Source organism: Malus domestica, chromosome 14 (assembly GCF_042453785.1).
Source record: "Malus domestica chromosome 14, GDT2T_hap1".
NCBI lineage: Eukaryota > Viridiplantae > Streptophyta > Magnoliopsida > Rosales > Rosaceae > Malus > Malus domestica.
This window is the reverse complement of record NC_091674.1, coordinates 29,879,715-30,000,925: the sequence shown is the minus strand read 5'-3', so window position 1 is coordinate 30,000,925 and position 121,211 is coordinate 29,879,715. Positions and strand designations below refer to the sequence as shown.

Below are 121,211 nucleotides of genomic sequence, written 5' to 3'. Positions count from 1 at the left end.
GTGAGGTATTGCTCTCTCCATGCAATGCTGTCAGCAAAAATAATAGAGAATTATTAATTTGTACGTACGCAATGCATGTATCGTATTTATTTAAGTATTAAATCAATTAAACACATATTTTATCTTTGAATTAAGAAAAATGCTAAGAAAAATCTTCAAACCGCTGTACTATGGTCTACAAAATATGATTTGATAGAGACTCATAAATTAAGCCGTCCACGTTTTCATGCACTGACATGTGAGGGATACCGCCAAGTCTTGATGATGATTTAGCTACTGTTGCAACATGTAGTTTTCTGCCAGAACATTTAGATAAAGATAAGATGAAATTATTACCCAAAAAAAAAAGATGAAATTGATTTACCTTAATTTCGTTCCTTTCATTCTCAAGCCGAATTGAGATTTGATGGGTCTATGACCGTGTGTCATGGGTTTCGCATGCGTTCACTATAAGCAAGCCATGAATCGAAATTATTTTAATTTGGAGCTCGTTTAGAAGTACTTTTAAAATGATCAAAATATTTTTTATTAAACTATATTTAGAACAAATCTTTAATAAAAACTTAAGTGAATCATGAAAAAACACTTTAAGTGCATTCTGGAAGAAGAGAAAACACTTCAACTGCTTTTGGAATGCAAAAATATTTTCTCTAAAAAACGTTTTCATTTATTTTAAAAGTACTCAAAACGAGCCCTTAATGATTTCTGACTAGAGCAGACTTTGGGGATAGCAAAAGATGCAATCGCACGTGACTCCAATTTGAAGGGGCCCTAAAAACTTTTGTCATCTAATATCTATATGTAATAATTAAAAAAAAAATTATTAGTAATTTAAAATCTCATTATGCTATTGATCTTGTCTAGTCAATAGCATGCAACATCAAACACACAAAAGTTGGAAATATTTTTAGATAAGGCATATACGAATGTGTGACATCGAAACAAGGATGCGTTACTTTGACAAATTAGTAACAAGCGAGACACCTCATTCGGCAACTCTCTTCGCCTGAAGACTTGGGGGATTCCCACCATATGCTACTGCACCTTGATACTCGGCAGTCTCACAACCACTCAGTGACTTGGATTTTTCAAGTCTCCAACCGAGAAGTTTTCCTCACTCGGGAAATTAAGGGAACACTACCTCAAACTATACGCTTCACTCACAAAGCTTCAACAATACAGGTTTCAACAAAAGAAAAAATTCAAAGAACTTTCTGAAGAAGGCTTTGGTGTATTTAACACAATATGTTGAAATGAAGCAAAGCTTATTTATTAATATTTTCGATAAGTTACAAATATGTACATATACATGAATAAAAATAAACAAACAAGAGGGAGCCTTCACAAAGGTTGCTTAGGGGAAGTCTCAGCAGTCAGCAAATTAGTAACAAGGATGCGTTACTTTGACAAATTAGTAACAAGCGAGACACCTCATTCGGCAACTCTCTTCGCCTGAAGACTTGGGGGACTCCCACCATATGCTACTGCACCTTGATACTCGGCAGTCTCACAACCACTCAGTGACTTGGATTTTTCAAGTCTCCAACCGAGAAGTTTTCCTCACTCGGGAAATTAAGGGAACACTACCTCAAACTACACGCTTCACTCACAAAGCTTCAACAATACAGGTTTCAACAAAAGAAAAAATTCAAAGAACTTTCGGAAGAAGGTTTTGGTGTATTTAACACAATATGTTGAAATGAAGCAAAGCTTATTTATTAATATTTTCGATAAGTTACAAATATGTACATATACATGAATAAAAATAAACAAACAAGAGGGAGCCTTCACAAAGGTTGCTTAGGGGAAGTCTCAGCAGTCGGTAGAACCCCAGAAAGAGAAAGCACCGGAGGGTGGTTATCCGGAGCCTCAGTACTGAAAAGAACCCCAGAAGAATGAGGCATTGGAGGTTGATCATTTGGAGCTTCATTATGCGGTACAGCCCCAGAAGACGAAGGCAATAAATGCCTTTGGAACAAACCCACAAACCGCTGATGATCAAGTAAAACCTGACCATCAGATTCCTTCATCTGGTCAAGCTTCCTCTTCATGTTTGTAGCATAGTCATGTGCGAGCCGGTGCAACTGTTTATTCTCATGCTTGAGCCCTCTAATCTCCTGTTTGAGACTCATCACTTCAGCAGCCAATGATTCAACTTGGCGGGTTCTAGCAAATAGGCGTTGGGCCATGTTAGACACAGAACCTGCACACTGAACACTAAGAGCCAGAGAGTCCTTAACAGCCAACTCATCAGACCGTTTGGAAAGTAGTCTGTTATCTTTGGGAGTGAGAAGGTTCCTGGCCACCACTGCAGCGGTCATATCATTCTTCATCACAGAATCCCCAACGGTAAGAGGACCAGTAGGGGATATGAAGGATGGGCGCCATATGTTGTCTGGAGAAGATGTGGCTGTCTCTTCTCCAAGGTTCAAGTCAAAACGACGGTCGGAGGGTCCAGACATTTTCAAATGTGTTGAAGAGGGAAGAGGTCAGACAAATCAAGATCTTAGAAGTGCAAGAAGGGAGCTTCTACTGGTAGAGATTCAAGTGTGCTGTGGAACTTAATGCCAGCCTCTATAAAAATCTGCACTCGACGGAGCTTCAGAAATCGAAGAGGCGTTTGCTTTCTCAAAAGCTGGGCTGCTCAGAGACCACGAGGGCCGATCTCAGAAATCGAAGAAGCACCTGCTTTTTCAGCCTCGTCAGCACCTGTCACATGCACACTCAGCTTTGCGGAAATTACGGGCAATCTGTCGAAGATTTCTGGTGAAGTAGAAAGCACGTGAATCTTACTGTTCAATCACCGCTCTCCACATGCACCATCAACTCATCGGGTACCACATATAACTTTGTCAAAGATCTCTGACAAAGTTTAGGCACGAGAATTTCGAAGTTCCAGCTACCCTACTATTACCCACAAGGGTAAAGGAACAGCATCATTGCTTGACAACTGGAAAGTCCCTATGTGTGTCGACCTCCGTGTTTTGCGGCAAGACAGGTTGGCAAGAACGTCCAACCTTTACTCACATTCGAGAAAAGACTCCCAACATAATTACTTTCTCAAAAACCGAAGTAGCACCGCTTTCCGAATCTCGAGAGTCAGATCCTCGACGGGATTGCTTGTTCAAAAACCGAAGAGGCACAACTCTCAGAACTTCGAGAGCCAGATTTCCTTAGATAAAGCTTGTCTGTAATCTTCACACGTAACATCAGCTTTCCAGATACCACATATCACTTTTTCAAAGTGCTCTGACAAAGTTAAAACACGTGAAGCTGGCAGCTCCCACTACATTGATGTGACCAAGAAGGGTAAAGGAATAGCATTACTACTTGTTATTGGGAAATCCCTATATACATCGACCTCTCTCCTCAACGGACAGGCAAACCTGCAAAAATGCTCAACCCTTTCTCGCATTCGAGAAGGCACCCTCAACATAACCTCTCGAAATACTCAGCTTTATTTCCCCCCGATAATACCTCAGCAAATAAGCCACACCAAGAACAAGAGTATCTCATATCATCAGGGTCGAAAGCAAGAGTATCCCATATCATGCTTTCTCCCTGTCTTTGTCTTTGTCCTTGTCCACACCTGCAGGACAAGGAGAAAGAGAGCAGTCAGTCGGAACCTGAAATCAAACCTCCAATATGGAACTGACTGCCTGGAACCTTTGCCTGGTTGCTTACTTAGCATTGCTCTCGAGTACTCATCCTCAACTGCTGTCAAGGTCACGAATTCCACCGGCAAATACCTCATGACAGTTGATCAGATATTGGCTCTTTACACTGAAGCTGCCAAGCGTGGATGAGTCACTATGAAGGAATGTTCTGAAGGACCATTTAAATGCAAAGGTTGCACACCACTTCTGCCATGCAAAAGATTGAAGCAGAAGGTTCAACGGTGAGCTGAAACAGATCACTACAGCACGACACCTTTCCATACCACATTCATTATTCCGTCAACAGCAAAAGTATCCCATATCATCAAGGTCGAACGTTCTCTAGATTTGATGGACTTGTTTTGACCCTCAAATTCTTGAGTCGGCCTTATACTCTGAAGGGAACCAGAAAATCCTCCAGCACAGTTCAAGAATAAGCCTGTGGAAAGTTACTTCTTCAAAAGCAAAAGTATCTCATATCATCTCTTCTCCATTTGCTTCTCCTTATCCTGGCAGCTGAATGAGAGACAAGGAAAATGAGAACAATCAACTGGAAGCCGAAGTCGAACCTCCGATCCTGGGTTGCTTGCTTGGAAGTTTGACTGCTTACCTTGTCTGTCACCTCTTTCGGCAGATCTCCTAGCTCAGCGACTTGGGGGACTCCTACTATAGGGTTTGTATCGCACTTGACCAAGCCCGAAACTACAAGTAAGCTTCAAGTGAAATTGATACATTACCTTGTGCATCTTCATCGGTTAAAGATACCACCCATGGATGGAGGAAAAGTACTTCCAGAGAAGATGCCACATCTACATATGAGACAGATAAGGCACGTGAAAATGATACCACACTTTAGTACTTAGAAGTTTCGTGATTATTCAATGGCTTGGATCTTGCAAGTCCCCAACCGAGGAGCTTCCCTCACTCGGGAACTTAGGGGAGCACTGTTTGTACCATACTTGACCAATCCCGAAACTACTGAGGACCGGTCAACGTTATACCGTCAATGACCTAGAAGAGCTTCCCTTCAACCAGGAGGCCAATCACAATGCGACACGTGTCGACATCAGAAGCCAATCACAGCTCGACACATGTCAATATCAGAAGTCAATCACAACACGACACGTGTCGATGTTAGAACAAAACTAGAAACTCTCCTCTATAAATAGGGATCATTCTCCCACAATAATCTCTAATGTCATTTTGTACTAAACTATTCACTAGAACTCACTAAACCAGAGCTTGAACCTATGTATTTGTGTAAACCCTTCACAATTAATGAGAACTCTTCTACTCCGTGGACGTAGCCAATCTGGGTGAACCACGTACATCCTGTGTTTGCTTCTCTGTCTCTATTCATTTACGTACTTATCCTCACTAGTGACCGAAGCAACTAAGCGAATGTCACAAAACCTGACACTTTCTATTGTACCAAAGTCCTAGCTGATTTTGTGCATCAACAGTTTCTAAATATAAAAATTTGGAGTGCAAAAAACAACACTTTAAAAAACGATTTTTTTTCTTTCAATTCTATTATATAATAATGCTATATATTTAAGGGAAACTTTAAAACTATAGTTTTTGAAGCTAATTTTTCTTGTTTGGTTGTTTAAGATTGAACTATTTATTATTATTTAATGAAGGTTATATTTGTAGCTCTTTTTACTTATTATTTAATGACATTTTCAAACTAACAATCAGTGAGTTCTATGTTTTGATTTAAATTATTGATTTTTAAGATCATTACCTTATCCTTTTTTTTTTTAAACTATATTAAGGAGGGACATTTTTATAAATTTTATTCAAGGTTTCTAAAATCTCAGACAACCCTGTGTGACCAATACAATGGGTCTTATCAAGACTATACTATACCTCAGGTGTAAGGCTTTAGTGCAAGTATCATCTATCTTCAAAGAACAAGGATTGTCTGCCCTTCCGTGCCCTTTTGTTTGTGTGGTCACGGTTAAGTCACGTCAACATTTTATATTACTATTTATTTTTGTCTTATTATCTCTATAAAAAAACAATATAAAATGTTAACGTGGCTTAACCGTGACCACACAAAACAGGAGGGTACGGGAGGGCAAACAATCCTGTCCATCTTCAAACTTTAGATACTTCTTTGATGCAGAGTTTTTTTTTTCACATTTTTCTTTGCTTGTATCAAGCTAACTTTAGGAAAAGGATCCTTCTTGGGGATCCTTGCCAGATCATTTTCTTAGAGATTGGGAGATCTCGTAATCGTGTTCATTCATCGTACATTGTACAGTAAAAAATTATTTAAAATTTAAAATTAAATATAAATAGTACGTAACGAAAACTGACCACACGATGTATGATGAATAAATACGATTACAATATTCCCTGGATCCCCAGGAAAAGGATCTGACCCCAACTTTACACCAACAATACTTAATGCCCGAACACATGGCTAAAATAGGTTAGGCTACAACACTAACATGTACTTGGTACCTGAAAATATCATGATCATGGCCAATTGAATAGTGGAACACCACTTTTAGGGTACTACTTAGAACTATTTGATAGGTTATTTGTAAGTCTTCGTTCTTGTTTGTAGCTTATCATTTTACTTCTCTCGTATCGTTGAGGTTTATTAGGAAAGAAAAAAATACTAATTTTGTTCTTGTTTGTACCTCATCATCTTACTCCTCTCGTATCGTTGAGGTTTATTAGGAAAAAAAAAATACGAATTTTGTTCGTTTACTCCAACGGAAGATATCATTCAGCTAAAGATTAGACCCTAAAAAAGGCCAAAAGCAAATAAACGACTTGTCAATTTCTTGAAAACGAAATTTGGGTAATGGGATGTATTCCATTCAAAGTTTCGTAGTTTCCTCTTTTTTCCTAGATGATCCGCAATGCTCACAGTACAAATGAAACGTGCTTGACTGACCAAATTATATTAAAAGATATCATCCAGCACTTACAAAAAGTTAAATTCTTATTGATGGTTCCTTATTGAGGGGCGGCATTTTGATGAGCTACAGCGCCATTTCTTGTGTGGTTGCTGCTCCTCCAGCAACCCCAATCAAGATTTGAACACAGCAAAAATGTGCTGAAAAGTCTGCAGAATTTTTTAGTTGCAGCTAATTTTGACCTTAAAAAGATACTGTTTTTTGAGGAAGACGAGGATGACTGTCATACCGTCACGTAATTTTACAAAGTTGTATGTTATAGTATAAGTTATCAACGACATGGTATGATGCTAGTCAGTATACGCATGGACTTTGAGCTTGTAACAGTGATCAATTAGTTACCAAATCTTAAACATCTCTGGATTGTGATATGATCTAATTAGCTAGTGATTGCGATGTTTAGCGATCTGTAGAGCTTCAATAAAATTTTTTGGCTTTTTAGCCAAAATGATCATGAGATTTGCATAACTTATCACTTTGGCCCCTGAGATTTGAAATCAATAAAAGTGGTACATGAGTTTGTCCACCATCAATTATTTTGGTCATTTCAAGAAAAATTATATTAAATAAGGATGAAAATGACAAAAATACCCTCAATTTAATGAACAATTGGCAAATGATTTGACAAAAATTGAAGGTATTTTTGTCATTTTAGCTTTATTTAATGTATATTTTTTGTGGAATGACCAAAATGATTTATGGTAGACAAACTCAGGGACTAGTTCTATTGAGTTCAAATCTCAAAGACCAAAGTGAGAAGTTATGTAAATCTCAGAGATCATTTTGACTAAAAATCCAAATTTTTTTAGCTATAAGTAGGATAGGACGCTAAACCCTAAGCCCTAAATTTAAAACGGACTTTTGTTTGAACACCATGAGGCCCAAACCCTCGGCCCAAACGAGAACAGAACTGCCCGAGGAGAATATCATTTTGGAGATGGCCCAGAGAAGAAGCAAGGTAACTAGTCCACCAAGCGACAAAATAAAAAGCCCAATCCAATTACTTGTAGATGGGCTATCTTAGCAAGGAGAAACTTCGGCATATTATGCATAAGAGTGTACCTGCTTAAGGAGAAATTTTTCTGTGTGTCATGAATAGGGTTCAGTACGTTAAATGTAATAATACAACTGGATGAAATTTGAAGAAGAAAAAAATTCCAACGTATGACACTTACGATACCGGATCGTGTTCCCGACACACTAAAAAATCACTGCTGCTTAAAGTTACTTGATGACTAAATAAGAAAAATAGAAAGTAATTGAATCCTCAAATCCATAAAATCTCCAAAATCCACTAAAAGAATAACGAAAAGATAAATAATTTTTAATATCTAACTAATTCACACTTTGTTCAAAGTTCAACCACTTCATATATTAATAAACATGACCATACACTTCAAAGTTAAACATGATTGTATTATCTCCTGAAATAGGGCCCACAGGGGACACACAGATGTGCCACATGGACACCTTCCTCACTCATCCATGATAAGGTCAATTATTTGAGATTCCATGCACAAGAACTCCTTTACTATAAATGGTAGCTCCTCACCCACATTGTCCAAAACCCAATTGAAGCCTTCAAGCAGCGGAATCTGCAAATCCGAAAAAAATAAAAGAAAAAGCAATGTCTGAATTCACAGAAGATTTTCAAAGCATTAAACCTTCATTTCCTTTCTTAGATATTGACCCAAACATGGAACTAGTAAACCAGTTTGCAGACCAATTCAATGTTCCAAGTGTCATGGAATATCCAAGCTTGAATTTCCACACCTACATGCCCTTCACAACCGACAGTTACTTGTTCAGCAATCAAGAACCCGAGTTCCCCGCCGGAAACATGGTCGAAAACTTTCCAAAATTAGAAGTTCATCAGACAGTTGCGGATGGAAGTGAAACCAAGAAGAGAATAGCAGTGGGTGATGCATCACAGAGCAGCTCTGGAATCTCTACTCCCCCAGTTTCTGAAACCGGGATTACGCGAAAAAATGTAACTATTTAAATCATGTTTCTCAGTCGCTTGACTTTGTTTTGCCTTGTCTATAGCTAGTTCTCTGTTTGATTTTGTTCGTGGATTCGCAGAGCGCAGGAAGAGGAAAGAGGGTCAAGAGCAATGAGAAGGAAGATGAGAAACCAAAGGAAGTTGTTCATGTTAGAGCCAGGAGAGGCCAAGCCACTGATAGCCACAGTCTAGCGGAAAGGGTAACTAAATTTGCATGTAATTCTTTTATTTTTTGTTTTTTATTATTTTATATGAGCGATATTCTAGTCCAATTTTCGAGATAAATTTGTTAAATACATTGTTTCTTGGTTTTAATACATAAGAATGTTGTCAATCAGGTTAGAAGAGGAAAAATCAATGAAAGACTGAAATGTTTGCAAGATATTGTCCCAGGGTGCTCTAACAAGGTAATTAAGAAATTTTGTAACATAATTAATCTCAGTAAAATTTTATTACTAACTTAATAAATTTAAGAATTGTAAGTTTAATTACGAACTCGTTAATGTAAATTACAGACGATGGGAATGGCGGTAATGTTGGACGAGATAATTAACTATGTTCAGTCCTTGCAGAACCAGATTGAGGTTAGTTTGACAATGATCGAATGTTTCTTGTTAATTTGTTCTCCTCTGGAAAATTAATGTTTCTTTTCGCGTCGAATATTTCAGTTCCTATCTATGAGGCTGGCTGCAGCAAGCTCTTTCTATGACTTCAACTCAAATACTGATGCTACGGAGACAATGCAGGTACAAAACATGAAAACGCATAACGTTTCAGTCAAAAAAATTTGATGGCGAGGGATGAAATCCTAATTTTGCGCGTTCGAAAACTAAACTAATAACGTTTCTATTTTTATGTTGCAGATAGCAGCAGAGTTGGAGAGATTGAAGAGAGAAGCTGCAGGATATGGAGGGTTTGGTGCTAGTTTCCAATCAACATCTTCAACTTGGTCCCCCTGAAACTTGAACTTTGGATGATATTACTGGATGCCAAACACATGAAGATGCTCTCTCTCCCATGTCCTACTCCTACAGTTCAGATGTTATGATTTTTGTCCCTACTTCATGTTATATATGTCTGGCACAAGTGGAAAACCAAAATTTGTAAAACCCTAATTTGTATGTTGGGAAATTTATTGAGATTAATACAAGGCACACAGTCAAAACTTTCTCCCTAATTGTTGTGGTTTTATTAACTATATAATCAGTAATTATCATGGCTGTTCCAATATTATAATTACCTACTTTAATTTAATAGAGATTTAAACTCGAATATAACAGATCAGACATACTGCCTTAATCAACTGACATAATTCATATATACAAAACCGACTTTATGTAACATAATAAAGTCATGACTCATAACCATAGATCCATAAGAGGTGGATAAACACTAACCTGTCAACTAAAGGACACTGCTAAGGCAACGGCTGGATGATTAGTAAGTACATGTTCTCTTGTCTAATGTGCGAACAACATTTAACTCCCACCAACTTATACATTTAAGATCATGGGAAATTTGAAAATTTTGGACATATATCTTTTATGTCGACTTAGATGCAACATGGACGTATTAGCATCACCAAGTATTATAAGCTTTTAGTGCGATGTCGTTTGTTTTACTGTCCACATTACATTGCTTGATTGGTTCGAGATACTTCCATCTTAGTGTTTCAGTGATAAATAAATTCTTCTCATTTTATGTCGACCGAATATTGGAACGATTGGTTTGAGATACTTCCATCTTAGCGTTTTAGTAATAAATAAATTCTTCTCATTTTATGTCGACCGAATATTGGAACGATTGGTTTGAGATACTTCCATCTTAGCATTTCAATAATAAATAAATTCTTCTCATTTTATGGCGACCCAACATTGAAACTTGGAAGTAACTAATTGGCATTAATGTATTGATTATGACCCATGAACCGAAGTGTCCCAAGCTTGAAATGACAACTGAAAGTAACCCATAGAGTTCATGAAATCTCATGGAGGTTGCCAATTCATGAGGTGAATGATTGGGGGGAGAGAGAGAAATGTGAAGTTTTTGTCTTCAAGTTTTGTTGTTGAAAGAGGGAAAGATAGGTGCAATGCATCCATGAAAACTTGGAGGGACAGCAAGAATGGGCCAGAACATGCCCTAGAGCGCATGAGGCAATATGGGATCTCAAACTTCTGTAAAATGATAAGTGCTTATGAACCTCTCTCTCTCTCTCTCTCTCTCTCTCTCTCTCTCTCTCTCTCTCTCTCTCTCTCTCTCTCTCTCTCTCTCTCTCTCTCTCTCTCTCTCAGAAGCCACTTTCCAATTTGTTTTCTCCTCATATCCCACTCAAACTTTCTTCTTTTCTTTGACCCCTCTTTTGACCAAGTCTCTTGAAGCAATATGCAATATGCATGAACAAAGAGGAGGAAGAGGACTCAAGGGTCCCCTTCTAAAAGCAATGGAGAATGGATATGCCAAATATTCACAAATTGGATTGAGGAGATCACATATTAGGTGGAGTTGGGAAAGTACTAATAACTTAATATGGGCAAGTTCAAGGACCCTAGATTAGAAGCTTTTGAAGTGGAAGATGTTAGCTTGTAAAAAATCTCAAATCATTGTACCCACTAGATTATGGCAAAACTCAAAATAGCACAAAAAGGAAACCTAAGTGTGTGCAATGTGCATGCATCTCATTATATTAATATGCATAAACCTCAATGTAATCTGATTCATCACAAACTATCTAAGTAATTATACAGTGTCTCGAGGTGATCTATGTCGTGGTACAAAAGTGCCAATCATACTCAAATGGTGGAGCTTGCATCAATCTTAATTAAAATCAAGATACGCGTCCTGACACAAATAATTAAAATATCATTTTAAAGTCCACAAAAGTAATTTTTATTGATGTTTTGGCCCCGAATTGTGAACATCACAATCAACTTTTGAACGGAAACTAAACGAAATTACAATTTGCCCTAGAAAAAGTACCTTTTTTTTGGAAACCCCTAGAAAAAGTACTTTGAGCTATACATAAGTCATGATAAATAGTTCCTCCAGTGCACACATGGGCTTTAATTAAAACAGCCCATAATCAACCAAGGTGGGCTTTTGTTGTTCAGACAAGTGTGGGACTGGTTTACTTTTTCGGAACTTTGTCACCGAAACTGTCGTATGAAGCTCCAGTGCTACTGCTAATTGCAAGTTTGCAACCACTGAAATGGCCCAAAGGTTATCATGATCTTGTCCTGGAGTGTGATGGGGGTGTGGTTTTTTTATGGACAATGTTTTGCTGAGGGAATTCAGATGTTTGTTGAAAGCAGAGGTAGCGAATTTACAAGTAAAACCTTCCTATATCTTGCTGGTAACCAGCTCACGTCAAAGTAATTCGTAATGGCCTTCAGTGTTGCTTGCCTCGCCTTGTTTTTGTTCTCTAGTTCTTTTGATCATGGCTGCGCATCTGAGAAATGGGAAACTACTTCAATACCGGTTTATTTGATATGCTGGTGAAAGGGGGTGTGGATAATGACGTTTTCGATAGTTGTTTGGTTCAAGCCTCTTGTGCCGGGAATACGGAGATTGTGTTGGTAGCTGCTAAGAGCGGCTGTAAGCTTCTTGTTGAGTGGTTTGTAAAATAGGGTTGCACGAATGATGATTTCTGCCTTGCTGTGATGGCTGCAACTTCCAACATCCAAGTTGCTGTTGCAGCCTATCTACTTCCTCAACTTCCTCATGATTTCCATGCAAACAAAAGCATTGGAATTCTCAAGGTTGCTGGTAAACATGGTGGTTTTAATTCTCTTATCGGGGTTGCAGTTCTTCTCCGTTCTGATTTCTTAGGTGACCCTTCCTGCACCTACTTATGCTGTTGCAGAATATATTGCTCGGTTGGATAACAACAACGATGCATGTCTGAACTGAGGGCTTTTTTTTTTCAGGAACATTGGTTAGCGAAAGATTTCTCCGACGGAATAAGACAAGGACAAGAACACTACATGAACATTGTGAGGATTTTAAAGTGGGGTGAATCTCCCGTCTCTTTGGATCTTCTAGCCCCTGAGCTGAGGGCAGCCATTGCTTGCCACTGTACAGAGAGAGTGTCAAGGCACCAGGCAGCCGTCTGGTGTCGCAAAGGTTGCGAGGGCGGCTTGTTGAAGCTGTGAGAAGGCTTGGTAGTGGAGTCTTAGATGGGGTGAGCCAGTGCAGAGAGCTCCTAGCTGTTTTGGAGCATCGTCTTCCTTAAAGATCACAGTACAAGTAAATTAAGGTGGTCGTTGGTCATGGCAGAAATCAATCCCACAACTTCTTGCCACTTCTCCCTCTCTCAATCTGCATTTTGTTAAGCCCTTAATTACTGTTTTAATTAAGTTCTAAATCTGATATATCCTTGGTATTTGAGGAATTGTGTTCTGATCATATTAGCCTACTTATTTTTTTTATCGGATCAATCAAAATACCAAGTGACAGAAATAATAACATCAAGAAATAAATAAAGTTTTTTTTTTGGTCAAACTAAATTTCTTCCGTTAATTACAAAAAGGCAAGTACAAGAAAAAAGGGAGTCTACTACCTAAATACAAGCCCAACAACAAATAAGAAAATACAGTAGATAGCACCAAAGTGGCCAGCTGAACAATAACAAAAAATGACATACCCCGACCCGGAATGTCCACTAGGACTCCGAATCGAGCTGTGCTGGCCGACACCTGGATGGTGACGAAGCCATAAAGTGTGATGATGATGAAATATTGTGAATAAATTTAAACCTAAGAGTGCCTAAATACCAAAATGCACTGGTGAGCGGGAATGAACCCACTTCACACGTGACATTAGAGTATAAGTAAGTACAGACGAGTGAATTAAGAATCGTACCCTCAAAATAATCTCCAATACTAAGAATCGCCACGATTCCTCGACGATAAGAAAACTCAGCTAAGAAGATCTGGACGGTGAAGAGAAGACAAAGGTGAGTGGCCTAGTAAATAAAATTTTAATAGAAACCATATAAATTTCTATAACCCCTCGCTACAACACCTGTATAATTTCTAGAATTAGAATATAAAATATATATATATATATATATATTAGTTCAAGTCATGCTTCATATGTTTATAATCATATGCTAACTTATCGCATATTCATCACGTCTGCTAGCTCATCACGTATTTACCACATATGCTAGCTCATCACGTATATTCATTATATATGCTAGCATTTCATCACATATAGGCTAGCATCTAAGTTGGAGTCACCTCTAGTGACTTATACGACATATTCATATCTCATCACATATCTCATCAATCATGGCTAGCATGTAAGTCGAAGTCACCTCTAGTGACCTATACGACATATTCATATCTCATCACATATTTCATCAATCATGGCTAGCATGTAAGCCGGAGTCACTTCTAGTGACCCATACGACATATTCATATCTCATCAATCATGACTTGCATATAAATCGGAGTCACCTCTAGTGACCTATACGACATATTCATATCTCACCAATTCAACTAATACCGTATACTTACTTGAACTTATCTAAACTTACTTGAACTTACCTGTGTGTCCTGCGTTCACCTTTGCACTTCAAAGCGTTCACAATAATTATGTGCAAGGAATATACGTATGGATATGTGATGATGAAATCTAAAATAAAAACATTTCATAGTATTTCTAATTATATAATACGGTGTACTAACTATTAATCACCAAAACATAAAGTTAAAACGCACATTTTTCACCAATATCCCTCACATTGCTCAATTACTTAAACAAGGCTATTGTCGCGATTATATAATCTCATTTCTTATATGGCTGCATCTAACGTTTCGTTAGACTGCCTACGTACCCTAACAAGGATCAAGCCATTCGTAGTTCGCATTAATTAATTGTAGATAACATGCATATGGATATACTATGATATAATCTAAACTCAACCATCTATTAGCACTTTAGAACACACACACACACATATATATATGACATGGCATAAAATGCATAAATCAATTTAGAAGCATTTGTGGAACTATCAACTATATGCCTATGATAAAAGGAAAAAACCCACTCACTTAGAGTCCACGCTATCATTCTCTAGCATGCACATCGAGACGTCCCGAAAGATTGGCGCTTATAACAATTATCGGATCACATCTCATAACTCTTATTAATAGAATACGAAATTCACATAAGGCACATCCTCAAGGACATTCTAAAATAGTTTAAGACTCATTGACCACGAGTCAACCGTCGATCAAAGATTGACGATAGGGTATACAAACCCGTATAACTCGATCCGGAAGATCCGCATATCAGATTTTCAATCCACAACTCCAATGATCCACATTATGCTTTTAGAATAACATACTAAAATTTCATTACAATCCAACGGTCGGATCTTCGCCAATTGCCAAAACTAAGTGACGGTTAACCTTTTATTTTATGAACTTGCAAATCCAATTCGGGAAGATCTGTATATCGGATTCCCGATCCGTAATTCTTATAATCCTTAAATATTACGTATTATCATGTAACCAAGTTTGGTGACGATCCAACGGTTGGATTGTCGATTCATATTTTGACCAAATCACGTATCATAACAAGTTTTGATTCAAACGATCAACCTATGTCATTCAAATATCAAAAATAAATTCCCAACATTTAACATAGCCTAAAAATAGCATTGGTGGCCCACTGACCACGTGCTGCCGCCATGGGTGACGGTCGGCCGTCCCGACTCGTCGGAAAATTCAACTATTTTTAAAAATTCCTAAATTTTACAAGCATGTAAAGCCAATCAAGGGGAACCATTTTTATACTTGTGGCCAAGTCAAATTTGGTGGGGAAGTGCTCCAATTCGTCACGAATCCGTCGAAAACCCTAAAAATTGGGTGCGGTTCAATTCGACAAATTTGCAGCTCCGCTGTCCTTAAACTTATTTGGACCTTGTTCCTGACCTCTAGAGAAGGTGAACGAGGGTGATGGTCGACAGTGTTGGTTGCAGAATTGGTGGATCACCGCCACTGTGGCTTCGGGACACCCACGATGAAATTCGTCATGAAACGGGCCTTATCTACTCGAATAGTTGGTGATCAATAAAGGAGAAGGGGCGTGAGGGTGTTTTCAGGTGATGGGAAATCCTGATTCACGGGAAAAACGAGTGCAATGTCGTCGGAAAACTACTCGAGATGTCCGGGTATAAGTCGGGTCGAAAGTTGGGTCGAAAGGATCTGGCCCTGGTTGGCTGCTCTCCCTACTTCTCTCATTTCCTTCCTTGTTTCTCCTCCCATTGCTCCATCTCTCTCTCTTCATCCTCTACTGGTCCGTCCCCCTCTCTTCACTGATTGGGCAGCCAACACACTTTCTTCTTTTTCCTTTCTTCACTGATTCTTTTTCTCCTTCTTTCCCTTCTTACCAAATGAGATCTTAAAATAATATAATAGTACTTATGAAAATATATAAAATAATAATAAATGGTACTACCGTTACTCCAAATCCACTTCCGCTTGCGCCTATGCGGCCGTATTGTCGAGTACTTCATAAATACACTAAAAGAATATTTAGCACGTCTCACTACACATTGGTCAATGAAAGTCAACACTTTCACCTCTAGGGCATTTTCGTAATTTCACACTTTTAAAATTATAACAACCATAATTTTTAGGGATAGGCTATCACAAAAAAAAACCTAAGACTGGAAAGGAAACTAGCAGCCACCAAATATGCCTCCATCGCAAGGCCACCACCACCACCAAGAGAACGAACCAACGAAACAATTGGATCAACAAAAAATGGGGGTGAATGAGCCACCAGTGCAGTGAACGCTTCCCTAATCCTACCAAATAGTGCTAAAAGCACTTTGACAGCCACCCAACACCCTAGGAGAAACGCACGGGCCGAGTAGCAGAGGCTGATGGTTGAGGACTCGAGACGTAAAGTAGCATCGGAGCAGGAGAGGGCCATGAAGGTCCAGTTCTGAAACCAGCCCATAGGAATTGAGGCAAAGTTTAAAGAACAAAGCTCAATGGAAGCCTAAACAAAGACCAAAATAGAAAATGTTCAGAAATTAAAAAACTAATTGAATGGAAGGATGATGGAAGGATGAAGGAAATAAGGGGGAAACGAGAAGATGCAGATAGTAGAGATGGATGGGAAAGAAGAAATGAGGGCTAAAAAAAGGTGGGAAGGATGGGGAAAAATGGAGAAAGATGGGGAAATATGAAGAAGCAGAGGGTGGAGAAGGAAGAGAAAGAGGGAATGATGGCTAGAAAGAGGAAGGAGTCGGGTTGCTGCCAACTCTAAGTCAGAGCAAGAAGCGGCGTGTATGAGGGTTTCGTTTTTCCTGAAGGCAGAGAGAGGAAAAGTTTTAGAGAATTACTCAATTCAATCTTACGGCCCTCTTTAACTTACATTCCTACTGGCCCACTTCATAAACACTTAAAAACTTGAATGGTTCGAATTTTTTCTTTTTCTTGAATAGTATAGATTTCTCGATCTGTAGTCTTTAGATATTTGGAATATATCTCATTGCAAAAATAAAACCCGGTGATGATGTAAATGGTTAAACTATCTGAGAAAAGAACCTCTCCCATCAAATTCACGAAGGCACACAATCTGGATCTTAAATATTTAATCAAACGGTCTACTTTTAAAGATTATAATAACTTTAGCCGATGTGACACATGACAGCCCACAGCACCTTAGCCCAGCGAATCAAACCCTGCGTGTACCGCTTTCTCAACGAACAAAAGACGACGATACCTCTCTTGTCACAGTTGCCGCGAATTCTGTACTTATCTAACAATCTCAGTTTCCCTTCGAATATAATACAGTAAACCCCCAAAACACGACACATTTGATCCTCCACACCTTCATACGTAGCTCGGACCGATTCTTCTTTTACTTCAATTAACTTCGCAAATTGGTGAACTGGGTTCGTAGGTTTTGGTTCGGAGCGTGTAATCTGGGGTAGGTTTTGCGAAATGTTGCGGAAATCTGGAGAATTTCGTTTGCAAAAGCTGAGATTGCTGAGAAAGTGGCGGTCTTGAATGTGCATTTTGTGGTAAGTTGTGTTGTTTTTGGTTGGTAATAGTTGTTGGGTTTAGTTTGTTAGTGGAATTTGAGAATTGGGTTTGATTAATTTTTGTATTTTGTGAGTAATCTGGAATTAGTTTGTGGAAAGTTAAAGAAATTTGTGATGTTGTTGGTGGAATTTGGTTTGTTGGATTTTCGGATTGCAAGTGATTTTTTGATCTGTTGGTTTTTGTGAACTTGCTGGTTTGGTGATTGTTCAAGTTTCTGAATTTTGCTATGAACTTATGAAAGCTGAAATCTTAAACATTGAAAGAGTGAACTTTCTTGACTCATGTTATTGCTGAAATTTGCTTGTTGGGATTTCGAATAGCGTGTGATTTGGTGTTGTGGTGGTTTATGTGAACCTGCTGGTGTGGTAATTGTTGTAGTTTCTGAATTTCATTGTGAACTTATGATAAGTGAAATCATAATATAGTAATATACTGAAAGAGTAAACTTTACTATTATAAAATGTCAATTTGATTGAATGTACTATAAAGTGATGGGGTATTGAGTTTTTGATGAACATAAATTCCAGTGAGCAGCCTATATAGCGTGGCTTTGATCGATTTATGCTCTTTTAGGTTGAGAAGTGCAATATTGTGAAATTGGGGTCCTCAGTTAAATTTAAGAACCGTGACATATACGGTAATTTGCTTCTTTACAGTTAAGATACAAAGTGAGGGCAAAAACTTGGTATGGCCGTGGCAAGCAAAACCAGAAATATGCTCGAGAATTTTGTAAGAGAAGGATCCTTCAAATGGTTGCTTGGAAATCGAAGCCCTTATGATGAAGAATTGGAGGAGATGGAAAGATCTCCTTCGGCCCGGACAAATTGGGTACCAGAGCTATCTCCAATTGCAAACATAGTAGTCCGAAGATGTTCAAAGTAAGTTTTCAGCTATTCATCTAATACTCTGTCAACTGTTACATTATCACAGTAAAACTGGATGAAACATGTGCAACTTATGTTTTTGGCTTCATTGGAAATTATTCCTTCTTGTTGGGAACTTCATATGAATCACATACAAGTTTCGGGCAATGATTTTCTAATGATAACAAAAAATGATGCAGAATCCTTGGTGTTCCTACAACTGAGCTTTGTGAAGGCTTCAATTCTGAGGCTTCTGAATCTATAAAGCATCCATCGTGTTATGCAAGGAACTTTTTGGAATACTGCTGTTTTCGAGCACTTGCTCTATCCACTCAAGTAACAGGTCATCTGGCTGATAAAAAGTTTCGACGCCTGACATATGACATGATGATAGCTTGGGAGGCTCCAGCTGCTGCTAGCCAACCCTTACTAAATGTAAGTTTCTATTTTCCTTAGAAGCTTATTTCTTATATTGTTGATATTCTTAGATACTCCTATCAGTACTGCATATACGCTATACAATCTCTTACATTCTTTTTTAACATACACGTTTTGACTATGTGTAAATAATAGTTTAGGGTTCAAGTGATTCTTAGCACTGTTGTGCTTGTTTAAATGTCAACATGTCAATAAGGGTCCTCGTCTTTTCTGCAGTTAGATGAGGATTTATCTGTTGGGGTAGAGGCTTTCTCTAGAATAGCTCCAGCAGTTCCTATTATTGCAAATGTGATTACCAGTGAAAATATTTTTAAGGTGCTTGCATCATCAAGCGATGGGAGACTTCAGTTCTTCACATACGACAAGTACCTAAGTGGACTAGAAAGGTACGCTCTCTCCCATCGGTTTACAATTTCTTCCAACTTTATGGATTTTCTGGAAGCGTATTTCTTGTACCAGGTATCAGACACTCATTCTAGTCCTAGGAATTTGAAATTTTTCTCATACAGAGCAATAAGAAAAATGAGGAGCCAATCAGAGTCGTCACTTCTTTCTGCCATGCGATCATCAAAAAGAGAGAAGATTCTGGAAGTGGATGGAACGGTCACTACCCAGCCAGTTCTTGAGCACGTAGGAATTTCTACATGGCCTGGTACGTTGATGGATAATGTATATTGTTAAACAATTCAAATATCTTTGTTGGCTAATATCACATCCTTGTCGGTTCTTATTATGGATTTACTACATGTGAAGATAATTAATGCCAAATTAACTGTGTTATAAGCAGGAAGGTTAATTCTGACAGACCATGCACTTTACTTCGAGGCCCTGCGTGTTGTATCTTATGACAAGGCGAAACGATATGATCTATCAGATGACTTAAAACAGATTGTGAAACCCGAGTTGACTGGCCCTTGGGGTACTAGACTGTTTGACAAGGCAGTCTTTTATAAATCAGTTTCGTTGTAAGTTAAGCATTTCCTTTTATGTTTGGTGTTCTTTTTCTTACTTATTAGTGTTTTAGACTTTATACTTGTCCTGCCATGTAGCTACCATCTAGCTATTAAATATTGTCTTCTTCTTAGAACCTGATTATAAACTTTCAGTAGTGTTGTTTCTGTAGATCAGAACCAGCTATAATAGAGTTCCCAGAGCTGAAGGGGCATACACGTCGTGATTATTGGCTAGCAATCATACGGGAGATTTTATATGTTCATCGATTTATATATAAATACCAGATCAAGGGGATTAAAAAGGATGAAGCACTTTCAAAGGCAGTGCTTGGAATTCTGCGACTACAAGCAATTAAAGAAATTAGCTCTCAAACTGATTTACGCTACGAGAGTCTTTTAATGTTCAATCTTTGTGATCAATTACCAGGTGGAGACTTGATACTTGAAACCATGGCAGATATGTCAACTTTTAAGGAATTAAATAGGTCTAGCAATTCTAAGCCCGGAGGTGGAATGTATTCGATCTCAGCTTTGGACATGATTTCTAACTTGGGATTTTCATTTGGAACAAGTTCTAGTAGTTCTGTTGAGGCTGGGCTTGCCGTGGGTGAGATAACTGTGGGAGAAGTTACTTTGCTTGAAAAAGCAGTTAAGGAATCTAAAAACAACTATGAAAAAGTGGCGCTAGCGCAAGCAACAGTAGATGGAGTCAAAGTGGAAGGGATCGATACAAATTTTGCAGTAATGAAGGTATTTGGTGATATTGTTTAAGTTTTAATTTGGCCTATATTCTCTAACCTAGCATATGGGTTACCTCGATTTTCTAGAAAAATTGTCTAAATTTGTTGAGCACTTTCAGGAGTTACTCTTTCCAATGATGGAACTATGGACGTGCCTTCTTTCTTTGGCATTGTGGGAGGATCCGTTGAAGTCTTTGCTTTTCTGTTGTGTTTTCACTTACATCATTTGCAGGTAAACTGCCAGTTGAAATTTCATTTCTTTCTTTACTCGTTAATCTTTATTTTGGACTTACACTTGAGGGGGAGTGTGGGAAAAAGGGATGAATAATTAAGAAGTATGATTATCCCACATGAAAAGTAAACATAGTCAAACTTTGATGTTCACTTAATGTAACATGGTTTTTGGTGACAGTAACAATCCCTCGAAATGAAAATGTGGAGGTTTTAAATTTCTTGAAAACTCTTTGAATGAGAAAGTGGGTGTAGCTACAGAAGAAATCGAGTTCTGGGAATTATTATGGTCTTGGATCTTGGTACTCTATAGTTTCTTTCCACACCACACCAGTTGGACTTTTGTCTAGACTCAAACAGGGAGTACTTTTCACTTTCAGGGGATGGCTGAGCTATGCCTTTGCGCTGACTCTCGTCTTTATTGCGGTCTTCATGGTCCTCACTCGATATTTTAGCCAAGGAAAGTCCACTCACGAGGTTAAGGTGTTAGCCCCTCCAGCGATGAATACGATGGAGCAGCTTTTGGCTGTTCAGAATGCAATATCTCAAGCTGAAGGGATCATCCAGGATGGGAACATTGTTCTTCTCAAGCTACGTGCCTTGTTGCTGTCCCTTTTTCCTCAGGTTCCGCTCTCTTATTCCTTGCTCGTTCCTCCACCTTTCGTCTTCAGTTAATTTATATACTTTAAGCACATTGACCCTGGATAACGATTCTGTGTAATGATGATCAGGCGAGTGAAAGATTCGCTATAGCTCTTCTAGTTATGGCTTTGGCTCTGGCGTTTCTGCCCGTTAAATACATTGTTCTATATATCTTTTTGGAGACGTTTACATGTTATTCGCCGGTGAGGAGATCTAGCACAGAGAGATGGACGAGAAGATTGCGAGAGTGGTGGTTCAGCATACCCGCGGCGCCCGTTATTCTTGAAAGAGAAAAAGAAGAGAAGAAGAAGAAATGATGTTGTAACTATTTGTGAAATGTGTTAGTTTGTTCAGGTAAAGTTAGTGTGAGTGTGTAAATCTTAACAAGGAAGTCGAATGAACTCCTAAGTACTGGTTTAGTACTGAGGTGCTTTTATAAAAAAGTGGGTATAAAAAAAAGCTGAGCTCAAAAAGGTGTTTAGTAAACACTCAAAAACAGCTTATTTTCACAGTTTTGGGTGAAAAAAAAAGCTGAAAACGTGAACCAGCAAAAATGAGTTTATTCTCATAGCACATCAGAAGCAGTTTTTTTATACCAAACCTAAATCAGTATGAAATTTAAGAAAAAAAGAGGAAGAATATAAATACAAAGGTTTGTTTGTCCAATCTATTCCTAATTTTATGACCTACTGCTTTCTCCGGCGCAGTCTGCCGGGATAAATCATAGAGCTGCTTTTGCAATCTGCAACCGTTCAAATGACCTAACAGAGACGGTCTGCGTCCTGCTGCCATTTTTGAATTTATTACTGTACATCTGATTTCTTTTTGTTTTTTCCGAAAGAGGGTGCATAAAGGGAAGCACATCGTTAACCTAATTTAAATTACGAGGAACAAAATTTGAATTAAGATTCATAAAGTAGCACATCTGTTGTAGTCAATGCGCTGTGTTTGGGTTTGCATTATCCTTTTTTCCTCTTTCATTCATCCATTTCGATTTGATAAACAACAATTAAGTATGATGTGATCCGAACAAACGGAAATTCAAATTTCAATCGTGTTTTCGAAACATTGAATGACAAAAAGAATTTGAAAATAAAAAATGTTCTACCCCAGAAAATTAGAACTTTTATTGGCAGCTTGCAGGCATCCACATTAAACCCAACAAAAAATCAATCAAAAGCAAAAACCAACAAATAATCAAATATTAATTCTAACAAAAAAGAGTGAATCGTCCCCTTCAATTTAGTCACGTAGGCAGGGACATTCCATCACAAACTAGTGTTCGTCCTTTTCCTCCGCCGCATGATCATGAATCATGATCATCATATTGTTGTGAAGAGGTGGTTGATGGAATTGGAGCACAAGAAATCGGTGGCCTTTGGCGTAATAACCGGAATGTTTCCGATGTAAGGATTGGGCGGCATGAAGCAGGAACTCACCTGACCATCCCCTCCTCCTCCTCCTCCTCCTCCCCCTCCTCCCCCCTCTCCTCCTACACCTACGACACTCCCTACTCCTACATTATTATTGTTATTGTTGTTGTTAATATCATTACTATTAATGTTTGTGCTGCTACAATTCTCCTCCGTCGTAATAACCGACGACGAATCATTGTCCTCGTTCCTCATCATAACCTTTCCGGCGATCCTATTATTATTCATGATCTCCTCCTCCAGCAAACCATCCACATTTACCTCACGTTTCTTTGAAGGAGGCGGCGGCTGTGGACGAGGCTGTCGCGCATCGTCCTCAAAGCGCGAGCGCCCCGTGAGCTTCTGCACCAACGCCATGAAGTCCCTTGGGTGCGTGTGGATGATCTTGGGTGAATGCGTGTATATAATCACCGGGTGGCGCTGTTGTTGGGCCGGTTTTGCCCCAGCCACAGCGTTCACGAGGGAAGGCGTGGATGATGACGCAGACGATGACGGCGAGCCCGACGACGAGGAGGGCGAGGACTTTTTGATGGGGTGGGAGTCCTTGTTGATCTTCAAGGGCGGAGGGTAAAACAACGTCCGATGATTGTCGTTGTTGGAGATCACGTCCCTTTTGTTTGCGTTTGCATGTGGGCTCATCGTAAATATTGGCACTTGTGGGGACACGTTTGTTGGAGAGCAGGGAAGCGCGCAAGGACCTCTCAAAAGTACAAGAAGTTAGATGAAGGGGAAATATATATAGAGGTGGAAATATGTACGTGTGATAAATTTTGCTCCTATTTGTATGGGATTGGTTGAAACAAATTTAGAGGGTATTAAATGTACATTTCTTCTTCAGTACCTACATACACTGATAACCGTTGAATTTGATCTAACGACTTTAAAAGCATCAACGCTCTCGGTGCAAGTAGATAACAAAGGAAAATCGATCACTGATTTCGAATTCGAAGGTACATACACAATGAAAGTACGGTGAAAAATTGGGATGTGCTAGGATGATTGATCGAGTGCAGGCGTTCCTATGATTGTATGAGTGGGATTTTCGAGTCATTCGTGCCTGTGGTTTGATTGGAGTATGGATGTATGAGGAGGTGGCTCCGATATTGTCGAACTGGGCCAGTAGGGATGTGCCAGGTGGATTGACGGTTGAGATTTGTCTGTGGATGGCGTGAGGTGGTGGAATTTGAGGGCTTATCGGAGAAGCAAAGTATTATTTTTGTACTTCGGTAATGCTAGGGACTCCGAATGGCTAAACTAAATTTTTGTAAATTAAACGAGATTAAAATCGATGATTAGATTATTACTTAAATGTTAATTAATGTGTTTATCTAAACTACATATTAACATAATTATCTGTCAGCAAAAATAGAGTGAAAAGACAATTTAGTCTACCATCACAACAAAAAAGGTTAGGGGTAGTAAAGTAAATTCACAAAATAAAATTTTACTTTTTTTGTTTAAGTCTCACATATAAGTAATTTTAAGATCTCTAATTAAAAAAATAAAAAATAAACTCCTCTCCCTCTCTCCCCACTCCCACGTTCCCTTTTTCTCTCTTCCTCTCTCCTTCATTTTTAAAAATTAAAATTAAAATTAAAATTCCAGGACATATACTAGTTTCTTATTGGTAACACGTCATTTTGTTTGCAAAATTTTTAATATGAAAATTTAATATACCTAGCATTACTCTTTTGTACTCATCTCCCACTTTACTTATGATACACGGAATGCAAAGGTTTTTTTAACTAAAATTGTCCCTCAGATTGTCGTAACTTTTTACTTTGGTTAGTAAGATTTAAACTAATAAAAGTAGTCTTTGAAATCAAATCATTTTGGTCTTTCTGCAAAAATTCTCAAGAGGATAGAAGTAGTCTTTGAGATCAAATCATTTTGGTCATTCTGCGAAAAATCCTATTTTAATTGAAGAAATCACCAGTTCAAGAGGAGAGATTAATTTGACCACATTACGCTCTTTCAACAAAGATTTATTACTAAGGGACCAAAATAATTGATTGTGGACAATCTCATGAACGACTTATATTTCAGAAACCAAAATGAGGAATTATGCCAATCTTAGAAACAAGTTGGGAGTTATGTCAATCTTAGAAACTAAAGTAAAATATTATAGCAATCTCAATGACCATCTTTTAGATAAAAAGGTTGGAATGCATTATAAAGTTCTTAATGTCGTTGTTCAGCGGGAAACTCACGTTGCTATATTCATTATATTTTAGTTTATGTTTTTTATACATAAATATTCTATAACATATTACTCGTGTCGTCTATTTATATTATAATATATTTTACCTTTATATATATTATAATACATATATAAGATAACACGTAAAAGTATGATTGTCGTGCAATAAAAGTCTAATACATGGTGTCGCAGCCCTCTTAATTAGTTAAAGAATCATTTTGGAATGGATAAAATACTTTATCCCATCAATTTCCTAGCAACTCCTACAGATTGAAAAGAAAATTGATTTCCAAAGCTCTATGGCTAAAATAAATGATTTTCCATACACTTAACCATTGACTTTGTTTTTATGTTCAATGTTTGACTTGGTTGCTGATTACTTCAATAAGATTCTAGTCTGCAAATATCGGCTGCTACTTCCTTGACTTCATGCTACATGATATTTGTTAAAATCAATCGCTTACATGTTGTACTTTTCGTTATAAATAAAAGAATGAGCTAAGTTAACGAGTGAGTGATGTGAGAAAAAGAAGAAAACATTAATAAATGGCTGTGATTTAGCATTAATTTGATGGTGTCGTTCTATTCATGTGATTTAGCAAGTTTAAGTGTAAAAGGAATATGCATAAGAATGCGAAAGCTCGAATGCCAAGTTGTGGTCCATAAAGCTCTCTATATTTTAGTTCATGTATGGTCCCCTATGAATATGGCACGATTAATACATCTGTGATCCACTCACCAACAAACTTAATTTGGTCTCCTCCTTTTTTTTTAAGATTTCATGATATGTTTCCCCTACATTTCGTTGATGTATAGTCCACGTGCTTCCTCATCGATTTAATATGTGTTGTTTATGCGTTATATTTAAACAATTTTATATGTGAGCTCTTAAAAGAATGCGTTGAGACTTGAGAGTGTGAATTTCATCAGAAAATTGAGAAATATTGCAAGAACCGGACTTCTAAGGAGTCGGGTTCCTTTGCCAAGTAATTTTAGGATAATTAAAACATCAATTGTCTTTGTTAGTGTGGACAATGCATGGAGGACTATAGTCCTTATTGCCAAATCCATGTACTTGATGTTTTTGTAATGCTTTTCCGAAATACTCTATTTCTTCGATTGAATTCATTGTGGGTCACTTAATATTACAGTCTAGTGATATTCATCTTCATTTGTAAGTGAAAAGTCTTATGTTCGATTCTCGCCAAAAGCGAATTTGAACCTTAATATTGTTAGCCCATTGTGAGGCTAAACCCACCTTCCTCGCCCTTAGTGTATATAATATTGTTTGTTAAAACAACCAATATACTTTTAGCAGTGATTATTTTAGTGTGTTTAAGGGCTGGTTTGGTATTGCTGTGCTTTGAAAAAAAGCTACTGTGAGAATAAACGGCTGTGCTGTGAAAATAAGCAGCTGTGAAATAAATCAGCAGAGTGTTTGGTAAACTTTTTTGTAAAAGTGCTTTTGGAAAAAAAAGCAGTCTAATAGTGGGTCTTTTCATTAAAGAAAAACTGTAACTCCATGTGCTTTGAAAAAAAACCATTTTTCCAAAGCTACAAATAACAGCTTCAGCTTTTTCCTTTGATTTCAACTTATTCTCACAGCAGCTTCCAAAATAAGCACTTTTTTTTTTTTAGTTTACCAAACACCTAAAACCCTCACATTTTTTTTTCATGTGTGCTTTTTTTTTAAGCACCTCACTCCCAAACCACCCCTAAATGCTTTGGGCCTGATTCATACACACCACATGATGATATAGAATAACATTGAAGATAACCGTTAAAGCAATTTAGGTATAGCTTCATCCTTCAATCATACAAAGAAAATATGGTGTGTAGGCGATAGCTTGTCTATTTCTCTTGCACCAACAACCACCGTCCATTTCATCATCAAATTCAATAAGATCGACCCCTTTTATGATTCCTGATATGTCGACATTGTCGAGGTCCATTTGACATCTATTGGACATTAAAAAAAAAAAAATTAAAAAAAAACCTTCGAACCATATTATTTCCTCCTTAATTTTGTTTTCTTTGGGTGGTGCTGTTAGTTTTCTATAATATGCACACTAAATGTATGTCTTGAGAAGTCATTGAATCGAAGCAAAAATGATGAATCACGAACGGCAGCAACATCTTCTGCTTTCTACACCCTTATGCATTTCTATATGGAGCGGGATTTTGTCCTAGAATATTGTGTATAAGAGTAAGAACCTAAACTTTATATTTATCGGTGAGAGTATTAGGTTTCTTACTATAAAGAAAACCTTAATACATATATTTAACACCTTCAGAATTCATGACTTAATATGATAGATATTCTCAATAATTGTCGTTTTACTTCACTATCAAGTACTTCAGGATAATCAAATATTACTTCATCTCTTATATTCTTAATCAATTAGGACTCCTAAATTGATGTAGGCCCAATAAAAATCTTACAACCTATTTGTACTTTCCACACATCCCTAGTTAATTTGTATCAATTGATTTTCATCAGTTCATTCGATCATATGATTCAAAATTGAAAGATGTATGTTATAGATAAAAAAGTACAAGTCTTCAATATTGAATTACTCGATAGTCCGACTTTATATTTATTAAAATGACACATCATGTAATCAAACGAGACCATGGTTTGTGTTGGTCAATGGGTTACACAAAAAACAGATTCCAATGCTCCTCGGTCCTATCCTATGAGTTCGAAATGAACCTCAGTAAAATAAAAGTTGAGAGACATGTTGTCTTAATGTAAAGACACACCAAATCTAGATCCAAGTATTTAGACTGTACGGACTAAACTAATTCCCATAAGTAGATTCGTAATACCCCACGTCGGCATGTCAATAAATTGTCTTGTTTATTGGTATGTAAAATAGTCCGCTAATTCTGTATAATAAACGGACAAAAATTGTATGCCCTCCTAATTTCAGTGCTTTTCTATTTTGTGTGGTTACGGTTAAGCCACGTCAACATTTTATATTATTTTTTTATAGAGATAATTGTAGACATCGAAATTTCGGTAAATAAATGTTGACCGATAAATCAAAGTGTCAACGCTCATGTATTACATAAATTTTACACGTAGCGTGTGACTCAACGAAAATTGAAATAAGTTGGAAAAGTCATCAAATAGGACACGTGTCAACACCTGGCAGAAACGACTTATTTCATCTGGAATATTATATTCAAAATTAGGCATTGGAAAATTCTATAAATACAAGCCCATTTCATTCATTTGAGAAACCAAGAATTCATATGACACCTTGAAGCTCTGAAGCTCTGAAACTCCGAAGCTCTCAAGCATCCAGGTTCCCGAAGAATCAAGAAAGCCTTCTTTGTTCTTCATTCATCGTTCTTCCAAGATCAAGCCCCAACGGCCCTTGAAGAACTTCCACCAATTCAAGATCAAGCCCCGACGGCCCTTGAAGAAAGCACCATCGTTCATCATCCGTTCATCCAAGATCAAAGCCCCAACGGCCCTTTGGATCAACAACGTCGACAAATCCACACACATCCAACTGTTTTTCAAGATTAAGCCCAAAAGCCCTTGAAGATCTGTTCATCACTGTTTCTTCAAGATCAAGCCCAAAAGCCCTTGAAGATCCGTTCATCACCGTTACTCAAGATCAAGCCCCAACGGTTCCTTGAAGATCCGCTCAAATCCACTTTCAAAGATCAAGCCCCAACGGCCCCTTTGGATCGACAACATCAACGAATCCGCTTATCCGCTGTTCATCAAGCCCAAGCCTCGACGGCCCTTGAAGAAAGCGTTCATCGTTCATCACTGTTCTTCGAGATCAAGCCCAAAAGCCCTCGAAGATCCGTTCAAGCCCAAAAGCTCTCGAAGATCCGTTCGTCACTGTTCTTCGAGTTCAAGCCCAAAAGCCCTCGGAAATCCGTTCATCACTGTTCTTCAAGATCAAGCCCAAAAGCCCTTGAAGATCCGTCAATCACCATTCTTCAAGATCAAGCCCAAAAGCCCCTTGAAGATCCGTTCATCCTCGTTCATCCAAGATCAAGCCTCGACGGCCCTTGGATCAATCGCACATCCCACAAATCAACACCTTACGGAGATCGAATCAGAGGATCAAAATAGAGAGAGATTGTAACCCAAAATCATCAAACACAAATATTTGTTTGTGCACGTTCGTTCTTGTCTCTTTCGTTTCAGGAATTTTCCGTGTTCACAATAATAAAACAAAAATGAATAGTAATATAAAATGTTGACATGGTTTAACCGTAACCAGACAAACAGAATGGCACGGAAGGACACCGAAAATGAGAGGGCAGACAATCCTTGTCCATAATAAACAAGGCAATGTAATGCAAATGTCATAAAAAAAAAAATTATCATAAGTTCGTGCTATATCAACTATGTGATTTAACCACAATAATATGCGACGGAATGATGATCACATTGATTTTTTTTGTTTTGGTCCTTTTCGTGTGGTATTCGACATAATGAGTGGAAACGTTCTCATGCCCTTTTGTGATGTTTTGATTGGTGCAAAATACATAATTTAACGTTTGTCTATCCTTTAACGTGGCATTGTGATAGTCCCGGAAAACAAATTTATCTAACTACTTACCATAAGAAAAATAATTTATACTGTGCGATAGTGGTGTAGAAAAGTTTAGCGAAAAATGGTGTAAGTCTTTAATATTCTGAATTACTCGGTAATCTGATTTTATATCCATTAAAATGACATATAGTGTTCAAAAGCCAGTAGGTAGTTAGGCCATCTCTAACCGAAGAAGAACCAAAAGGCTCCCTTTAGCTTTATAGCCCTGCAAGAAATTATATTTTAATGAACAATGTTATGCCATATTTTATACCATCTCCAACTGAAGGAGCCAAAGGGCCATAGGCCAAACATAACCATTTGACAAAAAACCATCTCTAATCGAGGGGGCCAAAGGGCTATAGGTTAAACATAATTTATTATTTTAATTGAATTAATATGATTAATTATATTAAACTACCATATTAAAATAAAGTTTTCGAACATATTTTGAGTGCCACTTGTTGCCAAATAAATAAGCCTCTGGATTTCTTATCTTTATATAATCTCAATAATTTTTTTGAATAGAATTTCAAGTGACACATGTCTTTAACGTAAGTAACTCTTCAGATTTCTTATCTTTATGTAATCTCAATAATTTTTCGGATATGATTTCGAGTGACACGTGTTGCTAAAGTAAGTAACTCTCCATATTTCTTATCTTTATGTAATCTTAATAATTTTTTCGGATAGGAAGATAAATGGGCGCAGATGAGACGAGACGATGAGGAATCCGATGAAGAAGATGAAACATGGTGCAACACAACATATATGGTAGCAATAACTGGGGTCATGGCATGTGAGGAAACAAAAAAACAACCTTAATGGGGTGGCTTTGTTGGTGGTCACTCTTACAGACCGCGAAATAGAGAGATCGCGCATGAGATTCTGATGAATAACTACTTCAACTCCAACTCGGTGTACACAGAAGAGGATTTCAGACGTCGTTTTCAGATGATGCGTCATGTCTTTGAGCGTTTACTTCATGGTGTCCACACATATCAATCTATACTTTCGACATATGATGGATATAGCAGGCTGCCCGGGTTTCTCACCTTATCAAAAGGTTACTATTACACTCCGAATGCTGGCCTATGCCTCCCCAGCTAATGCGAAAATATATGAGGGATCTTATTTGCCTTTGGATCTAAGAACTGGTAATATCTTTTTAAAGGAGTACATGAGGCGTCATAGGATGATACGTTTGCGTGCCACAAACAAGTACCTACAACAGTATTTTGTTGCACATCTTTGGACCAAAAGAACAATGGAGTAGGCGTTTAAGTTTTATGTTGTTAAATGTTTTGTTTAATGTTGTTTAAGTTTCAATAACTCCCCCAAGTAGTACTAGGGTGGAGATTGTGTTGTTTTCCATCTTGAAGAACAACTCTCGTGATTTCGGGGATTTGGTGGAGTGGTGCATTCGTAGAACTCATAATACTTTTTGGACGTACGAGTCCAAACACCTTCACTTGTTTGAGAACTACCCTTGACACTATCTTCCGAGACCCATCTATAAGCCCTGCAAAGAACTTCATCTTATTTTCGGGTCTAAGTCTTTCCTTTCATTACAGATGTGGCCGTTTGAAAATTATTGAAAAAAAATTAAAGAAGAGATTATTGGAAGAGGTAATAGAATAGAATGTGAAAAATTGAAATAAAATGAGGTAAGATAGTATGAAATGGTGAAAAGTATGTGAAAAATGGTGTATGAATGACTTAGGTATTTATAGGAAAAAAAAATTAGAATATTTTTTTTTAAATTCGTCAAAAAAAAAAATCAAATTCCAACTAGTTAACATCATGCTGACACCAGGTAGACGTTGGCATTCAAATGGGCTGAGCTAGAGGGCTAGCACAATGTCAAGTTTGACATTCTGGCGTTGGAGGGCTGGCAAAATGTGAAACTTGACATTCGAGCATTGGATGGCTAGAGCTAGCTGGAAATAGCCAATCTGCTGGCCTAATTTGGTGGTTTTGGCCCGGTAGGGCCCATAAGCCCTTTGATTTGATCCTCGATTGAAGACGGTTTTCATATCATTCCGAACTATTTTTAACCCTATGAACCTTTGATCGGGTCGATTGGAGATGATCTTAATGGGACTGGTCCGGCTTCAACGTTCACTGGCTAACAAATTCTGACATCACATACGCCCACAGCCGATCCTCAGCCGTCGGATGGATTCCACCGAAAAGCACACGATTCCTCCACCATCATCAGACGACAAATACTAAAAGAAGGGTCTTTGCAAAAAAAAAAAAAAAAAAAACTAAAAGAAGGGTTTCTGTAGGGCGCACATAGATAAGTGCTTAAACGGGGACCAGAAGCACTTTTCATAGTAGTTAACGAATTATGGAAAGAACAACAAAATGTGTCATTTTCATTTTCTCTTCCCCGTCTCTTTCGCTTGACTTCTCTCTCCTGTTTCCCTCTCTACAAAAGTGGAAAGCCAAAGCAGCCAACTGCTTCTGATTTCTCTCTCAGATTCTTTCACCGTCTAAGGCTTCTTCAACTGGCTCGTTCAAAAAAAAAAAGCAAAGCTTCTTCAACTGGGAAAGTATCTCATAAATATTTCTCAAATCTCCCTACAAAATAAATTCCAAAAACTCCAATCCTCACCTCACACCTAAAAACTAAGAATTTGTTTTTTGTTTCTGGGTTTTTTTGGTTCCTCAATAAAGCATGAACCTTTGGAGATTCTAGTCAATATAATTAACTATATATATATATATATATATATATGTGTTTGAATATATTTAGGGGAAAAGTGAAGTGTGAAAGTTGGTTTACTGAGATGCCTGCTCAGATGAATAGAAGGAAAGGGAGAAGGTTGAGCTTTGAGGATGCAGTGGAGTTCTTCAACCATGTGATGGCAGAGAAGCCTTTTCTTCCATTTTTGTTACCTCTGGTTTTGTTTGCCTGGGCTTTTGAGAGATGGGTTTTCTCCTTCTCCAATTGGGTTCCACTTGCTGTTGCTGTCTGGGCAACCCTACAGGTAAAAATTGCTTCGTTTTGTAATTGTGTTATGTATTTCTAGATTTTTCGATTCGAGAGCGATATTCTACACTAAATTCATCTAAACTACGGACAGCGGAATACTGCGGATTCTGGATGATGTATATTTGTAGGTTACATAACACTATGTTTGGATGAAGATTACTTCGGAATTTTAAAATGGCGGAAATTGAAATGATGGATTTTATTTTCTAGAATTTGTGAATTTTCTTGTTTGGTTAATCTAAAAGAACAATGGAATTAAATTCGGAATTTGTTATTTTTAAACTCTCAATTATAGAAATTGGGAAATGACATCTATTTACATGGAATTTAAACTTGGGAATTGGAGGTCCCAAATTCCAAGTTGTTTTTCCACATGGAAATTCTAAATTTCTATGTTTATGAATCCAAACAAGGAATTTGTGCATGTCAATTATAAATTCTGATTTTAATTCAAATTCTAAGTTTATTTTCATCATCCAAACGTAGTGTAAGTGTTAAGTGGAAGAAGAATTTACTGGTCAATTGTTCAGAACATGGTGTTTAATATAATCTTCGGTTTTCGTTTGTTCATTGGTTGTGTTTATCTACTGACTTAGCAACTGTTCCTGTTGTGTTGCATTTCACAATCTTTAAGGATCACAACGATCGAAATCATACTAGGTGTAACATAAGTTGTCACTAATTCTGTCTGCAGTACGGGAACGATCAGCGTCGGATACTTGTTGAAGACCTGAACAAGCAATGGAAGAGAGTCATATTGAACACCTCGGTACCATATTTGTTCTGGAATTTTCCTTGACTTGTATGACATTTGAGCTTTATCGATGCTGAATTTTCGCTTTGTGGTTGTTTATATAGTCTACGACTCCACTGGAGCACTGCGAATGGCTGAATAAGCTGGTGATGGAAGTATGGCCCAACTATATGAACCCGAAGCTCTCAATAAGGTTTTCGTCCATTGTTGAGGTGAGAATGTGTCCTTGTGTATCAGCCGGTTATGTTAATTTTTCTGTACGAGGTTAACAAGTTAAGTCTTCCACCTGCATTCTGTGACCATGTCATCCTTGGCCGTCCAGTGGCTTTCTTATATTGCAAGAAAAATCATCTTAAAATTTCAGATACTCGTTGATTGTCGATTTTCCTAAATTACTTTTGAATCCACTACCTGAATGCTTATAATGCTGAAAGAAGTTCTGGTGATTATCGTTGCCATTTTCTGATTTCGGTAGGATGTCTCAGTCGGTCCGTTAAACATTCACGAACACAAGTTTTGTGAATGGATCATGCTAAGTTGTGTAAGTTTTGTTTATGCAGAAACGGTTGAAGCACAGAAAATCAAGGCTTATAGTAAGTGATCTCTGCCTTTTGTTTGTTCATAACAATTTGAACCCTTGAATTCATCCTGACCGTATTGTGTATCTGATAAGTAATTAAAAAGTAACTGTTTTTTATGCAGGAAAAAGTTGAATTGCTGGAGTTTTCACTAGGTTCATCCCCGCCTAGCTTGGGTCTTCATGGGACTCGTTGGTCAACTTCAGGTGATCAGGTTTGGTTTCTATATATTTTACTGTTTTCAAACTTTATTACGATTCTTTTGTAGTGTTATCTTAAAGTATATTGTTTTACTTTTTCTCGGTGGCTCATATGTTTGGCTACTAAATTCCTGACATCTTCATATACATGGTCTCTGTTCATTTTGGCAGCGGATCATGCATTTGGGTTTTGACTGGGATACAAATGATATGAGTATTTTGTTGCAAGCAAAGCTTGCCAAGCCACTTATGGGGACGGCACGGATTGTTATAAATAGTCTCCACATCAAAGGCGATGTATGTAAAGTCGCTTCTTTTTCCATTTTTCTCATACAGTTCAGCTTTGAAAGGATTCTATCAAAAGAAATTAGAAGCTGTGCAATTATCATTTTTTGGTAGCTATATTCACTAAATTGCCTTTTTATTGCAGCTTCTCCTGATGCCGGTCTTGAACGGGAAAGCGATTTTGTACTCATTTCTGTCAGTTCCTGAAGTGAGGATAGGAATTGCCTTTGGAAGTGGCGGAAGCCAAGCACTGCCTGCTACAGAGCTTCCCGGTGTTTCTTCTTGGCTGGTTTGACTCCCAACCCTGAAAGTTATTTTGTACTGCATTATGTTTTGCTGACTTAATTCTTGACAGGGACCATTTTAATCGTACATTTCTCTTTAAAATACTGTAGTATGTTCATAAATTAGTGTTGCTGTAAACAACATACGGCCATAAATCTAGCTACATTCCAAGCAAAGCTTGATAATTTGATAAATAATAAATATTGATTTCTCTATAGGTTAAAATTTTGACTGACACGCTAGTTAAGACAATGGTTGAGCCTCGCCGCCGTTGTTACACTATGCCAACTGTAAACCTAGTGAAAAAGGCCGTTGGAGGCATTATATACGTGACAGTCATTTCTGCAAGCAAAGTTTCTAGGAATGGTTTGAAAGGAAGCCCGTCCAGAAAGCAGTTTGATAGAAGTTCAGATGAGCAGTTTGTCGATAAAGATCTACAGACATTTGTGGAGGTTGAACTTGAAGAGTTAACTAGAAAAACAGGTGTGAAGTTGGGTTCAAACCCTAGCTGGAATTCGAAGTTTAATATGGTGTTGCACGACGAAACAGGAAATCTTCGATTTAATCTTTATGAGTGTACGCCAGACAATGTGAAGTATGACTATCTGGCGAGTTGTGAAATTAAGGTACTATTTTTACGTTGCAAAATTTAATCTTTTGAAATGATAGTCATGATCACCATATGATACAGAGTTTTTATTTTCTTCTTTGTTTCTGACCAGAAACACATGGTAGTATATATTCTCTGCACATAAGTTATCATCAACTTGTTGAGTGTCAACTAAGTTGAATTTTTTTTCCCTTGAATAGGTGAAGTATGTTGAGGATGATTCAACGATATACTATGCAATAGGACCCGACTCTGGCGTGATAGCAAAACACGCTGAGTTTTGTGGAAAAGAAGTTGAATTCGTTGTTCCATTTGAGGGGGTCAATTCGGGGGAGGTAACAGATTTTAAGGTTTATGACTGATTTATATATCCCTTATTTTTATTTAATTTAACATATGTTTTTTCTCAATGCATCATGTAGTTGACGGTGAAGCTTGTCCTAAAAGAATGGCAATTCTCTGATGGTTCACACGTAGACAGCTCTCTTCTTACCTCACGAAGATCACTTTTTGGGTCATCAAATTTTCTACCAAAAACTGGAAGGAAAGTTAACGTAACTGTTATGGAAGGAAAAGATCTTGTTTCGAAAGACAGATCTGGAAAGTGCGATCCATATGTTAAATTGCAATATGGAAAGGTAGATTTTTTTTTCCTCCCTTAATAATTTCCTCTCATGTGTAAATTAAAGTCTATATTGCAGAAACTAACATTATAAACACCCTATGTTGCCGTAACCTTCTTTCCAGATTCTCCAGAGAACAAGGACTGCTCATGATTTAAATCCCGTCTGGAATCAGAAGTTTGAATTTGATGAGATTGGAGAAGGTGAATACCTGATGATAAAATGCTTCAACGAAGACACATTTGGCGATGACAACATTGGCAGCGCACGAGTTAATTTAGAGGGACTGGTCGAAGGGTCAGTCAGGGATGTGTGGATCCCTCTAGAAAAAGTGAATTCCGGAGAACTAAGGCTTCAAATAGAAGCAGTCAGAGTTGAAGGCTATGACGGGTCCAGGGTATGGAATCTTTTTTCAGTCTGCTTGGTCATATGCGCGGGAATCATTCTGCTCTTAGTGTGTGTTGTTTAATATGGTTTTGTAACTTTGTTCCTCCTTTCCCCTTGTTGGAACATTCAGGGTTCGGCTACGGGTTCAGGTAATGGTTGGGTTGAACTTGTTCTCATCGAAGCAAAAGACCTTATTGCTGCTGATATGAGAGGGACAAGTGATCCATATGTGAGGGTTGAATACGGGAACTTGAAGAAACAAACAAAGGTTTGAGCAGTCACATTTATGTTCAAATATTGTAGCAATTGTCATTTTTTTCGTCATTACTTTGCTTTTGATCTCTTATTACTTCGATGTCTTGGATTGCAGGTTATGTACAAAACTCTGAATCCCCAGTGGAATCAAACCTTGGAATTTCCTGATGACGGCAGCCCCCTACTCTTGCATGTGAAAGACTACAATGCCTTATTACGGGCATCAAGTATAGGTGATTGCGTTGTGGAATATCAGAGATTGCCTCCGAATCAGATGGCAGACAAGTGGATCCCTCTTCAGAATGTGAGAAGTGGGGAAATCCATGTTCAGGTCACACGAAGAGTCCCGGAGTTGGAGAAAAGAGCAAGTTTGGATTCTGAACCATCCATAAACAAAGCACACAAAATTTCCAGTGAGGTGAGCAGACTCGTTTTTCGTTACTAGTTTTTCGCCTTGAGCCACATTGTTAGCATTGTACCTACGAACAATGTTTCCAACGAGTTCAATTCCTTTCTGACACGCGATTTGCAATGAGTTTGGTCAGATGAAGCAAACGATGATGAAGTTTCAGTCTCTAATCAAGGACGGAAATATTGAAGGGCTCGCAACGGCTATGTGTGAGCTAGAAGCCCTAGAGGATACACAAGAAGAGTACATGGTTCAACTTGAGACCGAGCAAGCACTACTTCTTAACAAGATAAAGGAGCTTGGTCAGGAAATCCTGAACTCATCTCCTTCCATCAGCAGAAGATTTTCCGGAACCTGAGCCGTTTGTTTTCGGTTTCGAGTTCTGTTGACATGGTTATATTTTCCGGTGTGTAAGTAATTTCAGTTAATTAACAGGAGTACGTCTGCAGATAAGAGTATGTACATGAAGTTCTAACAGTTCACGTCCATCTTCATGCTGTGTAATTGTGTAAGCTCGTTGATACTTGACCAGTTTTTCTGCAGCAATTCAAGTCAAATGTTCAAGTATTTAGCTTTGACTTTCATGTATTACATTATACTTGTACGTGACAAGAGAAATAAACGCATCTTTTATATTTAAGTTTTAATTTTATAGTTTTGTGTTCTTTTCTGAATTCTCATTCCAATCAGATCCGTATTGAATATTTGACCATGCACATCGCACCTTGTTAAAAAAACAGAAGGGAATTTTAATGAAAAGTTTTCGGTACTGTTTATTTTAACAAAAAATCATATTTTCACATTAAAAAGTCAATTCTGATACTATTCATTTTACCTTTTATTTTGTTCTTATCATTAAAACACAAAGTAGTTTTCTATAAAAAAAGCCTTGTTTCACAACCACATTTAATTTAGAGTGCATATGACATTTGCGAAGTGCGAATAACAATCAGGATTCTCTCCTGAGCATTTCCTTAGGGATCCTAGGGATCCCGCAATCTTATCCGTTTATCATGTATCGTGCGGTCAGAAATCATTTAAAATTTAAATTTTAAAATTCAAATATGAATAGTACCTAACGAAAACTGACCGCACAATATAAAATGAACGGATAAGATTGCGGGATCCCTAGGATCCCTAGGGAATGCTCAGGAGAGAATCCTGGTTCGTGCGAATAATAACAGTTTTGTTTAGTTGCTGAAATCAATCAAGAATCTGAAATGGGAGCTTCTATTATGCATCACTACTTCATAAGTAGGGGAAAGGATCCTCTCCGGATCCTTTCAATCAAGTCCACCAAGGCACACAATTCGGGTTTTTAAAATTTGATCCAACAACTATAAACACCACTTTAAAAAGTTATAATAATTTTAACTGTTGAATCAAATTTCAAATATCCAGATCGTGTACCTTGATGGAAATGATCCGAAGAGAATCCTTTCCCATAAGTAGCTTATATCGATTCCCTTATCTAAATTTAACAGTTAAATTCAGTAATATATGTAATTCATTAATACGCTCGAAACGATTAAATTCAGCACCATATGTCATCTATGAAAGGGCTCGAGAATTTCCGTACCAGTGCAAGAATAAGAGCTCTCTGCCGACAAAATTACAGATGTGCCCTCGATAAGATTCCATATATATATATATACAAGAAACAGATGTATACGAAATTTTCCCAGAAAAAAATCTTATCGTCTCCCTCCAAAACTACACGCAGAGTCTTCGTCTCCAGCCTCCCGTCGCTCCACCGCTTTCCGAGTTCCGACCAGCCAGACAATGACAGCGCACCGCCGTCAGCAGCTGCAGTAAGCTCACTATTTAATTCAATATTCACCAGAAATGGCCTTCACAACCGCGAAAATTTCCGAAATGCCACTCAGGAGCTCACTCCCACTCACCTCTCACTCGCCCTCCTCCCTCAGACTCCTGTTCTCGGCCCCAAAACCGTCATTTCGCATCGTCAAAACATTCTCCTCCACCGTCAGAACCACCGAGCACGGTGGAAGTGCGAACGCCAAACCCCCGCAGCACAAATCCAGACCCGCCTCCTCCGCTCCCTGGCTCAACAAGTGGCCCAATCGTAGCTCTCCCACCGAATTGCCCCGCCAGAAAGTGAACGATAAGGTCAGCGAGTCGCATGGGCGAGAGCAAGATGGCAAGGCGGATACGACTCGGTACTTCGACAAGGATAAAGGCCAGAGCGCGATTGAGAGAATCGTGCTTCGGTTGCGGAACTTGGGGTTGGGGTCGGACGATGAGGAGCAAGATGATGGTATTGGATTGGACGGTCAGGATCCAGTGCCGGCGGCAAGCGGAGAGGAGAAGCTCGGGGATTTGTTGCAGCGGGAGTGGGTCCGGCCGGATTATGTATTAGAGGAGGAGAAGAGCGGTGATGAGGTGGCATTGCCGTGGGAGAAAGAGGAGGAGGTGAGTGACAAGGAGGAGGTGAAGGGATTGAGGAAGAGGAGAGGGAAAGCACCGTCGTTGGCGGAATTGACGATTGAGGACGAGGAACTGAAGCGGCTGAGGAGAATGGGGATGGTGCTTAGGGAAAGGATTAGTGTGCCGAAGGCCGGGATCACGCAGGCGGTGCTAGAGAAGATTCACGATATGTGGCGGAAGACGGAGCTGGTGAGGCTCAAGTTCCATGAGGTGCTGGCATTGGATATGAAGACAGCCCACGAGATTGTTGAGGTTTGTGAAGTTCTCGAATTTTCGGATTTTGGTGTTATATGATCAATATTTCATTTGTATATAAGTGTGTTGAGTATAAATTATAACACTCGCTGAATGCAACTTAGAATTGTATGTGTATAGTTTAGAAATGAACATGTAGAAGCATTTTACTTTCGTAATGTAACTGACTGCTTGTAGTGATTGGTCAGCGTCGAATGGGAGGGTTAGTTTTGTGGCGGTCAGGAAGTGTTATGGTTGTGTACCGAGGGAGTAACTACAAAGGACCTTCTCAATCCCAAACTGTTGATGGGGAAAGGAGTGGTCTTTTTATCCCAGAGATATCGTCACCTGAAACATCGGAGATGAGAAGTGGCAATGAAGCAACTTCAGGTCCAGATAAGACTGAGCAAGCATTGAAAATCCCAGAGCGTGTTCATAACATGACGGAGGAGGAAGCTGAGTTTCACAGCCTCTTGGATGATTTAGGTCCTCGTTTTGTCGAGTGGTGGGGTACTGGAGTACTTCCTGTTGATGCTGATTTGCTTCCCAAAACAATCCCTGGTTACAAAACTCCTTTCAGGCTTCTCCCTACTGGGATGCGGTCGAGGCTGACTAATGCAGAGATTACTACTTTACGGAAGCTTGCCAAATCGCTTCCTTGTCATTTTGCCCTTGGTAGAAATCTTCTTCTATGTACCTTTCTTCAGTTTTCCGTGTCAGTATTTGACATAACACTTCATTATTAATTTCTTGATGAAGGGAGAAATAGAAACCATCAAGGGTTGGCATTGGCTATTATTAAACTTTGGGAGAAAAGCTCTGTTGCAAAGATTGCTGTCAAACGAGGTATCCAGAATACAAACAACAAGTTGATGGCTGAGGAGATAAAGGTCTGTCCTACATTGTCTCTTATCCTACATTACCATCAAACCTTGTGTTTTTTGTGTGACTGTTTACCTTTCGTTCATGTCCATTAGGGCACTTCTAGTTCTTCCTGCTAAAAATTTCTCAACCTTAGTCTGCATTATTATTATTTTTTAAAGGCCAAAACGAGAAACACCATCCTTCTAATTAAGGAACCTGGCTAAATCTGTTAATACTTGTTAATGAGTTTGCCGTTATGCGCCTCTGCCTTGCATTTTCTACCAAATCTAAGGTTGAAGAGGCACTCAGCATATTTGGTTTTCTCTTTTTATCAATTAGTTTTAAGGTTTGTTTTTGTAATTTTTTTCTGATTGTTACCTATGGAATAATACCAAAAGTGTACTGATTTAAAGCTCCTTCAATTTTGCAGAATTTAACAGGTGGTGTTTTACTGCTCAGAAACAAATATTACATTGTCATTTACCGTGGGAAGGATTTTGTCCCAACAAGTGTGGCTGCTGCTCTGTCTGAAAGACAGGAGCTGACGAAACAAGTCCAAGATGTTGAAGAGAAAGTGCGGATTAAAGCAATAGATGCGGCTTCTTCAGGTGCAGTGGAAGGACAGGCACTTGCAGGGACTTTGGCTGAGTTTTATGAGGCTCAAGCTCGTTGGGGAAGAGAAATATCTGCTGAAGAACGGGAAAAGATGATTGAAGAAGATTCAAGAGCTAAGAATGCTAAGCTTGTCAGACGAATTGAGCATAAACTAGGTGTTGTAAGTTTTTTCTATATCTTTCTATTAGTGGATGAGCCTGTGAGGGTCTTGTTCTCACTCCTTGTGAATACAGTAGTTTTGGAATTGACTCGACTTAATGAAAAAAATCCAGGTACTAGAGTGGTACCTTTTTGCAACATGTTTTTATCCAAAATATATCATTAACTTTCATTAGACATAACTTAGTTGCGGAAGAAAGGATATATGTAGATTCATATATACCTTAGTTTGAGATTCTGAATTCATTGACAGGCCCAAGCCAAAAAGCTAAGAGCAGAGAAACTGCTATCCAAGATAGAATCGTTAATGCTTCCTGCGGGTCCTGATTATGATCAGGAAACAATCACTGATGAGGAACGGGTTATGTTTCGTAGGGTTGGTTTGAGAATGAAAGCATACTTGCCTCTGGGTAAGTAATCTTCTAATTTTTGAGGTGAAGATAAAATATTTAGCTGAAACACTGATGGCCTTTATTACATATTGTACCAGGTATACGTGGTGTCTTTGATGGTGTCGTTGAAAACATGCATTTGCATTGGAAGCACAGAGAACTAGTGAAATTAATAAGCAAGCAAAAGACTCTTGCTTTTGTTGAAGATACAGCTAGGTTATTGGAATATGAGAGTGGTGGTATACTTGTGGCAATAGAAAGAGTTCCAAAGGGATATGCTCTCATTTACTATCGTGGAAAGAATTATCGGCGACCCATTACCTTGAGGCCGAGGAACCTTCTAACTAAGGCTAAAGCATTAAAACGCTCAGTGGCCATGCAACGCCATGAGGTTACTATTTTTTTTTCCCAATTTTTTGTTGAAATACATTTCCGCTGATATTTCTCTCTCGTTGATGTCCTTCACCTCACACTAGATCTCATATGTCCCATGCAGGCTCTCAGTCAGCACATATCTGAACTGGAGAAGAACATAGAACAAATGAAATCTCAAGTTGTAAGTTATATTTTCTCGTTTCAACACATATCTGAAGCACTGTTGATAAAATCATTGACCACTATATGTTTGTTCATCTTCATTGTTCACTGTGCGATCCAAGCGTATGCCCCCCTCCCACGCGGCCAACTTGGTTGTTGCTATTACAGTTATCGTTTCTCCAATAATATGCATGATACATTTTTGTGTTTTTTGTATGGGTGTTTGCTCATGCCTATGACCATAGCTTTGTTGATTGTGAACAGGGTATTTCTGAAGATGATGTTGATGATAGTTCCTGGAGCTCGAGAGATCCCGAGCAGATTCATCGTGCCTCGGAATTAGTCCAAGTGAGATATACTGTTTCTCATTGCCATCTATTTACCATCAAGTGGTCCTGAATCCTGATCTCCAACCAGATTGTTTATATAGTTCTGTGGCCGGTTTAGAGGGCGAAACATGGGAGTTTAAATTCTCAGCATGCCTCTTCTAGACAGATTTTGGCTTTCCTTAACTATTTCCTTATCAAGCAATGAGAGTAAAATGTTTGGTTCTTATCTGCAGAGCGAGGACGAAGGTGAGGATGAAGATGAAGATTCATACGTGGATTCAGATGGCAATGGTGAAGATTCTGATTGGGAAAACGAAGAATAAAACCTTCGCGCATTTGAACATGATCAGTTTCGAGCATGAGCAAGAACTGTTGACGACGGCAAAACATGGGATGCTTGTAAGAATTAGTCTTGCAGTCCTACCTGGTGGCTTCTGTCTAAATATGTGAATGATTATCTGCGACTCGGAGCGTAAGATGGTTCCAATTACTTCAAAGACGACTGCGTTGGAAGCAAGGGAGTAAAACTCCTACATAGAAACAGAAAGGCTTTGAGCATATAGACAAAATTCTGATGTATTTCGTTGCTCGACGACGTTTTGTGTATACCACGAATGGATGTAGATTTAACATCTCAAGATTAGTTAAGCTGTAACGTTCTGAAACAAGAAAATCAAATTTTGAAAAGATACGACTACCACACGTCGTTTTTACAAGACTCTTGCATCAAGTAATAAAATTAAGTCGCATAAGTTTGGATCACTGAATGGTACAACGATATCTCGGAGCAAAAATTGAAGTTAAACGCGGTCCCTAATTCCGGCTGAAAATATTGAAAAATTCAGGAGTTTATTGGCGCAGTATCTGCTGTAGCTGTAGCACCTGATTCCTTTGTTCTGGAGGCAGGAGGTTAATTTGTTCCGGTGTGAGGCTCATGACCTGCTGAAGCAGTGCCTTCTCCATCTCAGGGGACAACTGCACAAATGCGCATAAGAGTCGAATGATGATTGATAGGAAAACTCAACCTATAAACAAAAGCTCCGGCTCAAGTCTAATATGAGAAGTAGCAGATATCTTACCGGTGCCGGGCGAGGAGGCTGGCCGCCAGGGCCCATTTGACCAGGACCTAACGGTGGCGGTCCTGAAAGTTGTGGCACTGTCGAACTCTCTGGTGGACCGGACATCCACGATCCTCTATCAACTTGCATGGAAGATCCAGCTTGATTGTTGAACTCTGAACCTAAATGCATGCCTCCACCCTGAAAGATAAAAGCATTAGGCAAGGTTAGATTTTTGCCCTCCACCGATCCTTCAAACATGGGATGACAAACTGACAATTAGTAAACCGTGTTCAACAAGATTAGAATACCCCTCAACGAGAACCCGACTAGAAGTGCACAAATGGAAAACCCTGACTCACAGCACAACCCAAACTGAAAATGGACTATCAATGAAAGCTCAAAACGGAAAAGTGGAGTAAACAGGGCATGCGTTTTTATTCTAGAAAACTACTGAAACATTACCTAGAATCAAAGCATACTTAACTAATAAACTAATGATTTACTACGCAGTTGCAAAAGAGAGAATAAAACAAAAAAAAAAACAAAAACGTATACCTGATACATAGATTGAGGTGGTGGTTGACTTGGAAGTGGTGGTTGTCCCTGTGGGAATGAAGGCCCAGCGCTAACAGGGGGTTTCGTACCTGACTGAGCAGATAAAAAATAAAAACAATTAGCCCAATCACATATATGCCATACATTTGATCATGACTGGTGAACTATAAACTTCAACTTACATGAAACATGGATTGTGAAAGATGTTGGGGAGGAGCATGTTGGTAACCCATGTTGGGCCCCATTTGCGGCGGATACTGGTGATGGAAGTTAGGCATTGAAGGTGGTCTTGGTTGTGGTGGCAATGGTGGTTGCAATGGCATATGAGAAGACACTCCAGATGTCTGTAATGACTGTTGCAACTGGCTGGAAACAGCAGGCATTTGGGTTTGATGAAGCGAAGGTGGCTGTGAAGAAGAATGAAGAGGATGTGCAGGCATATTTGGGAGTTGAGAGGACTGTGGAAGAGAAGTCTGGGTCATTTGAGGATTTAGATGTCCCTTAGGCTGCTGTGGGCTCAGCAGGGGACGTGAAGGCATAGGCTGAGACTGAACATTTATAGATGGAGCACCAGCTGATGAACCAGGCATTGCCGGTTGGTTTTGGTATTGCTTTCTCGGAGGAGCTTGGATCTGAGATGGCCCAGTTTGGTCCTGCAAACCAACTTGACCGGGCAATGAGGGAGCAGCCTGAGTGCTTGGCTGCTGAGTTTGTTGTGTCGACTGCTGAGAATTATGTGACGTCAGTGGCTGAATGCTGGGAATCTACAGACAACCTCAATTTAGCATATAACATAAGTGGACAAATATGAAAACACTTAAACGACAAGCTTTCTGGAAAAAGAAAAAACATACCACTTGCGGTGGCCGCACCATTCCAAGCATAATCTGTGCCTGTGAACAAATACAAAATGCAGAAACACAATCAGCAATCATATCAGTAGTTAAAGGTAAAATCGATAATTCCAGAGCAACAACCTACTTAACAGCGACCACGAATCAGTAATCGCGTAATACAAATGCCTAACAAATATATTCTCCAAACTCTTAAACAGCATGATACAAAAACATAAATCACAAATTAATTTAGCACTTAACAAAAGGAAAATCAAATTTTCTCATTTGGAACTAAATTTCTCATTTGGAACTAAATTAAGCAACTTCCTAACAAAGCCATTCGTACCATTTGAATTTTGAACCCTAATCACACAAAATTATCTCAAGAAATCAAGAAAAGAAGAAAAGCACCAAAATTGACACAAACCAAATCCTAACCACACAAAATCCTCTGAATCAAAACCAAATAAAAGCGGAAAATTCGAAATAAAGGAACCCTAAAACCCTAAAAAATTAGGAACCTGGAAAAGGGCTTTGGTGAGGGGCGGATTCTGAATGAGGATCTGCCTCGCCTGCTGCTGGTTCTGTTCTATCAAATTCTGCATTCAAAGAAACAAAGAAAACGAACGTCGACATTATTCGTAGGTCAATTTTGGGTGTTTGGAGGGACAGAAAATTTCGGAAGGAAAATTGGAGAAGAAATAGACAATTCGAAGGATGCAGGGGATACCTTCATTTGAGACATGATGTCGTAAAGCTGGTTCTTCGACATTCCGGCGATGTTCGCCGGTAGGCCGTCGCCTGAGAGTTGCTTTCCCGCCATTGTGCACTGAGACTGCGAGAGAGGACAGAGGAGAGAGACGGAGACTAGAAAGCGCGCTTCTCGGGTGTGCAGGTTATTTTCAACGGTTAAATGGGCCTGGGCCGCGTTTTTATTTTCATTTTTATAAAGTCGGCTCGATTTTTTCTATCAATAAAATCCTGGCCGTTGGAATTGTGATGATCTATGATTCTATCGGGGTAAGTCGTGGAATCATCGGATGAGTTAGGAGGAATAGGTGTAGAAGAAATTAAACAAAGAAAAACTAACGAATAATTAAAAAAAACTTTAGTTTTAATAAAAAATAACTAATAAATGTATAGTGAATAGTACCAGAGAAATGTAAAAATGTGATTTTTTATTAAGAGTGAACAGTACCAGATGTGCTTCGTTAACTCTCTATTAAAATAAGATGAACTATTCTCTCATAATTATTGAATTATTGAAAACAAAACTATTCTCTCATAATTGATTTTGTTACATTTTTTATTTGTTGGTTTCATATTTGTTATTAAACGTAGAGAAATCATGTATCATATTAATTTTAATGCTGAATACAACTCATTCCAAATAAGTTCATATATACAAATATTCCTTGAGAATGTTTTAGTCGATCTAAAGATAATTAAATTTTTTTAAATGTGGTTAGCTTGGTATCTCGTTCATACACAATTAACATAAATTCACTCCTCGTTAATTAAGACATTGTGTAGATCTGAATAGTTTATATTTCTCTTGAGATCTCTAAATAACTTTGCATTTATCTGCTAATTTGGTTCGAATTTTGTAATAATATTAAAAATCGTTCTTGTGAACGATGGCTGATGGACTTTCATTTTCTTAACCATCACCTTCATTGTGTAGATTACCGTAAGAAATTTGAGAGAGAAATGTGTTGAGATGTTTGACCATGAAAAAGATGTTTACATAATATAAGAGGGTACAAATTAAACATAGGGAGTTTTCCCTACCAGCATGCATTGATCATATCTGGACTAACATAAGTAACAGTACTAGAACTCTTCAACATAATTAACAGATCCATAAACTAGGGCAAGAACCCTATTATTTTTCGACATTAATCCAACATAGTTATAAATATATGGAGCATTATCGAACTTTACGTGTGTGCATGTGAGAAGTCTACTCTCCCTGTGGTACTGCATTTGTTTCATAACTAGCACTTCAGGATTAATACAGCTACGATGCTGAACTTTACAAGATGTCAGCTTATTCTTTGGATCAGGCCGTACACTTCACAGCTTCACCAAATGGAGTCCAAATTGAATGGTTGCTCCGAATGCTGCAGCGGCATCGATTCCATCATCTGATCATTAGTACTCGACGAAGAAGCTTGGAAATTTGAATTTATATGATCCATAGTAGTACTGGATCCAAAGTGATTATGAGACATTGACGGCATCATTCCTTGCTGCTGGATAGTATTATATGATGATGAGTAATCTAGAGTACTAGTGCCTGCTGTAGCTTGAACATGATTAGTAGCTCTTGGTTGATAATTACTACCATTATTATTAGTACTACTCCTAAGTTGTAATGCCCTAAGAAGCAACGAATTCACCGAAAGATTCGAGGGACTTAGCAAGCTTGACGGCAATGAAAGAGCGTTGGCGGCTGCCTCTCTTGCCGCTGTTGCTGCCCAAGTCATTTTCAAACTCATGTTGGTAACGTCGTCTATGTTGTTCTTGCTGTGATCAAGAATATTGCTGTAATAGCTTTGGGGTGAAGAAATGTTGTTGCTGAACCCGCTGGATGAATTTGCGTTAATATTGCTGTTTAGGTTTGGCAGCTCGATGTCTCCGAATTCGTTAACAATTGAGTTCGTATCGTCGCATGGAGACTCGTTGGTTGGCTGCTTCTGTGAGGATGTTGTTGCTTGTTGTGGCTTTTTCACTGCACTAATGTTTTTTTGGAAAACCCTACAAACCACCCATTCTTCCTGCATAAATTAAACGTAGCAAATTAAAGAATTATAAATAATAAAATCGAGTTATAAAGGCCAAGTGTTTAAGATTGTTTCTGAAATGGCTAAAAGCACTTTATGGCAGCCAAAAGTGCTAATGAATATGTTTTACAGAAAAAGTTTGGAGTGTTTATGTTTAATAGAAGACTTCTCTGAAAAACACCTTTTTTAGAAGAACCTCCAAGTGTTTTTCAGGCACTTCTAGCAAAAGTGTTATCAGTCGAAGAGGTTTTAAGATAACAGCCTCAAACGACCCAATAGTTGTGCTTCTGTAGAAATTTGTACCTTTGAGGATTTGAAGGGATGCTTGTTTTCTAGTCTGTATTCATGCATGACCCAGTTGCTTTTCTCACCCCTTGGAGCTCTCCCCTTGTAGAAAACTAGGGTTTTCTTCATCCCAACCAGCACACCTACACGACGTATTTCCTTGTCTTTCCCAGTTGTTTTCCAGTAGCCGGCTTCGGTGGCTCGGTTGGTTCGGAGTCCAGTTGGATATTTTCGGTCTCTCAGGTTGAAGAAGTACCATTCTTTCTCTCCCATCGAAGCCTTGCCTGCACCAACCGCATAATAATTTAGTTTGCTATAAGTTGCATATATCACTTAAATACGTTACCGTAAAAAATTATTCCTATCAAAAGTATGAATATTTAAGCTAAGAACGTACTGAAAACATAGTATTCAGGTATATCTTTTGGTAAATTAGTATAAGAAAAAATGCATATTGTGAAACAATTTTTAAAGGTCTACTTGCCTTTTTTTAATAAAAAGATCTACTGTAAATCTAAGAAAAGTCCACTATATGAAAAAATGTCGTGGGAACTGTGTATTTGGTGTGGTTGGCAAACAGATCAGAGAGGAAGGAAGAGATTGGAACATTTCATTCCCATTTTGATCCAAGCAATAGTCTATATTGAAGTAACCCAAATTGTAGGGAGAGAGACTCGAACTTAGTGCACTTACTAAGCCTAGATCTGCTCCCCAAACTATCCTTTCTTCCTTTTTGGATTACATGTAGTTTTCAAGAAAGATTGCTTTACTTGCGTAAGTTCAAAAAAGGCAAATTCAAGAAATACAGATTGTGATCTCATCAAGATCGTTACTAAAAGCAAGGAATGAGAAATGAAATATCATAGAAAATTAGGTATAATCAGATGAATTTAGAGGAAGAGGCAAACATGTAAGGCAGATGTACAGAAGAATAGGGTTGAATATGATGCACATATAAATATATAATCTGACCACACATATACCTGGGAGGTCCCAAGGTTCACACTTATTAAGATCAACGACTGCTACTGCTTTCGACGTGAAACTAACATCGGAAACCTTGTGGGACAGATAGTGCGTTATCAGTTCTTCATCTGTAGGATGGAATCTGAACCCTGGAGGAAGACTCTCTTGCATTCTTGATTCGATATACAAACCAAGTGGATTTGATTTCGATGCGAAATTAAGAAAAGGCAAGCAGCTAGCAGAAACCCTAGTATGGATATCTGATGCTAGCCGGCTAGCTTAAAAGTAAAGCTCAAGGTGATCAGGTATTAATGGTGTGTACTTTGTGTTGTATAAACTCAATCTTCAAGAAGAAGCAGCCTACCCATTAGCCACATTGTTCTTTTTATATTTTGATAACTACAGCTAACACTTTGACAAAGATGGTAAATGGAAAGTACTACTTTTCTTATGAAATTAAATAATTGAATTTACCAAAACACCCCAGCTACTACTATACATGAACAAGTAATAGAGGGGTATGTATATTTTCTGGTAGTCGTCTCTGAGGCTTGAGATTATTACCAAGCTCCATACGGCTGTGGCATTGACTACGAATGATTCAATCATGGTGGATAAGAAAATTGTGTCGTTTTAAATAAAATTTGGTAGAAGATGAGTGGCAAGGCATGAGGTTTTGTCTTTGTTGTACCAGATTTCATGTATTTTGTTTTTAATTCCATGATCCATTCCAACAACCTTCACCCATTTCTACCCACCAAACCTTGGCTACGCTACTACTACGTACTATCAGTCCAATGGGAACATGGCAATCTATACAGTATTATCCCTTTTCATCCAATCATAAATTACCGACATTTGTCATCAATTGACATCTCAAACAAGTTGAGGAGAAAGTTCAACTCCTTAGAAGAACACATGTAAAATCCCTTAATTTCTTGACATGAATTCACATTCTCAACACACCCTTCATGTATGATATTATTTAAGTCTAAAATGTAGACAACACATATTAGAAGCAAATGAGCAGTATATCATAAATAAAGTTGATGTTCTACCATAAAATTGAAGAAAATTGAATAACAACTATAAAACCAATTGACAATCAAAGAAATAACTCAACTCTTTGTAAACACGTATATAATTCCTTAATTTCTGTATCAGATTAACACTCTAAACAACATCATCTCTCTTCTGATTGTGAAAGTCCTTGCAACTCGTTGATTACTATAATATATGAAGTTTAATTAGTTTATTTATTATCTTAAATAATACCAAATATAGCCTATATACAGATACATCATGGGTAGATTGCTTGATATGCTGCAAATTTTAATTAATTAGATTGCATGTTTGGAAGTTTGCATGATATGATAGTTTATTTATGGCAAAGAATATTGCCTAATTGACAGTTTAAAGATCTTTCAATGCATATATATATATATATATATATATATATATATAATGGTTGGCTGCAGGCTATAGGTGTGGCTTATGTTCTGTTTCTGATTTATTTAATTAATTATAATCAGTGTGCACAAAGTTTACCAAGAGTGGTTAAAATGGTGACCAACCCGCACGACCGTATCTAAAGAGTTTCTGTTGGATCTTTTTCTTCACTCACTCACTCACCTCCTTTTGTCTTCGAAGCTTTACATAAAATTCAATCCTAACTCCAGCTTTTGATGTAGTACTACATCCATCTTTCCTGCATGCTAGGGTTTCTAGAAGACTAGAAACATCTCTCTCTCGGGTGCTCAGTATTATATTTTTGGGTTGAAATTTACACTATGATCACTGTATCATTACCTTTTGCATAAGTGTAAATTTTGGGACAGTCTCATACATCCGTTAGTCAAACTGTTAAGTCTGCCGTTAACTGTGACGTGGCGCCCATGTGGCCAATGACTGGGCGCCACATGTCATCCACGTGGAAATTTATAAAATAATATATATTATAAAATTTAAAAATAAAAAAAAACCGAATCTGGGCAGATTCGGGAGAAGAAGAGGAAGAAGAAGAAGGAAGAAGGAGGAAGAAGAAAAAAACCGAATTTGGGCAGATTCGGAAGAAGAAGAAGAAGAAGAAGGAGGAGAAAGGAGGAGGAAGAAAAAAAAAAAAAAAAAAAAACTGGGCAGATTCGAAGGAGAAGGAAGGAGGAAGAAGAAAAAAAAAAACTGGGCAGATTCGAAGAAGAAGAAGAAGAAGAAGGAAGAAGGAGGAAGAAGAAGGAAGAAGAAGAAAGAGGAAGAAAAAAAAACATTTAAAATTTTTTTTTTTTATTTATTTATTATTTTATAATATATATATATTTTTTTTTTTAAATTTTCACGTGGATGACACGTGGTGTCCAGTCATTGTCCACATGGGCGCCACGTCACTGTTAACGGCAGACTTAACAGTTTGACTAATGGATGTATGAGACAGTCCCAAAATTTACACTTTAGGTATGACTCTGGGACGAAAAAAAACTTGATGTACTAAATGTTGAAAACCACGAAACATAAGGGTAGTAAACAGTCTTTTGCCCTTAAATTTATTATATAACATATAAATAAATGTCTATTTATACTTAAACAAATACATAATTATATGAGGATACATAAATTGCAAAATAAAATGACACATAAGTTATAAAGTACTATAATATATTGAAAACATTGAGAACAAGCATATATATAATGAACGTTTATCTAAGTACCCAGCAAATATCTTATGATTTATTGAAAAAATAAAATGCAAAAAATTGAAAGTTATTTATTTTTTGTCTATGTGAGTCGAGACAAAAGTGGTCTAAGAGGGTGTCTAGGCAAGTTTAGGCCGACCAGGTGGGCGCCTAGGCAGATCTATAGGCTGACCAGGTGGACGCCTAGGCAGATCTAAATGTCATTTCTTATTTTTTAAACTTCTATGAATTAATCGTGGCAGTGGGCAACTGTCTAGGCGATATTTTTTAGACCACTGTATTTGGTTTGAAAATTTACTTTATGATGCCTTTTTAAATTAGAAGCTCGAAACTCCCTCCTATTTTATTAAAAAGACTTTTTATTAACAAAAGCGTTATTTTTTTTCTTTTCTTTTTTTGTGAAAAGAAGAAAGAAGACGTGATGGTGATCTTCCATTGGCACCTCCTCCCTGCCTGACGACACCACCAACTAGTCCATCCCCATTGCGTCCGACCACCTATCCACCAATACATCTCCTTTATCTCTCTCTTTCAATATCGAAACTCCCTCCATTTTTACTTATTACCAAAATTTATTGATGCTTAATTTGAACTGAATTGGATAACTCACTACATCCAAGCTACGTTGAAAGAAAGAAACAAGAAATGTTGTCCAGTTTAAAAGTAGAAGAATGATAAATCATAACAGTTTTACCCTCCATAGAATCATGCAATGGAGCTTTCCGTGAGTTATATGGGGAAATTCTGTTTGCACTCAAGAATTGTCTCTTGACATCCAATTTTCTTAAAAAAGAGTTCAAGACAGTTTTACCCTTCTACATGTAGGAGCCCCTCTATCTAATAACAATTTATTAACAAAAGTGTTAATAATTTTTTTATTTTTTGTAAAAAGAAAATAGAAGACGTGATGGTGATCTTCCATTGGCGCCTCCTCCCTACCTGATGACACCACCAGCTAGTCCATCCTACAGCATCCAACCACCTATCCACCAATACATCTTTATCTCTCTCTCAAAATTGATCCAATGGTGGTGGTGGTCCTAAAGGAGCCCTTATGTGCTTCATAGCTGAACAGTGAACACCATAGCCTTCTTAGCCACTGCTACTCACTCCAATCGCCCGACCTCCTCTTCTCAATCCTACTGCAAGGCCCTCTCTCTGGTTAGTCCATAGCCAAAACAACAGGCAATTACTCAAAATTAAAAAGGAAAAAACGTTCCTTGAAAACCTTGTGCATACAAGGTGTTCTCTAGCCTCTATCCCCCCCCCCCTCCAATGGCGGCTTGGCCGTCAAAAACTCTAATTTTCTTTTCTCTTTTTAATTTTGTATTTGTTTTTATCAATGTCAGGCTATACGGGTAAAGATACTCAAAGAAAATAAGTGTCTTTATGGTCAACGTAGTTCGGCCGTCTGAATACTAAACTAAGAAGTGCACCTGAGAGTAACCGATCATAAAACACCTCACTTTGTCAGGGCTAATGAAGTGATACCGACCTAGACTTAAATAGATAACCAACCAACTAGAAACAATATTGTTTGCTTGTCCAAACTGAAGATGCTTCTATATCGCTCAACTTTCAAGTTCCAGTGTTGTTTACTTATCCAAACTGAAGATGTCGCCGGTTGTCAATGCACTGATGTTTACTTATCGAAAGTGAAGTTGTGTTGATAAGAGGGTTAGGATAGTATTTTTCTCAAGGTTGTGAGAAGGGTTTCGTGTAGAGTGAGGGTTTTCAAGTAGAGCGTTTTGAGTTGTTTATTGAGTTGAAGAGATCTCTACATTGCAAATCCTCTCGTATTTATAGGAACAAATTTTCTTGATGCCTAAGTATGCCGAGTTGTAATATTATGATAATATTTCAATTCCTCAGCATATTCTCTGAATATGTTCAGAATAATTTTCCGCCAAAACTGTAGCACCAAGTCTCACCCTTTTCGATTAAAGCTCTGAACCTAAACTTATTATGCGACTGATTCATTCTTCATCCCACCAACCACAATCTTCAATCTTTAGAATATTCTGATCCGTATTAGAAAACATCTCAATCTCAACAACTCTAACTTACCCCGAGACTCGGCTACTCCATCAACAATGCATTTTACTTCTGGGCCGAGACTACCGAAACTCAATTCTGCCAAAATCATGATTTAGGCCCAAACACGTTCCTTGAAAACCCTTGTGCATTCAAGGTTCTCCCGAGTCTGCCTCTCCCCTCTCCAATGGCGGCTTGGCCGTTAAAAACAATTCATTTTTTTATTTATTAATTTTCAAATTAATAAATCTTTTTTAAAGGTTCTAGTATATTCTTAAATGCGTTTGGGTGTCCAAAGAAATTTAAAAATAATTAGGGGTACCCAAAGAAATTGTGTGTCTAGAGACAACTTTGGGTGTAAACAGAATTTTCTGAGTTACATTTAGGAATGTATTTACCATTAGGGAATCAAGAATTGGAGAAATTTTTCAATGTGGTTGGAACACAAACACATACGCCATATATATGTCACTTGAAAAAAAAAATCCCATGACCAAAAAAAAAAAAAAACACATCCCTCCATTTGTAGAACAACATATGACATATCACCCCGTATTTCCGTCCACATTAAAAACTCTTTAGGAATTGATGTTTTTGGGGCTTGTCAAACAAAGGTACGAAGTTGTAGTTAAAAGCTCAGTCCATTGTAGTCACTTAGTACTACGATCTAGTGGTATTCCTCTTACCTCGTAAGTGAGAGGTCTTAGGTTCGATTCTCGCCAAACGCAAACTTGAACCACATTATTGCTAGCCCATTGTGAGGCACTCACTCCCCAACCCCTTAGTGCGGATAATATCGTTTGTAAAAATAAAAAATAAAAGACTCGGTCCATTGTAAACTAATTAATTAATACAAATCATAGTTTAGTGCTTCATATTCTGGTGATTTGATTCGTGCCTGATCAAGTAATCAACCGCTGATTGGATCGACAAACATGTCTGCAGAAATCTTAGTGGCAAAGTTAAAGACAAGAAGAAACAACTAAGAAGATTTCCAAAAGAGAAGCTCCAATTGACACCACCTCTAATTTATAGCTTTATAAAAAGGTTCTTTATATATTATAGGAGGCAAAGAATACTAATACCTTCAAGCCTAACCTAATTATCTGACCAAAACCTTGTCCAGAAACTTATGTCATATCCTTTTTTTTCCCTGTAATTACCTAATTGAAATTATTTACTTTATTTCAACTTCTTTTTGTTTGGAAATAATATTATCCTAATACTTCTTTATAAAAAGTGGCATGCACACATGTCTACCAATGCGTGTGGCTTGGTTTTGGTCTCTTCCTTTTATTTTTGTTTCTAGTTATATTTGTTTATTTGGATATGGCATAGGCCCCTTTCTTGTAGAATAGGATCACGATTTGTTTCACACAATGTGAGCACATGCGAGAGAACTATTTTCATAGGATTGACCTTCTACTTCTACCTAATTAGGAATAGATTTTCATAAGCAATTTACTCAAAGAAAAAAAGAAGAAAAAGTTCGTGCAATCTCAACAATAGCTGTTGGTGTTAGTGAGAAATACTTACGAATCAAACTTTAGAGATTTTTTTTACTTCTATGATGTTAACAATAGTTGCAATAATAGTTGAGTTTAAGAATTTATTTTTTTTCAAATAGCGTTTTAAGTATTTTTTACTATAAAATAGACAATTTAAGCTACTTATTTATAATTATATCTAATTATTAATATGGAACATATATAAGGTAAAGTTGGCACTTGCAATATTGGAGGATACATGAGACATTTCTTTGGAAATCAAACGAACCATTTCGACCAACAAGGAAGAGATTTATGAAAGCAAACCAAAGCGAAGGCTTTAACTTTTTTCAAGTACTACTCCCATTTTGCCATTGTGCTTTGTGACAGAGAGAGACTACGAGAGAGGCTCCATAGAAACTCATTTTTTGGAGAAGAAAATGCCATGTTCAGCTGAGGAAGCACTTGTTAGGCTCTTCAACAACACTTCCTCCTCCTTCCTCCTCCTCCTCCTCTTCCTCTACGTCTCCTCCATTTTTCTTTTCAAACTCTTCTACTTTGTCGGCAGCAACCCTATTTTCCCAAGGTTTTAATTATATCCTTAAGTTTTAAGTTCTTAACTGCATGCTCGCTTTTGTGTTTTACTTCTTTAATTTACTTAAATCGTCACCCTTTTGTATGCATTTATTTGTTGGATTGCAGAAGCCAGAATGGTTGCGAAGACTACGTGTTTTCGGATGAAGAAGAGGAGGAGGAGGAAGAAGAAGAATTAGAAGAAGACGAAGAAGAAGAAGAAGACGAAGAAGAAGACGAAGAAAGGCAGTTTCATGTTCATAGTCACCAATACTGCAGAACCATAAATGATCATGATCTGGTGGCTGACATCATACGCGGCAACGAATCATTAAGGTTTTTGCCCAACCATAACCTTCAGCATCATCATCAAAAAAAAAATTCCGAAGACCAATTCATTAGCGCACGGGAGAGCTTAATAATTGAAGAACGCCAAGATGAATCTTTGCATGAGTCACCACAAGGCTCAGAATCTGAATATGAAGATCAAGGCGTGGAGGAAATCCCAGTGAAAGAAACAGTTTCAGTTCTCAATTCTGTCGCGAATGATCGAGTGTGGTCCACATCTCCGATAACTATAGAACTAGATAAAAGTGACAAAAATGGTGACGGTATGTCACATTATAGCAAGCACCAAAGTTTGTTACACTTAGCTAGCTAGTCACATGATGTACTTCTAATACTTGTACTATCTGCAGCCTGACATTGCTTATGTTATTTGATCATACAGATAATTGTGATGAACACAATACTGAAATCAATAGGGCAGATCAGACGCATTTATCCGGTGACGAAAGTTTTGTTGTTTACGGGCCATCACAATTGAAGAACAAGAAGTTCCAAGTTCAAGACAATAAAGAGGATGAAATTTTTGGTGACTCAACTGTTGGATCAACTTCTAAGAGCTCTTCTGAATGGAGAAGCTCAATTAACTGCAGGGATTCTGCCACTGAAGATCCTTTTTCTTCCTCGTCCCGGAGAAGCTGCCCCAAATGGGAGTCTTACACAGTCTTCCAAAAGTATGATGAGGAAATGATGTTCTTAGACAGAATTAGTGCCCAAAAGCTCCATGAAACAGGTAATTTTAAATTTAGTTTAATTTAGCTATATTTTCTTCCTTTTTGTAATGATTTGTTTTATTAATATCTTAAGCTGACATTACACATGCTATATTTTTATTTTAGAATCACTTAAGTCTATTCAAGTTTGTCCAAGATCAATTTCGGAAAGGATAGTTCATAGAATCTCTATGGCAACAAAAAGGCCGCCTGATGTACGTCACAACCCTTATCATGAGCTGGAGGCTGCTTACGTTGCACAAATTTGCTTAACATGGGAAGCACTTAATTGGAACTACAAGAATTTTGAGCAAAAAAGGGCATCACGACGTGAAATTGATCCCGGCGTTCCTGGCGAATTAGCACAGCAATTTCAGCAATTTCAAGTGCTTCTACGAAGATATGTAGAGAATGAGCCTTATGAGCAAGGCAGGAGGCCAGAGATTTATGCTAGGATGAGGCTTTTGGCACCAAAGTTACTTCAAGTGCCAGAATATAGAGGTACATCTGCAGAGGAATTGTACTTTAACTTCTTTTAATTCACTCTTTTTCTTTAACAATTTGATCAATGTTACATGATAGGATTTTTAAAGTTGTATCAAAGATATGAAAAATGTCTAGGGATCAAACAAAGTTAATTAACTAATGCATGACTTCTATGTCTTAAGTTTCAGAAGATGGTGAGCATGAAAAGGACGAAGGTTTTGGCTCAAAAATTTCATCAGCTGCATTTTTAATGATAATGGAAGACGGAATCCGAACGTTCATGGATTTTCTCAAGGCTGATAAGGAAAAACCCTGCCAGAAATTAGTATCCATGTTCAAAAGAAAACGAAAAGGTTCAGTTGATCCCACTCTTCTCCATCTGATGAAGAAAGTCAATCAAAAAGTAAGTTAGTGTGTGTGTGTATCACAATTCTTGATTATGTTATGTTATAATTATTTATTACTATACCAAATATAGTCTAGAATCGGAAGTCCATCCTTTATTAAAGAACTGACAGTCGATATGTTAATAGTAATATCGATAATACTAATACCAAATATAGTCCAAAATGTAAGTACTTTATTAAAAACTGATTGTCGATATGTTATTAATAATGTCAATATTACTGTTGTAAAAGTGTACCAACTTGTGATTGATACATTCTTAACAATATCAATGCCCGCCCGTTCTTTTAAGTTAATGTATAATAATTTCTGAATATATTCTTACTTCTCCCAATTTCATGAGCAGAAGAAGATGAAAATCAAAGATCTTCGACGTTCCCACAAATGCCTGAGAAAGCGAAGCTTGAAGGTGGAGGAAGAGATGGAGATACTGATGGGTCTAATTGACCTAAAATTGGTGTCTAGGGTTTTGAGAATGACCGACCTAAATGCAGAACAATTACATTGGTGCGAAGCAAAGATGAGCAAAGTGAGAGTTCTGGATGGGAAAAGATACCAAAGAGATTCGTCCCCACTTTTCTTCCCAGCACAATAACCCACGTACCACCATTGTGTTGCTTTCATGACTAGACATCGTGACATGAATGTGCATGCATGACTACACAAAGAATGAATGAATATCCTACCCACCCAGCAGCAGCAGGTACCCTTTTGTAAATACCACTCTAATATATAATATTATGTTATGGAGGTAGGGCCTATAACTACATATCAAAGTAATAAGCACATGAAGGTGACATGGACTTTGAAGATTTGGAATCCAGGAAAGAATGTTATGAGAGAGACAAGGAACATAAAGAGATAGAGACAAGAGGAACTTTAGCTTTAGCTTTTTTAAGAAAAAATTAGGGTTTATCTACAAGCAGGGACTTGAGCTGAATCAAAAGAAGAGAAGACTGAAGAGGAAGAATAGCATGAAGGCTGCTGCAAACACATGATGAAGATGAGGTGGAATAAAAAAGGTAGCACATGGTACACTCAAGGGATTAGGGTTATATCATATATTTGTGGTTAATTTAGGGTTTAGGACCCACTTAGTTGGGGGATGAAAAAAATAAATAAAGTCTAATAAATCAACAACATCTTTAAGATTTTTGTATCTGGAGGGTGGAGCTACATTGAGATTTCATGACTTTTTTTAAAGGTAATGTCCCATTGACTATTGTAGTTGGGCAAAGGAAATATATTCATTTTATACTCAGTTAATTACCATATAAAAATTTAAAATATAATCTCAAATGTGAATGTCATAGATATCATTTGCTGAAAATTTTGTAGTATAACATAGCTCGGAGTATATTTGAAAATCTCGTCACTACAACATCAAAACAAGAATGTGTTCCTTAATCCATTACAATTAGAACTGCTAAAGTTAGTCTTGTGCACATGATGTTAATTGTAACTGATACTTGATTATAATTCATACGCAACAATAATCTGATTTCAGCCGTATAAATTTGTGTCGTCAACCCTATCACTCTCCTTAATTTATCATATAAATTATAATCAATCACTTCCTTAATTTATCATATAAATTATAATCAATCATTGTTTTGTTTGCTAACTAACAGTATGATACATACTATAGGGTTTGGGAATTCCAATCTCTCTTTATATGGCTCGTATGACTTGCGCATATATTTCAGAAGATTGAAATAATAAAAATAACAACAAAAGCTTGAGAAACTACTTACCAAACTATTGGTTGCCAAGGTTGTCCCCGGCCACACCATCTGCCTCTCAGTCTTCTGAAACATCATCTCTCTCTGGAATTGGCGTTGCGCAGAAGATCGAGTTCAAAGGCAGAGAGACAGGTCTACCAGGCCCTTAATCTAGTTTAGTGGGCCGTGCTTAAGCCTACCCAAGACATTGTACAGGCCTATCAGGCCCTTAAATAATGATGAAAATACTAACCAAATTAAACTTCTTCTTTTTTAAGTACAAGAGATTTTCTACACTAATATTCATTAACAAAAGCGTGGAGAGTTTGAATCAAGGATGCAGTGAAAATGAAGATCCTGAAAAGAAAAAAAGGTGTATTACTAGAACAACATACATAGCACAGGGTAAATTGTTACATGAAAATACTAACCAAATTAAACATTTTTTTTAAATACAAGAGATTTTCTACACTAATATTCATTAACAGGAGCGTGGAGAGTTTGAATCGAGGATGCAGTGAAGATGATGATCCTTCAAAAAAAAGGTGTATTACTAGAACAACATACATAGCACATGGTACATTGTTACGTGATGCCCCGTCATGGAACAATTACATACGAACAAAAATTTACATATATCTTTATTTTACGAGTAATGCTAGTAAACCAAATTTGCAAACTATATGATGTGTCAGCAATAGAAAATAAACACGTTAATGAACACTTAAGTAATAATTCAATCGTTAATAACCGCATCATACGATTTATAAAATTTGATTTAAATAGTTAATCCCTCTAATATTGCTCTTATTTTATAACACACTATGTCACCTTAACAGTGTATTCGTTCCAAATAAATGTAACTCCTTCTCCTAACTTTATGAACATCCCCAAGGCAGTGGTATAAGGAAGAATTGAAAATAAAGGAAAGGGTGTGGAGCTGTGGTTCCCACTTCCATTCTGTGTGTTACAGACATGTCTGTCCTTTCCAGCTTGGATTGGAATCATTGACGTTCCTTTGGGGTGCGTTTGGTACGCAGACGGGACGGAACGAAGGTGTAATTTTTGAAAAAGACATGGGGTATATTTGTCTTAAAATGGTAAAACATTGTATTCCACAGACGTGGAACAAACCCGTTCTAGGGGGAGGTGGGACGCAAAAACACCCAAAATCTGTCCTGTGGAACAGCCCGTTCCACCCATTTTTGACGCACCAAATGCGAGACGGAACGCCTCGTCCCGTTCCGTCCTGTCCCGTCCCACGTACCAAACGCACCCTTGCAGTTAGCCATTTCTACAAGCCTTAACCCATCGGAATCTAATTAACTATCATCTGCCATGTTTTTTGACCCCCTCTTTTTTGTCGTCAAACTTTGATATGCTTCCTTAAACTTTGTCCAATAGTTTTCAAATTCGGGTTTGGCAAAGTAACATACTCAAAACCACGTTCGTGTAGTTTGTGGCAATTTCATGGCTCCACGAATTGCATTTTGCCTATTGGGTGTAGAACCACTTTAAGAAAAAAAATATGGTTACGACAATCTGATCATGTTATTTGTACGTTATGTTTTATGAAAAGTGGTGTGTTATCCACATATTCCTTTTTATTTCTCCCACATCTTTTGTTAATTTTATTCTTTTATCTTCTTCAATTCATCTGATGAAGGTCAAAAATTAAAATGATATGAGAGAATTAAAAAATAATGTGTAGATATCACATCCTTATAAAAATTTGAACATTCTATATATTTTGATCTCACATGTTCATATTCGATGTGAAAAATGACCTATTAAAACAACATTACTAAATCTTTTTCGACAAAAAGAAAAAGAAAAAACAGCTTTACTGAATTTCTCACTTATCTTAAAGACTCATTGCATCATCTAAAGAGTTGTTCAAACAGTGCAGATACTTTTATACTTTTTTGGTTGATTATCCATTTCAACTTGTTCTAATCAAATAACAAGAAAATCTGCTGGACTTCAAATTTAAGAGTTAGATAAAGATTTGAGTCTCCTTAATCATAATCTATCAAGTTTATCAGAAAATTTATAAAAAAAAATAGTTGGATTGTGCACTGCACAGAGTCAATGGTCACTGGTCAATGGGAAATTGGCTATAAATAAATAAAATTTAGATATTTTCCTTAGTAGGCTTGTGCTAAAATAAGAATATTATTAATTATTTATAGTATTATACTATTATTACAGAAGAAAACGAGCTGGAGATCCCGACCACGTGGACCAAATCGGGCTCATCCATCACCAATCTCAACCTCATCCAACGGTCCACAATATAGATCATCATCTGTTTTCTCTCTCTCCGTCCCCTGTTTCTACGTATCATAAATACTCAGCCTCCCAACCCTTATCTCTCTCTCCCTCTCAGACGCCCAGAAAAAATCTCTGTTTTGCAGACCCGGTTTCTTCTTCCTCTCAAATCCTCCCGGAGGAGCCTCCTGTGGCTGCAGCTCAAGGTTCTTGTTTCCTCCCTTTTTTTTCCTGAGTTTTCTGCAACTTTTCCATCAGCAGATCTGCAACTTGTTAAAAAAATCATGAAGAAAAACTCATAATTTCCCATTTTTTCCTTCTGGGGTTGTTTAACAAAAATCATATTTTATATTTAAATCTTGATCCAAAAGTTTGTATTATTTTATTCTATTTTTTTGGGGTTGATTTTGATGAAATGAAATCTGGGTGGGCAGGCTTTATTGTTGGTGAGATCTCTCCAGCAGAAGAAGCAAAGATGATGAGCAGGTGCGGTTACGAGCAGAGCGCCATGGTAGGCTGCGAGGGGATGGATTCAGTTGTGTGCCCAAAACCACGTCGATTGAGCTTCCTTACTTCTTCCTTGAACGACAACATCAGACCCTTCAGATACTTCAAGTACGTACCTTTTTTTTTCTCACACTTTATCTGTTTTTCTTAAGGTTTTAATTCGTAGGTCGAGTCAAAGGTTGTTCTTTCTTGGGTGTTTGATTTTTGATTCTGCTGCTGCAACAGTCACAACCAATCGGAGATTGGAGATTCTGAAGCTGGGTCTGAGATTCTGGATATTATTCTCACCAAGGTTCCTCTCTTCCCCTTAAATTTGTTGACCTAATATTCATGGGATGTATTTTTGAGCTAATAATAAAAACAACAACAACAAAGTCTTTTTTCAGTAAGTGGGGTCGGTATATAAATCGTAGAACGTCATTACGCTCGTGTTTTAGTATTTTGAGCTAATATTCAGAAAAAATGATTTGTGCCCACTTTTTTTTTTTTAAGAAAAATAATAAAAAGGGCTACAAAATAAGAATAAAATAAAAGGATCATGATTGATTTTTTAATATAAAAATATAAATTTTTTTTTAAATTAAACATTACTGGAAGCTTTCGTTAAAGATTTTTTTTTTTTCGTGCATCCAGTCGAATGAAGTGACATAAATAAAAAAAATTAATGAAAATGATTTGAAAACTTTAAGTTTTTTTTAGTGTAAAAGTATAGTTTTTCGTTAAATTGAACAGTATTGAAATTTTTTGTTGTTAAAGTTTCCAAATAAATAAACCGTGGTATGTAGGTTGTGCAGAGAAAAAGAGCTTGTGGAAATCATTTCTTGTATTCATTTTATATTTCTTGTTTGGTGGTTCGAAATTTGTTTTTTTAATTGGCAGGAATTAGTTTATTTTTAATTCTGTTGTCATGTTTTAGCTGAATCTTCAACTTATGAAAAAATCCCAAGAACAAAAGCTAATTATTTCATCCTGTTTTGTGGTTAATTTATGAAAACAGGGGAATTGTGATGATAGATTCAGTACTAATCAATTGGCTTCATCGCCGCCGTTTTTCTGCGGGTCTCCGCCGAGCAGGGCATCAAATCCTGTAATCCAAGACGAGCATTTCGGCAACAGCAGCAATATGGCTCCGTTTTCGCCGACACAGCCCGTGTTGTCATCGCGCAACGGAGGCTGTGTCCGGATGAAATCCGGGGACAAGCCAGTCGCGGTGCGGATCGAAGGGTTTGATTGTCTTAGCAGGGACCGCAGGAACTGCAGCATCTCTGCTGTAGCTTGACACAGTAAGGGTATGGAACAGAGCCCTCTGTTTTGGAAGAAGCAGAGTTTTGTGAGAAAAGTAGAGGGCTTTGTGCTTTTGGGAAAATATCAAGAGGAGGAGGAAGAAGATGTTTTTTTGAGGGGTCTTTGAGATGGAGAGAATGTAATTTTTGTATATACAAGTCATGTGAGTTGATCTAATTTGCTTAATTTATGGTGAGTTTTTTTGTGTAAAACTCAAAAGATGTATATGTAAATTAAGGTCATGGGAGATGGTTCCATTTTGAGGGAATAAAAGGGAAGAGGAGAGAGAGAGAGAGAGGAAGGCTTAAAGTCTTTTAACTTTATCTCTCTATGTAATCTCCTACTAAGTAAGGAGTAAAGACTATGTTTGGATTCTCATAATTCTCCCTTTGTAATTGTATTTTGGAGGAAATGAGGATTGGATCTATTTGGAATTTGATGTGTTATTGCATGGTTTATGCATTGTAACTTTCTCGTATGGCAGTTTGTAATTGACTTGTAATATTTTTACAATTGAATCTTCAAACTTTCTTATCGAGAAGAATCTGGATGTCATTGTAGCACTGCAACAAGTCATTAACACATTGACAAGCGTTTTAACTTTCTCAAATGATATGTGGTGTGTTTGCAACACCGTCACATTTGCATCTTCAAAAACTTATTCTTGAAATGCAATTGCGTTGTTATTAGATGTCAAATAACTTTTTCACATAACAGCGAGCCGTAGCGAACATTTTCCATGAAAGGCACATGGTGTTTTAATACATGAGTCCTAAAGCTTCAAATTAAATTGATGGGTCAATGGTTGAGTAAAATAAGCAGCATTATTGATAAGTGGTGGTCTTTGTGGCCGCCTAAATCTAAATTAAATTGAGATCTTAATCAAATCAAATTTCCAAGTTGTTTTTGTGGAAAAGGGGAGGATTGGGAAGGTGGGTGGGAGGAAGATAGGAGGGCAAGTGTGGGGTAATGGGGTTTCTTTGGAAGCATCGCATAACATGTGGTGGGACTTTGGCCTCTTTGTTTGTTTGGTTGTTTGTTACTATTTGGCCTGCTGGCTTTGGCTGACTTGGTGTTGGCGTGGACGATTGCTATTAGGGATCTGCACTTTTGAATGGTTCAAGGGTGACTAGTCAAATCTCTGGTAGAGAAAGCTGACCTACGCACTTGTGGAGAAGAAATATTTGTGCAAAGGCGCCCTAATCACGGACATTAACTTACATAGCACACTTATGCGGTTGAAACTTCTCTTCTTAATTATAAGAGACTATAATTTGTAGTTGGGGTATGTTTCTTCTGGGAGAGATATACCCCAACTCAAGATTTCTGCCTCATTGTCTTTCCGACTTCTAGAAAGGGTGGATAACCGTAGCATGCTATCAATTGTCCCCCTTAAATAAAATAAAATAAAAAAGAAGATTTCCAACTCACTATATGTCATTTTTAGGGTACAATTTATGTATTCGTATACAATTATATGTTTTTTTAAATATAAGTAAACATTTTTTTATATGTTATATAATACATTTATTTAAAATTAGAAAAAATTGTCAAGACCCCTGCATAAGCCTCGCCTAGACGTATAGATGCTAGACTCTTGTCTGCTGCCCGATTAACGTCTAACGCCTTTTAAAACCTTGGCTATATATATGTTTGCATGAAATAAGGATCATGGAATACCGCGTGTGGAGCGACAGAAGGGACATCAACACTCGCGATAGCAGGGGATAAAACATTCCTTTTGCAACCTACCACATTCAAAGACCCATGCAAATCAAGCTCTTGTCAATGTTGAGGTAAAAACACATATCAGAATTAACGAGAGAAGTAATATTTTGATTTGTTATTGTTTTTTGTTTTAAATTTCACTCGTTATGCTTGGGAGGTATATTCAATTGAGATTTTGAGGGGTTTTAATAGATTTATATATCCATAAATTTTGATGGAGTTTATTTGATTTCTGGAGATTTTATATAAAATTTTGAGTGAATAGATATTTGAAAATGATTAAAATACATTACGAAAAAATCTCTCTAATAACCTGATTTTCCCAACTTTTTAATTTTTTTTTTTAAATCAATTTCAAATTGGATACATCTGCAATGTTATAAAGTCTTTTGAAATCCTGATTGAATACACTTGATTTTCAGATAATCACTTGAAATCCTGATCGAACACTCCTGAATTTGAGTGTATTAAGGTTAATTTTACACTTTTGAGTAATTTGAGTGTGGATATGGGGGGAAATTGTGGCTCCGAAGATTAATTTCTAAAAAATAAATATTGAATTCTGAAAATTGAATTACGGATCAATGTTGCAGGCTCCACACACCACCAAATGTGACGATCTTCAACTGAGTGGGCTTACACATCCCAATAGTCCGAATGCACATATTAGTATCAACGACTGTCAAACTGTTGAGGTCTCCAACCTTCATATTTTTATAATCAACTTTTAATGGTACTATAACCAAAGAAAATAGATAGACGGGAGATGGAAGAGAAAGAAACTAAATCTAAACATCTCTCATAAGTTCACTAATTACTTAATTATTTATTGACGGGTCTCTTTGTATGTGTTGTCCGGAAAGAGAATGACTCAATGATTATTCGTTAGCCGGAACCAGAAGTTAAAATTTTGGTAGATAGGAATCCAGTAAAAACTTCTTTCGAGGAATGGGCCAGATCGGGTCATTTCCCTAGAACAATAGCTAAGGGATCTGATACTACCACTTAGATCTGAAACCTACACGCTGATGCTCACGATTTTGATAGTCATACCATTGATTTGGAGGAGATCTCTTGAAAAGTATTTAGTGCCCATTTCAGTCAACTCTCCATCATCTTTCTTTGGCTTGGTGGTATGTATATTATAATTATAGTTTTCGATTGTGTTATGCGACTCACTTTTACTATTTTGTCATACTTTTGTTAATTTGATTGTTGACTAAAATGTTCAGCTCAACTACAATGAAACAGTTTAAGAAATTGACATAATGACTGAAGTAGGATATGTGATACAATTAAAAGGTCATTAAATTTAAAACTGAAGTTACGATCAAAGTGAAACACAAGTATATATCAAAAGATCTTAACCCTGAAATAATATCAATAAAAGTAAGAGAGTTTGAATGCTATGAATATCAATATTAAATCATAAAACTCTCATCAACTCACTGCATTTGGAATTTAAAATCTCTTCATCTCTTCAAAATAGTGTAGTAGGAATATCGAATGTATTAAAAAAAATTAAATATATTGCTATGGACACACAATAACATTCCATAAAACACTAAAACGTTTAACCCAAAATTATTCATTAAAAAAAAAGCATAAAAAGCACAATGATTCCGCTGCGTATCGAACCCAGGAATGCTAAGGCCATCTCCATCCGAGGGCTGGCCAGATGGCTCGTTTTAGCCCTTTGGCCCTCCAAAAAATTAATATTTTAATGAACAGTACAATACCATATTTGCTTCTATCTTCAACCGAGGATCAAATGGTCATAGAGCTCGTTTTAGCCATGTCACAAAAAACAGTCTCCAACCGAGAGCCAAACATAATTTATTATTTAAATTAAAAACTACAACAACTTAAATTTGAAAACAACAACAACTTATATTTAAAAACTACAACTTAAATTTAAAAATGACAAATTAAATTTAAAATCTACAATTTAAATTTGAAAACAACATTAACTTAAATTTAATATCCATAATCACCATCATCTTCATCATCCGCCGTCGTAGGAGTATAGTCAGAGGTAAACAACTGCCGTCGGGTCATAATTTTTTTTTTCTATCAAAATATGCCTTACTCATTGGAGTGTAATTCGAAGTGTTCATTTCCATATTCTTATAATTCATCTCTTCTTGTATTTGTTTGGCCCGTAATTCATGCCTACGGTTCCTTTCTTCCGCCTCAATGGCAGTTTGCTCCGCTATTAAGCGCAATGAGGCCGCCACTTCGTGTTGAGCGGCGTAATCATCATTTACCTTGTCTTTTTCCTTCAACCTTCGTGCCTTGTTTCGTCCCATAGCCCTAGGTATGAAACCTTCACCCGAAGACGGATTTTCTACCCTTATTTGTTGAATGGTAGAAGATCCATCTTCATCCATATCTGCAGCTGAGGATGCAGTTTCGAACACCGGTGTAGGACCTACTCTATGTTGAGGTGGATCTTCAAATAACACTCACCCTTTACAAATTTCCCAACAACTGTGAAACTGAAAGGGTTTTGAGCTACCCTCCATATACAATTCCTCCGCTTGGTGTACCTAGAAAATATAATTACAAAAAATTAAAGGAAATTAATTTATGAAATTAAATGTAATATAATTAAATGTATATACAAAAATTAAAGGAAAGTAATTCATGAAATTAAATGTAATATAATTAAATATTTAAAATAAATTGTGAAAACACTTATTTCGTCGTAGTAGTTAGCGCTGCTTTAACAGTGCTTGATGCCATTTGTTTAAACTTGGGTGAAGATGTTTCTTCCATCTTGAAGAACAACTCCGTGGTTTTAGACATTCAGTGGAGTTGTGCCTTCATAGAACTCTAAGTATTTTTTGGACACACGAGTCCAAACACCTTCACTTGTTTGAGAACTCCCCCTCACACTATCTTCCGACACCCATCTATAAGCCTTGCAAAGAGTTTCATATTCTTTTCGGGTCCAAACCCTACATTTTATTGCAAACGAGGCCATTTGAAAATTATTTAAATAATTGAAGGAAATATTTTTGAAAGAGGTAAGAAAATATGAATTTGAAATGGTGAAAATTTTATGAGGAATGGTGAATGAATGGTTTAGGTATTTATAGGAAAAAATTTAGAATTTTTAAGAATTAAAAGAAAAATTGGCCCAAAAAACAGCAAAAAAAAAAAATCCGACTTTAACTGGCCCCAACTAGCCGTTGGATTCAAATTTTTGTTTTTAAATTTCTGTCGGATAGAACCGACACTATTAGAAGCATTGCTATCAGTAACCGACAGTAAAACTGACACCAGTAAAAAAATTCCAGTCAGCCCAGGGCTGGCTACATGTGGCCAGCCTTTTGGCCCCTTCAGATTCTGTGGGGCTCACAAGCCCTCTGGCATGGCCCTCGGTTAGAGACGATTTTCTGGTTATTTTCGACCTTCTGGCCCTCTTAACCATTCGGTTGAAGATGGCCTAATTTGGTAGACCAGCACCTCACCGAATGGGCCACAAAATTATCTAACTTTTAACATTAAATACCCTTCCATTCATAAAAAAGGGAAAAAGTGTAAAAAACATTGCGACTAGGGATGGGCAAAATACCCACAAGTATGGGTAACTGTGTTTACCCGCCCATTTAAAGTTCACGGTTACGGTTATGGATAACCGTTTAGACAAACAAACGATTATGAGTATAACCGTTTACCTGTAAAATTTAAATAGGCACTTATGAGTATTACACGCGGTTATAACAGGTATCCATTTAACCGTTTATTCTAACATATGTAAAATATAAAAACTATAAATTGTTCAATCTCAGTGTTTTGTGAGAGAAAATAAGTGCTTATCACAGTAGGTGCTTCTTTTGGCCCGCATATTCCATTTTTAAAGGTGCTCGAGACTGCAAAGGGAGCAAGTAGTAGAGTTTGGAAGCAAGGAACCAGTTCAGCCCCAGCTTTCCAAAATTATGACAAATGTTACTTTTTGTATTTTTAAGTTGTTAAAACAAAACATGTAGACGATTGAAAAAATGGTAAATGGGTAAAAAAATGGATAAATGAGTTAAAAAACGGTTAAACGGGTATACAGTTACGGTTAATGGGTATACGGTTACGATTAAATGGGTACACGGTTATGAGTATGGTTAACCGTTTAGGCAATTACCTAACGGGTAAACGGTTATACGGGTATGAGTATAAACGATTATGGATAAATAATCGCGGTTACCCGTCTGCTATAACCGTTGCCCATCTCTAACTAAGAGTCGAACTCGGAATCTCAGTTTCATAGACCAGCGCCTTAACCACTGGGACAGAGCGGCAAAAGGGTGATCATACGTCACTTATTTTATTATATAAATAACCATAGTAACCCTAAACCCTAAACCCAAATAGTAAAATTATCAAATAGAGCATTGGCTCAAACATGTATTCTAACCCTACCATAGTAAAATACGAAACAATATAGTAAGTGGAAAGTAGTTACTATATGACATGGTGTTTTCATTTTACAATTACACTATTACATGGTAATATTAATTATATGTTTAATATTTAACGGACTTTGAAATGCTTAAACGTGATGCTTCAAATGAAGATTAACGTTTTACATAAAGATTAATACGACTGTAATTTAACGATACGATTTGGGTTTGGGATAAAGATTATTAATTTGAATATAATTGATGGGAAAAAAAAAAAAGGGATCCTGATTGGTTATACACAACGCTCATTGGTTTGATTATATACATTTACATAATTGCATTAGAGCTCACTCAACAAAAAGTTACGTAATTAGAAAGCTAGGGTAGGAGATGTTAAAATTTTCAGAAAATTGCATCTAAACAAAACTCTATACATGTATATAAAAAAATTGAGAAGAGAAATTATTGTAGTGATTGAGTTCTAATTATTTCCAACTTTTCGCAACCGGCTTCAGCGACGAAGAACTGTTACTTTTTCTCATGCCTGCAACAAGTGATTGTGACATGTTGAGAGATGTAATAATGTTGATAATTAGAAGGCGAACTGAAGTAGTAACTGGTGCTGAGAGCTATGTTTTCACATACCTGACGGTACCTTCGCAGCGCTCTTTGATCCTGATGCCGAAGGTGAAGAAGTTGTTCCTGGTTTAAGCGAGGGTCGCGGAATCCTACTAATCCTTTTAGGCCTGCAGAATATGAGTCATTAGTAAGAGATGACCAACAGCATTACATATAGGCCTCGTTTGGTGTCTGGATAATGCATTAGATTCAGTGTAAGTGATGCTTACCTTTCCGAGGGGTCAGATTTCGTGCTTTCGGGATAATTCATGCTGTCGGTAGAGCCATCAGTTTCTGTTCCAGCAGAAAGACCACCGTCAGATAAGTCACTTAATTTCCCCTCAGAATCTGCATCTCCAGATGCTAAGTTCTCAGCATGATCTGTAGGTTTATTCTGACCTATGTCATCACCTCCGGCAATCTTTGATGATTGCCCGAGGAAATCATTTTGCTGTTTAATGTCATGCATGGACTTCTGGAGCTTATGAGTACTGTACAAAAACACAGTTTTCAGGATCAGAAGCTGCCTTAAGTCCTAAGCCTTTATCCCGCCACTTAACGGTGTTTGGTTTCACTTCCCACCTCTAGAAACTCTGCTTGGTTGCGAAGATTCATACCTAAATGAGCTCGTCCCACGCTTCTCACTGTGGCCATCAAGTAATTGCAATCGCTCAATCTCGCCATCCTTCTTAGCAATCGTGTCTTTGAGAGACGCTACCTGCAGAGGCAAGAAAAATTTAGAAACAATAAATTTTTTGTAGAACATTATTTATGCATATTTTTCCAATTATGCGTATGAAATGAGAACCTGTTCCATTAATTCCCTAACATCCCGGCCCTCTTTGTTGCTTTTTGCAGCCCCCAACTCAACTCCGGCAGCCCTCTCAGCAAACTTTAGAGTACTTAAACTTTCGGAAAATGAACTTGCGTCAGGATTTAGCTGCACAAACATAAGCGTTTTTGCTTGCCCACCTGTTGTAAAACACCATAAATATTCTAGCATTACTACATATCTTATAAAACTTCGCACAATGAATGACAAATCTTAGAGAAAGACAAGAGCAACTTTGTTATGAATCTTCGACTCAATGAAACTAACTAGCGAAGAAGTACCGAGAGAGCTTTGAAGGACTTGAGTGAGCTTGCTATTTCTGTAAGGTACATGAGGGCTCTTTTGTGCAAGAGCAAATATGACATCTCCAAGAGAAGATAATGATTTGTTTATATGTTGTGCTTCCTTGAGCCTATCTCCTGTTACCTCAGAACGGTCTACTCTTTCACTTCCCGCGAGATCTACAAGATGAAGGTTACCAATCAAAGCGGAACCAGTCTTCAAATCCTTCCCACGTACATGTACTGTAACAACACTGTATATAGACATTCAAGCTAAAATCATACACACCAGAAAATATATAACATGTGGATATATACTAAATGAATTTTATGAAGATGAGATGTACAAACCTATGAGAGCGACTACTTCTTTCGTTTAAAGCAGTGGCACTAACAGCTCGGTTCTTAAACCCAATTCCCATCAATTTTATTACATCTGAGGTTGATTCCACGGGGTGCATGCTAGCATCTGGCACAGCTAACCCGTTGGGTTGAGAGTGGGTCATAATCCCAAGTGTGTGCAAGTCAAGGCAAACAAAAGACTGATACCAAATTAACTCAGACAACATTTAAGTATTCAAAATAATAGGAAGCGCATTTCATAACGACAAGGATATTTCTTCTGAGCGCCATCACTGGATAGCAAATCGCGCACCTGTTCGTTGTATATTTCAACCATTTGGACTCCAATTTCATATGTAATGGAGCCTTTTCTACATTGAGAGATGTCAAAAAGGTCGTTTAAGGCCCGGTAGTTGACCCCCCAGTTCTCTTTAGTTGCTTGATTAGGACCAGTCTGAGAGGAGACAATAGACATAAAACATCTGGTCAGCATCTTTTCAAATTATTGTTCTGTGATGAAAAGTAGGATATAAAGATGTTACATACCATCGTGTAGGTTTTCCCGGATCCAGTTTGACCATAAGCACAAATACAAACATTGTATCCATCAAGCACAGATCGTATCAACGGTTGTGTGTCAGCGTATACTTCAGCTGCCACAGTTAAATAAATTGCTCAAGTTCAGAATCGTAATGTATGTCACTATACAATCATGTTCGGAGAAGAATCATTTTCAAGGAGAATCAACAGATGAATCGAACAATATCTATCCAACATTAAAGACACAAAGTAGAGAACCTTGAGTTGCATCTGAACCATAGACCTTATTAAACTTGAACAATCGATGACCCTCTTTCCCTGGTTTGGAGCGGTCTGCAACTACCAGTTCCCCATTTTCACCAATATGTTCTACCGATGTCTTCTTTTCCTTTTGTCCAGGCAGAAATGGTCTTATTCGACAGAAGACTCTGATGTTTCCTATGCAAGAAAGTTAAGAAGTGAACTCTAATGCTTTCCTTAAGATGTAACCAAAGTAACGCTAATTTATTTCGTAGCACCTCTTAAATCCTGAATTTCATTAAATAACTTCCTATTTTCAGCGAGAAGTGCATGATAGTTCTCGGACGCGTCTGCTAATGCTTGAAGCTTCACTCCTGAAAAGCGAAGCTGTAATGCATGAAACTCTTCTAGCACAAACTGCGCGAAACAGATGAAGTTTTCGATAGACAACCCTACCTAAGTGATTAAAGTTCACCGCGTAATTCTGTCCTGCCGTCAAAACTTCTTGCTTAATGGATTCTGAAGATAACCTTAATTCCTGAATGTTTCATAACTTGATTTAGAATGTGTACATCATATACAATTAAATCTTGAAATACAATTTGATCTAAAGATACCTTTAGTGAACCAAGTTGAAGATCCATAGAGCTCTGGTAAACACGCAGTTTCTTGGTCCAACTTTTATATTTCGACTCTGAATTCGCTGAAAGCTGCTTCGCCTCATTCCTTGAATCTGCCAAGAGGCGTTCAAGTTCTTTTATTCTCCCTTCTAGCTCTGCTTTAGAAAACTGATATTTGGACTCGGAACTTGCCTCGAGTTCTTTCACTTTATTCCTTGATTCTGCCAAAGAACGTTCAAGTTCTTTTACTCTCTCTTCAAGTTCTGATTTATTAGACTGATGTTTTGACTCGGAATTTTCCTGGAGCTCCTTCACCTTACTCCTCGACGCTGCCAAGAGACGTTCAAGTTCTTTTGTCCTCTCTTCAAGCTCCGCTCTAGCACCTTTTGCTTCCGTTTCCATTTGCAAGCAACGCAGGTCATATGTCTTTTTCGCTATATCCAACTCTTGCCTCAATCCTGAAATTTCAAGGTTGCATTGATCCTTCTCTTTCATTAATCTGATCACATCCTCATCATCGGTTTTCTTCTTTGCTTCCATTCGGGTTCTCTCATTCTGCCAATTGTAAAACATTCCCACTTAAAGATATTCAGAAACTTATGTATCAAATGAGAAAAGCTTCGTAACCGCAGTTTACAAGTAAAATTATACGTATTCTTTGACTGCTAAACACCATCAATATGTATTTTTATTGTCCGCGAAATATACCTTTATTTGCTGAAGATGGTTCATGATAAGCTGTAACAGAAAATTTTCACTTTGAAAATAAGACATTGGTACCACATTGAAACATGTTTACGAGAAGCTGTCAACTCCTGATCTAATTTCTCGAAAAATGTTTCATACCTCACTTTCCTCACTGGTTCCGGATGCAAGTGTTTCAAGTACTCGGATTCTTGACTGGTATTTCTCTTCACGAGCCTTAAAAAGGTTGTTTTGCTGCACGAAACCATAACGAAGTTAACACAAAGCACTTCTTAGTAAGGCTAGCAGTGAAAAGTATTCATAAAAGCATATTACAGTTCTTAAATGCTCCGCTTGAGTTGATATTCGCCGCTCAATCTCCTGGACAACTTTTCGCAGAAGACAAGACACACGCTGTGCAAAAATCGCAATGTGTCAGAGCAGATTTCAAAATGTACATTTCTTGAATATTGTACATACTGGTATTTGTATAGATGAACTTATGTTTTAACAATCTTGTGCTTTCGGATTTCCATACCTGGGGTATTTCACCATTCTTTCTTTCAACACTTTCATCGAGGATTCCATTTACGACACTCAAAAGTGACTGCGTTGGAGCGTTCTGCAACAAGAGATGCTGAAGTGCATTAAAAATAGATTAAACTGAAGGGATCACAAAAGGAAAATCCGATTCAATTTCAGGGTCCACCGAGGACTTACATCTAAACTGTTTGGTTTCATCATTTCTGAAATTTTCGCAGCAGGAAGATCCGCGTAGCCTCCTTGCTTCAACTGAAACACCTCGTGGAACTTATGTCCGACATGATGCATGAGTAAAGGTGACGTCTCTGCACAAGGTAAATTTGCGTCAAGCACCAACTGTTTGAATGACGAAAACATTATGTAAAAGTTTATCAACTTAAACATATAAAAGTACATCGGCAAAAATAAATTTTGATCTGTTCAAGACAATAGCCAGACCTCCTGACATAACAGGACTACGCAATGCGCGATGAAATTTTGACTCAGACAAGACCTTCCGCATGTCATCTACAGATAATGGAGGAAGCTGGACACGGGAAGATTGGCTGCCAGATTTAGTCGTCGGACTAGTTATAGATACACCATAACCCATGACATTTGGCATAAATTGTGCTTTAAGTGTTAAAAGACATTCTGTGACAGCCTTCATACAACCCTGCATAATATTAATCCCGAAAAATGAAAACCATATTGAATGTCAGCAAACTAAAAACTAGATATCATGTGCACGTTGCAAGGGATCTGTATGCACACAAATTACATTGATAGGTACCTTCTCTAGGTCGGACATATCAAACTTCGGCAGCCCTAGCGCATCCATAGCTGCCAGAAACCTTGCAACTTTTTCCGAGGGTGGAACCAAGTTCTATGAACATTGAAAGTACAAAACCAGACATTCGATCACCACCTTGTCGAAAAAACTCTTCAATAAAAAAAGGGTGGGGAAGGCCTATCAAGTTATCAACTCACCTCATCAACAAGACCAGGTCTAAGCTTGTTCAATATCCAACATAAAACAGTACCATCGATCAAGCACGATCTCAAGTCCTCATCAGAAGCAGCTGTTGGTAAACCTAGATTAGGAACTAAACTATTTAACCATTCTACTAAGTATGCTCGCCGCTTGCCTGCAATATAAACTCAAGGGAGAAAAAAAAATTTAGATCATTAAGCATTGGAGAAGTATATCGGGAACAAGTGGAGATGGCTAGATTTCCTTACCTTCAGTCTCATCATTACCATTTACAACTTGTTCGAAACTATTCCCGGTAGCAGGAACACTTGAGCTGCTGGTTCCTCCATTTTCTTTTCTGCTGTAGTTGGATGCGGAATCCATGATCAGCTACTTGGGCGTGGACTAGCTTCGGAGCTCAACTATAAAACTCATGCTAAGCAACATCAATCCTCTGTTTAATAAGAGCAACCCTGCGAGTTGGAAACACATTACTGATGTAAGGGTACTAACAATGAACCGCGTAAAGCGAACAAACAATCTCTCGAAGAAACAAACACGGAGTAGAAATGCTATCGCGTCCCAAACGAAAGAAGATGAAGATTAAGGAGGGGTTGCACCAGCAATCATATACACACACACAAACATATATACATACATGTGTATATATATATATATATATATATTCACTGCATATACACAAGTTACTGATTACCGTATTCAAAAGAAACGAAAAACTTATGAACATGGCAGGTTCGAACTTCGAAAATCAAAGATAAAATAGCAATCACAAAATGCGAGAGACAATTTGCCCGAGCTGCACACTGGCTACAACAGAACTTCTATATGGAACAAACTTGACTTAGAACCCATATCCATTGAACAACTGATTACGAAAAAAAACAAAACCTAAAAACGAAATGGTTATCAAGCACGCCCTTGACTATTCATACGAAACATGTAAACAACATGGTTATCAAACATGATGCCCTTAACTATTCATACGAAACATAAAAACAAAATGGTTATCAAACGGGCGTAACTACTCAATAAAATGTGAATTAAAGAAAAGAAACAGAATCCCACCTGAGAAAACTCAGAGAGACTTCAAGCTAATGCGGCGTTGATTAAGGCTAAACCAATTTTTTTGATCCATTTACTTTAATTATTTCTACTTTTAATCATGTTTTGTTCAGATGTTCTTTGTTTGGAGTATTTTGGTTTCCACCGTTGATCTTCCAAGAGAGTTAAGAACCAGTGCGTGAAATTAGGAGCACAACTCTCTCTCGCCTCTACGTCTCTAATCCCATCAGCTGGTTTTCTGCCACCTGTCCTCCACCCCTCCGTCTTCTGTGCTACCTATTGGTGGACGTCAATGGCACGTTGAAATTGGTCTTGAATTTTCACCTCCATGGCCCAAATCCATCGTTCGCCCAAGAAACTAGTGGCCTGTGAGTTAAGGATCTGTTTCATATTGCGTTCCGAAGGGTTGAAAGTAGCTTTTTGACAACTAAAATCGTTTTTAACAGCGTGTAATTATCAGTCATAGAAGTGTTTTTTGGATGAAGCACTTAATCTAGAAGTTGCTTTAGGAAGCACTTGGATTCTAAATGAAGGGCTCCGACCATAACATTGGAAAAAGATCTCTTCGGATCCTCCTTGTGGGGATCCAGGGGATCCATCAATCATGTTCGTTCATCGTACATCGTGTAATCAGTTTTCGTTAGGTATTATTTATATTCAATTTTAAATTTAAAATTTAAAATGATTTCTGATCGCATGATGTACGATGAACGGATATGATTAATTGATCTTCCGATCCCCACAAAGAGGAACCTTTTCCCATAACATTTTGCGTATCACAAATATCAAAGATGGATGTGAATAATATTTTAAGTTGCTCTCGAGCAATCACACGGATTCAAAGCCTATTAGAAGACGAAGCGGATACTAATTATCACTATCGTTTCTTCTTTTGCACTCTTTTTTCCCCCTCTCTCTCTCTTAATTAGGCAGATGCAGGTTAGACGAGTTGGTCAAGGAAGTATACCAAATCACCTGCGCTCAAGTTCAAATAGTGGGAAGAGATGAAAAGAGAGTGTAAAAATCACTAACATGGAAATACACTTCAAAGTGAACATGTTTTCTTATCAATTTTTCTTCAATAGTCCGGACTACTAAACAGAAAAAAATGGATGGCCAAGATCGAATTGAGAAAATACTATTTTTCTTGTCAATCTAATGGGCCTAGTGCTTTATCAATGGAGATGAGCCCAAAACCAGAGCCTAATAAATCGTAAGCCCAAACACCCAAAAGCTCAACAACCCGAAGCAGCTGCAGACTTCAAGCCGAAACGGAGCCAAAACGGAGAGAGAGTGAGCAATCCAAAACTGCGCGAGAAAAATGGGGCGGAAGAAGGGAGTGGTGGACTTCGACGAGTCGCCGCCGGACGACTTCGATCCGGCGAATCCGTACAAGGACCCGGTGGCGATGCTGGAGATGAGGGAGCACTTGGTGCGGGAGAAGTGGATCGACATCGAGAAGGCCAAGATCATCAGGGAGAAACTCCGGTGGTGCTACCGCATCGAAGGCGTTAACCACCTCCAGAAGTGCCGCCACCTCGTCCACCAGTACCTCGAGTCCACTCGCGGCATCGGTTGGGGGAAGGACCACCGTCCTTACGAGTTCCATGGTCCGCCAGCGTACCCTATCCTTTCCCGTCATTGGCCAGTTTTCTTAATTAATTGACTTTTTGTTTTTGTTTTTGGGAATTTCAGGTCCGAAGCCGGAGCCGGTGGAGTCCGAGTGATCGGTTTCAGGTACTGTTTCTTGTGTTTTGAGCTCCCAATTTGATAATGTGATTGCAATTTTTTTTGTTTGGATTTGAAATTTCAGTTTTTGGGGTGTAATTTTAATCAAGTTTGGGGCTTTTCGATTCCATTTGCTCGTTCCTGCTGCGAATTAAGACTCGGGTTTTCGTTTTTTTAGTCTGGTGAGGCATATGATTTAGGGTTTTAGGTTGGAGTTTTATTCAAACAGAAAACACTACAAAACATGAGAACACTTGGATCGAAACGAGACTGTCAGCAGGAACAAATGCTTAACAGTTTTAGTTTTTGAGAATTGATAGAATGCTCAATCCAATTCTGATGAATCTTTGCTACCTAGCGATACTTCGATTCAGATAATAAACATGAGAACATTTGGACCATAAAACCAAAGACATGAATCTACAAACTTCCGGGGATGTACCCCTGCAACTTCCTTTATTGCATTATGGGGCATTTTTCCTTTATGATTCTTCGCATATAATGTCTTTTTTTTCGCGACTAAGTTTTTGGACGGTTCATTGAAAGGTCTTGAGCAAGTTGAAAGTCTTCAACTTGGAATGCTTATCATCTTTAATTTGGTAGGGTCTACGGTGACTTTTGGAAACAGAGTTATGGTAAACAAATCGGTAATGGTTCAACTTGAGAAAGCATAAAGCACGAGAATATTGTCTGTATATATGCATTCTGGTGTTCAGGCCTGTTGGTGGTATGATCTTCAAGTCTCTCAATCTACTCATTTGATTTTGATTTTGGAGTAGAGTTATGGAGCTAAGAAAGTTGCTTGGGCAATCTTGCTATGAACCTTCATTTTGTTTTGAACATTAAGTCAAATTTGTTGAATGACATGAATACTGAGCTTTGCTAGCATCACTCTTCATGCAGATTTAACACGAATTGTGAAATTTGTTACTCGACTTGGAGTCCAAAATTTCTGTGGTGTGATATGTTCAATGTTGCACGTGAATGAAGAGGTCGGCGGTTATAGTTGGTTTACTTATTATGTTTTCTTCGTGCAGGTGAGTAAGTTTGGGCTGCAGTGAAATGCAGAAATTGGAGGGAAGTTGGGGATCACAACATCACGATTTCGTTGTCTGTTATCATCTCTAGACTTTGTAAGACCAGTCTTATCTCTTCTTTGTTGTTACAGATTTCAGGCTTCGACGTTTCACTAGATTATCTCGTTTGTTAGCTTCCAAAAATCTCGATTTCAACTAGGGCTCTGCCTAGATAGAAAAAAAATAAGTTTCTTGTTTTTTGTTATGTATGAATGAATGGATCATAAATCTTGAGCACACTCAAGTGTCAAGGAAAAACAGTTGCTAATTCTCTAAAGCATTACAATTTGTGTTTTGATTGCGGTCCTTTCGGCAATTGTTGCTCCTCTCAACTCGAAGGTTGTAACCCGACACTTGCCAAGTACTTCAAAGTGTTGGTAGTTTAACATGCAGGGTGATCGGAAGAAGAAAATCGGAAAACCCGAAAAGTTTTCAATTTCATCCGGAGCACGCGTTCTTCTGTTGAGTAAAACCACATCATCCCCGCTAGCTCCAAGTCTCCAACTTTATTTTCTTCTTTCCTGTCAAGCAGATTAATCAAACCTTAATGAAAATTAAGGTAGTATGAGTAACATCCGACGATTTTCAGCGACAAGAATATGACAACGATGAGAATAGTTGGTCTTTAGAGCAGACAACAGAAAGAAAAGAAAATAATGCACTTGACTCTGTTAATGTGGCGTGATGAAGCCGGTGGTGGCCGGAGCTCCCTTGAGTCCACTGGGCGGGCTAAGAACGCGGAAGAAGTTGCTCCCACACCGTGCACCATGCCAAACCCTTAACACTCGTTATATCGGTCATCTCTCGTGCAACGGCTAATTGAATTGAGTTCTACAACTGCGCAGGCAGCACAGCAGGCTACTAGGGTTGGGAAATATAAAGGGAGCAGCCAAATGCATGAGATGACAGCTCTAGCCACTCCTCAGACCTCTGAATTGGACCGAAGGGAGCTCCCCTCTCCGTCGATCCATCATATTCACATATCGATATCAACTCCTCAAGATCGATCGCTTATAATGCAAGTAATCTAGCTCTTCCCCTCGCTCTCTTCTCTCTCAATGCTAGAAAATGACTCCTCTCTCTCTCTCTCTCTCTCTCTCTCTTATATTGCACGCAATGAACTTTTAACTTCCCGATGATGATCACAGTATGGGAATATTCTTAACTATGATACATAATAACGTATTGAGGAGTGATAGGTTTTGTCCTCAACAAATATATCTTCCAGTAAGAGCAAGGACACGTATGCACCTCGTTGCTTTGTTGTTGACATTCTAAATGAATCATTCTACACTGATCATATGTTATGAAAACTGTTGGAAAATATTAGTATATTTAGGTTTATTTGAATGCTTAGTTTTATTGGCTTAGCCCGTTAGCATTAGGGTTTTGATTTCTTACCTTTTAGGATTAGGGTTAGTTTATTATAAATATCTTGCTTGTTATTCATTTGAGAATTAAGTCAGTCACAATGTAGTATCTTAGGGTTTTGTAGCCGTTCTGGCATTCTTGTTAGTTTAATAATATTCTTATTATTCTTGTTAGTTTTGTCCGTTGCGCACTCTGATATTCAACTGTAATTTAGAAATTACATTTTGAAGATTACATGATAGCATTTTTAGTGCATGTTCATATTAAAAAAAACTGGTTTTACATCATGGTGGCTTTCTTGTCATCTTAACCTTCTTCGGGCATGGCACGGCAAGACAACCAATGAATCGAACAATTATACAAGATTTCTTTTCAACGTTTACTAACGGCACTGGAAGGTCTAGATATGACATATTGAATCAGGGATTTTTTTTAAAGAAACACTTATAGAATCGGAAGTGATCTTCACCGTTTCTTTCGACTTTATATAGTTTCTACTTAGTTATGTCTCTTAATTTTCGTTAAGAATAGGTTACCCCATGTCCTTGAGTGGGAGCAGAATCCAAAGTATTAATCTGGACTCTTAACAAAGTGACTTTGTTATATGATCGCTCTTAACAAATTGATTAGCTAGTTAATATTCAAGTTATATAAGGGTTCGTTTAGAAGTCTTTTTAAAATAACTCGAAGCGTTTTTTGTGAAATTGATTTTGAGTTCCAAAAACACTTTAGTTGCTTTTTAGAAGAATGACTAGATATGTGTTTCTTGCAAGAAGTACTTAAAAGTACATTTTTTTTTTAGGATTCACTTGGATTTTTACAAAAGATTGGTTTCAAAAGCATTTTTCCCAAAACGATTTCAGTCATTTTAAAAGTATTTCCAAATGAGCTATAATTATGCATCCTACATATACATAATTAGTTGTGGGGCACACACCACATAGAACTTCAATAATCTGAACTGTCTATTTTTCAAGTTGCATCTCATAGATTATCCTTGCAAAATATTAGTTAAATCGGAAATATTTAAGACATCTAATTGAGTTCAAAGAAATTAATGAACACTTTGTTCTATAAAAAACAATGAAATTTCATCGTGATAATTAAATAGGCAAATGGTTTCGGATTGAATTGAATTTTTACAAGCATGATCTATGAATAGAAACTTACAAAATAAACAGTTCAGATTGTTGAAGTTTGATGTAAAGTGAATCCCACAATTAATTCTTATTTAAAAATAATAAAAAATATGAAGTTTCATTGCATAAAGAACCTGTATGTATATATAAACACAAACCTTCGTGTACTTGTCGATGTCAATATAAGGCATATAATCACCTATAAAAATATTATGGAAGACGTGTAAGAAGAAGACGTAATGGAAAATTTTGATTAATTTTACATAAAATTAGTCTAAAATCTTGATAATAAGATGTATTTTAAACTATATTAGTAGTTCACATCCCATCCCATGTATGCAAAATTATAATAATTGTGTTGATTTTGTATTTATTTTTTATATTACTTGACTTGAGAAAAGGATTGGTGGTTGATTGCTTTGAAAGAAGCTCAATAAACGAATAACATTCTTAAATATATATATATATAGTAACGAACTCCATATTAGAATAAGTTATAACTTTTCTTGATCTCATCTTAATTAAGGAAACACGTCTCCACAAAATGATTGTCAATCAGTAAAAAAATATGCAATATCACAAAAAATTTTAAGATGAACTATAATATTTATCTAAATTAGTTTGGGACAATACTTTAGTTTTTAGAGTTGATGCTATGTCGTTGAGCTTGTACGTACATATGTGCAAGAAATAAAATACTTGGCGCCCAAGAAATTCTATTTAGAAAACACTAGCATTTATTAAGGGTAAATAAGTCAACAAATAAATAATTTTTAACTATACTTTTATTTATATAATAACATCCCTAAAGTTATAAATTCCATTTGGTCACAACTTTGTCACTTTATAGAAGTACTGTACTAAAATGGTAATGGAGTTAAACGCTGCTTAAGATGTTTCCATTGGGCTTTCACTAGAGTGGGTCCAACTCCAAGCCCAATTGGTCATCTATGGTTGGTAACCCCACTGCAAGTACTCCATAGTTTTCTCTAAGGTTTTAAAAGACATTAATCGCTAGTCGGGCAGTGAGTTAGGGTCTAGTAGTTAGGCGGCTAGGCAGGGCAGACTAGGTGGATTTAAGTGTCTATTTATACATAAAAAAATATGTAATTGTATTATATAAAATAAAATGACATATAGATTAAAGTATTAAAACATGTTAAAAATATGGGGACCAAGGTGTTCATTCAAGTATTCAACAAGTCTCTTACAATTTATTAAATAAAAATAAAATGCAAAATAAAAGTTTTATATTTTCCATCTAAATAAGAGTCATGACCTAGGCGGGTCTAGGCGGGCAAAGTCGGCGCCTAGTCGGACACCTGAGAAAGCTTAGGTGCCATTTCTTAATTTTCAAATGCCTAAAAATTAATTGGAAGGCGGTGCTAGGTGGTGCTTTTTAGTGTAGTGGTTTCCTTTAAGTATTATCTTATTTTTAGTTTTTTATTTTCGCTTTTTTGGTTGTCACCACCACCAATACTACTAAACCACTACCACCACAACCATACCCGCCACTACTACTACCACAACCATAATTGCCAGCTTAAGGACTTAATTTTTTTTTAAAATTCATTCATTCATTTATATCCATATAATAATTCAGAACCAAATCAGTAAAAATAGAAAGGGGCTTAGGGTTTTTGTTTGGTGGTCCTCACCCACGTGCATTATCACTTTCTGATTTCTCTCTTGAGAAACACAACCACGTTTTTTCTTTTTCCAGAGGACTCTACTGATGCAAATATCTGGCAAAAAAAGATCGTCTTCCTATTGGTATTGCTTAGCTAGTAGGAAGAAACCCTAGTTCTTATTCCAAGACATGTATTTTCGTTAACCGAATCTACCAACAACTGCATGAAATTTACAGTGGTGAATGTCACCCAATGCCGGAATCTGTTGATCAACTTGGCCAGGTTTTGTCAATCTTTTTTTTCCCTTTCTCTCTTCAAATTTAACTTTTGCCAGCAAAATGAATCAAAATTTAACCGTGCTCCCAAAAACGTGGATAAAAAAAAATAAAATACTGTGACTTGGTTTCTGAATCGTGATTTCTATTTCAACTTATATGATGGCTGTGCACAAAAGCTTTTTAGGGTACTTATCCACGAAATTGACTTATCAATATATATATATTGTACCATCATATTCATAACAACAAAGATATATATGATATTATGATTGTAGGTGTATTATCTATGTCTTGCATCTAGTGTTTGAAAGATATTTTTGTATCTCTGTAACCGTTACGACTTCGTTTTTGGTTGAACGCTCACATTTAGGCATTCTTATAGTCAACTTTCAATTGCCAATTTGATTAAATGTGATGTAGAGAAGTTAACTAAAATATCATTATCAACCCAGGAGTACCGTTAAGTAAATTGTCAAAATACTCCATGAACTTGTATTTGCCTTCTGATTTACTCTTAACTTTTCTTTTAGTAAATTACGGACTCAAGTTAATGTTTGTAGCCAATTTCCCCATACCGTCTATTGTCTTCACATTCCATCCAAATTTTCATTAGATAAAGGCATGTGCACACCACCTAAGGGTAATAAGAAGTTAAGTACGTATAAGTTCGGGGGGGATTTAGAAAATTTCACTCTTCCGTACATTTAGAAAACATGAATGTTGTTACTCCAGTCTAGTAGCTATTGCCAACAAATTGTTAGCTATACATACATCAATTAGCACACATATTTTCAAAGTTATATTGGTTATTGTGTTTTTCTGAGAGAGAGAGAGAGAGAGAGAGAGAGAGAGAGAGAGAGAGAGAGAGAGAGAGGGAGGGAGCTCTTCTGATCTTGTTCAGTGAAGCTTCGGATTTCCAGGACTAGCTAGTTATTAGTAGTGAAAGAGAAGGACTAACTGTGTTAGTTATAAGCTACCAACTTACTTCATTTATTCTACAAATGCAGGCCTTATATTTCTGGCACATTGCATATATACATCAACGTCAGTCCAATTTTGCCATGAAATTAAACAAGCAAAATTGGGATGTTCATGAAAATCATCACGAGAGCTACAGCTACTTACTGTTATTTATTGATCATGAGGTAGGGAAATGCAGCCGCAGGAGCATTACTACTACTACTTCCCACCCCACCAAAGCTGGACGTTGTCCTCTTAACGAACCGACCTTTCATTCTAGGCCGCTTCTCCGCGTTCAGCTTCCTAACTTCGTATCTTATCTTCTTCGAAAACAATCGCGTCCTTCGTTTCTCTCTGTACCTCGAAACTCTTGCTTCTCTTCCCCGGTCATCGCCTCTTCCACTTACACATCCTGCAGTATCTCCATGTGGTTGATAAATTTCTGTAGGCCACATACCCTGCAATAACCACATAATACATAACCCTAATTTTTTAACGAAAGGAAAAAAAAAACCTAATTAGGTTTCGTAAAAATTGTGCTAGCTTAATAATAGTCTTACTTAAGTAACACAAGGTAGATAGATTATAATTATATAGGAAATCATCCTCACAGAGTTAATTAAAAATGTCTAGTGGATTTGATATGTAATTATGAATCATTGAATATAATGTAATCATATGCACATGATTTTTTTTACTCTTTTCAGTATTCAGTAGACAGTAATCACATGCAGAAGAGTACACCTGAGTGATTCAAATGAGTATGCTTTTGTTGTCTAGTATAGTCTAGTAGATCAGTAGGACCAGAAAATGGAGAGAGAGAGAGAGAGAGAGAGTAATATTGTTACCATGCAGTCTAGCCAGCCGTCTGTTGTGCGGAAGCGGCGTACGACTGTAAGTGAATAGTAAGACAGAACAGAATAAAAACAACACCAACAAGAACACCAAGATTTATACTGGTTCGGCAATGCCTACATCCAGTTTGGAGACGACGGAGTATTCCACTATAATCAATGAGAACATACAATAGTGTTTATCACTCAATTTCCCAAAGACCCAAATAACCCCAAGCTCTCACACTTACAATAGGAAGAGAAAACCAAAAATACAAAACAAGACAATTTGAGAAAATTCTTCTCTATGCCAAATGGCTTCTTGCTATTTTTCTCTCTTCCTTGTTCTTCTCTACTTCTCCATGCTTATGAGCTACACCTTGCTCTCCTTTTATAGCCAAAGAAAAGCTTCTCAAAGACATCAATGGCCAAAGGCCTAACATCAAGTCAAAAAGAATTAGGCATAAGTGCATCCAATTTTGGTTTCCCACATGTAGCATGCCATCCAACAATTTTGACCACAAAAGTAGCCCAAAGATTTGGACTTTGACTACATGTTTGAGTCAATAATCAACAATCTCCACCTTGACTCAAACCCTCTAAGTAGAACTCCAAATAGTCATCTCCCAATCCCCCATGGGGCAATCAACAAATTTTACAAACGCCAATCAAGTCTAAGCAGTGCTTAAACTTGTGCAACGAAACTGGCTTCGTTAACATATCCGCAGGATTGTCAGCGGTCCCAATCTTCTGAAGAAGAATATCTCCCTCGTCAATAACCTCACGAACAAAATGGAACCTCACGTCAATGTGTTTCGTACGTGCATGATGAACTTGATTCTTTGCTAAATGTATAGCACTCTGACTGTCGCAATAAACATCCACATGGTCTTGTTGAACCCCTAAGTCATCAAGCAACCCTTGAAGCCAGATGGCTTCCTTTATAGCTTCTGTCACAGCCATGTATTCTGCCTCAGTAGTCGACAAAGCAACTGTAGATTGCAGAATCGACCTCCAACTTACTGGACCTCCAGCAATAGAGAATACAAAACCAGTAGTGGACCTACGCTTGTCCAAATCACCTGCGTAATCAGAATCCACATATCCAACAACACATTTACCAGTAACTTTATCCTGCTGGAACAATAAACCAACATCCACAGTACCCAGAATATACCGTAGAATCCATTTCACAGCTTGCCAATGCCCTTTTCCTGGATTATGCATATATCTACTGACAATGCTAACAGCTTGTGAAATATCAGGCCTAGTACACACCATAGCATACATCAAACTACCAACAACATTTGCATAAGGAATTTGAGCCATGTACTGACTCTCTTTAACAGTTTTAGGAGACATAGAAGCGCTAAGTTTGAAATGAGAGGCAAGAGGTGTACTAACCGGTTTTGAATTTTCATTCATCCTGAAACGTTGTAGTACCTTCTTCAAATACTGCTTCTGACACAGACTAATCTTGCCCTTCGCTCTATCTCTTTCAATTTCCATACCTAGTATCTTCCGAGCTTCTCCCAAGTCCTTCATCTCAAATTCATTACTTAGTTGAGTCTTCAACCTTGTAATCTCCACTTTGCTCTTACATGCTATAAGCATATCATCAACATATAAAAGCAGATAAATGAAGGTTCCATCTTGTAGTTTGCGAAAGTATACACAATGGTCATAGTGACTTCTTGTGTACTTCTGCCCGATCATAAATCTATCAAATCGCTTGTACCATTGTCTTGGAGACTGCTTCAAGCCATACAATGATTTTTCCAATTTGCAAACCCAATTTTCCTTTCCAGCAACCTTAAAACCTTCTGGCTGAGACATATAAATCTCTTCCTCCAAATCACCATGTAAGAACGCAGTCTTGACATCAAGTTGGGCCAACTCAAGGTCAAACTGCACAACTAAAGCCAACAGAATACGAATAGAAGAATGTTTTACTACAGGAGAAAATACCTCATTGTAGTCAATGCCTTCCTTCTGAGCATAGCCTTTAGCTACCAATCTGGCTTTAAATCTTACATTGTCTTTTCCCAAAGATTCCATCTTTTTGGCATACACCCATTTACAACCAATTGCTTTCTTCCCCTTTGGTAACTGAACCAGCTTCCAAGTCTCATTTTTATGAAGAGATTTCATCTCCTCATCCATAGATTTCTTCCACAACTCGCACTCTGAACTCATGACAGCTTCTTTGTAGGCGGATGGAATATCATCTTCAATAACGGGAAGTGCATATGCCACAATATCAGTAAATCGAGCAGGCTTTCGGATTTCCCTTCTCGATCTTCTGGTTGCAATATAGTCTTGTTGCTGTGGAGGCTCTTGGGTAGGTGCCTCCTCTTCATCATCCTCGTCCTCATCATCAGAATTAACTGTAGGACTAGTGTTTGAAACATCAGACCTTACTGGAACAACTGGAGTCTTCAGTAACTCCACCTGCTTTGAGCTACTCATGGTCTCGGTCGCTTCAGTTTCACCTTCATGCTTGTTCTGATTAATCATAGCAGCCTCATCAAAAGTCACATCTCTGCTTACAACAAATTTCTTCTCATCTGGACACCAGAGTCGGTATCCCTTAACGCCAGTGCTAAAGCCCATAAATAGAGCTTTCTTTGCTCTTGGATCCAACTTGCTTTCTCTGACACGATAGTAAGCAGGACAACCAAATATGTGTAAAAACTTGTAATCTGTACAAGGTTTACCAGACCATACCTCCATAGGCGTTTTGCCCTCGTTCGCAACAGCTGGCAATCGATTAATGAGATGGCTTGCATAAGTAATTGCCTCAGCCCAAAATGCCTTGCCTAATCCAGCATTAGACAACATACACCGAACTTTCTCAAGTAAAGTACGGTTCATGCGCTCCGCCACCCCATTCTGTTGCGGTGTCTCCCTAACCGTGAAGTGCCTCACAATACCCTCATCTTGACAAACTTTCAAGAAAGGATCAGACTTATATTCACCCCCATTGTCTGATCTGAGAGTCTTGATCTTTCGACCGCTTTGCGTTTCAATCATCTTTTTCCACTTCAGGAATATCTTCAAGACTTCATCTTTACGCTTCATGGTGTACACCCATATTCTTCTAGAGAAGTCATCAACAAAGGAGACAAAATAATGGCTACCTCCCCAAGATGCATTCTTGGAAGGTCCCCAAACATCAGTGTGAACATAATCAAGAATGCCCTTAGTGTGGTGAATAGCAGTGCCAAATTTTACTCTAGTTTGCTTACCCAACACACAATGCTCACAGAATTCCAATTTGCATGCCTTTGCACCTTTCAATAAGCCTTGCTTCACCAATCCTTGCAACGCTTTTTCACCAGCATGCCCAAGACGCATATGCCATAACCTCGTGGTGTCTGTGCTATCTGCGTCAGCAGCTTCGGTGACAGCTGCTCCACCAATAACTGTATTCCCCTGCAAGAAATACAAGTTATTTCGTCTTGTACCTTTCATCACCACCAGTGCCCCGTACACAGCTTTAAGAACTCCACCCTCCATGGTGATCTTGAGACCCTTGGATTCCAATGCACCCAGTGAGATAAGATTTTTCTTCATATCCGGTACATACCGAACATCACTTAATTCTCTGACTGTTCCATCATGCATCTTCAAACAGATTTTGCCTATCCCTTGTGTTTTGCAGGCATTATTATTACCCATCAAAACAACTCCACCATCCAGCTCCTCGAAATTAGAAAACCATTCCCGAATGGGACACATATGATAGGTGCAACCTGAATCCAAAATCCACTCATTGGAGTGACCATCAGCATATGAACTAGCCAAAGCAAACTCGAAATCATCATCTCCAGATTTTGCAATATTTGCTTCAGAACCCGCTTTCTCCTTCTCTTTGTTCTTCAATTTGGGGCAGTCTTTCTTCCAATGACCCTTTTGGCGACAAAAAGCACATTCATCTTTAGCAGGAAACTTCCCTCGTGACTTTGAACGAGATTTTCCCCGCTTCCCAGATTTTCTTTCCTCTGTTCGACCCCTTGCAACAAATGCCTCGGTTTGTGAATTGTGAGTCTTCAATTCCTTCTTACGACACTCATGATTCACCAATGCCGCAGACACCTCATCAAGTTTCACCTCGGATTTTCCATACAACAGAGTAGTTGTCAAATGATCATAATCATCAGGCAATGAATTTAACAAACATAGTGCCTTGTCCTCGTCAGGAATTTTCACATCAAGGTTTGCTAAATCAGCAAGTATTTTATTATAATCATTGAGGTGTTCGTGCATAGAGATACCTGGACGATACTGAAATCGGAAGAGTCGCTTCTTCAAGAAGAGACGATTTTCTGCGCTCTTGGTCATATACTTCTCCTCCAATTTCGTCCATAACTCCTTAGCAGAAGTTTCCTTCATATACGGGTATTTCAACTCCTTATCAAGGAACGATCGAATAGCAGCACAAGCATGAAGATTAATTCGCGTCCACTGCTTGTCATCAATATCTTCTGGTTTATCTTCCAGAACCATATCCAACTCTTGTTGATACAACACATCCATAACTTCACATTGCCACATACCAAAATTATTAGAGCCATTGAATTTATCAACCTCTAACCTTGTAGTAGTGGTTGGATGTCTATTGGATGAAGACGAAGACGATGCTGACTCCTTCCTTACAGATTCATCTTTATCTCCAGCCATCTACTCGGTACTGTTCACAAATACGGCACTGTTCACAGGTACAATACTGTTCACAGATATTGTAGCAGTTCACTGTTCATTGAACTGTAGCGCCAACACTATTCACGGAACTGGGCTCTGGTACCACTTGTTGTGCGGAAGCGGCGTACGACTGTAAGTGAATAGTAAGACAGAACAGAATAAAAACAACACCAACAAGAACACCAAGATTTATACTGGTTCGGCAATGCCTACATCCAGTTTGGAGACGACGGAGTATTCCACTATAATCAATGAGAACATACAATAGTGTTTATCACTCAATTTCCCAAAGACCCAAATAACCCCAAGCTCTCACACTTACAATAGGAAGAGAAAACCAAAAATACAAAACAAGACAATTTGAGAAAATTCTTCTCTATGCCAAATGGCTTCTTGCTATTTTTCTCTCTTCCTTGTTCTTCTCTACTTCTCCATGCTTATGAGCTACACCTTGCTCTCCTTTTATAGCCAAAGAAAAGCTTCTCAAAGACATCAATGGCCAAAGGCCTAACATCAAGTCAAAAAGAATTAGGCATAAGTGCATCCAATTTTGGTTTCCCACATGTAGCATGCCATCCAACAATTTTGACCACAAAAGTAGCCCAAAGATTTGGACTTTGACTACATGTTTGAGTCAATAATCAACACCGTCTTCAGGGTTGAGTTCCGGTCGAGTTCCATTCGTCCACGGAGAGCCTTGACTTGCCCAAGCAGTGATGACTGTCTCATAATCTAGCCTCAAACATATCTTCTTCCTCTTCATCACCATCTGCTTGTTCTCCATGAATGCCATCTCATCACTACTCTGAGCCCCCGTGAGCAGGACTAGCTTCTCCTCTTCCTCCTTGTCCTCACTTCCCATTTGTACCGGTACAGCTGATGACTGATCGTAATCCAAGCTCCAATCCAAGATAGAAGGATTAAATTCCATCCCTTCAACTTCCTCTTCAACCTTCACTTCTTTACCCTCGTCCAATAGCCCCAGGACTCCTTTGATGTCACTACAATCCTCATCTAGTCCCCCTCCAAGGAGGTTCTCCACATCAGCAGCAAACTCCGCGAGCTCCATATCCGTCGGTAGAAACCCTCCCAGTTTGTCCAAGTCATCCTGTACTCCTTCATGATTATTTCCCATATTTCTGATCTCAATCTCTTCATCATCGAGATTAATAGCGTCAGTATTGTTCTCAACTTGATCAGTTGATGAAATATTGCAAAGCTTGGCCGCAAAAGGGTCGTAAATTGGAACCCTATAAAGAAGCTGCTCTAGATCTTCATTTTCCTCATTCTCCATTAAATTTGCTTCTTCGCACCCAATTTCCGGAACAAAAGGTAGAGGAGGGTGTAACCCTACTTTCTCTTGCTCCTCTTTGACTGCGAATCCAGGCTTGTTGTTGTGGCGAGGGGTTCGTGCCTTGCGCTTGAACCCATTGTGCCAAGCCGGTGTAGCTTGGTCTGCAGTCAGCTGCATCGGCTCATTGGCCTTGAAAGATGAACCTTGGAGCCGAACCCTCTCGTGTCTGCTTGCTAACTGGTTCGCCGAGTGCACCGAGGCATCGCATCTTTGGCAAAGAAAAGCATCATCAGCAGCACAAAACCATCGTGCCCGTTTCACCAAACAGCTATCGCAAGCTCGAGCTGTGTTGCCTCCCATTGCATTTGCAGCTTTCTTATCAGTGATCATATTGCAGCAGCAGCAAACTGCAAAGTGTTTGATAAAATTAGCAAGAATCAAACCGATGAACAAGTGCTTTTGTTATAAGTCACAACTGAACTCAGGAGGAATGTTGAGGTGAACAAAGTGCTTTTGTTGTAAGTAGTCACAACTCAAGAACAGGGAATATTAAGGTGGGTTCACATATTTATTTAGGGGCCCAAATGGTTCAATAATTATGGAGTGGGGACTGGGAGAAGAGTGTGAGAGTGAAAGGAAGATCCAGCTTTTACTCTTACCTTCATGCCCCTGCAGTAGTTGTGGTGCTTTGCTACATTAGGAAGAGAGGAGAGGATGTTGCTAAAGCTTCTCGGGACCCACAAGGAGGTAGTATATCACTGCTCATTGGCTAAGCTTCTGAGCTTCATCTTTTTCTCTGAACTCTTATTGGTTGCAAGTCAAATTGGGGGATCCATGTGGGACCAAACTAGGGTTAGGGAAGGCCACAATTGCCCTCTTTTGTGTTTTTTATGTACTGTGTTTTATGGGAGAAAAATGAGGAAGAATATTTTGTTGGTTTGTTTCTATAATTTCATTAATTCATATGAAAACCTTTAAAAACTCGTTTTTGGTCCCCCCTTAGGGTTTCTTTCAACTCTCTTGTGGCTCCCATCTCTCACTCTCACCCTAAACCACTATGTGAAAGTGATTCTGCTCCAGATGATTAATTTTCTGTGGGACCATCTGTTAAATTCAATTGTGTTGGTCATTACTTATGTTAGTAAACGAATCTGAGATAAAAACAGTAATAGTACCACTACGAATTAACGAGTAATTTTAGCACTAACGAGCGGCTATGAGCGCTAAGGAGCAGCTTTAGCACTAACGAGTGGGCTATGAGAACTCCAAACTACAAATCAAGAGATAAATTCCAAAGTATTACCCAAAACCAACCACTTGATCGTGAATTGATTCCATCTTATTGTGTCGAGAAATTTTTCATTGTGACCGAAACACGGATGGTACACCACATGTTTTTATATAAGTGGTGGGAAATTTTATTTTTTAAGTTATTAACTTTTTGACACATATTTCACTATTTGTATAATGACACGTGGTGTATCACCTGGTATTCTAGTCCCATTGAAAAATATCTCTATTGTGTCACCGCCCACAATCGTTAGCAGCAAGTTGATTGACTAGGACACCTTGGGAATGTCTCACACGCACAAGTGCAAAACAATTGAATGGTAATATGGACACATCCACATTTTCTAATTGTGTGTGATTACTTGGTAATAAGAAGATAAATTTTTTCTTTTCAATATTCAGCTGAAAAATTGCTAATCAAGACAACTTTACAGTTGGTGTAAAGCCAGGACGAAATTTCATTAAATCTCTGTGCAAAAAACCAATCTTGTTATGGGCTAGAATGCTGCCAAAGTTGTACAAAACCATAGAAAAAAACTGCCCATGCCAGATCCAAACTTTGTTATTGTAGCATCTATGGTTTTCGTACTCTTTATAAAGGCTGAAACTTAACTCGGGTCTCACTTAATTTTCTAGAACTCAACTTGAGCCTCAATTCTCTAGAACTCAAATTTAAACCCTATAAATTGAGTTTCAGAGAGCATAATTATGAAAGATTGGTATTGATCGATTTGATATCATGAGGGAAGAAGAGCGATGGGTTCGACATGTATTAAACAAACTATCCTGCAAGTTTATCATCCATACGTGATACAAATCATGTCCAAGAACAATTATAATCGTAGTACAATGTTACTGTCAATTTGACCATGATGGCTTGAAATCTAGGCAACTGATGAAATAGTGGGATCGAATTCGCTTTCGACATCTGTGTGCTCTAAGAAGAGATAGGTGCCACGTTAGCTAGCTTTTGGCTTGGGACAGGAATGAATGACCAGTACTGGTGAGGGAACTGAACTCCACATACATATGTTCATGGTGGAGATTTGTGTACTGTCTCTAACACACTGCAGGAACAATTTAGACTTAATTGTTAAACAGTTTGGTCTAATGGGCTATTTGATTAAAACTACTCACACAACAACGAAAACAGCCACTGCACACTGATACAGTCAGTCCATGTTGTCGGTATTTGGGACTGATTCAGTCCCTCATGTGGTCTGTATTACGTTTGGTATGTTGATTATAACAACTCAGGTTTGGTTAAAAGAGCAAAACTCAAATAAAAAAAGAAAAAAAAAAGAAACCATATTGAGTTTGAAATTGTGCTGTGAGCCTGTGAAAAGGGGCAGATTTTTGTGGTACAATCTCTGATATTATTTCGCACTGGTATTCCTCTATTCCGTGACACGTGATAAGAAAAATAGTAATACTAATGGCGGTGGCTAATACACACAGTTACAAGCCATATTTTCTCATGAAGAAGAAGCAGTCGATGTGTTGATCAGATAATCATTGGACTTTTTGGATAGAGTTTAGACTGAAATAGTATGTGTAAGTTTTCCTAGTGGGATAGCTCAGCGACCCCAACCCGTACCAATTTATAATGGGTTGAGTTGAGCTCGTGTACGTAGATTTCTGACTTGTAATCATAATAATTCCGTTGACACATTTGAGCTGCTAACATAAGTGCGCGGATTAGGGTAATTATGATCCATGGTAATCTGCACAAACAGAAATTGACATGTGTGTGGAAACTTAAGGAGCCTGAGAATGTTCCAAACAAAAGTAACTATTAGGTTACAAGTTGAAACGACACGAATGAGAAGGGGGGCAGAAGCCTATTACATTGCAAATGTTGCTGCTTTTGACATTTTGTGTCATTTCTTTGGTTGGATTGAGCCTCTAATTGCAAAACATCAATCAAAAGAATAAGAAGTTTACATGGGGAACCTTTAGAATTGGCATTGATTAATTTTAGCACAAGAAAAAGTAGAGGGCAAGGGCAACCAACAAGATGTAGTATGAAGATTGAGTAAGCAATCTGCTGTGATTAGGGATATTGGGGCTGTGTGTTCTCGTACGTGTATAAGCATCCATTTCCATGGGTGGATAAGAAGATGGTGATGCCGATGGAGGTAAAGATATATATGGGATTACAGGATTAATTAGAAGATTTTTTATTTTTTCAACAATTAGGAGAATGAACATAATTATTTATGCCTTATCTGTCACATAGCCTGCTTTAAAGGAGAACTAAAATAATTATTTGAGTTAGAGAGCATCATAAGCTTCTTCACTATGTTCAATACAGTAGAAAAGTGAAGAGATCGATAAATAACAAGTGAAATACTCTTAGAAATTGACCTGAAAACTTGGAAGTGTGATAAGGTAGCAAGGGGTTGTGTAATTCTCCGAAGTTTCGGTTTTGCTTTGCAGCACTGGGGCAGCGATCTTCTTGCCGTTGTATGTGAACTGGCTTTTCGTAGATGATAGTAGCAGTACTGAAGTTCCTACTCAAGCTATGGCCCAGGGAGGGTACATATGTTTTGTTCCGTACAAGTTTAAATGGTTCGTTTCGAAGTGCTTTTAAAATTGTTGAATAGATTACTGGTGAAAATATTTTTGGAACCTATCTTTAGCAAAAATGCAAGTGGATCCTAAAAGATAGTTGAAGTGCTTTCTACAAGAAGCACATAACTAATGTTTCTTGCATGAAACACTTCAAGTAGTTTTGAAACACAAAAGTTTTCTCTAAAGCCGTTTTTAATCATGTTAAAAACATTTTTAAACGAACCATTTTGGGCCTCTATACATATCATAATTCACTTGGTCAGCTTTATATTATTGAATGTGGCTTCGGACCCATCGAAATCGAACCGTGCGGGCGAAATCATGGTTGGTTAACCATGTGGACTCAAAAGTGTTTATCAATTGAAAGTGACAGCTTAACCTCAATTAGCCGCCTTTCCAGGCCATATTAGCAGCCCTCCTTCGACGACACGCCTACTCAGACACACACTATACACTAATCCAAACCCACTGTTTTTGTCTCTTCATGATTTTTGTCTGCCAAGTTAGTGCTGTCTTTCGCTTAAACATACAGCAAAGCAACTTTTTACATTTGAGAATCGACAAAGATTTCGTAGTCATTCCTACCTGGAGGCAGATTGTCTGCCCTTTTATTATGGTGCCCTTCTCATCATCTTTTATTTGTACGATCACGATTAAGTTTTATCAACATTTTATATTGATTTTTTTATAAAGATAATAAGATAAAAAGCAATAAGAATATAAAATGTTGACGTGGCTTAATCGTAACCGTACAAATAGAAAGGGATAGGAATGGCATCATAAATGGAGGGCAGACAATCTGCCTCCTTTCTACTTACCTGAAAATCATAATTTGACACAGATGATTCGTCGTTAATAACTTAATACAAAATGCGAAGGAGGAAACAAAGGTTCAATATATAGTAGCTTACTCACACATATTACCACTCTTAAGTCATGAGAGTTGGAAAAATCTTGGGACGGCCCCGAAAAGCACAATGAAAACCCAAGAACTCTCCGAACATAGGAAACGATAACCTCAAACACCCGCTGCTCAAACATTTCTTGAGCTTTTTATTGTGCAACTTGTACTAGATAAACTACTGGTAATTCCTAACTACAAAACTTCATGGGCATAACCTGTTCTGGTTTCTGATCAATCCAAGAGAAATCCTGCTGACCAAAATCTGAGTCGAGTGGGGGAAGACATATAACCTCGCCTTTTTTATCGTTGCAAACGGGATAATCAACTATGTCTGTCATACCATCATCAACAATATCACACATGCCATCAAAGAACTGGTCCAAGCTAGAATACATGTAATTGCCGTCACATCCCAAATTCAACTGTTCGACATCCAATGGTGGTAACATTGGAATGGATTCCTCTTCTTCAAAAACTGGTTGCTGCACAGCGCCTTCTCCCCCAGAAACTTCCACACAAGATTCTTCCTTCAACTTTTCGAGTTCAAAACTAAGCGAAGCTGAACCAGATATTTCAAGCACAGATGATGGTGACGGATGGCAAAACGATGAATCCTGACCCTCCTCTGATAAAGGAACGCCCTGAAGCTCATGCTTGGCTCCCTCCATTAATTGCGAACTCTCAAACTCATGCTTATCTGATAATTGAATGTTTTTGCGGCGGCTCTTAATCTTTTGCTGTGACTGTATGGTTTCAAACTCACGCTTCTTTTGCTGATAAGCAGCGGCAGCCTCCTCTGCTGTATTAAAAGTGCCAAGCCATTTTCGAATCCTTTGGAATGGATCTTGAATCTCCGCTGCATATTTTCCCCATTTTCTTCGTCGAACTCCCTTAGGGAGCACTCTATTACATTTCTTAGAGTCACCAAAGCCCATCCTATGACCAATTTTGCCTCCATTGGTCCCTGCAGATGATTCACATTCCGTTTCCACAACCAAAATCTCCGAAACAAAGCGCTTACAATGCTGAAATAGATTTCCCTCAATATCATACTCCTCACCATCTTCACTCGAATAGTCGGTGGCATCAGGATCATTGTATATAATCCGAATTCTCTTCATGTAACCTGCATTCTCTTCCATGGCAGGCTGCTTTTTCTTCAATTTGTTCCAGCTCACATGTTGATTCAAGACTACGGTTTTCATCCCCGGCATTTTGAACTCAAACCCCTAAACCCCCTATAACCCCTAAACCCCCTGTACCCAAAAACAAGAAAAGAAAAGAAAATTTCTCTCAAAATATCAAGAAAAACCCAAAACCCTCAAAAACCCGAGTCCAGAAATCGAAACCGAAATCGAAAATTGTATTCTGAATGCCTCAAAGCACTTCACTCCAGAGCAACTCCTGCACAAAGTTCATCAACGAAAACCAAAATTACAACAAATCAAAGACCTTAAACCCATCAAAAACCCCTAAAACAAAAAACCCATCAAACAAAATTCCACAAAGCACAAATACTGATGTTCATTCGTACATTAAATATCATAAAAATTGAAAATTGAAAACACATAATATTAAACACGAGAGTAATAAATTAATAATTAGTAAATAAAACCCACATACCTTTGTGATCTTAATGGCATGCAAAAAACAGATGAAATCTGTTTGTGCATGCAAAAGAGAGACTGATAAGATTTCGAGAGCTTCTTCGGAGCTCCGGTCGATAGATAAAATCTAGACGACATAAATCTTCTGTGCCAACCTCCTCTGTTTTCTCGAAAAAAAACTTAATTTATGCAAGCAGAGAGAGCAAAAACAAGAGAGAATCTGGGGAAATAACACAAGAAATCGGAAACCCAGATCAGAAAAAGATCCCAGAATAAAAAACAAGCAGAAGATTTGGAATCAACGGCAGAGAAAATTCAGACTTTTTTGTTACCCAAAAGAAAGCCTCAAGAATTTTACAGGAAAGGGAGATAAAATCTACGAAAAATCAAAAAGAAATTCGATGGAACCAAAATGGTAATGGGAAAGCTTGATTCTTACTCAAGGTGGTGTGATGATTCTGCTTTCTTGGTGTTATCTCTGAAGAAGAACACACACGAGCCCCAGTCACTCTCCCTCTACTTTCTCTCTCCTCAGTCCCACCCTCTGTTTTTTTTTTTTTTGGAGGGACTGAAATGGTAATTTGGGGGAAGAGCCATTTAAGAGGGAGAGAAGAGGACGGATTTGGGAAACAGCTTGTGTCACAATTACAATTCAGCCTTTTCCCTGCAGTAGGACAAGAGTGGGGCCTCCACCATTAATAAAAGGTTGTTTTGTCATTTTCAACGCTCGTTTAAGGAATGTTTTGGGTATTTCAAGTTTAAATAAGGAAATTTTAATGAAAATCTTATGATATTGTTTATTTTAACGAAAAATCGTATTTTTTTATTAAAAAATTAATCATGTTATTATTTATTTTACTTTTTATTTTGTCCTTATCGTTAAATTGAAAGTTTTTTTGCCATTTTCATTCGTTTTCCTTTTAAATAAACCAAAGTATTATCTTCACTTCCGAAAAAATAAGTGTTACCACTATATTTCAGTTTCCACTTGTTTACTTGTTTGGAGCAGGGGAAGTCGTGAATTGAGAGGAGAAAGTAAGGAGTAGGAATGAGATCAATTATTATGGATTGCAGATTCTGAAATGGAACTAGTATTTTCCATGGATTTCATATGTGTCATTATACATTTGAGAGATACGTGAATTAGAATAATGCTCGTGATAAATGAATTGAATCAGAATGTTTCAAATATCAATTGGAAAATGTTGAAAGTGCTTAAAATTAAAACATACATTTGAAGTGTTTTTGAAAAAGATACTTGTTGTGTAATTCTTGAAGATAGTACTTTATGTGATTTTTCAAGAAGCAATCGAACATCAGTGAATTTTTTCGCTTTTGAAAAAGCAGAAGCGTTTTGTAGTAGTAGTTCTAGTTCTTGTTGTTGGGTGCCATTTTCTATGGAAAAGTAGGCCCAAAAAGATTTTTCAAGAGTAGTATAGTCATGTGGTCGCCACCGTGGCCATGAGGCAGCTGTGGTTGTGGCGACGACTACAATAGAATAGTGGTGGTAGGACGTTGTGTTACAGTGGTGATGGCCTGTTGGCGTGTCGGTTTAGGTCATGGCAATCACGGTGGTCACGGTAAGTATGCTGGGGATGGTCATAGAAAGGTGGTGATGGTCATAGTAAGGTGGTGGCGGCGGAAGTGAGGATAGTGATAGTCATTACATATTGCATATAGGGTGGTAACCTATACCCAGTGAAGATGCCCAGCGTTATTTCTTATGTCCTGAACTTGTCCGGTTGTCCCTAATGAGCTGGTGCTTGGCCATTGCGTCAATGTTCACAGCGTCAAGAAGTAGAACAGTTACAAAGAGAAGCCCCTAGGGCAAGAATTACAACAGAAGTCCCAAGACCAAGCAGCACGAGCCTCACAAGGGAGAAGTGTACCGCCAAGAGGGACTCTCATGAGAATTGAAAGTTCTATGATGGGTATTAGTTTAACCTAGAGGGGGTGAATAAGTTCCGACTTAAAAATTCAATTCAATTTTAATTTAATTTTCACATTCACAACACATATCAAATTATCCAACGTGTATGCAGTTAAAAACAACAAATAAAATGTGCACACAAGATGTAGGATTTAACGAGGCAAAACCCACCATTGGGAAAATCCTCGGGCTCTCAAGCCAAAAAACACTACGAGAAAAACAAATACAAAAAGACTTACAAAACTCATCAACTAGACATACATGTTAACTGGCAGCTTTGTCTTTACGCTTTGCTACTCGATCTCTCTTCAGCTTTCGAAGGCGACCGTCAATCACTCCATCCTTGAACTTTGCAGGATACTAACACGATCATACAGAATGAATGAAATGAAATAATTTTAAAAATCAATCAATTATGAAAATCACAAGGCACATTTTCATAATTGATTTCGATTAAGGCACAATAAAAAATCAGTGAACAAAACTAAATTTGTCTTTAAAAGAAACACTTGTGGATACAAACTGATTTTTCTACCATAAACCTCACGGGAAAAATATGATTTTTCTTTTAAAAACACAGGCTGCTGACCGACATGGAAAACAAACTTTCTGCTGTTATATGAATGACGATGCTTTCAGTGCATGGTGCTGCATCAAATGCAAACTACAATACATACCTTCAGAGCATGCAGCAATATATAAGAATATATGTATGTATTCTAAAACATGCAGCAAAAACCAAAACACAAAAGCATGTTTTAATACATGCAGCAGCAAAAATTATGATATGATGATGACTTGTAAAAAACCTAACGCATGCAGCAATACTCTGAAAAAACAATGAAGAAAATATGATTTTCTTTTCTTCCTAATGCATGGCTGCCGACTAACACAATAAGGAAGCTGCAAAATCTCTTTTACCAGTGCTTGTATATGACCGCAATTGAAAAGCAGAATCTGTATATTAAACGCATGCGGCAGCAGCAGCCAAAACCCTAATCTAATGCATCTATAAATAGGCTGCAGTAGGAGAAGTCAACATGACTTAAAACTCTACAAGATTAAGATGAAAAAGGAAGAAATATGACTAGCAAACTAATTCCAGATTATCACCACGTTTTTCTCAGCATGTGATAGACATCAAATAAGCTCCAAGTATTAATCAAATAAAACTTATTTAGCTCACAACATCTCCTAATTAGCCACAACAACTAAATGGGCTGTTAGTTAAGTCCAAACTAAAATAACCAAATTAATCAGTTCGTATGCAGCCAAAAATTAATAATGAATTTGAACCAAAACTATATGTAATGTAAATGCATGACAAACTTACCTGAGTGGATTTATCTGAAACGCTTATTATTTTTGTGATCGAAAGCATGAGAGACATACTTAGACTAAGGCAATTACAATTGAGACATGCACTAGTCTAAGACATTACAGACTCAGACGTTTTATTTAGAAATTGCCAATTTTACTCTAACACAGATGTTCAGTTCTAGCTAACGCATCAGCAACAAAATTAGCTTCTCAATAGATATGACTGAAAGATTATATTCTGGAAGTTGCAAGCAGTCCTCTGAATATTGAATACCAAGGCAGTGAGATGCCAAGAAGTAAAACATATCCCGTTAATTGCATCAATGAGAATCTTCGAATCACCTTCCACCACCAGACTACTAACTCCAAGTGAAAGGGCAGCATGCCATCAAGATATGCTATTACGCTAGGAGAAGTCCAACCCGGTTCAAATAAACTCTCTTGGGGAATTAGTGGCATAGCTGTATTTGTTTTGAGATCCTAAAGATTACGACTAAATTTCGCATTGGTTTTTCTGTAGGGAAGCAAAACGCTAACCGAAAATGTAACACCACTGTGAAAATGCCAGAGCTGCCTTCGGGTGAGCGGTCTTCTGCTTTACATCCTTTGTTTTTCGCTCTTGAGATTCATACCTTTTTTTTATCTACATTTAATTGATGTGCCAAACTTAGTGATGCTTCCATATAAATTAGGCAGAGGCTAAAGAAAGTTGATAAAGTAGCAAACTAGTTACATCGCAGGTGGTCCTTCAGGTTTGCGGAACTATTAGATTTTGCTCTCCATATCGGTCGATGTTGCATTTGCCGTGCAATTCTGTGTAAAGTTCGGTTAGAGTGATGATGTGACACGCTTGTTAAAAATTGACTTATGATGTAATCTTAATAACGCATTGAATAAGATGTGACAAAGTTCAAAAGTTTATAATGTATTATATGTAGGGCATGAATTCTTGACAATTTTTTGTTCGTCGTTAAGATTATTGCTTGTGATAAAGTAACTATATCCATAGGCCCATCTGGATGCAAGCTTGTGTGTCATTCTCTTTGCTTGCCTAGCCCCAGAAAAAGGAATGAAAATGATTAATTGCTAATTCCCAGATTGTAATTCCAAACTAAGATTTTATGCATGGTTATGTATCAGAAGAATTGTGAGGGAAGAAGAGCAAACCTAAGTCTGTCTCCAACGGGTGGTGGAAAAAAAAACAGAAAAAAAAAAAAAGAACTTTGATGAAAAGCTCTCGGTATTGTTCACTTTGACAAAAAACTAAAAAGTCAATTTTAGTATTATTCACTTTATCCTTTATTTTGTCCTTAAAGTTTTCAAATCATTTTTATTAGTTTTCCTTAAAAACAACTCAGATTTTGGGTCCAAGTCGTCTCCAAAAAATGTATTTTCGAGTGAGAAAAATATGAATTTGGGTTTGGGGGTGAGTATTTGGGTCTTGCATCCACCCCATAAGAATAAGAAGTGCCAGTGGGAAGAGGGCCAACAAGCCGCAGCAACACATGAAAGGAGGGAGGAGGGGGGGGGGGGGGATTGGCGGGCTCGCGCGTTAGAAGTAACAGGGACGAAGAATTCGCTGTGGGCGGGCTCACAACAAGTTGAGATTGGCGAGCTGTTATCATACAATATTTGTCGCGCCTGATAATAATAAAGATTCAACAGCTCATATTTGAATCCAACAATCACAACAGTATTATTAATTAATAAAAATCATATCTCACACCAAAACTCTATAAATCTCCATCCATTTGTTTACAAATCCAAAAAAAAAAAAAAAAAAAAAAATTTCTCATATTTGACTACCAAAAGTTCCATTCTTCGGAATTTGAATTTTTTTTACATGAGAATGTTTGTAAAAATAAAACAAGATAGATTATACAAAAATTAATTCCAAAATTGTTAGCAAAAAAAACATTCAAAGAAATACAAAATGTTAACAAATTATAGAGTTGAGTGTGGAAATGATAGGTCCCTTACCGTTAGAGGAATGCACTGATTAACCTCATACGTATATATGAATTCTTGAAAATACAAAACTAAATTGGGTCGAAGATAGCCTAATAAAAGTGAAGATTTTTAGAGTGATGTCAACTCATCATCACTAAGAAACGTAATATTGCAATATATATGCATTTCCATGCAATTACGTGCATGTTCCTTGCTCCTCGTTGGATCCCATCCGGATCCTTTTTAGGATCCTCACATTCTATCCGTTCATTGTACATCGTACTAGAAATCATTTTGAATTTTTTAGTTAAAATTAAATACAAACAATATATGACGAACACTGACCGTACAATATACGATGAACGATTATAATGTGAGGATCCTCATCCCTCCTTGCTGGTTGCGGGTTTGTTGTCCTGATTTTGATGTCTCGTTTATGTCTCATTTAGATTGAAAATTAAGGCTAAATAGCCAAAATGGTCCTTGAGATTTGCATAACTCATTACTTTGGTCCCTAAGATTCCAAATCAATAAAAGTGGTCCCTGAGATTGTCCACCATCCATCATTTTGGTCATTCCATTAAAAACTCCGTTAAGTGTCCTGGGACTCTTGGCCGGAAGTTTGGGCAATTTTCAAAGCTTCATAACTCAATCGTTTCTTAATCAAATTCGACCCATAAAATATCAAAATGAAGATAGGAAAGTGTAGAATAAGATTATGTCTATTTAGAAGCCCAATGGTTGCTGGAGATGGCCGGAAAATAGCCTTAAAGTTGACTGGTCTAAGGGAAAACTGGAAAACTTGCCAGAAACTGGATAAACTTTAAACATTCATAACTTCTTCAATACTCAACGAAATTAAGTGATTCAAAAATGAAAATCATACTTCTCAACGAGACGAAGAGAATGGTACCTTTTTTTTTACAGCTAAATCACCTTGTTTTGGCCGAAAAAGGACTCGAAATTGGCTGTCTTGGTCTAGAGTTAGCCACTTTTGAGCCGTTTTCCGGCCAAACCAATGCAATCTAGCCATAAAAAAGGTACTATTCTCTTTGTCTCATCGAGAAGTATGATTTTCATTTTTAAATCACTTGATTTCGTTGAGTATTGAAGAAGTTATGAACATTTAAAGTTTACCTAGTTTCCGGCGAGTTTTCCAGTTTTCGCTCGGACCGGTCAACTTTGAGGTTATTTTCAGGCCATCTCCGGCAACCATTGGGCTTCCAAAATAGGTATAATCGTATTCTACACTTTCCTATTTTCATTTTGATATATTATTGGTCGAATTTGGTTAAGAAACGATGAGTTATGAAGTTTTGAAAATTGCCCAAACTTCCGGCCAAGAGTTCCGGGACATTTAACAGAGTTTTTAACGGAATGACCAAAATGATTGATGGTGGACAATCTCAGAGACCACTTTTATTGATTTAGAATCTCAGAGACCAAAGTGATGAGTTATCCAAATCTCATTGACCATTTTGACTATTTAGCCATTAACAATATGGGGTAGTGCACAGACGGGAGGAGTTAACGCTTGTATATTTTTATCTTTTATTTTATTTTAAGTTTTGTATTTTAATAGATCGAAAGTTAACTGCGTTAATTTTTAAGTTAACTAAATGGACACATGTCAACCAACTAAGAACACATAAACGAGACACTAAAACAGGTACCGCAGACCCGCAACCTCTTCGTTGCTTTCTTTGGTATCTTTATGTATTAGTCTTATCTATTATTTTTACTTTAGCTAGGATTGTTAATTAATTAAGGCTGAGAGTTTTGGTTTCGTGAGTTGTCGGTGCAACAAATTAACTTCAAAGACACCGGCAGAAAAAGTTCTTTGGTCAATAGTCTACCTTTCGAGAAAATATGGCAAGTTAGGCAAAGACTAAATTAATTAAGAAGCAGATTTGAACATCATTTATAAACGTCTCAATCAAATTTGGCATTCACCATCACGTTTTGATTCAACTGTTTGAAACTGCCCAAAAATTCAACTTTCTATATGATGAATGACAATATTATTTTTTTCAACAAGGACGAATAATAATTTAATTAAAAAGAAGAGGAGGCTTTGTATCCACCCACTTCTCTCTACAAATTTGTAATTTTCTTTATTATTTATTTAAGAGATTCGTCTTTTTAAACAAAGAAGCACAAGAACAGTAAAAGATTCATTTGACTGAGTCGTTTTTTAAGTTATTTTAGTTATTTATAGTCAATAGACTTTGGTTGATTATGTCTAGTAATGAAACTTTGTATCTATTATTATTCAAATTAGGGTTATTTTTTGCAAATTGTTGAAAACACTTCACAATTAAAATTTATGTCAACAATTTTAGTTTTATCAATTCTTTTGTTGAATACACTTCACCTCTCAAAACCAAAAAATTCCCACAACCACCCACCCAACCGTCGCCGGTGGTTTTCTTTCTGATCAACCAAAGACAAGAGCGCTTCCTTGATATTATAATTGAAGGAGCCTTATTCTCGTGCATATATTGTTGTTTTCAAGTATATGAATTGAAATTGTGTGCTACTCATCACATTATTCCTAACTAGCAGATGAGCACATGCTCGTGTGTGAACAATTTCATTTTGTTTTTTGTTTTTTTATTAAGGAGTGTGATTAGTTTTTAAAATTTTAAAAAGAGTATGAAATAATGATGGTGAGACAATTTCTCTTAATGAATACATATTTTATCTTAATATTGCATAATTACTGTTCTTTATGTAAATATTGTGTATCAAAAGTGAGGGTAAAATAGGAAAAATAGAGGTATGATTGTCATTTTCTCAAAAGATACAAAATTACTATTTTGTCATCCTTAGGTAAGTATTATGTATAAAAAATGAGGGCAAAATAAAAAAAAAATAACAAAAGTTGATAAGGAAGGTTCTCTTAATAATAATATAGATTACTCAGGCAATCGCTTTTTGCTTTTTCGTTGTCCATCTTCTTTGCTATAATTACGTTTCTTCAATTCAATCCATTTGAGGCACTCATAGAAACTGTTCACAAGAACCCTAAAGCTCTTCTCGTGCACTTTCGCACCATCTCCCAACAACTTGTAAAACTTGTTTCGACATAAGCTCATTAAGGAAAAGCTGCGGATCTTACAATCGGTCACCGATAACAGTGTGATGATGGAGTCGAAGGCTCTAGAGTTTTTTTTGTTTTTGGCAGGTTGGGTGGATTAAAGAAAAGGAATGGTAAAGCTAAAATTGTTGAGACAAATTTTTCAAAGTGAGGTTTTTTCAACAATTTGCGGAGAGATTTTCAATGTGATCGGTACACAGGATGATACATTATATGTCATTATACAAATAATGAAATATATATGTTAAAAAGTTAATAACTTAAAAAATAAAAATTCTCATCACTTACGTAAAAGCACATATTATACCACCCATGTTCCTGTCACAATAAAAGTTTTCTCAATTTGTGGCGTGTGAATAACACAAGTTTTGAAATTAATATGATATTATACATGCATATTTCAATACTGCTGATGATTTGACGTCACCACCAGCAATCTATCTTCCATGTCACTAATTTCTTTATATTCATGGCCCCAAGGGAGAAGAAAAGAGGAGGTAAATAAAGTGGTGTCCTCTCTACTATTGTTTTTTAGTGCGGTATGTTCCGCCTCTTTCTTGATGGATAATATTTTATATAACACGTGTACATTATAATTGTAGTATCTCATATAATTGATACAACGATATGCATAAATTTTTCTTCAATAAATAATATTGTATCATTAACATGTTCCAATAATAATATACCCTGAAATATAAATTATTCTCATGAAGCAAACATTCAAGGGGCTACTAGGATAGACCTGAATCGAACAAGTTGCTTTATGGCAACTGGTATCATAGTAGGAGGAAGGTGTCGAAGATCTAGTAATGGCAATCTTTTCTCAATGGCCCCGCTAGTCCGCTACGTTAAATAATTCAATCGAACTGCTTACGGGCATCAGTGGACTCACATAAATCGAGAATATTGACACCTAACACTTCGTTGTCCTAAGCATCTGTTGTCATTCAATAAAGTTATAAGATAAATGCTAACAATATTTTTAAAAGTGAAATTTTATGGATTTTCTATCAAATCATGTTTTTTTATATAATATTTTATAATTATATGTATCAAATATTTTATAATTGGATAAGAATTGACGTTAAATTATAAATTTTAAAAAGTTATGCTTTGAGAAAATCTCCTTAACATTTCTAAAAATAAAACAAATGTCTAGATATGAAGATTTAAAACGCCAAAAATGACAGTGTTATGAAACCTCACCGTGAGACTGTTATAATTTCATCCTAAATTTATATGTGATAGCACCATTATGTGTAGGAAAGAGGTTTTGTATCTATATTATGATTAATTTTTAATTTCATTGTGCCATCTTATTTCAATGGGCTTTAGGGCATGTGTCAATATATTCAAACTCCGATGTATTCTAATACTTTTTGTCTATAAAATAGAGTAATGTGTTTACTTGAGATAAAAATATTTTTTTGAAGACAAAATTAGGTATATTTTACAAAAATGGAATTTACTTAGGAGAGGTCATCATTGCAAAAATCACCGCGAAATCATTTAGTAGTTGGAAATTAATTTTAGACCCTTATTTCACATTGCACATTTTGGATTCGATTTCTAGTACTGGTGAATCACACGATAGTGGTCAGAGTAAAGCTGAAATGTCTCTGTGAGTCTTTCCAGTTCCCAAAAGAGTGGATTGTGGTGACAAAGTCACCAACCCGTAACTTTCAAAAGAAAATTATTAAAGAAGAACTCACCTACCACGTCTTGAAATCACATGATAGTAGTCAGAATAAAGCTAAAATACCTTTACGAGTCTTTTCAGTTTACAAAAGAATGAATTGTGGTGACGGTTTCTAAAAGATTAAATTGTGGTGACAAAGTCACCAACTCGTAACTTTCAAAAGAAAATTATTAAAGAAAAACTCACCTACCACGTCTTGAAATTTAAATTCTATTTTTCTCGATTCAACTATGAATGATTATATATTTGTTGATCAATGTGAATGATTAGATTAATTAATCACATAACCACCCCACCATGATCAACAACAATGGGACCCCACAAAGCACTATCCGCTTGATTCTAAAGCGAAGAGAAAAGAGGGGTTTGGTTGGTTGGTTTTGAGTTTCCATCAATCAATCAAAACTCAATCACGCGGCATGAACTTGTGCGGGTGCACGATATTAATTTGGTCGTTGGAGTACCATAGCGACGCCAAAATGCCAAATACATTTTCATTGATTAAAATGTTGACTTACAAGTTGTGGGTCATGTTTTTTTTTGTTTTTTGGGAAATCTGGAAAATTCATTCACGGCAAAGATGCCAGAGAAAACCGAAAGCTTACAACGAAGCAAACAACCAAAGCAACACTAGAAAAATGTTGTGGGTCATGTTTTAGTCTACTTGAACCATCCAGGAAGGAGACCACATAAGTTTGCTTTGTCCGTCCACCATCCCAACCCTCTCCACGCGTCTCATTCCTCGCACGATGTCGATATCAAATCTTCTTCACTAATAATTAGTCTTGTCTTTCTGTAGCTTCAATTATTATTTTATACATATTAATTTTGTGATAATAAGTGCAGAAGATTTAATTTCCTCGTTGTTGTCGGACCACATACGTTGCTTATAATTTTTCAAATAGTATTGCAAACAAGATGAGTTATACATTCGTTGGATAATACTTAGATATTAACTAGGAATTATTAATTTTTTTTAATTTTGTTCATGCTATTATAACACATATTTTATTGTTTTAAGAAATAATAAACATGTTATTTAATTTTTTTTTTGGACTTAAAAAAAAATGTGATAATTTTTTATTTGGCCAAATCGAAAAATAAATACATAAACCGCTCACTAGTTAGTACTTTCGATATTCGTGTGCCTACATACATACATGTGAGTAAAGGTAGATGAGTTAGAAATTAGAATAGTTCTAGTAGTTATTTTCTGGTAAATTGTGAACAAACCATATAAGGGAATCTAAGATAATTACACACTGAGTCAACAACGTTGATTGTAGCTATTTATGAGAATGTGAAATTGCGCCTCGAACCAGGAAGTTAGGAACCTTACGTGAATTTTATAAGAGTTGGACTACTCTTTCCTTCACCAATTAAGTTTATGAGGAATGCTAAGAATGCTCTCTTAAAGTGAGACTCTCAGTCACCTTATTTTGTTTACACATTATTTTATAATGTTGACATGAAAATTATGCCACAATAATAATATGATGAAAAATCTTTAAAGAATCATTGTTGAGAATCTCCATAATACTTCCCTAATTTTATTGAACCCAATCTTTATTCAACGTTCATATAATTTTATTTAATAAAGTCCAACGGTCATACGAGTATGTATTACTCACAAAACATGCCTTGAAAGAGAGATAAACACCGCTAAACAATGAATTGTGAATCGTGATGCGCGCGTAGGATAGATGCGGTCGTAATGGTAAAACAATTGGTGCGTCGGTCAGCAGTACGTAATGGAATGACATCAAGGACCTATGCTCATCCAACGGTTGAAAATAATCGAAGTACAATAAAATAACATAAGATTGACAGAAAAGTCACGATCCTGAGCAGTGATCACCCAACCACCAAATAAAGAATCTTGAGAGACAACAGCTACCTCGGCCGTTCCATTAAATTGCTCCAAAGAAAGCTACATTGATAAACACGCAAATCACATAGAAAGTGGTTTAAGGAGTTCATAGATTGTGATTAGCTGGTAATTATAATTAGTGGGAATGAGTGAAAAAATGGAGAGAAGAAAAAGGGTAGAGAAAGATGAAGAAATTGACAAGTGTCATGGGAGGAGAGCGAAGAAGGTGCATCAAAAGCAGCAGCAGCAGCGGGAGGAGGAGAAGGGGGTTGCCGGTGACGTGGCCACGGAGGATGAGGAGGTGGAGGAGTTTTTTGCAATAGTGAGGAGGATGCAGGCGGCGATCAAGTACTTTGAGAAAGCTGGCGGGGTTGCTGTCAAGGGACAAAATGGTAATTGCAGAGCTGCGTTGGAGTCGACGGAGCAGTTTGTTGTGGAAGCGGCGGCGGCAGATCATGTCCAGGTGGTGGAAGATGATGAAGAGATTAATATTAATGAAGCTGATGAGGAGGAGATTAATGGGGTTTTAGACTTGAACGAGGCACCTATGTAGTTGTGTATGTGCTGTACGACGTCGTATGTGGTTTTTGCTTGCAGGTTGGTTCTTCTTCTGACTGTCGTAAGTTCATGCATGCACGTGCCGGACATGGAACTCCGGCCGGCTTTTTACCCAAAAGCTTCGTTCCCGGGGTTTTATTTTTTATTTGTACTTTTTTTTTAATTTTTAAATATGTTGTTACTAAAAGCAAAGGTTGTCTTTGTTCGTCAGCTGGCCTTAATTATCTGTGATCTACTTTTTATTTATTTAATTTCAAATTTCGACTTTCTCTTCCACCACGCAACTTTTTTGTTTGCTGGCAATTAATCTATTTTAGTGTTGTAATTAAAGAAGAAATCACATTTTTATTTTATTTTAATTCAGATCCTGATTTGTTTTCTGTTAATTTTGTCTGGTGTGTTGATTTTATCTTAGTAGATGATACGTTCGAAGTTGAGATAGCAGCTGGCTGTCTTCATCCTTCCACATGCATAATTCTTAAATTATGGAATTTATGATCACAAAATTATATCAATTATCGAAGAAGAGTGAGCAGTACTCATCACCTTTTGAATTTTGATCCATTTTTGCAGCAATCATATTCATATTTCTATCTGACCAAACAAAAGATAAGACGTGTAAACAAAATGTAAGAGTATGTACGAGCAAATTGCTTTTGACCAAATAAACTAATTTACGTATATTGTAAAAAAAATTATTTACAATCGAAATGTGAAGATAGTGGTGGTTGAATCGTAAAAAACTTATTTACAATCGAAATGTCAAGATAGTGGTAGTTGAATTGTAATAACTTCGCATCTCGACATCCGAGGGATTAAGAACTGGTGTATTAATAAATCTCAATCCGGTTTTGGTAGCACTTGACGAATTTGACTCTTAGCAGTTTTTAGTTAAGCTAAAGAATAAAAAACACAGTATTTTAACTTCTAAAATACTCTTATTTAATTTGCTCATTTTTTATCTTTTAATTATTAAAAACGTGTGTGAAAAGTTAAAAGGAAAATTGAATTAGTTTTCACATTTGTTGTCGAACTTTGAAGCGCCAACGTTTCTAAATTGGCTTTTTAGCCAAAATGGTCACTGAAATTTGCATAACACATCACTTTGGTCATTGAAATTAAAAATCAATAGAAATGGTCCCAGAGATTGTCCATCATCCATTATTTTGGTCATTCTATTAAAAACTTCGTTAAGTGTCCCGAAGCTATTTGCCGAAAGTTTGGGTAATTTTCAAAGCTTCGTAACTCAATCGTTTATTAACTAAATTCGACCCATAATATATCAAAATGAAGATAGGAAAGTGTAGAACAAGATTATACCTATTTGGAAGCCCAATGGTTGCCGGAGATGGCCGGAAAATAGCCTGAAAGGTGACTGGTCCGAGGGAACTGAAAAACTCATTGAAAACCGGTAAACTTTAAACGTTCATAACTTCTTCAATACTCAACGAAATCGAGTGATTCAAAAACAAAAATCATACTTCTCGACAAGACGAAGAGAATGGTGCTTTTCTTGACTACTAAATCGTCGTGGTTTGGCCGGAAAATGGCTCAAAAGTTGATGTATTGGTCTCGAGTTAGCCACTTTTGAGCCGTTTTTTTCGGAAAAACCATGGCGAATTAGCCATCTAAAAGGTAGCATTCTCTTCGTCTCATTAAGAAGTATGATTTTCATTTTTAAAACACTCAATTTCGTTGAGTATTGAAGAAGTTATGAACGTTTAAAGTTTATCCAGTTTTTGACGAGTTTTCTAGATTTCCCGCAGACCAGTCGCCTTTCAGGCTATTTTCTGGCCATCTCCAGCAACCATTGGGCTTCCAAATAGGTATAATCTTGTTCTACACTTTCTTATCTTCATTTTGATATATTATGGGTCGAATTTGGTTAAGAAAAGATTAAGTTATGAAGCTTTGAAAATTGCCCAAACTTCTTAATGGAATGACCAAAATAATGGATGGTGGACAATCTCAATGACTATTTCTATTGATTTTCAATATCATGGACCAAAGTGATGTGTTATGCAAATTTCAAGAATCATTTTGGCTAAAAAGCCTTCTAAATTTTTATTTTTCCAGATTGAATGGGCGGCCATTTGTAAAAAATAGCTAGTGTTTGTCTCGTTTTTCGTTATATATTTATGGCAAAACAACTTTGAAAATGCAAAGAGGCATTGTAATTTGCACTTAACCAAATTAACCCCGTCTGCTTTTCAAGTTTTGCAAAGATATTTGAGAAATTTTTGTACCTATGGCATGCTAATTAACATAAAAATTATGAGGTGTCCATAAAGAGCTCACTTTGAAAAAGTCTTTTGAGCACTTTCAAGATATTTTTACATTGAGGATGACTAAGGCCATCTCCAACCGATGGCTGGCCAGAGGGCTCATTTTAGCCCTCTGGCCCTCCAAGATTCTCCAAGATATTAATATTTTAATGAACAGTACAGGGCCATATTTGCCTCCGTCTCCAACCGAGGGCCAGAGGGCCAGAGGGCTCGTTTTAGCCCTGTAAAAAAAAACCGTCTCCAACCGAGGGCCAAAGGGCCATAGGGCCAAACATAATTTATTATTTAAAAACTACAACTTAATTTTATTTAAAAATCATGTTGGTTAGTGTTGTATAATTTTTATGTCGGTTAATGTTATTTAATGTTGTTTCATATTGTTTAATGTTGTTTCATGTTACTTAATTTAATTTAATGTTGTATAATGGCTTAGGAAGTTATAGGAAAAAATTAGAATTTAAAAAAAATATGAAACAAATTTTGTGAAATAGAAGTTATAGGAAAAAATGGAATTTAAAAAAAAAATATGAAACAAATTTTGGAAAATAGAAGTTATATGAAAAAAATATGAACCAAATTTTGTAAAATATAAGTTATAGGAAAAAAATAGAATTAAAAAAAAATTGAAACAAATTTTGTAAAATAGAAGTTATAGGAAGTTATAGAAAAAAAAAGAAAAAAAAAGGTTTAAATTCATAAAAAAAAAGGTTTAAATTCATAAAAAAAAAAAGGATTTACAACGGCTAGTGGCGCTAGCCGTTGGAAGTTTGAATTCAAAATGTTATTTCTGTCGGTTGTAACCGACAGAAATAATATATATTATATTATTTCTATCGGTTATAACCGACAGAAATAAGAAACATTAAAAAAAAAAAATAGCCAGCCCGGGGCTGGCTGGCTGGCCGAAAGCAGCCAGCCCTCCAGCCCTCTCCGATCCCGTGGGGCCCTCCCAGATTCCCGAGCCCTCTGGCCTAGCCCTCGGTTGGAGACGGTTTTAGGGCTATTTTCGGCCCTCTGGCCCTCTGGACCCTTCGGTTGGAGATGGCCTAACTTGTTTAGTATTGAGCACTCACAGCAAAATTAATCTATTCAAACCAAATTATTTATCTTGCTTTACGGGTTTTGTCAGTTTGATTGGATTCAAGAACAGAAAAAGCTTCATGTACATCCCAATGATTTCGGGTGTATTTTTGCTAATCACCCGTAAATGGTGACGAGGTGATGTTCATCAATTCATTGATTGTCGTTAGAAAAATTTAAATTTTATATAGTGAATAAATTAAATCAAACTCATGTAATAACATTAATAGAGTGGCCACAATTTTTTTTCCTTTCTTTTTTATGTTTTTAGATGATGATATAGGGGTATGGCAAATGAAAATGTTTGAGTGGTAAAGTGTAGATTTTCACTCTCGATATTGGCAACACCGACACCTAGCAAGAGCTAGGTATAAACCTCAAACAGCCAATCAAACTTGAAAAGGCCACTAAAAGCCAATTTCGATAAAATGGCCACAACATATTATAATTATAACTAAAATTTATGAAGGAGCGTTTATTAAAGAGAAAATCTTTTAAACTACTAATTTATTATGAGGAAAATTCAAACTTTAGTACAAGAGGATAAGCATACTTACTAGCCTAATCCACATTTACAGCCATATACCATGTTAATTGCCATGCGGGTATACATATAGGTCTTACAACAATCAAGCCCTATCCCATTAAGTGGGATCGGCTGAATGAATCTTAGAACGTTATTACGCTCGGTTTTATGCCAAATCCTCTGTTAGCTCCAACTTCAAGTACTCTGTATCTTTTCTTATAGTCTGCTTCAAAATCTTCCTCTATCTCTTTTTCTCTGAGCATCCGTCTCATAGTCGCATCCTTTAATTAAGGTATTTATAGATCTTCGATCCACGTATTCAAACCGTCTTCATTTTACAAATAGGACCTAATCAGTAAATTTCTTCTGACAATAAGGCAAGGAATCAGAATAATAAAAAACAAGGACAGTCAATGTATAAAGAAACAATAAAAATAATGATAGAATATGTAATATATGGCAATTACTTTAGTTAAAGATAATAAGGAGATCATGAAGCAACGAGGAATGTGCAATTAGGAATCCTTTAACAATTTAACATTGCCAATTAGTAGTAAATTGAATATATCTTTGCTTAGAAAACCGAATGCATGGGTCGGGGTGATTGGTGAAGATTGATTAAGTTTGAGTCACCATTTTGTTATGTTGATCACTAATATCAACCAATATTAGAAGGAACTGAACTGATTAGAGTTATCAATACAAGCTTTTCTTTTACTTCAAGCGATAGTGATTTCATTAACAAACAAGAACAAATATAAGGGTTGCCACATGGGCTATTTTTTAGTGACTAATTCAACGATTTGGAGATAATTCGTACAAACAAGCATAAAGATAATCTCCTAATTGGCTATCACAAGTACTCCAGCACTAGCACAAGCACACAAGTTTAGATCCGCCACAAATACGCCAGACACAACAAACCTAAATTAGGCACATGTAATGTCACCGCCCACAAGTGAGACCACGTCTAACCATTGCTGACAAGCGATGCCACATCAACTATCGTTGACATAAGCTTAATTAAGTTGGTTAAAGCATTGTGCTCACTTTATGAATTCAAGTTAGAATCTTTTTCTTAATAGTTTTGATTAATTATGTGTAGACTAATGCTCGAATCAAAAGAAAATAAATAATTGAAAAGTTGGGAATTTTTTTTAGGTTTGGGCTTAAGAATCAAACACAAAAAGATTCCGATCAAGTGTTTATGTTCTAAGAACAAATATTGAAAATGCTTGAAGCATCTGCATCTGTAAGTCACTAAGTTTATGAGTGTATACTAATTAAGGTAGGTACTTAGAAACTGCCTTTGGCAAATTTAGCATCTCTGATCTCGCAAATTCAAAAGGCCAATGTAGCAAAAGCAATTAAATATATGCTCCGCTATATATATTCCATTTCTGGGATAAAAAAGCCTTTAGGCTTTAGGTAAAGAGCGGACGTAGGAGGGTGAAGTGAGGCGATATATAAAGGCAGAAGCTGACTGGATTCTGCTTCCCTTTAAAAGCTGAATGTATGTGTAGACACATAGGTTTCTTGCAAGTGCAGTTGTAAAATAAATGCTCGTCTTTTCGCAAATGAATACCAAAAAAAGATTCTTCGATGTAACAAGAAATATATAAAACTTCTTCTAAATGCATATCTCATCAAGCATGATAATTTCAAGTGATAAAAAATATATACAAGGGCGGATCCACCTTAGAGCAAGGTGGGTCAGCTAACCCCTCCCCTAGCTTAGAAATCTTCCACGAAAGAGTTGGGTGGTGCCTTTTGAAAATCGGAGATGTCCTTAAACATTTCTCTTCAACTACTCCACGAATCGCCTCTATGGGCACTGGGGATAGGTAGCTGTTAGCCTCATGTCTTTATATGTGTTACTATGAGCATCTTTCATTAGGCTCACTCAGCATATGTTGACATCAGTCCACATGCTCGCTCGAAAGCTATTGCAATTTGTAACATGCATGCAATATGACTTGGCAAATGACCTCAGACTTACTAGGGCTCAATGAAATGCCAGGATGCATGTTATTCCGTCTACAAGATTTTGCACGCTACACACTGTATTTATGAAACCCCCCACCCAACGCCCAACATTTCCTGGATGTAAATCAAAGGAGATATATCTTACACAACAAAGTCCCTAAATCAAGAGAGATATAAATATTCTAAGAAATGGGACAAGTTTCAACAAATGAACTTGAATTTGAGACAAATTCAAAATTCATTATGTTAATTTATTTATCATATATAAGAGAGGAAGATGATCCTTTATAAAATCCAGAAGCTTGGAAATATTGGAGCGGTTCTAATTTCTAACGAGACTTGACTAACAATTGCGTGTTTAAGGCAAACTAGTAACAATTACACGCATAGACTTGCAAGTTAGAAGAGGCTGACCAAACACGCAAATGAAGTAATTAGTCATGGGACCATTTCATTAATTGAGTAATGATAGGAAGACTAACTCTTTTCTATTAAATTATAAACGGGGTTTTTAACATGTACTTGGCTACGACGGTATGACCCCAGGTTTTGAAGGAAGTTCTTTTATGATAAAATTATAGAATTTCGTACTTATGATCGCAACTATAAAGATTAATTTTGTAAAAAAATCAGTAAAATATGAGATTGTTAATCATCAAATTGTATAAAAACAGATTATAGGAATAGGTAAATGTATTTCGAATCTTTAATCTATTTGCTACATTAGTTTCTCAAACGACTGTAATTTGAATTTATTTTTTATAAAGATGATCTTTACATAACTTTGTGCTTATGATTGGAAGTTTATATTATAAGGCATTTTATAAAAATCATCTCTTCAAGAATTTTAAAGAGAACTTTCTTCCAAACCTTGATAGCTAAGTATTGCATTTTTATAAATTCCACATATGGCAATTTAGCGCAACTATTATCAGGCAATTGAGAACTTCCTTTCAAACCTTGATGGCTAAGTTTTGCTCTTTTCCAAATTCCACATACATAGACTTCAATAATTTAGCGCAACTGTTATCAGGCAAACGATTTGATGGACAACTACAAAGACAAGGTCCAGACAACCATTTTGGGTATATTGTCTTGTTGACGTTGACCCATGTCCTAACAACCGAAATTTTAGTTGGGAGGAAAAATGAAAAGAATCAAAACCCTTAAAACTCGGCAAAATTTAGTAACGTTGTCCATAATTTCGAGTCAAAACCTAACCCTAGCGTTGCACTAGTAAGATTTTTGTTGGATTCTTATTGAGGTAGGCTGCAGGCCGGCCATCTCTATACGTCGACTCTCTCCCCGAGCATGTTATTAAATTCAAACCCATATTAGCACGTCTTTTGTTCCTTCCCAGAAACACTTCATTAAATAAGGATAAAATGACAAAAAATACCCTCAAGTTTTGTCAAATTATTTTGGCATGTTTATTAAATTGTGGGTATTTTTTTCATTTTAGTCTTTATTTAATAGAATTTTTCATGGAAGAACCAAAATGAGTGATGGTGGACAAACTTATGAACAACTTATTATGAACCACTTATACTGATTTCAAATCTCAGAGACTAAAGTGAGGAGTTATGTTAATTTCAAATACCATTTTAGCTAAAAAGCCTAAAGTCATAGGGGAATTTTGTGCTTGTTTCCAAAAGGGAATGTTACCGTTAAGTTCTGTTATTAATATGAATGATGTCTTATTGTTCAATTTGATTGAGCTGAGACTTAAATTACCAACACTTTGTGTTTATGGGTTGTGCATCAATCACCATGCAGAGGAATACTCTTTTTTCTTTCTTTTTGAAAAGAATCCCCATTCATTTGTTGTTTAATATGTATGCCTCTTGTTTTGGGACTTCCATACTCCGCGGAGTACATGGAGCTATTTAACTAAGAAAAAAGAAAATCAAGATTAGCTGATAAATAAAGGGAAATTGGATGCTATTGTTGTTAGCTTTGTGAGGTTTGGTATGGATAATTCCCCCAATCTTCATGTAAACTTGAAATCTGTTTTATGCTAATCAAAACACATAACCTTACTTATTTGGAGAAGACGGCATGATGAATTACTAGATGAACAAACTAGAAAATGGAACAGCTTGAAGTACTTCTACGCACTGCTGGTTCTTACACAAGGAACTGATGGGGAGTTTTAAGGTTCTGGTTATTAGCAAGATGCATAAGGACCTAAAATTAATATAAGCATCACGCTCAAGAATTCTATACCCACTAACAGATTCTAGAAATCCTAATGAGCATATAATTAGAATACTAAAGCCCATGGAATTGTATTCCACATAAAATTAGCCAATAGGAAATAATCCGGGATTTCGCTCTTCCTCAAGGCACAAGGAATAGCTCACTAACTAATACTCAAACCTTAATTTATTCCGCAATACAAATGTGTAAATCAATTAGGATTGGACTTTAGTATTTAACTTCTATTGAGAAAAATAAAACTTTCTCATTACTCCAAATGATAAATCACAAATGTATATATACTTACATTCTAAGGAAAGTAAAAACTTACTAAGGGAAAGGTAAAAACATTTACCACACTAACTAGTAATTTTCCTATCTAACTTTTAACTCTTGGTTACTTTAGTATTCTCTTCAACTCCAACACTTCAAGCTCATTTAAGTGTAAATACACTTATCCGAAGTATGATATGTGAAGTATTGCGTCCCATGTCCATTATAATTAGATTGCACAAATAGTAAAGTTAGAATTAGTATGATTAGTGGCGGACTCTTTAAAGTTTTGGATATTATCTAGTCATTATGCATTTTGCTACTTGACAAAAACCAGATAGATAACGTTGATGTGCTTTTGATCTAGAAGATGATCAGGAGACAGGCCCTCCCAAATTCGATATGTCTATGTTTTTGGTATTGTTTTTCAAGGATAAAGTAATAATTAAATGCAATCATAGAAAGAACCACTGAATTTAGTAATGAGCATTTCTTTTCTGGAGTATGGATAGGATTAAACCGTCAAAAGATGATTATCTCATTTGTATTTAGCATATATGAGACGTCATCCATCATCTAACCAGGACGTCTAAGATATTTAGGAATTGTCCACCCAAAATTTCAATACCAAACGTCTCCTGAAAATTCTTGCGCATATAATATGCGACCTTGATGTCCTCAGCAAGCAAAACTTCAAAGTTGGATATCAGGATTGTTCTTTCATTAGCTGCCTTTCAAATAGGGACATTGAGACAAATGAGAGAGATTGAATGGTCCAGAGCTCAATTGCTTCCTCCAGCATTTTTCATTTTTCAAAGTTGGATGCGATTCCCTCTAACTTTCGAAAGCGAAACAAATTAATCACATAAGTTATGACTGACAACAGTATTTAATTAATACCTAATTTTTATATTAGTAAATTAGAAAGAAAAAAATTCTCTGAACAATCTATAAATAAATAAAACATTTCAAGAGTTATACAAAGGAGTTTTTATAAAATGTTTGGTTTGAAAGTTTTTTTTTCCTGAAGTGTAAACCTATCAAGAGCTTGCATGTAAAAAGTTCCAAAATTTCATAAAGACTGATGAATCATCAGTCCAATACTAATTACATTATATTGTCTTCTAACTTGCATCTCATCACCTGCATTGTACGTCATGTATGAGGGTTTTATTACAAAATGTCTGAACAATTAGACATATAAACCACACAATAATAATTCGAGCAAGGCATACAAGGTACATACCTAATTTAGACCAAATCAAAGAAGGACAAGGATTGTCTACCCTCCTTGTTCCCGTGCCCTCCTGTTTTGTGTAGTCACAGTTAAGCCACGTCAACATTTTATATATTTTTTTTATAGAGATAATAAGACAAAAATGAATAGTAATATAAAATGTTGACATGACTTAACCGTGACCACACAAACAGAAGGATATGGGAGGGCCCAGGAACAAGGAGGCCAGACAATCCTTGTCCATCAAAGAAACCATTTTGATACCATATTGAAATTTTAGAGTGACGAGTGTTTGGCCTACTGTAGATCACTCAATCTTGTCTGTCTACTGTTGTATCTTACTACAATGCACATCATAATATGTATAAGATTTTTATAATAAAAAAAAAGATATAATTAAAATGAAACTACACAATATAAGTCATTACTAATTTGTCACTTTTTTTTATTAAAATCATGTAGTTTTTTGTCAAAAATCCATTTTCTCAAAGAAAGAAAAAACAAAAAGTCTTTTCAAATTGCAGTCTAAAAAGTCTTTGGCCATTTTAGACTTTGTGAATGCGTCGACTACAAGCTAGGTTACCAAACCTAGCACTCAACTCCTTGATGAGATTGAATTTTTTGGAAAATAAAAGGTTGAAGAATGACGTATGTTTGTTACAAATAAAAGGATCTGTTGTAGTATGAATCTAGTGAGGAAAATTGGTCAGAGAAGGGAGTGTAGGACTTGAGAAATTCTGTATCTTATATTTCTCATGTTTTGTGCATTTATTTATACTAATAAGTGAGATAAAATCTTTATTCTCTAAGTAATACAGTTACAACTAAAAAACTAAGACTGCAATGGAATCATACATATTGCATTCACCTGATAATTTGTCAAAGTGATACTTTAGTTCTCCAATTATTTAAGTGTGTTGTCTGAGACGTGTTAATTACCTCCCTCGTAAGTATTCATCCAAAGTTAAAATTACGACTTCTCAGACAATATTTTTCCTTTCTCCCTGGATAAAGAAAGCGGAACGAAAATAAAGAAACCCCAATGGTAATATTCTAATTGATAACTTTAAGCAACATTAATTTAAGGGTAGTGCTAAAGCGACTAAATTTGCAAATAAAGTTTTGAAAAATAAAATATATAAAAGTTGATAATTGATTTATTACTTAAACGTTGATAAACATGATTATTCATATTGATGACACATCATTTAGTTTGCAAATTTAGTCTTCCTAGCATTACTCTTAATTT

The 121,211-nt window shown here is 37.1% G+C and overlaps 13 protein-coding genes across 25 annotated transcripts; 7 read left to right on the top strand and 6 right to left on the bottom strand.

Moving 5' to 3' along the window:
• The first annotated feature begins 8,140 nt into the window (after window positions 1-8,140).
• Window positions 8,141-9,771, top strand: LOC103455504 (transcription factor BEE 3). Its single transcript, XM_008395096.4, has 6 exons — window positions 8,141-8,582; window positions 8,675-8,794; window positions 8,933-9,001; window positions 9,110-9,178; window positions 9,263-9,340; window positions 9,458-9,771. The coding sequence occupies exons 1-6, from the start codon at window positions 8,220-8,222 to the stop codon at window positions 9,551-9,553; spliced, it is 795 nt and encodes a 264-aa protein (XP_008393318.2). The 5' UTR covers window positions 8,141-8,219; the 3' UTR covers window positions 9,554-9,771.
• Window positions 9,772-17,280: 7,509 nt separating this feature from the next.
• On the top strand, window positions 17,281-22,199 carry LOC103455505 (uncharacterized). Of its 4 annotated transcripts, none has more exons than XM_008395097.4 (10): window positions 17,281-17,640; window positions 18,319-18,540; window positions 18,726-18,960; window positions 19,180-19,349; window positions 19,473-19,615; window positions 19,751-19,928; window positions 20,087-20,666; window positions 20,776-20,888; window positions 21,268-21,511; window positions 21,619-22,199. In XM_008395097.4, exons 2-10 carry the CDS (start codon window positions 18,350-18,352, stop codon window positions 21,844-21,846), a joined length of 2,082 nt encoding a protein of 693 aa, XP_008393319.2. In that variant the 5' UTR covers window positions 17,281-17,640; window positions 18,319-18,349; the 3' UTR covers window positions 21,847-22,199. The 4 variants fall into 4 exon arrangements, with proteins under 4 accessions (XP_008393319.2, XP_028948434.1, XP_017178021.2 ...); XM_029092601.2 differs by having other exon boundaries at window positions 19,449-19,615; XM_017322532.3 differs by having other exon boundaries at window positions 17,356-17,640; window positions 19,279-19,349.
• A 346-nt stretch (window positions 22,200-22,545) lies between these two features.
• Window positions 22,546-23,658, bottom strand: LOC103455506 (VQ motif-containing protein 20-like). The gene has a single exon (XM_008395098.4). The coding sequence runs from the start codon at window positions 23,599-23,601 to the stop codon at window positions 22,852-22,854; it is 750 nt and encodes a 249-aa protein (XP_008393320.2). The 5' UTR covers window positions 23,602-23,658; the 3' UTR covers window positions 22,546-22,851.
• An 8,398-nt stretch (window positions 23,659-32,056) lies between these two features.
• On the top strand, window positions 32,057-37,768 carry LOC103455503 (synaptotagmin-5-like). The gene is made up of 14 exons (XM_008395095.4): window positions 32,057-32,723; window positions 33,423-33,497; window positions 33,587-33,694; window positions 34,043-34,075; window positions 34,185-34,274; window positions 34,432-34,557; window positions 34,691-34,834; window positions 35,049-35,456; window positions 35,641-35,775; window positions 35,863-36,078; window positions 36,188-36,460; window positions 36,581-36,718; window positions 36,821-37,123; window positions 37,251-37,768. The coding sequence occupies exons 1-14, from the start codon at window positions 32,469-32,471 to the stop codon at window positions 37,470-37,472; spliced, it is 2,526 nt and encodes an 841-aa protein (XP_008393317.2). The 5' UTR covers window positions 32,057-32,468; the 3' UTR covers window positions 37,473-37,768.
• Window positions 37,769-38,689: 921 nt separating this feature from the next.
• Window positions 38,690-43,408, top strand: LOC103455501 (CRM-domain containing factor CFM3, chloroplastic/mitochondrial-like). Its single transcript, XM_029092331.2, has 9 exons — window positions 38,690-39,814; window positions 40,006-40,471; window positions 40,556-40,686; window positions 41,091-41,435; window positions 41,688-41,844; window positions 41,925-42,217; window positions 42,323-42,382; window positions 42,628-42,711; window positions 42,926-43,408. Exons 1-9 carry the CDS (start codon window positions 38,960-38,962, stop codon window positions 43,013-43,015), a joined length of 2,481 nt encoding a protein of 826 aa, XP_028948164.1. The 5' UTR covers window positions 38,690-38,959; the 3' UTR covers window positions 43,016-43,408.
• LOC103455502 (cleavage stimulating factor 64) lies at window positions 43,314-46,058 on the bottom strand. The gene is made up of 7 exons (XM_008395094.4): window positions 45,875-46,058; window positions 45,666-45,743; window positions 45,163-45,201; window positions 44,491-45,072; window positions 44,309-44,401; window positions 43,772-43,951; window positions 43,314-43,667 (listed from the first exon to the last, which is right to left on the bottom strand). The coding sequence occupies exons 1-7, from the start codon at window positions 45,965-45,967 to the stop codon at window positions 43,542-43,544; spliced, it is 1,191 nt and encodes a 396-aa protein (XP_008393316.2). The 5' UTR covers window positions 45,968-46,058; the 3' UTR covers window positions 43,314-43,541.
• Window positions 46,059-46,911: 853 nt separating this feature from the next.
• Window positions 46,912-49,496, bottom strand: LOC103455500 (protein CUP-SHAPED COTYLEDON 1-like). Its single transcript, XM_008395092.4, has 3 exons — window positions 49,199-49,496; window positions 48,234-48,499; window positions 46,912-47,924 (listed from the first exon to the last, which is right to left on the bottom strand). Exons 1-3 carry the CDS (start codon window positions 49,350-49,352, stop codon window positions 47,229-47,231), a joined length of 1,116 nt encoding a protein of 371 aa, XP_008393314.2. The 5' UTR covers window positions 49,353-49,496; the 3' UTR covers window positions 46,912-47,228.
• Window positions 49,497-55,639: 6,143 nt separating this feature from the next.
• LOC103455499 (uncharacterized) lies at window positions 55,640-59,070 on the top strand. Of its 2 annotated transcripts, none has more exons than XM_008395090.4 (6): window positions 55,640-55,975; window positions 56,092-56,573; window positions 56,693-57,040; window positions 57,147-57,521; window positions 57,695-57,909; window positions 58,258-59,070. In XM_008395090.4, exons 1-6 carry the CDS (start codon window positions 55,830-55,832, stop codon window positions 58,504-58,506), a joined length of 1,815 nt encoding a protein of 604 aa, XP_008393312.2. In that variant the 5' UTR covers window positions 55,640-55,829; the 3' UTR covers window positions 58,507-59,070. The 2 variants fall into 2 exon arrangements, with proteins under 2 accessions (XP_008393312.2, XP_008393311.2); XM_008395089.4 differs by having other exon boundaries at window positions 57,689-57,909.
• Window positions 59,071-61,792: 2,722 nt separating this feature from the next.
• On the top strand, window positions 61,793-64,128 carry LOC103455597 (uncharacterized). Its single transcript, XM_008395177.4, has 4 exons — window positions 61,793-62,109; window positions 62,338-62,518; window positions 62,636-62,702; window positions 63,408-64,128. Exons 2-4 carry the CDS (start codon window positions 62,379-62,381, stop codon window positions 63,687-63,689), a joined length of 489 nt encoding a protein of 162 aa, XP_008393399.3. The 5' UTR covers window positions 61,793-62,109; window positions 62,338-62,378; the 3' UTR covers window positions 63,690-64,128.
• A 5,965-nt stretch (window positions 64,129-70,093) lies between these two features.
• Window positions 70,094-76,694, bottom strand: LOC103455497 (kinesin-like protein KIN-14P). 7 transcript variants are annotated; one of them, XM_070812452.1, is made up of 24 exons: window positions 76,561-76,694; window positions 75,744-75,947; window positions 75,492-75,661; window positions 75,295-75,387; window positions 74,961-75,177; window positions 74,700-74,827; window positions 74,518-74,616; window positions 74,316-74,393; window positions 74,142-74,234; window positions 74,004-74,033; window positions 73,293-73,850; window positions 73,132-73,213; window positions 72,954-73,049; window positions 72,694-72,873; window positions 72,442-72,548; window positions 72,171-72,349; window positions 71,905-72,069; window positions 71,554-71,807; window positions 71,249-71,412; window positions 71,058-71,158; window positions 70,840-70,931; window positions 70,671-70,734; window positions 70,468-70,568; window positions 70,094-70,366 (listed from the first exon to the last, which is right to left on the bottom strand). In XM_070812452.1, exons 2-24 carry the CDS (start codon window positions 75,856-75,858, stop codon window positions 70,308-70,310), a joined length of 3,225 nt encoding a protein of 1,074 aa, XP_070668553.1. In that variant the 5' UTR covers window positions 75,859-75,947; window positions 76,561-76,694; the 3' UTR covers window positions 70,094-70,307. The 7 variants fall into 7 exon arrangements, 6 of the variants coding, with proteins under 6 accessions (XP_070668553.1, XP_070668549.1, XP_070668550.1 ...); XM_070812448.1 differs by having other exon boundaries at window positions 70,671-70,931; XM_070812449.1 differs by having other exon boundaries at window positions 70,671-70,931; window positions 74,518-74,601.
• A 1,032-nt stretch (window positions 76,695-77,726) lies between these two features.
• On the top strand, window positions 77,727-79,629 carry LOC103455496 (NADH dehydrogenase [ubiquinone] 1 beta subcomplex subunit 10-B-like). The gene is made up of 3 exons (XM_008395084.4): window positions 77,727-78,167; window positions 78,253-78,294; window positions 79,323-79,629. Exons 1-2 carry the CDS (start codon window positions 77,879-77,881, stop codon window positions 78,282-78,284), a joined length of 321 nt encoding a protein of 106 aa, XP_008393306.1. The 5' UTR covers window positions 77,727-77,878; the 3' UTR covers window positions 78,285-78,294; window positions 79,323-79,629.
• Window positions 79,630-84,742: 5,113 nt separating this feature from the next.
• On the bottom strand, window positions 84,743-92,546 carry LOC103455493 (zinc finger protein CONSTANS-LIKE 6-like). 3 transcript variants are annotated; one of them, XM_070811985.1, is made up of 3 exons: window positions 90,924-92,546; window positions 85,589-85,603; window positions 84,743-85,198 (listed from the first exon to the last, which is right to left on the bottom strand). In XM_070811985.1, exons 1-3 carry the CDS (start codon window positions 91,959-91,961, stop codon window positions 84,908-84,910), a joined length of 1,344 nt encoding a protein of 447 aa, XP_070668086.1. In that variant the 5' UTR covers window positions 91,962-92,546; the 3' UTR covers window positions 84,743-84,907. The 3 variants fall into 3 exon arrangements, with proteins under 3 accessions (XP_070668086.1, XP_070668085.1, XP_008393304.2); XM_070811984.1 differs by having other exon boundaries at window positions 85,589-85,608; window positions 90,926-92,546; XM_008395082.4 differs by having other exon boundaries at window positions 85,589-85,610; window positions 90,931-92,546.
• A 3,734-nt stretch (window positions 92,547-96,280) lies between these two features.
• On the bottom strand, window positions 96,281-98,516 carry LOC103424587 (ethylene-responsive transcription factor ERF118-like). The gene is made up of 3 exons (XM_008362679.4): window positions 98,386-98,516; window positions 97,963-98,166; window positions 96,281-97,743 (listed from the first exon to the last, which is right to left on the bottom strand). Exon 3 carries the CDS (start codon window positions 97,551-97,553, stop codon window positions 96,528-96,530), a length of 1,026 nt encoding a protein of 341 aa, XP_008360901.2. The 5' UTR covers window positions 97,554-97,743; window positions 97,963-98,166; window positions 98,386-98,516; the 3' UTR covers window positions 96,281-96,527.
• Window positions 98,517-121,211: the final 22,695 nt, after the last annotated feature.

Excerpts from the sequence above, each read along its gene's own strand:
- LOC103455504 (XM_008395096.4), top strand. The coding sequence starts at position 8,220 with ATGTCTGAATTCACAGAAGATTTTCAAAGCATTAAACCTTCATTTCCT. Across the intron at positions 8,795-8,932 it reads GCCACAGTCTAGCGGAAAGG|GTTAGAAGAGGAAAAATCAA; the intron begins GTAACTAAATTT and ends GTTGTCAATCAG. Across the intron at positions 9,002-9,109 it reads TCCCAGGGTGCTCTAACAAG|ACGATGGGAATGGCGGTAAT; the intron begins GTAATTAAGAAA and ends TGTAAATTACAG.
- LOC103455505 (XM_029092601.2), top strand. The coding sequence starts at position 18,350 with ATGGCCGTGGCAAGCAAAACCAGAAATATGCTCGAGAATTTTGTAAGA. Across the intron at positions 19,350-19,448 it reads TACCTAAGTGGACTAGAAAG|GAATTTGAAATTTTTCTCAT; the intron begins GTACGCTCTCTC and ends TTCTAGTCCTAG. Across the intron at positions 19,929-20,086 it reads TTTTATAAATCAGTTTCGTT|ATCAGAACCAGCTATAATAG; the intron begins GTAAGTTAAGCA and ends TTGTTTCTGTAG.
- LOC103455506 (XM_008395098.4), bottom strand. The coding sequence starts at position 23,601 with ATGAGCCCACATGCAAACGCAAACAAAAGGGACGTGATCTCCAACAAC.
- LOC103455503 (XM_008395095.4), top strand. The coding sequence starts at position 32,469 with ATGTGTTTGAATATATTTAGGGGAAAAGTGAAGTGTGAAAGTTGGTTT. Across the intron at positions 36,461-36,580 it reads AAGGCTATGACGGGTCCAGG|GGTTCGGCTACGGGTTCAGG; the intron begins GTATGGAATCTT and ends TGGAACATTCAG. Across the intron at positions 37,124-37,250 it reads CACACAAAATTTCCAGTGAG|ATGAAGCAAACGATGATGAA; the intron begins GTGAGCAGACTC and ends GAGTTTGGTCAG.
- LOC103455501 (XM_029092331.2), top strand. The coding sequence starts at position 38,960 with ATGGCCTTCACAACCGCGAAAATTTCCGAAATGCCACTCAGGAGCTCA. Across the intron at positions 41,845-41,924 it reads GAAAGCATACTTGCCTCTGG|GTATACGTGGTGTCTTTGAT; the intron begins GTAAGTAATCTT and ends ATATTGTACCAG. Across the intron at positions 42,218-42,322 it reads TGGCCATGCAACGCCATGAG|GCTCTCAGTCAGCACATATC; the intron begins GTTACTATTTTT and ends TGTCCCATGCAG.
- LOC103455502 (XM_008395094.4), bottom strand. The coding sequence starts at position 45,967 with ATGGCGGGAAAGCAACTCTCAGGCGACGGCCTACCGGCGAACATCGCC. Across the intron at positions 45,073-45,162 it reads TGGTGCGGCCACCGCAAGTG|ATTCCCAGCATTCAGCCACT; the intron begins GTATGTTTTTTC and ends GGTTGTCTGTAG. Across the intron at positions 43,952-44,308 it reads CACCTCAATCTATGTATCAG|GGTGGAGGCATGCATTTAGG; the intron begins GTATACGTTTTT and ends TTTATCTTTCAG.
- LOC103455500 (XM_008395092.4), bottom strand. The coding sequence starts at position 49,352 with ATGCAAGAGAGTCTTCCTCCAGGGTTCAGATTCCATCCTACAGATGAA. Across the intron at positions 48,500-49,198 it reads TGAACCTTGGGACCTCCCAG|GCAAGGCTTCGATGGGAGAG; the intron begins GTATATGTGTGG and ends CGGTTGGTGCAG. Across the intron at positions 47,925-48,233 it reads ATCCCTTCAAATCCTCAAAG|GAAGAATGGGTGGTTTGTAG; the intron begins GTACAAATTTCT and ends TAATTTATGCAG.
- LOC103455499 (XM_008395089.4), top strand. The coding sequence starts at position 55,830 with ATGCCATGTTCAGCTGAGGAAGCACTTGTTAGGCTCTTCAACAACACT. Across the intron at positions 56,574-56,692 it reads AAGTGACAAAAATGGTGACG|ATAATTGTGATGAACACAAT; the intron begins GTATGTCACATT and ends TTGATCATACAG. Across the intron at positions 57,522-57,688 it reads TCAAGTGCCAGAATATAGAG|TTTCAGAAGATGGTGAGCAT; the intron begins GTACATCTGCAG and ends CTATGTCTTAAG.
- LOC103455597 (XM_008395177.4), top strand. The coding sequence starts at position 62,379 with ATGATGAGCAGGTGCGGTTACGAGCAGAGCGCCATGGTAGGCTGCGAG. Across the intron at positions 62,519-62,635 it reads AGACCCTTCAGATACTTCAA|TCACAACCAATCGGAGATTG; the intron begins GTACGTACCTTT and ends CTGCTGCAACAG. Across the intron at positions 62,703-63,407 it reads TGGATATTATTCTCACCAAG|GGGAATTGTGATGATAGATT; the intron begins GTTCCTCTCTTC and ends TTATGAAAACAG.
- LOC103455497 (XM_070812448.1), bottom strand. The coding sequence starts at position 75,858 with ATGGATTCCGCATCCAACTACAGCAGAAAAGAAAATGGAGGAACCAGC. Across the intron at positions 72,549-72,693 it reads TGGTTCAGATGCAACTCAAG|CTGAAGTATACGCTGACACA; the intron begins GTTCTCTACTTT and ends TAACTGTGGCAG. Across the intron at positions 70,932-71,057 it reads CGTGGGACGAGCTCATTTAG|TACTCATAAGCTCCAGAAGT; the intron begins GTATGAATCTTC and ends GTTTTTGTACAG.
- LOC103455496 (XM_008395084.4), top strand. The coding sequence starts at position 77,879 with ATGGGGCGGAAGAAGGGAGTGGTGGACTTCGACGAGTCGCCGCCGGAC. Across the intron at positions 78,168-78,252 it reads CCGTCCTTACGAGTTCCATG|GTCCGAAGCCGGAGCCGGTG; the intron begins GTCCGCCAGCGT and ends TGGGAATTTCAG.
- LOC103455493 (XM_070811984.1), bottom strand. The coding sequence starts at position 91,961 with ATGATCACTGATAAGAAAGCTGCAAATGCAATGGGAGGCAACACAGCT. Across the intron at positions 85,609-90,925 it reads GGAACTCAACCCTGAAGACG|ACGGCTGGCTAGACTGCATG; the intron begins GTGTTGATTATT and ends TCCGCACAACAG. Across the intron at positions 85,199-85,588 it reads ACGGCTGGCTAGACTGCATG|GGTATGTGGCCTACAGAAAT; the intron begins GTAACAATATTA and ends TGGTTATTGCAG.
- LOC103424587 (XM_008362679.4), bottom strand. The coding sequence starts at position 97,553 with ATGCCGGGGATGAAAACCGTAGTCTTGAATCAACATGTGAGCTGGAAC.